At 43.2% G+C, this 143,331-nt stretch overlaps 4 protein-coding genes across 11 annotated transcripts; 3 read left to right on the top strand and 1 right to left on the bottom strand.

The window, feature by feature from the left end:
* Positions 1-39,563: 39,563 nt before the first annotated feature.
* On the bottom strand, positions 39,564-52,539 carry ap1m1 (adaptor related protein complex 1 subunit mu 1). Its single transcript, XM_030115413.1, has 12 exons — positions 52,352-52,539; positions 50,825-50,981; positions 50,645-50,712; positions 50,398-50,528; positions 48,879-49,026; positions 48,568-48,694; positions 48,250-48,392; positions 46,439-46,510; positions 46,013-46,171; positions 45,685-45,810; positions 40,609-40,684; positions 39,564-40,139 (listed from the first exon to the last, which is right to left on the bottom strand). The coding sequence occupies exons 1-12, from the start codon at positions 52,391-52,393 to the stop codon at positions 40,117-40,119; spliced, it is 1,272 nt and encodes a 423-aa protein (XP_029971273.1). The 5' UTR covers positions 52,394-52,539; the 3' UTR covers positions 39,564-40,116.
* A 6,896-nt stretch (positions 52,540-59,435) lies between these two features.
* LOC115405014 (tropomyosin alpha-1 chain-like) lies at positions 59,436-67,833 on the top strand. Of its 3 annotated transcripts, none has more exons than XM_030114411.1 (9): positions 59,436-59,708; positions 61,302-61,427; positions 65,373-65,506; positions 66,082-66,199; positions 66,289-66,359; positions 66,452-66,527; positions 66,643-66,705; positions 66,790-66,859; positions 67,057-67,282. In XM_030114411.1, the coding sequence occupies exons 1-9, from the start codon at positions 59,595-59,597 to the stop codon at positions 67,137-67,139; spliced, it is 855 nt and encodes a 284-aa protein (XP_029970271.1). In that variant the 5' UTR covers positions 59,436-59,594; the 3' UTR covers positions 67,140-67,282. The 3 variants fall into 3 exon arrangements, with proteins under 3 accessions (XP_029970271.1, XP_029970269.1, XP_029970270.1); XM_030114409.1 differs by lacking the exon at positions 67,057-67,282 and adding an exon at positions 67,458-67,833 and having other exon boundaries at positions 59,447-59,708; XM_030114410.1 differs by lacking the exons at positions 59,436-59,708; positions 61,302-61,427; positions 67,057-67,282 and adding exons at positions 64,135-64,439; positions 67,458-67,833.
* A 7,479-nt stretch (positions 67,834-75,312) lies between these two features.
* On the top strand, positions 75,313-102,479 carry LOC115405013 (rho GTPase-activating protein 29-like). 6 transcript variants are annotated; one of them, XM_030114405.1, is made up of 22 exons: positions 75,313-75,468; positions 75,893-76,269; positions 88,606-88,749; positions 92,083-92,179; positions 92,424-92,496; positions 92,753-92,813; positions 93,398-93,547; positions 93,679-93,743; positions 93,843-93,953; positions 94,190-94,270; positions 94,542-94,709; positions 94,829-94,966; positions 95,256-95,443; positions 96,693-96,862; positions 97,196-97,330; positions 97,620-97,718; positions 98,724-98,887; positions 98,973-99,161; positions 99,281-99,418; positions 99,507-99,739; positions 100,244-100,544; positions 100,847-102,479. In XM_030114405.1, the coding sequence occupies exons 2-22, from the start codon at positions 75,984-75,986 to the stop codon at positions 101,885-101,887; spliced, it is 4,032 nt and encodes a 1,343-aa protein (XP_029970265.1). In that variant the 5' UTR covers positions 75,313-75,468; positions 75,893-75,983; the 3' UTR covers positions 101,888-102,479. The 6 variants fall into 6 exon arrangements, with proteins under 6 accessions (XP_029970265.1, XP_029970264.1, XP_029970263.1 ...); XM_030114404.1 differs by having other exon boundaries at positions 100,841-102,479; XM_030114403.1 differs by having other exon boundaries at positions 100,781-102,479.
* Positions 102,480-103,692: 1,213 nt separating this feature from the next.
* Positions 103,693-134,684, top strand: LOC115405305 (retinal-specific phospholipid-transporting ATPase ABCA4-like). The gene is made up of 50 exons (XM_030114840.1): positions 103,693-103,733; positions 104,989-105,102; positions 105,216-105,309; positions 105,406-105,547; positions 105,647-105,786; positions 106,283-106,410; positions 106,510-106,707; positions 109,625-109,714; positions 111,303-111,540; positions 112,369-112,508; positions 112,908-113,024; positions 113,497-113,694; positions 114,991-115,196; positions 116,767-116,943; positions 117,640-117,862; positions 117,989-118,210; positions 118,289-118,493; positions 119,026-119,118; positions 119,353-119,559; positions 119,815-119,992; positions 120,167-120,298; positions 120,478-120,617; positions 120,708-120,845; positions 121,204-121,379; positions 121,542-121,647; positions 122,506-122,711; positions 122,973-123,027; positions 123,295-123,354; positions 123,820-123,980; positions 124,246-124,370; positions 124,592-124,690; positions 124,951-125,232; positions 125,329-125,361; positions 125,446-125,551; positions 125,635-125,709; positions 125,782-125,951; positions 126,725-126,902; positions 127,064-127,179; positions 127,347-127,494; positions 129,312-129,435; positions 129,587-129,716; positions 129,817-129,937; positions 130,691-130,753; positions 131,017-131,123; positions 131,850-131,991; positions 132,259-132,393; positions 132,688-132,791; positions 132,937-133,029; positions 133,372-133,621; positions 133,905-134,684. Exons 2-50 carry the CDS (start codon positions 105,037-105,039, stop codon positions 134,019-134,021), a joined length of 6,954 nt encoding a protein of 2,317 aa, XP_029970700.1. The 5' UTR covers positions 103,693-103,733; positions 104,989-105,036; the 3' UTR covers positions 134,022-134,684.
* The last annotated feature ends 8,647 nt before the right edge of the window (positions 134,685-143,331 follow it).

Genomic DNA, 143,331 nt, shown 5'->3' with positions numbered 1-143,331 from the left:
TCTGTGCATAAGCCTCGAACACTTTATGTATCTCTGCTCACACACACACACACCAATTATACTGTATATACAGTATTGACTCCACCCATTCATGGCTCATAAACTAAACCCAAACTCAACATTATCTTTTAATTTCACCCCAAATGCAGGAGGGAACCTAATGAGGCGATTCAAACAGCACGCAGGACATCCCAAGCCAAGATTTAAACCCACAACCTTCTTTCTCTGAGGAGAAACTGTGAACCCTCACACCGCCACACGGCCGGACACTGTGCGGTGACTCTGAGTCATTTCCGCCTTGTCACGTCTTCCCAGTGTCACCGGCCTGGCGCTGACTTCAGACCCGGCGGTTCTCACGGGCCGGTGCCATCGCGGCGGAGTGAGGAGAGGAGGCCGCTGCCCGGAGGAACGGCAGACTCACTCTGATCTGCTGTCAGATCACATTCCGACGCTGTAATTACGGCAGCAAACAGATCTGGCGTTTAACTCTTTGAGGCGCGCACGCCGTGTTTTCACAGCCATCTAAACAAACAGAAGCCACGAGGGATCTGCCCCCCCCCCCCCCCCCCCCCCCCCCCCCCCCCCCCCCCACCTCCAAAACTTTCCTGATGTTTGTGAGAATATCTGATGCATGTAAGGTCAAGGGTCGTCCGAGTCTCCCTCCTGTGGCGTTCCTGTGTGATTGAAGGTTTCAGTGACCAGTCTCTCCCCTCACGCCCACCTGTTTCTGCGGCCTGCACAGACCCGGGCTTGTTTACCTCTAATGGTATTCTGCTGCGGAGCTGAAACCGAGGGGCCCGACGGTTGCGGCCGCAGGTCGGAGGAATGTCTACCGTCTGGACGGGAAAATGTAATCAGCTGAGATCAGCGAATTAGAGGCCAGTTTCTCGCTCTCCCTTTGCGCTCTCACTTTCCCTCCGTGTGCTTCTCACGCATGCAGGCGCGCTCACTTTTTCTGCCTCTCTGAAACACACACACACACACACACACACACACATGCACTCTTTCAGATGAAGAAAAATGACACCTTTTCTTTCAGCTATTTCCTCTGTTTTTACATACTTGGGCCCGGGGTACAAGAGGCAACCTTGTGTTTTCATGTGACAAAACACACAGAGGTCTGTGTGGATTCAGGAGGGGTGAATAGCCTAATTCATCATTTGGGGTTTGGCCTGTCTGAGCCTCATCGGGGAATATCTGTATCTACAGTTAAAAAGTGCGACTGTTGGCGCTGTCTCTTGAGCTTATAGGAACTACAGCTCAGTCCTGTCCTCCGTTTGACGGATGACTTCTCAGGAGAATCCAAGCTCCACAGTCAAAATGTGGTTTAACCTAAAAGCCTGCATTTCTCCGCTGAAATCGTGCCGGCACACCGAGGAAACAGCTTTTTGTCTAATACTGTGGTGATTTTGGCAGCGACGACACGCAACAGACATCAGCGGTGGAAGAAATATGTATCCTTGATTTAAACAAAACTACAAGGGCCAGTTTACAGAAAAAAATACATTTTGGTAAAGATTCCAAGGTTCAGTGTCTTCAGGCGAAGTTTTGATGTTTCTGCGTATTGTATCTCACTGACTTACAGCTAATGAGACCACAGAGTGTTCCAGATCAAATGGTGAGATTATACGTGACTGATTGTCGAGTTAATTTCTTGTGACGTAACACAAACACCATAAAAATCAATCTTGCGTTTAGATTGTGGAAGGTGATAGTATCCCGAGCTCCTTGAATGAAAGAGTTATGAAAAGATCTCCAACTTTGTTTTTAATTCCCTATTGTGGAACTATGAGGCTGGAAACACCTCCAGAGAAGCTCTTTTTAGCTCTACCCTCCAAAAACGGACGAGGCCAATGAAAGACACAGCCCCTGGAATTAAGAAACAAGTCTAGTTTTTTCAATGAAATCAATAAAATTCTACCTAAAACAAAGTGAATTCATTTTATTTCGAATAGATGAATAAGAAATGTGATTTTTCGTAGTAAAAAAAATGTAATTTCAACAGTGTATAAGTTTTATAAATCACGATAAACGTCATAATCCAATACAAGAAAGTGTGTTAAGGCGTCTCATCTTTCAGGTAAATACTGATTCATCAGCTTGTCGCACGTTCATTTGTGAGTTCTGAATAGTTACAGATTACACTGATATAATAATACTGAACAACAGCAGAAAAAGACCGTGCATGCTGGCACCTTTTCATTTTCTTCTGACTCCAGACAGTATTTTTACATATGTGAAAAAAAACTCATGACCCGATGCTCTCACCCAGTGCTGTGAACCGTTGTCACTCGCTAAATCAGAAGCGTCGCTTGTGTCAGCGACGCCTCGCCGGCGCAGGTGAGGAGTAACGGGGCCGACCGCAGGCACGCCGGCGCTGCACTGTGCTCCGTCGCACACGCTCACTCTCACACATTCTCACTCGCTCACACACACATGTCGATAACCGCACTTGTAATGTGAACCTCGCTGCTGAGGAGAGCAGGCCTATAATTACAGAGCAATAGTGGGAAAAGCCATAATCACAAAGACTCAAATAGAAATCTGAATCAACAGATGATTCCAGATTGTTTCTCTCTCTCTGTTTACAGAAGGCCATTTTGATTTACGTTGGTGACTGGAAAACCTATTGTCCCCCATACGAATGTTAACATTTCTCTGATTGAGCCTTTAAGAAGCCCGTACGCGGTGATATATATTTGTACTCTGGTGTTTTTGCTTTCACGCAGAAGCCACATCAGAGGTGTTTGTTTTGTTTTTGTTTTTTTTTTGTCCTGCTGGTTGCAAACCAATTAAGCAGACCGGTTTCAATTCTCATCCCGACCTCTGACAGAAAAAAAAAGAAAAAACATATTGATTTTAATCAGCGGCCGACTGTGAATCACACTTTGTGTTGTGCATCGCGCCAACAGATGCCTCTCTGTGCTTCTGTTACGCACACAAACACAGCATTTCCACTATTTCAGCCCAGCTGGTGGAAATCGTTAAATGGGCAGAAACTCTGACACCTCTGTGGTATGAAAATGAGACGTAATGCTCTTTTTCTTTCCATATGTTATTTCAAACCGGGGGGGGGGGGGGGGGGGTGTTGGTCACCTGACTATAGACTCGGTTATGCAGGAGCAGGTTTTCCAAACGCCGAAGCGTTTCGCACTTGTAGAGCCGCTGTCTCTCTGCTCGGCTGTTAAGGAGTAAGTTGTCAGTCTGTAGTGTTGTAATAGTTCATGAAAACAGTTCGGCCCATACTGGACAAATGATAAAAGCAGGCATGGATTACATTGTTCGTTGATCAGAGGTGTCAAACACAAGGCTCGTGGGCCAAAACCAGCACGCAAGAGGCTGAAATCTGGCCCGCCAAACCACCTAGCAAGTGGCTAAAAACAAATCTTTATGTTGAGATGGTAGTCATTTTCCGTAGTGATAATTCAGATTTAAAAAACATAGATATTTTCATCACGTATAGCCTTCTCTGCAGCACAACTAAGAAAAGCTTCACCATGGCGCTGTTTCATCGATTGGGTTGGGCTGAAATGTGTTTGACACTCCTGATTTATGTGTTTTCCAAACGATGTCCAAATGTCTTTAACTTTTATTTGTCTACACAGTGACTTTCATGCATTAAATAAACTTTTACTGTTAGAAACCTTACATGTTTGTAGATTATTTCTGCTACTTTTTCTCAAAGTAATTTGCACATGAACCATTTCAATCCAGGGAGGAAACGAGATCCACTCCCCAAAGGATTCACTTCATTTTTTAATGACTTTTCAAACAGTAATCAGGTTTGAATTTTCAGTAACTTCCACTGATATCACTGATCAATCGATCAGAAGCCCCTCTTCTCTATTCTCCATTGAATCTGGTCGCCAGAGCTTTAAGAAAAAAAAAAAAAAAAGACACTGCTTGAAACACTGTCGTTGCTCAATGGCAATTGCCTAAGACACCCCATTCCTGGGAAATGAATACGTGCCCTTGTTCCAAATTTAGTTTTTGCCCGCCACCATGGGCTGCTATTTGGTCTGCCATTTCTCAGGGTTGTGGGCTTCTTTAATGAGCACTTTGATCCCACTCAGGTCTGGCGCTGATGTTTACGTGACCCTGGAGAAAGAAAAAAGAGAAGGAAGAAGAAGAAGAAAAAAAAAAACCCCTGTATCCTATTCTCTGCTCAGGACCGGGGCTGCGGTGTCCAGTGTGGCGGCCTCAGCGGGACCCCGGGGTCCTCCTGGTCATCCTCCGACCCGGAGGGACCCCGCAGAGGTCTCTGCTGCAGGGTGGATTTCTGGCAGAGGCACCAACATTCGTTGTTAAATGCACAACAGAGGAGAAAATATGAAAAGCATTTTGATGCATTTCCTTCCAACATGCCGGATTCCTCCGACTCGCCAGTTTACATTGCAGATGTCACTGACAGATGTTTTTATGGCTTCATTTGTGTGTAACATGTGCTGCGGGTTAGAATGTCCCTTTATCAGCCTCATAAATTTCATAACTTAACTCTAACAGTTTTTTGGCTGAACAGAGCAGATCTTTCACTCCCAGCATGTGTTTGACATGGAGCAGCTGTGTTATGAGCGCACAGGCTGGGGTTCCTGCGAAGCCGCCGCATCTGTATATTCTCACTGAAACTTTAAATCTGTAACCCGACAAGCTGTTTTCTTTTATTTTCCTCTGAAGTGTTTTACATAAGAGAATTCCCAATTTACCGCCTCAAAAAAAATGTGTTTTTCTCACAGCAGAAAGAAAAACATGGAGTCCACATACCAATTAGTAAAACTTGAAAGTGAGACGCGTCTTTGAGTGGATGCAAGTTGTTGTCAGATTTTATGCCAGTTTAAGCTTCATCTCCGTGAAATAAAATTGGATTTAGTTTTCACAAAAAATGATTGTCAGACCACGCTTTTTTGGCACCGACCTGTGTTGCACAGCTAAGCTCAGAGTAAGTAGTTCTTGTTCTGCACAGATGGAAAGTAGCAGTGTTTTCCTCCAGAGTGTCACGACTCCCAGGCCATATCCTCCTGGACTGGGAGTTTTAGAGTTGAGAGTCACCGCAACAACAATCTGAATGCCTGTGTGTCCATCGGCGATGGTTTCATTACAGAAAGACACAACAGCACACACTAGTGGCCCACCGTTAAGACGACAGCGTTTTCAGTGTTTCTGCTGTTGTGTCGTAAACGTTGTGCCGTAAATGGGGCCTCAGTAAGGTCAATTTGCGGACCTAATTTTAATCTGTGGCTCTCGTATATTGTCACAGTGATTGCAGTTGGTGGCAGGAAGATGGCCGATAGTCTGGACGTCAGCACTTTCCTGGAGTTGTTTCCATGAAGTCATTTTCGCAAGAATAAATAGCAATGAAATGGTTTTTGAAGAAAAGCTGGCATTTGCTAATAGTTTCTAATCCATCAGACACCGTGGACACAGGCTAAAAGATTAAGTTAGTGAAACAGGAATTTAGTGAAATAGTAACTGGAATGGGTGCTAATGCTAACTGTGAGAGAGTAAAGAAACGATGAAGTTTCCTGGAGCTAGAAAGTAAAGTGGTGGTCTTATGGTGGATTATTAAATAACCGGGGTCTGCAGCGACGTCAGTGAATCTCAAGCTGCAGACTGATGCGTGTAAAGAACTTTCCATTGAACATTCAGCCAAAAAAGCACAACAAGACAAAGCTGCTTTCAGTCGGTGTCCATGCATCAATCAACACTTCCATGTGATTTTATTCTGTTTCAGATAATCTTTGCTTCAAGGCTTTTTGATGCTGAAACTCGTATTTTCTTCCTTCATCACCGCCTTCTCCCACATGGGCATAAAGAAAAAAATAAAGAGAGAGAGAGAGAGAGAGAGAGAGAGAGAGAGAGAGAGAAGAAACCAACGAGGACCTGTAGCAACAACACCAGGAGAATCTTTTACAGACTGCGGCTTGACTGTGAGTCACACTCTGCACGTGCACGTTAAGCCAAAATTTCAAACTCTGGTTACTACTACTTGCAAAGTCATGTCAGGAATAGTAATCGGCTTTATGACCAAGGAATTAGATGCTACTTTATTGCTTTGTTTTTGGTTTTACTTCTCGGAATGTGAGCACGTAAAATCACACTGATGATCAGTTATACCTTACCTTGGTTTGAACAATTTAATATCATAACTCAAGAGCACGGCTGTCAGATCCCTCAGTCTTCAAAGACTTGGATAGGCGTTTTTTTTTTTTTTTTTTGGTTCATCACCCTGAAGGCATCAGCAGGAATTACCACATTCCGCCAAATAAATGGCAAGCTCCATGGGCAAACACAACAACAAGATTCAGCCAGGAGAACTAAATGTTCTGAAGGTACTCAAGACTTGGCATCGAGTCTCATCTAATGTCAAGTTGGAGAAGATTTGCCCCGTTTCACTCTGTGGGAGCTCTCCTGAATCAAAACCGAGCCGCACAGCAAGTCCAAACCGCTCACCGGATCACCTGTACGAACACCCGGCGCGGTTCAGTCAGGAGGCTTTCTTTCCACCAACTTAAAGAACATGTTAGCAATCATTCACTCTGACAGATTAATCTCTAAATCCTGCTCAGAAAGAAAGACGGCGTATGCGACCTTAAGACAGCGGCTTGTGTGACAGGTGTGTGTTTGCTTTGGCTGAAATGAAAATGCAGGATCAAAATAAGCCATGTAAGAAAACACAGAGAAAGACATTTTGTCAGTGCGCCGCTGGAAGACAAACTCCAGCAAGGCGATGGGAATCGGTGACAGCCGAAGACAGAAGACGGCGTTCGTGCTTCTGCTGTGACTCACGGCGGGATCGCTGCTGTTTGCAATGGGCTGTGAGGCCATGTGAGCGGGGCGGAGGAGCAGGATCCGGCTGCAGGTAGACCGCGATGGACCAATCAGGATGCGCACTTGTGCAAGAAGGCTCACAAAAAAACCCAGGAGACGCGTGCGTGGAGCCAGTGTGCAGGTTTTGGGATGTGTGCGCGCGCTCTCGGAGCGGGGCTTAGACGATGGTTTGGTGCTAGATATGTCAGGGGATTTATTCAGGTGTGAGTGGCTGCAACCCTCTGCCCGGACTTGCCCGTTGAGCGCCCATCCACGTGCGCTGGATGCCCATGTGTCAGTGGTTGTGAGTCACTCCAGACAGCGTTGTTTGCCCAAGCTGCTGTGAGTCACTGCATGCTTGCTGGATGGGACCTGGGCTATCGCTCCGTTCTCATGCCTGAAGTGTGCTATCTGTTTGACTTGAACTCCAACGTGGCGTTTGAATTCCGCGTTTTCTCTTCACGCTAATACATCTCCCTCGCTCGCCTTTTCAATTCCACGTTCTTGCGTGTCACTCAGTGCCTCTGCGGAGCTTTAAGATGGAATCCGCTGTTGCCTCAAAGCACGTGTGGGAATACGAGGCCCGTTCTTGACTTCGAGGAATCCGGGAGTCGGGTGGTTTTTGGAATACACTCCTCGGTGTGTGCACACGCGGCTCGCTCTTGGCTTTAAGACACATGCGTGGGCGACCGCCGGTGCCATGTATCAATGACTGACCAAGGGTTACAGCTTCGGCGGAGACAGTGTTCACCTCAGCGCTGATACATGGGCGCATTATAGGTGTCTTATCTCCTCTGCAGGCTCCTTAAGTCAGCTTTACACCACTTCAGAGTTTTATAGCGACAGAAAAAAATGGCCATAAACGTGAAATGAGTGGCTGATAGCTGCACTCAGCTGAAGAATGCCCTCTAATTTGCGTGCTTTACGAGCCCAGGATCCACAGTGAAAACATGCTGGTGCCGTGTTGGAGAGCAAACACTGTATGGGAGGTCAGAGTGGCCACAGGGAGCTCCGCCGTCCTCGCACCAGACGCAGGCCGAGCGGCACAACGGCTCCCTGGCAGACCTTTGGCTGGCCATATCTCATTGGCTAATTGCTGGGTAAATTATTATGCAAGGACTGTCATATATATGTGTAACTGTTTCCACTTGATAAGCTGGAGCACATTACTATCAGTGAAGTAGAGACACTGATAAATTTTGTAAATACAGAGCAAACCTGCGATAATTAGGTGCAATTTTCCTGTAACTGTATGTCTCAACTAAAGTAAAAACCGTGGTTGCATTGATTATAGTTCATTTTCTGCATTTGCTGTTCGCTCATCTCATTTTTTTTTTTTTTTTTTTTTTTGGGGGGGGGCAACCACAGTGTAACCACTTTGAAGCAAAACTGCATTTTCAAATAATCACACACACCGTGTTTGACTTCCTAAGAACATCCTCCAGTTGCTCTACCTGTCGCAGGGCCTTCTGGCCCCTCCTGGAAATGTTTGCAGTTGTTACCAGGGCGTAACGAGAGCTCCGTCTTTCAACATAGTCTTTTCCAGAAACACGCTTCTATGAAAATGGATTATACCTTTTAAACAGTTCTTCGGAAGAAGTGTCAGCCTCTTTGATTTCTCTGATCGTATGTCTTCATGTAATATGTTAAAATATTATCTGAAAGTCAGTTTTCATTGGAGTTGAATCTAGTTAAAATATGAACATGTGAAAAAAAATCTGTGCAAAATACATGAAAACAACGAAACAGAATGAAGATAAATTTAGGAGACCATCCGCCCACTGAGTGGAACTCTTCCACAGCTCAGGTAGGCCGCAGCATGCAGGCTCTTGCTGAGTGATTAATTGCAGATTTGATGAACAATATGGACACGTTTCTTGTCAACACTGTACACACCTATGAGACAAGTTTCACTTTCTTCTTTTTTTCCCTCTTGATCAAAGAAAAAAAAAAAAAAAAGAGTCAATTTGTCATCATTTTCTCGTCTGCACTTGTGCCCGGCCCTGAACGCTGATTGGTCAGACATCTACTGTTGCGTAATAATCCGTACAGCGGGGCCTGTCATCCGTGACTGGACCTCCACTGTAGCTCCGCAAACCTGTCCGTGCGCTTTGTGAGCAACCGCTGGGGATGTGCTCAGGCAGGGTCCTCTGAGGAGGGCAGAATTGTGCTGCGTTTGCACATAAAATGAGGAAAATGAGGCTGAGACGATACGCAAAATGAATGTTTAGGCAGAAACACCAACATCCACCAAGAGTATGCGACCACACTGCAGAATGCATACAAAATGAGCTTTACACTCTGCATAAGTAGTGCTAAAATATAAGCTCACACAGATGCATTGTGCTTTTATGTGTTATTTTCAACGTTTTACATTCACAGTCCTCATCACATACAGACTCCAGTCAGAATGCTTGTTTTTGGACTGATGCACGAAGAAGAAGAACAGCCAAACTTTACACAGAGACGCCCTGGACTTGACCTTGGAGTGAAGTTCTGAGCATTGCAGCAGCGTGGAGCCTCAACATGCACTCAGACAGATATTACCAGTAATTAGACTGAGTCAGGATGCTAGCCTAATGTTACACCATCTTATTCCCCCGTGATGTTTAGCTTTTGTTAAACATTTTAAATACAAATCTCAACAGAGTAATGGAATTCAGGAACAACTCCTGCTTCTCCTGTTTCACCTGCTCCTGAACAAGTGAGCACACTTGACAAGAGCTTCTCCTCTCAGTCAGTTAAAGCTCTTCGGATGATTGAAATATTTTAGATGCTCCTGAAAAAACAAAAGAAGTCAAGACAAGTGGGGTGAGTGAGACGCGGGGAGGGCTCCCTCTGACCCTCTGGTCAACCAGAAAGTGGGAAGGGTTAATCCCGGTTTACGCTGCCCTCATTCAGCAGCTCTTCAGCGATAAACGGGAGTAAGAGGAGGATTAGCCTCTCACCTGGAGACGGCGCGCTGCTCCGGGCCTGACCCCGCAGGTGACGACGTACATGACATGAAACTTTACTCTGACAGAAAACATGCAGCTTGAGTGGAAGTCATAAAGATAAGTTTGCTCAGTGGAAAAATCTCCGGGTTTCCCTTTATCTGGGGAGTTCTGTGCTGATCTGCACGCAACGCGAGTCAACGCGCCACAAACTGAGCAGTTAAAGAAAAGGTGGTTTTGGTAAATTACAAAAGTTCATTAGGAGTTTGTGTAAAAGTGTGAAGAAATGTGGAAAAGTTTTTTCTCTAAAATTGACTTTATGTTGAGATTTTACTCATTTTCCATTGTATTTTTTTTATTTTGTGAAAATGTTCAACACCTATACTCTGCAACACAACAAAGACAAACTTGAAAAATGGAATTAAAAGACTATCATGGCACCACTTTACTGGCCTGGTCCTCTCCAGACGAGCTTCGGCTATTTGTGGCTCATAAACTAAAATGCATTTGACACCTCTGGCCTCCCCGGTACAGACGGCCTTATCTCTTATCAAAACGCCGTATATCACATGGCGTCGATTAGCTGGTGTTCCTGCTCCTGCAACTTCTGATATTCCTCTGCGTGTCTCGCCTCACGATGGTGATTCAGATCTTTCGACGCAGTGGAAAAGGGTGCAGGTATACGCCCACGAGCGGGAGACACTCAGGCTGGAAACTCGAGAGAAAAGCAGCTTTATTGTTGCATCATCTACGCTCAATTTCAAACTTCTCACAGATGATCAGACTCGGCCAAACGGTGTTTCAGATTAAATAGAATAAGAAGCTAAAACCCGCATATGAAGTGCGCTTTTAAAAAAAAAAAAGAAAGTTTTGGCCAAGCAGGTTGCTGAAAAACTGATGACATTTGAAGGATCTCGTCGCTAGATATTCATCTCACTTAAAATAGTTTTTGGTAACATCACATCTCATCTCCTTTGATTCTCCTCCAATATCTGGCAGCTTTTTGGCACGCTTCTTTCCATTTCCCTCACTGCGGGGATAATGTTGCCAAATTGTCAGCAGGAAAGGCAAAAGATTTGCTTTTGTCTTTAAATGTGGACAAATTCCACACGGGATGCTAAGTGCAAGATTAGATCTGACTTTGTGTGACGGATCCAGCAGGTCCAAACTGGAGTAGTAAAAAAAGAAAAAAAAAAAAGAAAAAAAGAAAAAGAGTGGGAAAAGTAGAAACTGAGAAGAAAACAATAAACAGGCAGAAATTCAGCAGATTATTTATTAACCCTCTTTTCTTCTGCTCTTGTGTATTCAGGAGAAATCAGCCAGCTTTTCCTCACTCCTTCACCTGATAAAAATCCCTGCTATCGTTCAAGGTAAATGCAAAGTTCAGAGGATGTCAGCAGTGTTTGCGAAGCGATGGGCGTCGACATTAAGTTTGCAGCAATTTTCATTTTGGACTTATCTTTATTTCTATTGATAAGGGAAAAAGCTGATTCATCAGCGTCGAGACTTTTTGTCCTTTTCCTTGATGGCATCGTTTTTAATTCCAGTCCAGCTGATTGATGCAGATACGATACACTGCTGGACAATAGCAGAGTTTCTATATGAGCCCCGTGTTTGGGCAACAGCTATAAATCAACTTCTGACGTGTTTTTCTTTTTTCTCTCTGTGGTCCCGTGCTCCAGTGTGTAGGTGTGTTTTGTGTTGGACCGGCTTATAAAACTATTACTACATTCCAAGTGTGTGTTTACTTGTCTGCTCACGTCTCATCTTTAAACACTCCCTCCCAGTGTTTTTATAGTAACAGCTATAGATTTGAATTACGCCTTTGTTGCCGACGGATCAAAGTCTTTGAGTGGCATGCTGGCATGTTTTTATTGTCATCCGCTTGGTATGCCGTGTGAAATAATTTATAATTTCTTACGTAATTTCATGTGAAATACGCAGAAGCTTTGATCTGATCGAAACTTCCTTCATTTTTATCTTGATGTGATCAAACTGTGAACTTATTAGTTGAATAGTTTTTTTTTTGGTGGGTCTTTATAATTGCTATTTTCATGCTGTTTGATTTCCCCTGTAGTGCAGCGGATCACACTGTCACCCACATTTCTCCAGCATCTGTACTTCCAGTATTTATTTCCCCGACGACCTCTTACCTTCACTCCCCGAATTTCAACACAAACATCTTCAGTTTCTACTCCCTAAATTCTTAAAAATAACCCCAGTGAAGGATTGAAGCTGCCGAGGTTTACCGCCATCACTGAAATTAAAGGTGAGGGTAATAAAGTTATATGAATAACAGTTGAAAAGTGTTTCCTCCTTCTGCGTCCAAAGCAAACATCCATCCCAAATCAAGCTTTTAATTGAACGTTAATGTGTTTTCTATGAAGTCAAGGCAGGTCATATTTACAAGGCGATTTCATTTCTGTCATTAATTTATGCTGAAAGCTGTTTGTGTGTATCAGCTAAGTTTCTGAGTGGAGTTTTGCATGTTCTACCTGTGCTTGAGTGGATTTTCTTCAGTCAGTCAGCAAAGCGTGTTTTAGATTTATTGATGGGAGATGGATGGATTATGCGTTTCCCTCTTTATTCCTGTCTTCATCCATTCATCTATACATCCCCTGTAACTTATTCCAGCCCTTCCGAGGGAACCCCAAGCCACTATCAGCACAACCCAAAGATAATAATAATAATCTTCCAGCGGGCTCCTCCCAGCTGGACGTGCCTGGCAGACCTCAAATGGGAGTCGGGCAGGGGGCTTCCTAATCAGAAGCCTGAACCGCATCAACCGGCCTCCCTTCAAAGCGGAGGAGCAGCGACTCCGAGTCTCCCTCGAACTGCTGAACTCTTCACTCTGCCGCACGACTTTCAGCCGAAGTTCAGGTTCAGGTGAGGATGAAGACCGCTGGTTAACATCTCAGCCGCTCCGCACTGGAAGAGTCCAGCGGGACTCGAGTGAGAAAACTAACTGCTAAAGTGTTTTTCCCTCCACTTTGTTTACATCTTAAGGCAATGAAACGGCAATAAAACCGATCTACAGAGGAGCTTTTTGAGCGCACCCCGCCAGTAAACTGCTACCTGAAACTTCTTCCAGGCCTTTAATGAGGACATCATAAACAAAATATGCACTTCTGTTGAAAGAGAAAGGAAAAAGAATGGAGCCCCGGCTACATTTCGTCCGTCCTTCCACAAAAGAACTTTCTGTGCTGCACCTGTCTATTACTTTGTAATTATTTACCTTTCATGAGGAGCATCAAGTCATGCAGGTACGGCCGGTTAGCAGATTTTTCTCAGAGGCAGCCACATAAAATTCCAAACAGTCCCATAACTCCCAGACGACACGGGATTCTTCTGTTTGCTCTAGCGTTGCTCCTGGCAGAAGAACTGTCATTCTTCATTTCAGGACAAATACCGATGCACGCAAAGACATCAGAATCAGATCAGGGCCGTCACAACAGCCTTCATATATAAAAAAAATGTTTTTAAATTGTGTTAAAGGTGTTAGTATGAAGTATGGTTTTCTAAAAAGACAGTCTGTTTGGATGTGGAGCTGATCTTAGATCCTTTTGATAAAGTGTAACCCCTGCTAATCTTTCCAGGAAAGAGGAGAGCGATGTGCTGTAAGACGGTTATATCAAGTCAAACTATTCTTCAGCAGAGAAAAACTGTGCTTCAGTTGGGTGTGCTTCAACACACACACACACGCACAGCATGCACCTGTGCGGGATTGTGCAGAAAGGAGCTGATAGCACCGTGAAAGAACTTGACATTTGTTTTCCTAATCACCTGCGACACCTTCTTTCTGTTTGTGCAGAGCGAGAAGCGTCTCGCAGCTCCACAAAGGCCCCATTTACTCGCCGTCCCTATTTGTCCAAGCGTGTTTCCCTCCGGCTCCCTGAAACCACAAGCTCATTATTTCATCCTCGGTAATGCTAGCTTTTAAATCCACATCAGCACACTCATTTGGTTAGAGATGGTAAATATTTATGTGCCGTGTCTCACGCGCGCACGCACACACACACACACACGCACGCACAAGCAGACGTTTTCTGCTCGTATTCTGGCCACAAATGTCTGAGTCAATCTTCTTGGTTGATTTAGAAAATTCTTGTTTGAGGAATTTCTAAATGTTGCTGGTTTTTGTATTTATTTATTCATTTTCACCTGGATTTTTTCAAATCAAATAATACCAGTTGTTATTGTTTGGGTTCATTCTGCTCTTTTCCAAACCGCTTTATCCAATTTTTGGGTTACTGTTGGTCAGAATTGATCTCGTCTGACTGAAAGCAAGGCACGCACAGTCGCCATAACTGAATCTGTATTTTTAATCAAAAACAAAAGCTGGAAAAAAAAAAAAAAAAAGATGAAAACACAGAAACCAAAGACAACACAAGCTCTGCTTCTGATCATTCCTCGATTATGTATTCTCTTTGAGCGCGAGCGATCCAACCCTCCGAACGCTGCTCCCTCTCCTCCCCCTCGTGTCTCGGGTTCCCTGCAGTCAGGTATGACGGCCCGAGGCCTCCGGTTAAATCCCCAGCCCAGACGTCTGCTCAGCCTCGGTCTGCCTCATTGGAAGTCCCACACTGATTGTGGCTTTAAGTCTTGTCTCTTTGTTAACTGGAGCCTGGTATTGTGAGGGGCCGCCTGCATTGTGAGGGCACTCTGGTGCTGTTTTTTTTGTCTTTGTGAGTGCAGAGGCTGGGATGTGTGGGCACCGGGCTGCCGGCAGCTCCTGTGAGGTCTTGTTGACCTGCTGAATGGGAACGGGGACACCAGGAAATCCATCATTACACCACAGCACGACACGAGAAGAAAACTCGACGTTGGGAATGTATAACGAAGAATCCCACATGGCTGGAAAACAGCTCGAGAACGTCACAGAAAAACACAACATGGTGCCTCAAATCCACGTTGCAAACCTCTTGAATGCTTCAGATCGGTGTCTGTATGTTGGAAACGCTCACATGTCATCCGTCCACACTGAGAAGGCAGTCAGCTGCTGCTGCTGTGTTTGGACTCCACGCTGTCCCTGCAGGATGCTGCAATCAAACCCTCCCCTCAGGATCGGCCTCGCCGCTCTCCACCTCTGAGTGTGTTTTGAATTCTTTCTCGCACTCGTTACAAAGCCATTGTTTCACTCACCTAATCAAAAACTGCGCCGCTATCAGATCAGGGAACGTTTTAACATCTGTCAGCATGGTCACATGCCGGCCAGGCTCCAAGTAACGGCCGGCCTCTCCCTCTCTCCCTCGCTCCCTCTCTCCCTCTCTCCCTCTCTCTCTGCTTGAGCAGCTAGAAAAGCGTCTGTGAAGCCATTACAAGTTATATTTAAAGTACAAGTACCTCAGTACTCTGCTGAAAGGCAAAGCGAGCCTGGACTCTGAATGATCTGAGAGCACGTCGCTGATCGGCTGGTGTGTGACTGTGTGATTGTGCAAAACTGGGTGTAAAATGTGTCATTCGAGTCAAGCGTGTTTATTGTTTGCGTGGACCCGCAGCAGATTAACGTCCATGAGTTTATTTGGCAGAAATGAACTGAAGCAGGAGTGGTTTCGGCCCAGCTGAGGGGTCACTCCTGCCTCCAGACGTGGGCGTTAAAGCTGCACGGTGAGGACGGATGGGGGCTGATTTCACTGTATTATTAATGCATGACGTCTTTAGGAAGGCCTCATGTTGAAATTTTTACATTTTTTCTTTTAAACTTTTTCTGTAAGAAGAATAGTCCTTCAAATGCTCATTTTCAGGTCTCAAATGTTTATTTTTCTGAAAAAAAAAAAAAAAAAAGAAGCCTGCCAGTTTAATTGCCGACTGCATATTGGCCACAGGTGTGAATGGTGAATGTGTGTGTGGCTTTCTGTCCATATGGCTGCACTGACAGATGAAGAGCAGCACGTCGAAGCCGGCGCTGGGACGCAAGGTGCAATTTCAGGTCAACATTCAGCAGGAAGTGAAGGCGGTTGTCAAAATCGGCCTGGAAGTTTTCCAGCAGTTTGAAAGCTGAACTGTATTTTGTGTTCAGGTCAGACTCAGCAATTGTATTCTCAAATGTTATTTAAAAAAAAAAAACAACAACAACAAATACAGCAGCTTTGAGTAACACAACTCTTCATGAGGAACCCTATCCTGACGGTCATGCAGATAAACCCGAGATTACCTCTTCAGTGGAGTGGTGAATGTGTGCCGGGCTCATGTTCCAGAAGCTCACACCGTGGATAATGACGGCGACTGAACCGGGCTCCATTGTCTGCGAGCATTGTGTTACATGGGAATGAGGACAGCAGGAAACCTGCCTTTTGTTGAATTCTTATATTTTGTATTATCACACCTGCGTTTGGTACATTCGCAAGCACGAAAAGCAGATCTCACACACACACACACACACACACGCACAGGAGAGGTTCACCACTTCAAAGGGGCTTCGATCTGAGCACAAAGCAAATGGCAGGAGGAGGCAAATTAGAAGGGGAGCCCGGGTGCTTCTTCAGAGGGGAGAGGAAGCATATCGGAAAACCTTTAATCTCCCAAAACTCAGCCGAACCCGGCATCCAGAGGAAATGACGCCACGCGCCTCGGTTTGGCCGTCCCAGATATTCCTGTCCTCAAGAGCCGCTCGTGTTTCCTCGGTTTTCACACTTTTCCTGTGATGGGCTTGAAGTTTCTGATCCACACTGACAAAAGCAGTCCGGCAATGTTATTGGATCATGTTTCAATAAATATCAGTGACTTCCGTTTGTTGTCCCGAGGTTTGTAAAATAAGGAGAAAATGAATTCACTGACACAGTTAACAGGACATAGATTTATTCTGTCTTTTATCATCTTGTTTTCATATACTTAATAATTTATCTTATAAACCTTAAATGTAGAATTCTTACAGGCAAATTGAATTTTGTTATATTAATCTATATAATAAATGATTAATATTAATAAATATCATAACATATAGTAAATATCTAAATGTGTTTATTTAGTTATGTGCTGCTTGAGTCCATAAATCTAAGAGCAATCACTCGTCTTTTTGATAAATCAAAGGTTATCTGAGTGATTGGGACCAAAAACACTATTTTTTATTTGTGTTATGTTACTTTCTGTTGACAGCGTTAACAGAAAACATCCTGATGCTTCTATTTTTGCCCCGAAAGTCGATTCTGAAGTTCAGAAAAAAAAAAAAAAAAAAGTGCTGGATTCAACCCTGTGACGTCCAGGCAGCCCAGCTTAACTCATCACCCTTTTCTTCGTGACAACCTACAATTGCAGAGTTTTTTAAGCAGCCCTGGAGATGTGTTGTAGATAAGCTGTCCAGCTTAACACAGTCAAGGCTTCTCGGTGGTTTCCCTCAGGCATGGCGTCGCCGCAGGCTGCAAACTTTGTGTGGTGGTGTCATATTTCAAAGACCCAAAAAAAAAAAAAAAAAAAAAAAAAAATGCAAACACATTAGTGACGACTGATCCGTCTTGTAATTAGCGGCGGGGAAATATTCTGACATCAGTGTTTCGCTTTCGAACGACAGATTTGTTCTCGATCATTCGCGACTTTGACGTGAATTTATTTGATGCTGTCCGAGCCGAATGAGGCGTTTCTCCAGCAGAAGGCCACTCGGGAACAACCGCTGGAGTGATTAGGGGTCAGAGCTTTTAGTAAAGACACACTCTTTAATTACAGAAAACACCAGTGGAGGTAAATACTCCGACATCTGATAGCATCTTGCGTAAAAAGCCCCCCTTTTCCTTCGCCCATCAGCTCTAAGTGCCAGTAATGAAGCTGCAGCCCCCGAGGTTCCTCCGTCTCCATAAAGAGGAATGACAATAGAGGCAAAGCTCACTTCTATTGTTAAAACAAAACAAAAAAAAAACATTTGTACGATCTGAAACATTAAAGTTTTTGTCAGCAATAAGTCAGGATTTGTCTGAACGACAGCATTAACAGCCAGATCATTCTATTTATAAAAACTCCACATGATTACAGAGTCAAATTTAGCGTGTTTTCCAAAAAAAACTCAAAATAAAACAAGTTCCTGTAACTTTCATCTGGATAAAGAAAAAGAAAAAGGAAAAAGCATTTGCACATTGTGATCTTTATCTGATGAACATCCTGCTCCAGTTGAAATGAAGAGGCTCCGCCGAGGCCGGGTTTGATCAGGCGTTTAATCATCAGACCGCTTCACTGAACCGACTCTACTGGAAGTGTCCAAAACTACGGAAAAGGCGGAGATCATCTTTGGTGTTCAACTTTGAAGGAAGAAAATGTAGAAATCCTCATAAGACTTTACCTGGCAGCCTTCTCCTCTGTGGCGTCCCACAGGGCTTGCTTTTGGGCCTCTTGTCATTTACAATTTGCTTTTTAAACTTGGTTAACGTAACATTAATTTGTTTGTCCATGCAGATCCTACACCACTGTCTGTCATTATAAGTAACAGCACTATTCACTGAAGTGTTTTGATTTCGTTATGGAGCATTTTGGCACTTCCCGTGGTTTTAACCAGTCACAGAGGCGAGGTTGTAACACAGCCAGCGTTAGATACGAGATTACATTTAAGCAGCAGAGTAGACAGCACGTCTACGGCTTTATATTCAGCTAAACCACAATCTTTACCAAATGTGAGCCAGCTTGACGACCATTATTATGAGTCATACGGCGATTGCAAATCGATGGAAAACATATCAAACATGAGCGTGCTTTGCCAGTGAAATTGGGATTAATGTTGCATGACCTTTCTGGAAGCTCGTCAAACATCCATAAGAAGTGCAGCATCACAGTAGTTACAAAACGGATCACAAGTGTTGCGACTGGAAAGAGAAACAAAAACTACCGTCGTGCAGCGCATCACACACACTGACTGTACATAAACAGTAAATCACCCTACTTTAAAAGGACTCTTATTAGGACAATTGGTGTACAAAAGACTCCTGCAGACTTTGACTTGTTGAGCTTTTGTATCATCCAGATATTTGTACGCAATTAGCTATGTCAGAACAAACGTGCATGAAAATTGCCAGCAGCTGAGTCATCATGACAGCAGCCATGGGTGTGTGAGTGTGTGAGTGTTTGTGAGTGTGTATTTTTGTAACTACAGTCTGTGAATATTTCAGCTGTCCTGTCCTGCATCGCCCTCCACCGCTGCTACATTCACCTAAGTTTGCCAGTCACAGAATCATTTCAGAAAACTTCCTCTGAAAACAGTCACATCTTTATTTTTGTTACATTTTCTACAAAGTAGGTAACTATATTTCTCTAATGCATCGATAAAAGAAGCAATGACTTCAATCAGTTCCAGGTGAATTTTCAATTAAGTGCCTTATATACGCATTTAGATAAGATAAACCAGGGAGGGAATATTCCAAGTTGTAAAACTCTGTGGCACCGAGTCAATCTCTGTTCTAGATAAGATTAAAAACTGGCAGATCACCAGATTTAATATGTAAATGCATTCACTCCAGGATAGAACATATCGTCTCGGTTCACACGAGGTGAAGACAAAAGCGAGCAGCTTTCCAGGTCACGTCTACGTCACAGGCGAAGCATTCGGCTCTGGCACGGCCGGCCTCATACCTGCAGCCGGGAAGCTTCGCATAGTTGGCCAGCCAGAAGACTCGGTGGTTCGAGAGGCAAGTCGCAGCTCATGGGAGCGGCAGCTATCTTCAATTCTCTGTCCCGCTTCATATTAAGATGCCACTTTGATGAGCAGTAAATAACAGGATGAGCCGTGTGCAGTCTTGTTCCTCGTCGCTTTGTGTGATGCCGACAGGAGGAACGACTGCATTGTTGACGCGGCGGTACAGAACGTTCTGCGGCGGCGCTCACATGTTCTGTTGGGAACACGGCCGCGTTCGCCCGACAGTTCAAGAAGTAACAGCGTGAAAGTAAAACTGACAAGAACACAACTAAATAAATAAACTGTCCTTTTATGATGTAAGGTCTAAAGTGCGGCTTATGTCATGAGTTTACAATTTTGTTTTTATGTTTGTTGCAATGGTGTCTTTTCTTAACTGCATATGTGTCTGATAAATTGGATTAGATACTCTGTCTCACTGCATTGAATTAAAAACTTGCCATTGACAAAGCAGCATTTTTTTTCTGTTGAAACAGTTTCTTTACTTTTAAATGAGTACAATTAAAACGATGTACTACTTAAGCTACATTTTTCAGGGTTTTTTTCCACCATTAAGCAGCATTTAACTCTGTGTAAACCATGAATTATGCATTTTATTTTAGCTAAATGATAAAAGTTAACTACATTTACAAAGCCAACACGATTTGAAGCAAGACATCAGTGATTTATAGGATGAGAAAACGAGGAGGTGAAGGTTGACGGTTTCAGTCCCTCGTCTTCCCTGATGTCTTTCACCTTCACCTGAGTGTGTGATTGTCGTCACCTGGTGCCGTTGCTATAAAGTGGACTCTTCAGATCTGCTCTAGTTTGTCAGTCCATCTTCATCTTTTTGGATTTTTTTCTTTCTTGGTTTGGCATTGAAATGAGTTCTACCGTCAACAGTGGCGGCGTCTGACACTCCGAGTCCGCATCTCCAGACCCAGTTTAGCTGTTTTCAAAAGATTCTATTAAATATAAATTGTTTTTTTACGTGATTACTTATATTGAGTTTAAAATCTGAACTGAAGGGATGAAATAACTGTTACCTCTGCCAAATATTTAAGACTAGATGTCTTACAAAAAAGCTTAGTTGATTGGTGGGACTAGCACTGAGTGGATGCAAAATATACCAGATATGACAAAAATGTAATCAGGTACTCACATAATTATGTGTTTTTACATAAAATGATAAAAGATGCCAAACACAAATATTTTTAATGACGGAGAGAAAATATTTGCTTTTTTAACCTGCTTTAATAAAAAGGACAGATCCCGTCTGAAACTGGATTAAATGCCATTAACACTGTTCGGCTTTCATAAAGTGACAGAAAATAACACACACACACACACACACACACACACACACACACCCCTACAGGTAATCTGAGGTCACTAATTACTGTCATCTTTGTACTGTAGGAGAAAGTCGGCGCACACAGAAATAAACACAGACACAAACAGAAAATGCAAACTCCACACAGAACAGATTCAAACCCTTTTCCCAGCTGTCAGGCAAGAATGCTAATCACTGCCCCACCGTGTCAACAAATCTGATACTTCTGTTGAAACTTGAAAGCTTCAGTTCAATAGTTATTGGAACTTTTGTGGAAATAATCAGCAAAAATATAGAATGATGGCAAAATTTGATGAGCGGGATGAAGTTATGAAAGAGAAAATCTTTCAGTGCAAACTTGTTTTGTTTGACGCCACACTGTCCAAATGACTCCTAAACTGCTCCCAGTGAAGGTTGAACACGGCATCTATCATCATGGCTTCATCGGTGTGTGAGTGAATGGGTGAATGTGACGGTGTGAAGTGCTTTGACACTCCTGAAGTGGGAGAAAAACACTGTAATATCAGTAAAGTCATAATCCGGCTTCCAGCTGTCAACCAGTTATACTCCAGTCAGTTCTGATTTCCAAATTCAAGGAGAAACTATAAACTTCAGAGCATATTTTTATGGCTCCAGAACGTTTTTTTTAGTGCAGGACTAACTAAGTCGACCTTGGAGTGCTGTATCTGATCCATGTAGCATGAACACCGTTACACAAATCATCTTGATTACCCAGAAATCCATCAGTATATGAGTGAACCGCCCCCACCTCGCTGTGCTGCAGCTTTAACTGGTGACACCTGCTACCCTGAGAGCTCTGTCGCTGTTTTCTGGGAAGATGCTGGAACTAGAAACGCTTTCAACTGGAGTGAACGCCTACAGATCATAAAAAAAAAAAAAAAAAAACCCCGAGCTGGACAATTGAAGCTGGAGTTGTTAAAAAACTTTATAGTGAAATACCCCTGCCTGCTCTCCACACACGAGCAGGAGTCAAACATTTACTGACCCTAAAAATAAATGTTTTCTGCCGATTGTATAATTACACGGCGCGGGGAGCGGGGTAATGCGATGCCTTTTTGTGTGTGTTTGTGAAGGGAAGGGGTTTGCGGAAAGGGGAGGGAGATGGGGGCGGGGGAGCTTTGGTACAATATAATTAAAATAGGATGGCCTCTGCAGGGCTCGACTTGTTATTGTCTTCTCAACCTCAGAAAGATGACATTCAAAAATAGACGTGCTCTTTTTATTTTATTCATAGAAGGGGTTTTGCTTTGAGGTGGTGACGCTGATCGGATGAAGCGTTCCTCTACCTGCTCCTTCCCGCCATTAACCCGGCCACTCAATAAACCCCCTGTCTTTAAAAAAAAAAAAAAAAAGTTCTTACGTCGACACTTCAACCGGCTACGTTTCCCCAGTTTTTCAGCTTTCTTCTTTGACTTATGCAATTCCATCCGAGAGGTATTTTATTGAAGTGGTTGCCTATTTGCCCTCACATTAAACGCCTGAGGAATGTGTCCCTGGGTTTGCTGAGGTTGTTTTGATGTGCATTCAAAAAGGCCCGTGTGTGTAGAAGGAGCTCATTCACGACTCGCACGGGCCTCAATGGCTTCATTTGTCCTTGAAGGTAAACACTCGCAGAGGAGGCCCACAAATATGGCCTTTTCAAAATGCCAAAGCCCACTTGGCTCTCCATCTTATGTGACAATGAACAAATTCCTATTGAAAAGCACTTACTGTGCGATAGTGTACCATTGTGGTGCTTTCAGCACACCTGAGCAAATGCCTGCGCCACAAAGAGCTGGTCTGGAAGTGTAAACACGGAGTGCACGTATGACGCTCTCACACCGGGGTAACTCCACGCTGGAGCACTCACAAACCTGTTTCACACATCGAATTGGTCCAAAATAAAGATTTAAATGACTTTTGCCAGCCTGTGCTGTAATGTTCTCATCCTCTTTTCTGCTTCGTTTTCACGGCAACTCCGGGATTTTATGAATGGACCACAAAAACTGAATGCTACTGAATACTATCGATGACGCTTCAAGTGAAACGGCATCACGTTCACACTGCAACTTCCTGCAAACGGTGTCTGCTTCCAGAAAAACAGCAGGAAAACAAAAAACTCTAGTAGTTATGGCCCACGAGTTGTTGCTGTTGTTTATTTTTGTAATGAAACCAGACACACATGTATCCAGAGAACAATGCGCTATACGCATTCACAATGGCGAGCAGACAGATGACGGAGTTGTGTTGCTATTACGGGTGACTCTCAGCTGCCAATTGTTGTTATTGTCCATCTACTCGTGCATGTGCAGAAGAACTATTGAAAATCTTCAACAAAAGCTTCTGCAGTTGTGCTGCTAATCGGCAGACCTCTAGCTATTGACAGGACACAGACGGTTCCCACAGTCACAGCTTGGGTTTGGTCTGTTTTGACACCGATGGTTCAAGTCACATATCTGGAGGGATGAAACTGTTCCAGAGTTTGGATGGAGACAAAAAAAAAAAAAAAAAAAAAATACCAGCCCAACAGGGCGTCTCGGTCTGCGTCTCTGTTTGGTGTTCAGCCAGGTTTGGACGGCGGAGTTCACACGTGTTCGAATGCGGAGCAGTGTTTGTTCAAACGACACCAGAGTGTCAAAGAGAACACACCTGGCTTGTTTGAACTATTTTTCTAACGCCGTTTGCCAACAGAAACAAGAAATGAAGCAGGTCACATCTAACGTTAAAGGGTCAAGAACATAAAAATAGCTTTGAGGATTACCCAACTGCTTTTTTTTAAAAAAAGATACTTACTGTATATAAATAACAGATTTTCAAAACATTTCACAAAAAGAGAGTTAGTTCAAGGTTTCACATATTTTTAGAAATTGAAATCCCATTTTCTTTTGATTATCTAATTCCCCCGTTAGAATATGGGCATCGACTTGCTGTTTATCAAAGTTGAGTAAATGTGTCTGAATGTACTTTTGTCCTTGTTTTTGTTGTCTTCCTTGTTGAACTGATTTGATTTGTAGATTTTCAGATGAATCACGTTCCGATAGCAACGCCTTTCTTACTGCGATTGTGAATCCGGAGCATTGTGTTCGTACACGCATGTTAGGCGGACTTTTTACACGCACAAATGGAGAAATACCACAATGGAAAAGAGGTCTAAAAATAAAGTCGAATGCCTTTGACCATGTCTGCATCTGATAACCTGATGTTCGGAATACCAGGACACCGCAACACATTTCACGCCGCAGGTTCTCAGGCTCGTCGGACTGACTCATCACCACCACCACCACCATGTATCCCAGAATGCACCGCGCGGACCTGCAGCTTCTGTATTTCAAGGCATTCCCAGGTGAGGTGTGTGTGTTAGCTTGTCCATTATGTCTTTCATTGCACCTATTACACACACACAGGCCTTATGAGTTTATAATAGTGCTCTTTGTCAACACATCGGAAAGAAGTATGAAGAATTACTTCAGTTCCAAGAACAACTTTACGCAGGCTTTAGCTGTCGCGGTATGAAGATGGGCCGTTCTGTAGTGCGGGGCCTCACATTCCCACAACAACGGTAAAATTCCACTCTCAGCTGTGTACTCGGTGCAGCCAAGTGGCATCCCACACAAGCCCAACATTCACACTACAGATAAAAGACGCACACTCTTGCATGACTGAAAGCTATATTTTTACCTTCCCATTGACCGCTTGCTGCAGCGGCCGACTCTGAGACTCGCTGAATGAGCTTGTTGTGTTTTCACTGACACAACTGAAGCGTTGCGCTGATGCTCGTGAGAGTGCTAGTTGTATTTCAGGTATTTCAGTTACCAGACTTGATAGACTACTTGCAGAGAGAGGAGTTAGCATGTAAACCCAAGCAGAGTGAGACCCCTGAAGAAGAGACTCGGTTTAGGTAGGTGGTTGATAGGTACCCCAATCACAAAATAACCAAAACAGGCAAATAACCAAATCAAGCAAGAGGCAGGTTAACATCAGGACTGGATAGATAGAACCTGAAAGACTATAAATCAATCGCACTGTGAAGCAGAAAGGCTGGCACTAACATCGGTGTGTGGCCTGACAACACAAGGGTAATCAATATGAAGCAGACAAAACAGACTTAACAAGCTAACAGGACTCGACACGAGTCTCTGGGGGAAAACACTGATGAAACTAACCATGAAGAAACTAGCCAGAGGCGGAATATCAAACTTATATAACAAGAAGGGTGGCGTTATGTGACAACGAAGTATGTGCAGAACTATTCACCACAGCAGTGGGGAGCGCATGTTCGATAGCAGCGCTTCCATCACATTTCCATACAGATGGACTCAGAGCTTTTTCAAAAAGTCCCACCTTGGGAGCCGTTTTCAGTGACTCTGAGCACCATTGTTGTGTAAACGGACACCCAAAACCGCAACGAAACTTTGCATTTTCAACTGAAACCGGAGACAAGAAAGAAAAGAAACTTCCTCTAAAGACATCTTTGCAGAGCCAGACAGAGGTGGCGGCTTTCTGCTCAGTAAAGGTAGAAAAAGGACAGAGTTTGATACGGGACAGTAAGCCGATCCATAACAGGAGACACAGGTCAGCGCAAGGGGACTGAGAAGCCAGACTACATCCTGAGAAATAAACACTTTCCCTCCTTCTTGAGTCTTTTCTCGAGGCTCTCCATGTGATCGTGTGAAACAAAAGAAAGGAAACGTCCTCAGTTCGCACTGCATTGGCATTGTCTGCCTTCCCTCCATCAGCGTGCAAATCATGTAAATTGCAGGGAAGGGTGGGTATGCATGCTGTAATTTCAATGGAATATGTGTGCTTAAATTAGAGCGCGGCGTGGTTAGCGGGGGCAAATGTACCGAGGAGCCGGGGCCTCTGGCTGCCGATTGGCTGAGTGCTGCGCTAACAGACGGGGCCTTTCCACTGGTCCTGACGGGCGGTTCTGATGTGGCCGACCACTCGGCCCTGATGACGGGGTTGCATGTGTTCCTTGACCCTGACCATAATGGACAACTTTTACCCGCCGGAAGAAAATTACAGCCCCTCAGGAATGTTGCTGTTATTATTTTTCCTTCTTCCTATAAAATTGAAGAGGACATTTCAACGTGTAAGCAATTACAAAACCATCGCAGCTAACCATCCGCGGAGGGAAATGGGCTTTTAGTGTTGTTGTTGTTGTTGTTGTCGTCGTCCATGTAGGAGGGTGATAGATGATCAGGACGGAGGGCAGATGAGTTTAGGAGGATGCTCTGGGAAATTAGACGAAGGACAATCAACACATCTGACTAATTTCTTCCTCTGCGTGCCGCCTACTGCTTTAATTTTTAATGTATGCGTCAGCGAGCTGCAGATGGACTGGACGCCGCACATTGTAATGCTGCGTGAGTCAACAAGCAGAAAACTCGAGCTGTTATTCTGAGGGAAAACATATTTGAAGACTTTCCCACACAAGCGTCTAACAATAAAACTCAAACACTTTAACACATCTCTTGTGGGAGCCGAGCGAGTTGCGCTCCCCTGAGTTTTAAATCATCCTCAAAATATATCTCCTGCAGGAATTTTTTTTTTTTTTTTTTTTTTAAAAACCAACCTGTGCAGGCTGGTAAAACTACAAGTGACTAAAGTTGACTGCATATAAACTGAAATTGCTTGATATATTTGGCTCAAGTCTTTTGGGTGAGTTTAATGGGGTCTGCGCGAAACTAAATAGAATTACCACATGGGTCAACACTAAAAGTGCGGCTGGCTTGGCTGCAGCGGATCCAGCATCTGTTTAAGAGCTACGAGCGCCACACAAACGGGGAACTCTGGCTCACCCTCCTCCTCTGGAAAGGAGAGGCCAAATAACACACAAACAGGTGGCACGGCTGAGCTGCCTCGTCCCTGTGAAGTGAAACTCTTCATTAGGATTTGGGTCAAGAGATGGTGTTATTTTGCTCCCTTTTTTTTTTTTGAAGTGTGGAGATAAAGATCACGGAGATTAGCTCAGTTTGAATCCAGGGAGATGACTGGAAAGGTCTCTCGGCGGGACGCTCAGGCACCATCGCTGATTATCTGCGCGGCCGCGGAGGATCAAAGCCGGGGATCCTCTGCCCTCGGGGATGCTGCTGCCGCTCACCTCAGCTCACCCCGCCTCGCCTCGCCTCGCCTGTCCTGTCAGGTGTGTTTCGGAGAGAGGAGCCGGGAGAACGGGGAAGGGGAAGAGGCGTTCCAGCTACTAGCCGGGCGATGAAAAATCCCCTCTCGCTCTCCGAACATTTAGCAACGGCGTTCGGCTAATGAAAGGCGTCCTGCAGGCAGATCCGCATCCATCACCTAAATTAGCTGAGATGTTGTTTTAACAGCTTTATTCCCTCTCTGGTATTTCCGGGAGCGCCATAAATATTAGCTGCCATTTATAGACTCCGATTCTCCGCCGCCATTACCAAACACACCTAAAAGCACATACCTGTGGTTTAGGTCAGCACCAGTGAATGCTAAGTTGTCCTTTTTTTACTTTCTACTATTCCTTTACGTTTTTAGACTGCTTTCTTACAATTACAAGATTGTCGTGCGACATGGAGCTACAAGTCGCGGCTGAGTCCAAGGATCTTCTTTGTATATACAAGGATTCCCAAAAGCTCTAATTTTGGATTCAGCAGACTAAAATCCCTTCTTTTTAAGCTTTTTTTTTTTTTACTGATCACGCAGATTATTTCTTTCTTCATTGCACCAACGAGGACTGTTTTCAAACTGCTCCCTGCCTGTTACGGCGTTTCTTCCCTGCTATCTGACGGCGTGCAATGGAGGTTTTACAAAACTGGATGTAATGTTATTTCTACACAAGAGGCATTGCGACTTTCTCAGCCGGATTTCCTTTACAATTTCTCTTGTTTTTTTTAATTCTTCAGTTCAACTTTGTTTGACCTGAATGTGCCACTAAGATCAAGATCAAGACAAGCAGAAGCTGAAGAAGCAAGTAGAAAACCACAACTGAAAGAAAACAGAAAATGTGTGAAATTTCCACAATCAAACGAAGAAAACACAACAAGCTCCCTGAGAAAGGTGACAGAAAGGTTGAATTTTACTTCACTGTTTTTAACATGAGCGCTCCACATTGAACGGATGCGAATCTGAAGCCCGAAGAAGAACGTGACCGCCGTTTCATGCAGCTGTGAGCGAGCGCTCATTTGGTAATGTTTGCTGGCGCATTCAGCAACAATTATTTATGCAATTTTTATGCAAGAAAGGGCAAAATTCACAAGATCCTTTTCACAACAGCCATGTTTGCTTGTTGCTGGAGATTTTCTCAGATGCACTAACTTCGCACTCATGTACACCACAAAACAACAGGAACAATATTCATTCATCAGATGTGAACTTTCTGTAGATTAATGCACATCCTAGATCAGAGGTGTCAAACATAAGGCTCGCAGGCCAGAACCGGCCCTCTGTTCTGCCTTATCCAAGCTGACTGTTGGTAAAAGCAGGTTTAGATCAAATTGTGCTTTAAAAGTCGAAGCTCTTTGTGCCATGATGGAATCTTTTTGAATTTATTTCCTGCTCATTTCTTCTTCAAGCGATACTCATGCCAAAGAAAACACACAGAAAAGTTCAGTCATGCTTAAATTCATGTTTAAATAACATGCCAGGCATGAAGTTTCAAGGAAGCACATCCTATTGTGACAGTGGCATATTGTTAAACAGTCAGAAAAAAAAAAAAATCCCCCACTGTTCAAATGTTTGCAGGGATTCATTATATTGCAAATATTTCCTGCTCACACTCCTGGAGCCGCAGTGGTTGATTCAGACTTGTAATTTATTGCTTGAGTGCCTTATGATCTCCTGTGGGCTCCGCAGTAAATTGCCCCTCTGTGTAGATGTTGAGATAGCAATCAGAGCAGTACAACCTCGGCTCTGGTGTGAAACGTTTGAGTCTTTCTAGTGAGCTCTGTCAATTAAACGGGGTTGAAAAGGTCAGTTTGACAGGAGTTTTTATTTTCACGTCGTCACACATTGAATTTAAAAATGCCAACAGCCAACTACAGATTGGACTGAATCGACCCCGTCTGTCACTGATAATGTCGACATGACGATGCTCACTGTGATCTGAGATTCATTTCTCTCTTCCATTTAACATGAGGCATGTGACCATATTGTGAATGGTAACTTCTTCATTTCTTCCAAACTCTGAATCATGAAAAGTTCTGCATCAAACTTCTGATGAATGGAACAAGACGTGACGGTATTTCTGTGATTAAACATTGCTTTGAAATGTGGATAAAAGTGCAGTACTTTCACAAAAAATGTAATGTGATTGTGGTCATTACCAGTATGCTGAATTTAATTTAGTGAATCATAATGGGCCGATTTATTTTTGCAAACAACACATTAAATTTAGTTTTTATTAGTTTTGAACTCTGAATCCTGAAATAAATGCAGTTTTCATCTGTTTTACACTTTCAAGCTGACTTTATTGTACATTATTGACTCAAAATAGCATCTTTAGTAATGCTAAAAAACAGAAACAGTGACCTAGAAACCTAAATTACCCCTCTAAGTGCCCTGCAATGCCTTCAGAGTTAATCAAATGAGCATTTAAGTGTTTTTCTTAAATTTTTTTTTTTCTGCGAAGTATAGAAATATGGTTCAAACCATAAATCCGATGCCCAGCTGGGCCGCCGGCCCACTTCTGTTTCACTTGCATGCTTTGCTGGTCCGAGTGTGCATTTTTCAGGGTGCTCCAGCTTCCTCCCGCAGTCTAAATGGGCCGCAGCTCTGTTGTTTGAGTCTGTGTGTCTGTGTCTGTGTGTGTGTGTTAGCTATGCGATGAACTGGCAACCTGTCCCAGCTGTACCCTTCCTTCCACCCAAAGCCGTCTGGGATGGACTCCAGCCCGCTGAGACTGTGTATAATGGATGGACGGTTGGATGGACGGATGGACGGATGGACGGATGGAGGTTAAACAAAGCCTGCTCAAGCCCGTGCGGCCTGCTGACGAACATTACGGTACAGTATGTACCAACCATTTCCGTCATTGTGAAATACAAACTGGTGTGATGCTTAAGAGGCCATAAATAAGTCACAATAATTACACGGGCTGTAATCTCTTTAATTGCTCGGAGGTGGGTGAAGTGTGTGTCTCCCCGTCTAACCACATTTACAGGTTAATCTAATCGTGGGTGGCAGCAGACGGCCGCCTCGCCTTCTGATGTGCGGCGGTTACTCCATCCGATGTGTGAGCGCGTGTGAGGAAATGCCCTGCTTGCCGAGAGACTGAAGAAAGAGGTTAATCTCATTAATCGTGTCTGAGACGAACAATAAGAGGCATTTTCTAACACGTGCGTTTATTTTTGGGAGCGCAGATGTATGCAATTTACATTTCAGGATGTTAGCTTTTTCATAAAGCTGCGGTATGTTTGAATTCTCCAACTTTCTGGGTCTTATGCAGAAGCACACGGCAAGCTAACCACGTGTGCAACCGCCCCAACCCCTAATCATAAATGAGGGGGGAGCTTTTAAAGCTCTCTGGAGAGACCCCATCATTGGGCCACTGAAATATATCCCCATCAAACAAGCTATTTCTGGTCTGAGCTTCTTCATGTGGTCGAATTTCTATTTTTGCCTCCCCCTCCGGTTTGAACTGAGCGATATTGTATACCCTGACCGTATCCCCGGCGCAAATTATACGAGGAGAATCATCTGCAGATAGGATGAATCACAGTAGGTTATCGTAACCAGCACAAAGTGAAGCGCAGGCCGCGCCGAGCGTGTCTTCAAACCCCGGGCCCAAGGATGGATCCCAACGGTTTATTTTTACTCAGCTGTGAATGGTTATGGCAGCAAACCGCCATATGGCCGTAAGATTGAGTGGTCTTGGTGGAAAATGGGGACGGAAATTATAGAGGGGAGAGCGCTGGTGTCACACAGGCCTCTCATTGCTCCTCTTCTCCACAGTTGATTTGGTAAATACACCGTTTTCCTCCGTGACTGGGAAACAGTGACTGGTGGGGTTTGTGAGGATAACATCACCTGCCTGCCCAATGAAATATATGAGCGTTTTATTCCAGAGGCGGCCGGACGAATCGCCCGTTTTCTCCAGCTGAAAGTCCGTCCGCCGTCACAGACAATGAAAGAAATTCTCTCTCAGCCTCCAGTTTCAGAGGAAGGTGTGCTCTGCTGCTTTTATTTTTGGAAGTGAATTTTCAAAGGAACCCTTTGATTCAGGTGAAGATATTTAGTGACTTCTTCATTTCTTACTTCTTTTCTTTTTTTTGGAAAAGGACTGAAGCAAATTTGGGGGGATTTCTGTCAATAAATTCACATAAATGCATAAAAAAAGCATCTCTTTTTCTCACAATAGCTGAATCAGTGAAATGTTATAGTTGTAAATCATAAAAAATGTCCAATTCTGTTTGTTTCATGTTTGTCTCTTGTGTTTTTTGCGGGAGTCTAACTCCGACCGCGTTTAAATCCAGCAAAAATGCTGATATTTTTGTGTGTTTGCTACTTTTATCCACACATATTCGATGCTAAAAGTCACCAAAAACAATTATTTCTCTGAAAATACTGGCCAAAGAGGAGAATTGAAAAAACTGCGGGAGATGTGAGGTTTAACATCATAGTATGAGGCAGACGCGTCACTGAGATCATATTTGTGCGACTTGTGTTTCGTTTTCCGACTGTGAAGTCCCTTAACTTTGATTAACAGTTAGTATTTTCTGATATTTTACTCATTTCAAACTCAACGCCACATTTAGGAGGAGATCCACTTCTCTATTGGTCCAAACTAACGACCCTGGTGCCACTGGCTGGCATGGCATGTATGTAAAACGCCTTAAGCCATTTTGATGTCTGTTTATCCATCCATCCTTCACTTATACTAAAAGAGTACCGCTCTGAACCATTTTCACATAGAAAAACTACTTTAACTGTTGCTTTATGCCTTCTTCAATCCCTCAAGTACCATTTAAAACACTTTATTTATATTGAATTGCTCCATCAGTAATTGATCTAAAAGCCAATTCGAATTAAATGATTTAAAGTGTGTAATTCTGACATCTGCACCTCAAAGCGACCGTGTGAGAGCTGCACCAAAGTTGTTGAAGTGTATAATAAGATCAGAACTTTCCTTTTAAAGTTAAACGAGTTAAACTTGAGAGATCAGCAGATGGTTACAGCTGGAGGAAAAAGTGAGCCGGGTTTAGTTGGGGTTGGAATTACATAAAAGGGAGTAAAATCTTGACCTGCAGTAAAACTCCCAAGCTGACAGACTTGAAGGCAGATCCTCCTGAACTCTGTTTTGATGTGTCTCTTTTAATGTCTGCGTCACATAATCCCTTTGTATTGCAGAAAATGTATCTCCTGGCCTTCTGGCTGCGCCGAGCGAATTTCAATAGCTTGTTTCAAAACATTTCGTAATGAAAAGAAACTTTTAATATCATTCGTGAGCTGCTCCACTCATAGCAGTCGCCGTGTTGCACACCTGTGAGCCGCTGAGCGCTGTTTTTCCACTCCGTCGTCAGCGGCCCAGCTGGAGCGCCGGCCGCGCTGCACGTTCACTTTCCCTTCGCCGCTCAGCGTCGGGGGCGATTTGAATCCGGCTGCGACTTCCCCCTTTGATGCCGTGCTTGTCGTACACGACCTGATAGCGGGCGGAGAGTTTGTTGTGGTGCGGGACACATTGTGTTTTGCGCTTGTGTTTACTTTGCCGCCGTCTATCCAGACGTCTGTTCAAAGGGCTGCGGCCCAAACAGATTCGGCCGCCGCTTCCAAACAGCGTTCAACCCCACAAGGCAGGGCTCTCCTCAAACGTGAGCTCATTGATTGGGCTGTAATTACCGGCGCTCTTTGAATGCAGCCATTGTCAGACGGTAGGCTCGGTCGAGTTTCTGCGAGGGGACAATGAAGCCCCGTTGCAGAACGTCTAGCGAGTGACACTGATGTCAAACACATGTTTCCCCCCGCAGCCCAACAGAAATAGACAAGCCTATTTAGGGGACTGGTTTGCATGCAGGCTCCAAGGACTGATGTTTGCAATCTGCGAGCCGCAGTGGGTTTTTACATGATCAGTAATTCAAAAAGTGGTCGGCCAAAGAATCCATCCTGTGCCTCTTTGTTTTGCTGTTGCCATGCACTTGTGCTAAAATATCATTTGGTGCAACGGGCCGGCATTAAAAGACAGCAGAAAGTATGCCGGACGCCGTCCAAGGCCTATCAAATGTCCGGAGGAGCGAGAGAAGGGAAAACACAAATATTTTCAGTAGCAGGGAGAGAAACCAAAAGGCGCTCTGGTGGACAATCAAAGTGAATTAGGGGGTTTCTGATGGCTGCGTCAGTGTTTATTACAGCTGTTGCCGTCCAGATAATATCCAGATGTTGAACTGGTGAGACACGTCGCTGGTTAAAAAAAGGCCGAGCGCGGAGCGGAGGTCCGTCCAGTGCGGCTCAAGCGAAGGTCTGCCGTCGTCATTATCCCGAGTGCAAGGTGTCTCTGCTCTCCCTCTGCACTTGTCTTTCTTTTAGCCCAACATATAAAACAAGAACAGAGGGTTACGGAAAGCTGCAGCCAGCCTTTGAACCCTCCGCCAGGTGCCCTGCGCTTTCTCAAAGAGGGACAGACGAGGATTTCGCCCTCCATTGTGCTTCCAGAAAAGACCTCTCAATTACTGGCTGCCTCCAGCGACATTTATTTAGATGGTTTTGTTCTGTGACAGAAAAGAGCAGCAGACTTTCCTCTTTGTAATGAAACAAATTATGAGCAGCGCACCAAATGTTTCTACTCTTTTATGTGGAAGACGTCTTTTTTCTTTTTTTTTTTCTTTTTTACAAGTTGACTTCCTTCTCATACAAGTCAAACACGTCTATATTTGTTTAGTGGGGGGGGGGGGTTGTTGGCTTTTCAAGTCTTCCTGTGCCATCAGGCAGCTGTGAAAGGAGAACATTATCCACAGCGGCTTGTAGATTTCGCTTCAGGATGTACAGAAATGTCATTATGGATCCTCGGCGTTCACATAATCCCCCCGGAGCGGTGCGGGCGGGGGCAAGTCGCGGCACCGCAGGACCTCCTCGGGACAGACGCCTCACAAAAGTATGAATGCAGAATCCAGAAGCTTATTTAGATTGGTTTTCAGGAGTAAAAAGAGGACACACTTACGAACTGACAAAACAAACCCAGCTCCACTGACATGAGCGGTTAGCGTCTTTTTTTTTCTCCCCCTTTTCGAACGCCACAGCAGTCTCCAGGGTAGTTTTCCAGGAATAAGAGCGGCACGGCGCGGCGTGTTAGGCCGAAGAGAAAGGATAAATTATGACTTCCAGTTATTGTCAGTGAAGCGACGCTGCTGGACTAAAGTGTTTATTAGTAATGCCTAAAGTTAGTGTCTCTGGGTGAAATAGCTGGAGCTGCGGTCGGTGAAAGAAGCAGAGGCGGACAGGATGAACCGTGTATGACACAGACGTCTCTCAGCGGACAGGATGCTCAGGTTTTTATAGGCACTGACACCTTTACATGAAGAAAAGTCTATTTGCGAACTGGAGATTTTCCATTATAATGGGGAAGCCTAAAAACAAACCATTGTAGTACGGATTCAGCTGGGAGATGTCAGTTTTAACTCTTCAGGACATTTTGGAGTATCAGTCATTTCCCATTTCAATTAAAAAAAATAAATGCAACTCTATCTTTTCCACATTTGCATGCAGATCGCTGAAGCTTTCCCCCCCCCCCCCCCCGTTTGTTACTTGAATAGCCTTGAAAAGTTGCATAAATTAAAACTTTTTTTCACTTTCAAGACTCAAGCGGAAGTTCTTCCGTCTGTTCGCCGCAAATGCATTTCACAATTTCTGTCTGGATTCCTTGCAGGATTATTGCAAAAGATAACCTACACACTACTTTCCAATTATATAATGTGCTATTTGGAACAAAGGAGCCTCGATAAAAAAAGAATATGACCGACCAGATGACGTATGTTTGAAAAATGACTTACTGCTACTTGCACAAGACAGGAAGCGTATATGACCAAATATGGTCATCTTCCTGGTGAAGTTTTAAAGGAGTTTTCCATCTTCACTTCACCTGTGCTGCTCATTTCAGACTGTTTTAATTTTATTATTATATTTTTAATTTGGATGTTCAGTGCCTGGAAATTACTTCAGAACTGCAAACTCTGTCACATTGAGCATGAGACTTCTGCAGTTTATTGAAAACGTTTACTTCAGATTCAAAGTTCCAAAGCAGCTCTAAAATTCTCAAAATCCAACATTTTCAAACATATTTACTGTTATTTCTTCTATTCTGACTGATATTTCATTTCTCCCTGGTTTCCAGTCGCTGTGCGCCGTCTTTAACAATGATTAATTAGCTCTAACAGACCAAAATCACATGTTGACATCCGCCTAACTTGACTTGAACTTGAGGAGTGAATCATTAGACGGACCCTCGCAGCTCTGACGGTTAATGTGTCACAGCTCTCCGATAATACGTCTTTCAGATGAGAGACAAAAGGGCGCAGGAGTTACATGTTTTCTCAGTAACTAAAGTACTTTTTAAAGAGCAAACAACAGCAATACGCATTTTCAATAACTTGTGCAACAGCAGTGAGGAGTGTATTATTAACGTGTGTGATATCATATTCTCATTGTTTCCTAATCTCTTGGTTTTGTGTTATGTGATGTTTGCCAGAGGTGTGGATTTCACTGTGGCGGCGCAAAGCCGCTGAAGCGAGCCGTCTTCTGCGAGGAATGATACGGACACGTCAACGCAAACACGCCGAAAAATGAAGAAAAGTAGAGAGAAATGAAGTGCTTCCTGTGAAAGGTTTCACATCGGCCCTCTCTCATGTGCGCCTGAACCTCCTGGGGGGTCTGAGCCGCACGTTAGGCACCGTTTCTCCAGCGGTGCATATAAATATGTGGTCTGTGTTTGGCGAAATGAATGGGTTTGTGCGTGCTCCGCTATACTTGCTGATCCATCAGACTTTGGACTCAGGAGTTGATGAGTCAGTTTCCAAGGCGAAGACGCAGCAAAACACTTCTTACATGAGATCCTTCGAGGGGGGGGGGAAGTAAATATAACCAGCGGTGCCAAATGTTTACCCTGCTGTACACTCTGACCCAATGACACTGTAAGTCACTGACCCGGCGTCAGAGCTCGTCACGGGGCGGCGTGACTGTCCGTCACGTAGTGCGCCGGCTTCGCTCTGCTCGCTGATGTGTGGCCTGCAGGACGCCGATCTCAAGGCCAGTATGGTTGAACACTCAGCTATACGCTCTTTTAAACCAATATTGTTCCACGGTCTACGCAGCCGGGTGGAAATTTCCCCACGCCGGAGGAATACCCTAGCGGGGACCACACACCGAGCCTCCCGGCGCTTTTTCAACCAGTGCAACAACTATTTCAGGTTTATGTGGGAGGAAGTCCCACACTCCTCGCATTCTTCACCCACAGTGAAATGCCTTCACTCGGGAAACTGTCTCAAAAAGTGACTCACCTGACTGTTTGTGTTTCACAACTGAGAGCGACTTCTGCAGATGATTACAGGGACGCTGGATGCCTGAGAGAGGAACGACCTGGCCTTGACGTCACGCCGGGGATCAGAGTCCTGATCCGACACGCGAGGATTTCCCTCGGTTGCTAGGCGATGGGGTTCCGTGTGGGTAAACAGGAGCTTCCGCGCGGCGCACCTGTGTGAAGCCGCCGCCGCCGCCGCCACGCTGTCAGGCATCCACCTGTTGCTTCACCGCTCTGAGGTAACCATGGTTATTTTCCATTGCCTGAAACTGCTGTGCGTCGTATCTGCCGTAAAATCAGTCATTAGTGTGGCGATGCCATGGCAACCGCACAACACCTGAGGCCAAAGGTGAAGTTTTTATGTCATTCACCTGTTAGTCCAGTTATGCTGTAAACACCGGAAGATTCACCTCATCTGTTTGAGCCAAAACAACAGTCTTACTCAAACCTGCATCGACACCTGTTGCCATGAGGTTTTTTTTTTCCATATAGATTAGTTAATACATCCCCAGATATCAAAGCCTGAATGCAAACTTTGACATTTTATCAAATACAGACTTGAACAGAAATGCTAATCAGAATCTGAAAAATCAGAAGCAATTTAATGCCAGGTACAAAAAAAAAAAAAAAAATGTATAGAACTTCAATTTTTCTAAAAAAAAAAAAACTACAGAAAAGTCTGTAACTTCAGGATTCAAAACCTTTAAATGCAAGCTTATCTTTTCGAAACTTACAATTATTGATTAGAAAGAAATAGGATTTGGCTTTAGTGGTAATAATTCTTGGAAAGGCTTTATCAAAGACAAGAAGACAATAAAGACCGCCCTGCAGTTTAGTCAGTTAAGACTTAAAAAAGTTATAAACATACACAAATGCAGACATTTTTAATCCTCATTTAGTGAAGAACTACTGAGTTTTAATTGATAGTCAATATTGTGCTTTGAACATGAGCCAGTGCATGTATCACTGGCATCATGTGTAATCTGTTCCTTTTTTCTTTTTTCAAGTAAACTTTAATAATAAAACATGAATCATCAAGTTTCATTTCACTAACTTTTAGTCAGAAATAATGCAGATGTACAGCAGAGTCAAGCTTCTTCCAAATTGAAGTTTTAAAGAGAAAAAAACAGCAACTGAGCAGAATTGCATGAATTCTTTTCAGCTCTCTGCTGCACGATGACCTTTGTTCACGTCGCCGTGACAACTTACAGCATCATCCACTAACGTGCAGTAAAGACTGTCACTATTCTGCTTGAAATCCAAATCAGCACTTTTTAAAAAACGAGGAGGCCGCATAAAAAAAAAAGAAAAAAAAAGAAGAAAATGTTATGATAACCCTGTGGTTAATCATGGGGAAGAGCGAGTGTGTTTGTGGCAAATATTTGCGAACATAAGAGAGGATGCTCGTGTTTTCCTGCGACCTGCGAGCGATCTTACGGCACGAGGTATGCGAGGGCTCCCCCGCCGACTCCTCAGAGCTGGACTCTGCTCCGTCAAAGCGGCCTTTCTTATCGTCTGCCAAACGCTACAGTCAAACACACACACACACACACACACACACACACGGCCAAAAGCATCAGAGAGAAAACGTGTCCTCTGGGTGGAAGAGCGCACGTTCGTCCCTCAGTCAGTCAGTCAATGTGCTGCTGCTGCTGCTGCTATGACCCAGAGTTAAAGATGCAGAACAGCTGCGATACCGCCTTGAATGAAGAGACAATCCCGATAACATGTCTGACATGCAGAACATAATCCGGGAGCCTTCTCAGGCCGAGGCAGTTTAAAAAGCTCGATGCAGACAAGATATGGCTAATCTGGTCTGAGTAGGTGTTATTACCGGTCTCATAGCTGAACTTTAGATCACCGCGAGATAAGAGGAGCACTCACATGAAAAACAACATTAACCCTGAAAACAGACGTCTGACTTGAATCTGCATCTCAGCTAATGAGCAAAATACTCAATTAATTCATACACTATATTGCTAAAAGTACTGGATCTAATGAAAAGCAAAACGCACACAACATGGCTTAAGATGAGGAAATAGTTTCCACATGCATGTCTGAGCTGAAGGTGTTGAGGTGTTTAAGGTACTAAAAATAGCCCTTTATTAGTTTCTTATTACTTATCTAAAAGGTAGTGAAGTCGCTGGAAGTCCTTGAAGTGTGGCTGTGGCAGATGATCCGAGCTGTCAGTGCTCTGTGGCTCTGCCTGCTGACTAATTCACTCATTAGTGGGAGAAAGACGCTCTATAATCTGCATGCGAGCGCTTCATGTGAAGGACTAATGAGGAGAGGGAGCAGCCGCAGAGCAGCCGAGATGAGCGGGCAGCGGGCAGAGAGCAGCGCGCAGCTCTTAAACCCATGATAATTTGAGGCTGCTCCAGCTAATCGCAGCCACAGCGGATACTGTGTAATTTTAAAGGTTACTTACAGTCTCACACACACACTCACACACACATCTTTCATGTTGCAGTCAGGAGGACTGAGTTTATTCACCGTCGCTGAGCCGTATCTCCTCCAGTAAACAGGTTTTCAGTCCAGTTGTGACTGAAAGTATGAAAAAGTGAAGCAGATTTTACGGCTTCTTCAGAGTGATTCATGTTTTCACGCTGGACGGGCGTCTTGCGGCGGGTGAATGCGATCGAGTGTAAAACACTTTGTGGGCTGTTGAATCCAGTGAAATCCATTCAGTAAAATGAACAGGTGGCCGATCCATCACACTGCAAACACACACACTCACGGGCTGCGGGCGGAAACCCAACCTGAGCTCCAACCTTCTCGGGGAGATTGCTGACCGCCACTCCACCGTGCACGGCCGCCACGAGAACAAATGTGGCATTTTGTGTCAGCGAGGCGGCCTCAGGGGCCTCGGCACCTGCCCCGGGTGACTCACGGGAGTCTCGCTGTTACGAGGCAGACCTGAAGATGAGCTCAGGCGGGCCCGCGGCGGGCCGGCCCGGCGGGAACAATCGGCCGTCTGTGCCGACGCCGGCCCGCGTCTCTCTTCTCGTATGTCTGTGACCGTTGACCGCGCGTTGAGTCACTTCCTCCCCGGCGTGTTTACGGAGCGCCTGCACTCGGTTGCCTATGATATCACGGGGCATGTGGGTATTAAGAGCGGCGCTGTTTGAGAAGACCTCCAGGACCGGGCGAGTGGAAAAAAACCATGCGACCACAGGAAACCCCCCCCCCACCCGACAGGTGCCTTCCTGTGACACCGCTACGACAAAATGAGGCGGGCACACAGCGGAGGAGTTTTCTCTAAATAGACATTTACTGATTTTCAAAAGAGTGTGGTTACAGACAGAGCAAAGGGACACGGAGGAGGGGGGGGGTTCTGCTCACGGTGCAACTTAAAACTCACAGCATGAATTACAGACACTGCCAAGCTGAACGGACACGATGGGAGAGTCCAGCAGCCAAGCAGGAAGGCGCTTCTCTGGCACACGGAGGCGATAATACAAAAACAGTAAACTCTGCTTTTAATTAGCAGGTTGGTTTTTTTTTTTTTTTTTTTTAAACTAATAACACTGATCAGAGTTCATCGACATGTAACAAATATATACAGATAATCAACAAATGGAGGAAAAGGAATTGTGACAGAACAAAGCAGCTTCATAGACAAAAAAAAAAAAGTGTGATGCTCAGACCCACCGAGTGTGTTTTTGACCGGATTACAGTAACTGAATGATATCTGTAACATACTGACCCTGCGGTGGGAGATTGTACACGACCCTGCCCCACCTCGGCCGCTGTAAACATCGCTCCTGCGCTTTTTCTGTGAAATGTAACCTTGGTTTTGAACCCCTAACCCTTTGCATTGATCGGAAATCAATAAAACTTCAACAAATACAAAAACCTAAAACAAGAAAAAAAAAGTTGAAGTAAGATACTGACGGCCCTCCGGTGTCGTGACTGCCACCTGCCAGTGATGATCGCACATTAAGCGGCCGGACTCCACCCCGTCTGATTTCCACCTGCCGGCCGCTGCCTACTGGGTCCGGAGCTGGTAATCTGGGGAGGAAATGGACGCCGCTTAATCGAATGCGCACAAGAAACGAGAGAATTGGGGGAGAAATCGAGTGGAGGCAGGCAGCTGACGCTGTCCACCCAGAATGAATGGAACACAAAGGAAATGAGATGAGGATGTTTGTCAATTAGTGGCAACATTAGCAAAAAGACCAGCATGTGCAACCTTGGCAGAGTCAGTGAGAAGACGAGGGAAGCTCGAGTGGAGGGGAAAGGGAAAAAAAAAAAAAAAAAAAAAAAAAAGACAGAAAAGTTTGCTTTCTCACATTTCGCAGGACGTTGCCACATTGCCTCATGTTCTACAGTGTATCCCCTTTTCATAGAGCGGCAAGTGCTCAAGGTTAGTTCCCACCATGTTGCACTGCATTGCCCAACTGTTGCCTAATAAATGCACATATGGGCACCGAGTACGAGCAGCACCAGAAAAGAAGAAAAAAAGAAACCGTGGGCCTACCTCCGTTCTGGGTGATGTAGCGTACCCAGGGCAGGGCCTGGTAGCCGCTCTTCTCGATGATCTTCAGGTAGCGCACCTGGAAAACAAACACCATCCTTCAAAAAAACGTGCACAGCCTCACTTGGAGGGACTTCAAAGCTCATAATACAAATAAAATTGTAGTGAATCCCTTAATTTCGGAGTCTGTCATTTCCAAAGCTTCCACAGAGTCAAACACAAAGGACATTAAGGTCTTACTCAAAGCTGCGAAAATGTAGACAGTTTAAGAAAATTGAACATCAAATATTTGTAAAATGTTCTCGCTTATTTCGGTTTTAGCTGTTCATCCACGGGGGTGTGAACTTGTGCACTTTATATGTATCCAACATGAGGACGAGTGAGTTCAGAGAGGTTCACGCGGGTTCATGGTGGGAAACTCAACAGCCAGGAAACTCAGGGAATCACATTTTCCCCCATTTTTATTGAGCTGAAGTCTTAAGTGTTTTTCAAAAAGTTGTGTTTTCAGTGCCTTTGAGCACATGGAGCCCCAAAAAACGCGATTTAATTAAGCTCATCTGATTATTTTTACATGAAGAAATTGCACTATAAAGTATATTTCTTTTGCTTTAACTGCATCAAAAACTGTCATACGAACAGTAGCAGGTTGGGCGTTTCTCATCACAGCTTAACCACTTTTATTCCTCCTATTGCCCAACTGTCCTGTCGCAATTTATATTTTAACCTATTTTTCTGAACACTGAGCGTCTTCTGACTGCGAGGAATCAAAGCCGACGGCTCGTAACGCCGTCCTCCGCACAGGAACCGTTGACAGCTCAATATTCAATATTCAAAAGACGCGTTTTGAGTGCGGTGCACCTTTGAGCCAGCTGCACTCGTAGTAAGCGTAGTGGTTCGGATGAGGAAGCAGTAGTATGAGTAAGCCTGAGAAAAGAGAAGCGGCTACAAAACAACTTTCAAGGGACGTGAAATTAATTTACATAACTGTATTTTTTTTTTCTCTTTGAGGCCTGGCAGAAAAAAAAAAAAACACACATCAGCAAAATCAAGATACAACTTTCACAAGTCATCAACCGATATTTCACCAGCCGGGTGTTACCACAGAGCTGGATTACAAGAAGTGACTCTAAAAATACCCCGTCGTCCCGATCATTTCTGAACAGTGATTGCACAGTTTCTCACAGTCAAGTAGGAAAAGGATGAAACGAAAAGCCTTTGTCACTCTGACAGTGTTCTTCTGACCCCTTTCAGATCTGCGATAGCGTGTGTCAGTGTCGCCAGTACAGTGTTTCTGAGACGTTTCCAGTTTTCTGTCATAAAAACTCGGCACCCTTCAGGTTTCCAGGGTTGAGCTACTTCTGAAGTGTTGCTGCAGGTTCACTTTTTGTTAGCGTGTTTTGCTCATGGGTTGGACTCGGGCGGAGTGATTTTGCAAATGACATGAACGCTATCGAGGAATAAGGCGTGTAACCCGGCTCGCTGAGGTGAACTTCCGTGAAACGTCTGTACAGGTTCTGTCCTGAAGGTTAAATCAGGACAGCTTCCGCGACTTTTCAATGCGTCAGTGTAAAAAAACTGTGTTTTATATGACATTTGAAAACACAGTTTTAAATTTAAATTAAAGAACAGTGTTGAGTTTACATGGCAGCGTTATAAAAGTGATGTCCATTTATATGGAAATGGCAGAAATGCTGAAAACGACATAGTTTTTCTGTTGGGCTAACCCGAACCCTTTATTTGAGGAAACATCTCCTTCAGTGAGGAATTCCAAGATATTCCAAAGATCACTAGGGAGGAACATATAATTGAAAACCTCAGTAAATGCAACAGTGTGCCTATGACTGTAGCGTTCACGGACAATAAAGTTTTTCTGTATCGGAATTCAACTTTTTCATCACTGTATTCCTTAGAATAACTTCTCCATATAAAACTTACTTTTTTTCCCTACATCAGCCCATGTAAAGCTTTTCAGTAGAAATTTGCAGAAATCAGAGCCGTTTTCACTGCTGCAGAGCAGAAATAATGAAAGACTTTCCTTCTTTAAGTTGGTGTTCTAAGAAGGATCCTGGGGCAGCTTTAAGGACCCCGAGCTAACACAAAAACAGCTTTACTGTGCCTTGTTTGTAGAATTTGTTTTTGATAAAATGCTTTTCGCTGTATGTTGTTTAACTTTACGACTGTAACTCGTCCCTACAGAGTCAAAAGTTTTACAGCTTGAGTGTGCGTGTCTGCATGAAAAGTCTTATTTTCGGCATGGAAAACAAAACAAAAAAAAAAAGAAAAAAAAGTGAGCAGTCGGAAAGGAAAGCGGCCATTTTCAATCCGACGTGACCCCGCTCCAGGAGACGCCGCCGCGCTGTGCCAGTTCCCAGCGGAGCGGCGGGACAGACTGTACAGGAATCCTGCGGGCCGAGCGGCGGCCGGGGCCTCTGGTGAGGCCGCCGCTGCCGGCCGCCTTGTTATTACCTTCCACTACACAGTGAGGTCAGCACGAGAGAGAGAGAGCGAGAGAGGGCGACGTGGTCAACGGAGACGTGACGACAAACACATAGACGTGGGATCACCGAGTCTGCCGGCGCAGCACTTCTCCCCCGAGCCTTCGCAGCCAAACATGCCCGGCCGTGGCCACGCAGTCAGCAAAACGGCTTCAAAAGCAGCCCTCCACAAAATATCATTATGGCTTGGGAGATGAGAAGGGGAAAGGAGGATGTTTGTTGTATCGCGTTTGGTAAGTACAGACTGCATGTGTGGTCTGCATTTATCAGGCTCTTAGTCGATGGCACGGTCCTAAAGCCATCTGCCGGCTCGTTGGGTTCCCTCCTGCATCACCCAAAGAGCCCAGATTGGAGACTGCAGCAACACCTCTGATCTCCCTGCTGTTCAGCCAAACTGTGGCCTTCACTCCATTCTCTAGTAAAACTTATAAAGATGGAGCTACGTGCATCGTTGCGTACCTCACATGTGCGCGGCCCTGCACTTAGTGGTGGAGTTAAGAGGAACTTTCTCAAACCTTTGATATTTACATGTGTCTAATTAAACTTCTCAGCCTCTTCTCACACGTTGCAGAGCTGCATTAGAGTCTGTTGTTGCCCTTTAATAAGAGAAAGGTTACAGGCCTGACACTGGGGCTCGATGGCATTATGGCTCTTAAAAGGTGGTTTGTGAGATGGGGGTGTGGGGGCGGGGCGGGGGGGGGGGGGGGGGGGCGCACCACAGTGTCAACAGCGAGGGGAGTTTTTTTTTTTTTTTTTTTTTTGGCAGCCAGCCTGTGTGACTGAACGTCGTTTCTGTGATCTTATAAAGCGCCTCCACCAGAGCACTGATTCTGGTAGCTCAAGTATGTTGCTTTTGCTTGATTGACAGACTTTTCACACTCAAATTGTGTTCAAATACCCACCAAATGTGGAGTTTGCATGTTCTTCCTATGCGTGTGTGTGTGTAGGTGATGAAAAGAGCCCGAATCGCCACATGGCTAACTGAACCAGCCTCTCCCACCACACGGATTCAAGGCAACTGCTCCGATTCCAACTGTTCATTTTAAAGACTTTAAAAAGGACAAAAAGAAAAACTGGATTATTTCTTTGAACTGCCAAATTACCTTGGAAAAACAGCAAAGCATTCTCATAATGTCAGCCCCCTGCCCTAAACCGCCAGATTCATGCATTTCAATTAACTTGGGATTGAGCGTCTTGTTTCCGAGTGGGCTGCATCACATCCATACCAGTTAATAACGTTTTATCGACTGGCGGAGGAAATGTGGACAAGCTGGAAAATGTGACATCTTTAACTCTTTTAATGAGAGTCAGAGAGAAAAGTGAATTAAAAAGTTGAGTGGTAAATGAGCGCATGGTGGCTGGAGGACGACCTCGCTCACAACGCTGCGCTCAGAAGACGTGAAAACAGAACTCAAGGCATCAAATGTTAAAGCAGGAATATAATGACTACAAACTGGATCATTTAGGGACTAGTTACTGGAAGGATGATGTTTCATTACAGGAAAGGTAGCACTATATGACTTCTTCACTGTGCAAAATGAGGCCGGATCACCCTTAAATTTTAGGGGAAATAGTCAAATTATAAGTTCACACTTTGAAATTACTGATTCTACTGTTTTGGCAGCTTATTAAGCATATTTTGTAACATTATTGATTTCAATCATGTCAACATGTACGCAGGTTTAAAACTCAAGAAAATGCTGAGAGCTGATCTGCTGTGCAAGTTTAATGAGGGACAAAAAGTCTCCATCAGCAGTGGTGTTGCTGTTCATAAAACCTTTTTTTTTTTTGGATGAGCACACCAGTGTTTTACAGCCAAACGCTAAAGCATCACGTGACCAGTGAGAACCTCTCAAAGGTTCCTGCCTTAAAATAAAAAAGTACACCATGACGCTGCATTTGTTCAAACCGAAACTCAAGCGTAATTATACAAATGTACTTTTGGAAACCACTGTTTTGTTGTTCTGAGGTAATAATATAACGTTGTGAAACTTGAGTTTGTCAAGCTGCCACTGTGCCCTCATGTCAACACTTGATTTTTTTTTTTTTTTTTTTTTGGGCTGCGGTGCTACATGTTCAGCAGAATCATACAACCGACTGTGATTACACTGTGCAAGTCTGTGGCGGGCGACCAGGTTTTTTTTTTTTTCCCTTCTTTTTTTAATTCAAACAGGAAGGAAACGTGGAGAATAAACATTTGCTCGATGACAATCGCGATCGACTTCCAATGAATCCGCTCACCTGCTCCCGAAAGGCAGTTCACGGCGCTGTGACTAACACGGAGGCAGAGGGCCAAGTTCAAGCTGAAGAGCAGCTGCTTCAGCTGCAGATATTTTCTTTGCCACAGGAGGAGTCTCGCAGTTTAACAGCGCTCCCTCACTGCCCCCTCTGGCCACAAACGGCATAAATGTGAATTGTTTAAATTCCTGATGTGCTGGAAAGGGGGGGCAGATGTTTGAATCCAGGTCTGAACTACTGGTGTAAAAGGGAGGAATTTGATAGAATCTGGCATTATGGAGGCTATTTGAGTTTCTGGACGGGGTTTGATGAACGGATTATCTAGAATTTGCGGTGTGAAACAAACCTGGATGCCTGAAGTGGTGAAGTATGGGATCTCGAACTTGACGCTGATGGGCGGCTTCCCCTCCTTGTCCTCGGCCTCCACGCTGGGCAGACCGAAGTGGGCTCGCATCAGATACTCCTTTCCCCCCTGTGGGACGAGGCGACACGGCCGCTTTGATACACGTCCAAAACAAATGTTCACCTCTGTGGTTTACAGGAAAACTTCCACTGGGACCAATAAGTTCTCATAAACAAGCAGAGGAAAAACACAGCAGCGGGCGAGAGCCATGAGCAAACTGCACGTTAGCAACCATATGCACGAAAACCAGTGAGTCACGCTTTGTGCTCACAGGGAAGGACTTGATGGACCAGACGATCTCGCTGTTCTCGGGCACCCACTTCACGCTGCCCACTGTGGTCTTGAATTTGGGTGAGTCAGCGTCCGTTGGCACAGGAATGTGAATCTCCACGTTGTTGGCTGTGGAACGCCTCTTGAACTGACTCTTCGCCTGAGAAACAAAAAAACAAGCAGGTCGAGTTTAACGCGCCGCGCCGCCTCCACAGGCCGACGGGGAGCTGCTACTCTGACCGGGTTACCGAGCAAAACAGCCAGACGCATGACATAAACTATAGGATAATCCCTGCAGATTAGCGCTGCTATGACAATGAGCGTAAGAGTTACTTAACTCGGCGTGAGCAGTAATAAACTGTTTGTTTCACATAAAGCTGGAGACGCAGATGCGACAGAGGTAACTGTTAAAGAGAAAGTGACCCACCTTGATCATGTACTCGATGCGGCTGTGGGAGTGCTTCTCAATGACCGACTCGATCCAGATCAGGGGCTTCACCTGAGACACACACACAACACAGTTCAACTGCTTTCCAGCTGATCGTTCACAGAAACGGGTTTGGTTTGAAAGCCTTTCTGCTCATGCTCTCCCTGAGCACGCTTTGGGTGTTTCTGTGACGTTTACTGATGAACCCAAATGGTCTGAAGGTGTAAATGCGGCTGTGTGAACGTTTCTCTGCCATCACCCCTGGATGGATGGATAAACTAAGACCAGCTTAAATAAATGTGTCACAGTCACCACCTAGTGGCAAAGATGGAAAACTGCACAAGAAAACAGCAGATGATAAAATAACAAGATAAAATTGTTTTGGGTTTTTTTTCTCTCTCAACACATATAATAAAATAGTTAAACACACATTTGTACAGTTATGTGTGTGATTCTGTGTTGCGTTTACTCAAAGGACATTCAGGGGAAAGCACAGATTGTGCAAAGCTTGAGAGTCGTTTTGTGTATTATTACGTAACTTTGTTTTTTCTGAAGGTTTGCCGTTAGAATGAAACTGAGATAAAAATATGCTGGATGAAATCAGATAAGATCAGCAACAGTAAAAATGGGCTTCAGGACGCCGAGTTATTTTCTCTCCAGGTTTACAGATGCATGAATGGAACAGGACTGTAAAGAGCTTTATTTGTAATTTGCTTAACAATCACAAAGTCTGAAGAGAATTTTAATAGCTGAGCATATCAGACAACAGAGTTCAAACTAAAGTTTATGTCTAGTTATTACGTTTTTGAATTGAGCAAATGAAACTCACAGACTACTGTTATTTCCTTCTTGTGAAATCTTACTGTGAATGTTTTCTTACAGTTTGCTACACATATCGCTTTTTTAAAAAGCTGTTGTAGCTTTTTATGACTACACCTTCACACATTGAATCAACTTTGACATGGTTGATGATGAATTGGCGTCACTTCAGTTCAGCACAGGCAGGTTTGGCTCCAGGCTCATTTGTTTTCATCCAGGAAAAGACTTTTGGGCCTAAATATTTACTTGATGCATCTTCTGACAGTAAACAGGAGCCGTCTCTCACGTCTGGCTCTGCACCAGCTGTTTATCTGTGTGCGGCTCTAAATCTAAAAAGATGGAACACAACGTGGCAAAAAGCCGTGATAAGAGATCGATCAATTGATCGATCGATTGATCTGCCTGCACCACAACAGCTTAACGTGTAATCTGCTATAAATATTGTAAATACGGACATTTTCTGAATGAAGAATCTACACTTTCTTTCACACTTATGTTGTAAAATTTTAAAAAAGGAACACTTTTAAAAAAATAAAGTTATGAGATCTTTTTTTTGATGAATTACATGAATATCATTCAAATTGATGATCTGACCTTTTACTCTTCATGCATCTCAAAAACTGATCTCAGTAAACCGTGAGCGTGCATCAACTCTGCTCTACGCCTGACGATGAATTTCAGCTATTTTATTACCTGACTCTTCTTGACCAAAACAGATCTATCATGAGCTGCTCTAACCTATAAGGACCTGAATCTACACGTTTGCATTTCTTTGCTCATACGAGTTGATTTTGTGAATCTGTGGACACCTGATGACCTGTACATGGAAAAGGTGAAATCCTGTCCAATGTGGCTTTGAGAAGACAGACGTTTTCACACTTGGCTTTCTTGTTGAGGTTAGATGTCTGTGTTTCTTGGTGAAAGGTTGGATTTTTTTTCTACATGACAGTAATAATGTGTCGGACAGACTGTTTGGAAAGTGTGATACTTACGTGAGTGTTGAGCCGGTAGGACATGAGCTCAAACTCTCCGTCGGGAGGAATGAAGGAGATTGTGCGGTCGTTCTCGAAGCGAGACAGACGGACACACTGGTGAAACTTGACGTCCTCCAGCTCTACTGATTTGCTTTTCCCTCCTGCAGATTAAAAAAAAAAACTTCTGAAGCAGTTATAACTGCAAATGCATACACATTTCATTATTGCACATGACTTATTAACCAGGCCCGGATGAGAATGTCTGTATTCGAAGAATCATTTAATGGTGAAGCTTCCACTGAGCTGAAATCACGTCAGAGCGAGGAGGAAACTCACGTCCAGTGTTTTCAAACAGAACCTTGTCGTTCAGGCCGAGCCGCAGCTCGGGCATCCCCGACAGGAACACGCGCATCTTGATGGAGCCGACGATCTCGCTGCGGAGGACGTTACCGTTGGCACTGACCTGAAAGGTTTAGGAAAAAAAAGGTGAGTCACTTGAAGAAATCTCATGACAGAAAACAAGACCGCAGATTGAGGAGCTTGACACTGCGAGAGCGTGTTGTGACGCAAGCAGGGAGGAAGTTTACGAACGCAGTGACTAGCATTTACTTGAGCAACACAGGCCTTCCAAAACAAGGAGTTCCTACCAGGAGGTTGACTGACTCAATGACGTCCAGGAAGACCTCGTTCTTCCTGTACTTGATGCCCTCTGACCTCCAGGAGACTGCATTGGTGACTGTGGCCGGGGGTCGCGGGGCGCCAGTGTCTAGCTTGTGCCCTTCCTGGGTTATGTATCTGAGACAAAAAAAAATGTAAACAGTGAGCCCAAAACTGCAGAAAGAGAGATAATCCCGTGAGGGAGACTTCCAGGAAGAGAGGCCGCAATCGCTACGAGGGAGGACAGTGTGACTGATCACAGGGAAGACGGCGGGGGAGAAACCAGAGTTAGTTCACGGCATGTCGGCACCGACGGCAGACCTGGGAATCTAAACCGTCATTTACAGTTCCTCACGGTGAAGACGGTAAACTCCTGATGACATGTAAATCTGCTGAAATGATGGGACAAAACCAAAAACAGGGAGGGAAAAAAAAAAAAAAAACAGCTGGAAAATGTGACTGAGCTGCAACAGAGTAAATTTATCACTGGACTGTTTCAACATGGTGAGAGAAACAACGAAATGTATTATGTTTCTTCTGTACACATCCTGAATCCTGAGTCACATCATTCAAACTGCTATTTATAGTTTTAGTATTTATTTCTACTTATTAGCAACAATGAAGGCAATGAATGAGTAGAAATTATAGTCTTATTAAGTAAATGATAAAATGTCAGTTTTGACATGAAAGGAAAAAAAAAACCTTTCTGACATCTACGAAAATAAAATTGGAAATACAAGACCTTCATGTTTTAATGGCTGGTTGGCACGGTGGTGCAGTGGTTACAGTATAAATACCTGAGTCAGATTCAAGGCTGTAATGTCTGAAGTTTGAATGTTCGGCCCAGGCTTGAGCTTTTCCACGTGCTCGAGTTTCCAGTCCAAAAACATGCTTGTTAGGTTAAGTGACAAATCTAAATGAGTTCGGTTCCAGTGTGTTCATGAGAGATTTTCTTTCAGTTTTTCTTGTGGCGGACTGGTTACGCTGCCTCTCACTCACTAAACTAAACTAAAACTCAGATTAATTTGAAAATATGTATATTATTAACAAAAACAGTTATAAAACCTGAATATTACAGTATAAACACCAGTTTGGGCTGCAAAGTCATATTGTCTCTTTTTTTTTTCCATCCAACATTCTAATGTTTTTTGTTGATTCTGATCCATTCATTCAGCTCTTACACTGCTTTCTGCAGCCCAGACCGTCAATCTATATCATATCAAAGAGACACAGGAGGTCAATCGCATTCACATTTATGCTCCATAGCTTATCGAGATCAGCAGTTAATTTGAGAAGTGTTTTTTTGGACAAAAACAAAATCCACACAAGGTGAGAGCGAGCACTTACCACTTTTTCTAATATGCTTTGTAAATACAATGACTTCACATGTGTCAGAAATGTATCAAAGCATTAATTAACCAATACTCGGAATTTTAACTGGTTGAATTTGTGATGAAAATAAATTCAGTTTTTTGGATCCGGTGGAGGCGTGACTGACAGAGTACTCACTCTTGCAGAATCTTGCTGTCAGTGGTTTGAGGATATCCAAAGTCCATCAGCTCATCCATCAGTTCATAAATGATAACAAAATTATCTCTAATGCTCTCTTCCTCCAGTTCTTTGAAATATTCCGAGAAGACCTGAAGAACACAATAAGAGAAATGTGTCCAATCGCTGCTGTCAATATGTAATCATGTATAATCAATCTGATTAACTAAAGGGCTACAAGCCAAAGCAGAAAATCACTCAGTCCTACCTGAACAATTTTGTACAAGAAGGAGAAAACCAGTGAGACGCTGGCATTTTTCTTGGATGTTGCGACCACTGATGTTCAATTTGTGTCAAGAATTTCAACTGCAGGAGCGACAAAGCGAGTCAACAGTCAACGACAAAACACTGGAACACACACAAACTGCGCAGAGATCAGAAAGGATACGGTAGAGATTGTTGTGTTTGATCCACATGAAACGCACTCCTCCGTGGGCCAGGATGGGAGAGAGTGTGCCTTCCTCCTCTTTGTCCATCAAGAGGGTCATGAAGTGCTCGATCTCAGACATGTCCACATCTCCGCGGTAGTTTCGGCACACCAGGACCTGGCAGAGACACCGTGTTGGTAGTGTGTAAAGCATTTAACTAGTCCCTCAAATACAATCTCCATCGATCAAAAAGGCCTCCAACCATGTATCTTATGTGACCTGTTTTTTTGGTAACTATATTTGATGGTCATGACTCCTCATTTGGGACATCATTAAAAAAAAATTGACATTTGATTGTAAACTGAAGTGAAGAAAAATCCTTCAACTAAAAGTGATGTAAAAAAAATAAACAAGTACAAAATTAACTGATAAAATAATTAGCTGTCTACAATACAAGTTTTTACAAGGGTTTTGAAGAACCTGTGTTTAATTCTTTATTTTCTGACTATTTTTTATTTTATTTTTTACTCTTTTACTTTGTGAAGAAAAAAAAACATGATTACATGTTTGAGTTACATAGCATTTGTAGAGAATTGTCTATCTTACAAAAATGAATTCAACATGAGAAAGAGGAAATAAAACAAAAAGACGATCCAATTGTGACTTTGAGCAGCCTAATAACAGAAAGAGGCTGAAGTTTGTGTCAGGGAGCTCTAACCACCACATGAGGGCACAAGTGAAAATGAATCACTTAACAGTAACAATGAATCCACTCTGGAGGAACAATCTGATTAAAGTCAAGTGTTTTCATCTACAAAAGAACCACGTTGTACTTACATACTTCATTTCACATCATGTGCTTCGTTTCTTTTCAACCTTGGCTGCTGATGTTGAACAAAATCAAACAGACTTCCTGACTTTTATTGTAGTTTTATGAAATACTAATGACTGTCATTGATAAATACAGCAAAATGCTCCTGATTGTCATTCATCAGCTGAAACACGTGTGGTGTTTGTAAAGAGGCTGTTTACATACAGTCAACATAAATACTAGTTTGACAAACATTCAAGATCACTTTGTTTTGATAAAACCATGGGTCTGAATGGATAGATCCCTCACTCACTGCTTCACAACACAGGATGATGTACGTGTCATTATCTGCTGTCAGAAATGTGGGCGGAGGCAAAAAAAAATTGTTTTATGTTTTCACTTTAAAAATATAACATGGCATCTGGCTGTGCACCTGTCTTCAATGTAGACATTGAAGTTGGAGATCATTTTGCAGTAACAGCTGGTCACCTGATTCTTATTCACTCGGTCTTACAGGAGCATTACAACCTAACATATGTGCAATTCTACGTCCTTACTTAAAACACGTCGTTGGCGTGCAAACCACCGATCAGGACGACAAATAAAAAGCCTTTAAAAACAATGCAGCGAGTGTACAGATGTGCCAGCCACCGAGCCGCAGATTGAGCCACATCATAATCTGCTAGCTGCTAAGCTAGGCTAATGTTAGCTTAGCACCGCTGTCCCGTTACTTTACCTTTCCTTTCAGGTCCAAGACGTACACGGCGCTTGCAGACATCTTGAACAAGCCACGAGCTCAGGCCAGCTCGTCTATAAGCACCTTAATGTTGATGTCTGACAGCAGTAAATTCAGCCTAAATCAGACTTTCATTCATAATACTGACAAGAAGAGCGAGACCCTTCCCTTTTTGTTACTCCGTCAGCTCACAGAGCGGGCGCCGCCTGTGGGACGGGAGGCGCTACTGCAGGACCGGATGCAGGTTGTTGCAATGTTTTTCGCCCCGAAAAAAAAAACAGATAGTTTGTTGCACAGTAGTATTTGAATGCTTGAGTTGTTACTGGATGAGTAGTGATTACATTTTTAAACGGGTAACACGGTGATGGAAACTGTCAAGATGAATAAAACCGGGTCAGGAGATCATAAACGACTTACGGTCAAGTCGGCCCCAACTTACTCGGCAATGATCCATCATCCATTCACCTCTGTGAAAAATAATTATATCTTTCTTAAATTTATATTTTGATTAAATTTAATTATGCTGGTTAGCTTACGTCTGTCATTTAATTATATCTATCCTAAATTTATATTTGGATTATATTAAATTTTTCTATGTATGGATGGGCTTTGTAAGTTTTCACATTTCACATTTCTATTCCATTTATATTTTTTTTCTTTGTGCTGCTGGAACACTGCATTTTCCCCCTGTGGGACAAGTAAAGGACTTTCAGTCAATTCAAATCAATCTAAATTATTCAAATGTAGCTGTGTGATAGCATGAGACAAGGCACCCATCAAATTTGATTCGTAACTGCAGATATCATTTCTACATTTGCAAAAGAATAATGAAACACAATAGATGTATGACACAATGTATGACAATATAGATCTGTACTTCCATTTAAAAGCTGCATTTGAATGATCAGGACTGTATGGCTGTAGCTCTATCACTTCACGTGACTCACTTTGCACCAATATGGTTCCTTCTTTCTGTATGAAGATGTCATTTAGAACTTTCCTGACTGAGTTTGCAACAATATATCGTTTTAATGACGTCATCATTCAATTTGACCTAGATATGCAAATGAGCCTCTATACAAATTAGATGACATTTAGAGGTTTTAAGTGAGGAGTTGGCAACAATGTGTCAGTTTCAAAGCTCTTTTTTTTTGCAAAATGCAATAAAGTCCATCATATCGAATTTAATCATTAAGCATTTAATATAAATATTACCATTGTTTCACATTATGCACTTTCATTTAAATCAATTTGACACTGTAATATGTATAACACAACTCACCATTCAATTCAATTCAACACCAAAAAGGTTCCTTCTTTCTTGGCACAAACTTCATGTCAGCTCAGGCGGACTTCGCAGAAGGAAAAACCAGGCTAAAAGCAGTTAATTACAGTTCCATAGCAGCAGCACACCAGACAGATTTACTGGTATTTTTTTTTTTTTGCAGCGTGAGAAATACAATGTGTGGTGTGAGTGCGTGACAAAAGAATGAAATGTGCGACTATATGCGTGAGACTTGAGAGCACTGCGAGTTTGAATGGGGCCGACTTTCTTTTGGGCTGACTGGGAATGCTTGTATGAACCCTTACTTAAGCAAAAGTTACAGAGTTACGCCTCCGTAATATCTCTGTGCAAACACACTCGTGTCATTGTCTTGTAACTTCAGTGTTTCCTTCCTCTATCTCCTGGAACCCTGCAGGACTACATAGCTGCTTTTAACCGTGCAGTAATGCTGAATGCAGTGCGATAACTGAACACTTCAACTGTTCCCATTACTGTCATGCTTAGCATCTCACGTGCAAATTCTCTTCCTTCCTATTGGCCTGCTTCGTTCTGCTGATCTGGAATAATCTCTGTGATAAGTGACCATGTTCAGTCACACACCATAAAGTAGCAAAGAGAAATATGTCTATTTATATTTTGATGTATAAGATGTCCATGCAACAAAGAAAAAGTATGATTTTGATAATATTATGCCTAAAATGCCCAAATGAAAAAGCAGTTTCTTTCCTCGACTTGAGCTTTTTTGAGTTGTAGCTTTCTCTTGTGGAGAAACACCAAATCTGCACTGCTTAATCTTTTGTGGCATCAAACTGGTGTTCATGCTGATCCTCATAAGATAACCGCATGTCCAACCAGGAGGAGGAGTGCTGCAGCACCCTCTGCTGATGGGCTGTCTGGATATCTACTGCTTCAAACATGTAAACCAGGGATGGGAAACTTTGCTGGATCACTTTGTATGAACCAGCAAACGACATCCAATTGTTTTGCAAGCAAAGTACCCTTTCTAGAAACACAATAGCACAAAAAAACGTGTCCTTTATTTTACTTAGAAATCAAGAAGCGCATTATAAATGGATTTATTATTATGTAAATCTAGCTTTTAACTGCACAGATTCTTTTGTATGATATGTTGGAACATTATGTATGTATGGTGATGGATCATCCACTGTTATATCTATCGCCAACTGATCAAAGGTACTCCTGTCCTGGAAGACAATTGGTAAGTTACGAATAAAAAAACGAAAACAAAAACAAAAAAATTCTTGTGTATGCTTTTCAAATTATTATTACTTTCCAACAACATATACTGCAAAATCAAACTATTAAATAAATGATCAATGACGAAGGCCACGCTCTGCAAAAACAAGTATTACAAATATCAGAAATATTACAAATATTAAATGGATTGAACTAAACTCACAGCACTCCCCAGGTGAAATATGTTCCCACGGCTACGCAACAGGTTTTACTGGTGTGGATCAAACAACAATGTGCCATAAACAAAGACATGCAGAAAAAAAAAGAATGATTATTACCCATTCAGCGTCTGTAGCACTTTATTCAACTCAGGGATGACGGGCGGGTCCCAGATGAACGTGTTCTAAGATGATGATTAATACAAGAATGAATATACAAACATGTAACGTTAAAAAAGCTAACATTTATTCACTATATTTATAAGTCATAAGTGAAAGAAGGAGTCATCATGAGGGTTTCTGATTCCTGACGCTGGAGGTAAAAAGGTTCAGGTGTCAAGCATCCAGCCATCATACCAGAGAATATTCTAACACTCTGATCGCTGTAGAGATTTGAGCTTTGGTGCAGAGAAGCCTTCAGCATTTGTTCTGCTGTTTTAATAATGCTCTGCTCAGACTGTAAGTCATGCAGCAGCTTTACAGTTTGAACACCAGCACCATGCAGTGTGTCAGGAAGTGTCGGGACCACGGCTCCTCTGTGAGAGCAGGACTGGTGACGGGGCGTTTGCTTTGCTTAGCCTCCACAGGAAGCAAAGGTATTTCTTTATAAAAGTAGATCTTCTGCGGAGTAAAACCTAAAAAGGGCTAGATGCTGTGATCAGCAGCGAATTTTCTCTGCAAACGTTCAAGAAATCAACACGTTACTTATTACTTTTCTCTCCATTTTTATGAAGCGGTGTTTCTGAACCACAGAGCAAGACTCTCCTCTTTGTTTCTGAAGAAAGTTTGCATGTTCTCCCTGTTTTCTTGCACATTTGTTGAGGTATTTTTGCCTCCTCTCACAATCCAAAGACATCCAGGTAAGGTTATTAGGTGACTCTAAAATGGTTCGAGTAGATTCGGTGAATCCCTGTGATGAACCTGCAGTTTGTGAAAGGTGTACTCTCAAATTTAAACCAGTGTGCGCTGGATGTAAAACATGAATATATTGTTATGAGCAGTTATGGGGTAACACAGGAAATACACAGTCAGCTTCCAGTCTCTGTCGTCTGAGCTGCTCATGATGACTGCGAGTAAGAAAGTCCCACGCCCACATAGAGAGAAATGTCATAAAGACAGTCAATTTATTCTGTAGGCCTTTCATGCTTTCTTCATTTTTTTTTTTTATGTTGTACTTTAACATGCCGATGTTGGCTTTAGTAAAACAAACTGTATGCAGGAGTTTAATAAAGAGCAATTTAATGTTAACTTTGTGTTGTTGCATTACATTTTTCTCAGCTGAAGCTAAAAACCATTAAAATGCTTAAAAGTTAATCATCAATGAGGTCTCGGGTGTTAAATTTTGCATGAGATGCTGTATTTCACTCGGTTCGACAGTCAGTGCACTGAAGCTGAACTTTTCATTCAAACAATCCAAACGTGTGCAAATCTTCACTCTTGATTGTTGATTTTAACCAATTCAGACTCCAGTGGCTCAATCGGTACACGGTGCTGATAATCACCCCTCCGACTACAACCACTGACGCCCAAACCTTAAATAGCAGCCAAGAAGTGAAGATTTCCGAAACACAAGTAGTATTGCTTCCTTATTTATCTAAAAATATAACGTCGCTGTATTTTAATGCAGAAAGTGGTTCTGGCTGAGCATTAAAATAACATTGCAGACTTGACATACCGGAATCATATGGAGAAAATAAATCATGGTATTTGTTAAAACTGGTGAAAAACGTGTTTCATGAGTAAATGCTGTCTGAGTTCCGAGTCTTTGCGCCTCTTGTTGTTGGTATGAAAAGCTTTCCTGCTCGGGGATCGTCCAAGACAACTGTGACCCACCGAAGTGACGGATCTCTCATCCCCTTGGCGAGTACGATGGAGTCTAGACATTGTCAGAAGCCACAGATACAGCCGGACCGAGTCACACGGCCAAATATAACAGATTGCCACTTCGCTGGTGCGCTTTCACACGCTCCAGGCCGTGTTTGTGTCCTGGCGGTGGCGTTGTTAACGGACGTGTTTGTACAGAAGCCCCGCAGCTGAACGGGGCTGATGTGTTTGCTCCGGTTGAGGTTCAGGCTTGTCTCTGCACACTATGACTCAGGGTAACGCGCAGGTGTTACATTTGATTAGTCAGATGTGCGGGGACAGACCGAATACTTTCCCCAGAGTGCGATGACGTCGGTTTGAATCGATCCCCGATCCGATCACATCCTTCCCATGACCTGGAGCCCAGTTCCAGCCGGTGTTCCTCGTGGTCGCTCTAATGGAAACTCTAATCTGCTCCACCATTCCCATTGCTTTGTGATTTATACTTAGCAGGACTTTCACTCTGCTCCCAAGGCGATGCTGTAGCTTTTGGGGGAGTTTTTACCATAGAAGGAGAAGAGGAGTTTAGCATGGTTTCCTGTGGGAGGGTTCTGATTTCTCTCACTCCTCTTCTGAATCACTCTGTCTCTATTTCTCCCTGCCTCACCTCCTCTCCCTCTCTCACTCTCTCTCTCCTTTCCCCCTGTGAGACTCTAAATCTCCTCCTCTTATCGCTTTAAATCCAGAGCAAGTAGAAGTATCCCACCAAGTAAAAGCCCTTCCAAAGTCAATATTTGCAGCGATGAAGACAGTTTGGAATCATAGCGGCGTGTGCAGACGGCACCCTGTCTTGCCAAACACGTTACTCAATTCGCTGTTATCACCAAATGTCATGACGTCAGCTTGTTTTAACATCCAGATTTCCAAGAGATAAAACAGCCCCGATCTTTCATAATCTCCTGCCAAACAAAGGCCCCAGTTCTCTGCTGCTGGGCGAGGACTCTCACTCTCGTCACGTTTCCTCTGGGTGACTTCTGTGAATGTCAAAAACTCAAAACACAGAACCAACGTGAGGAAGTTCATCCGTCTAACAGAGTCAAGAGAACAACCTTGTTTTTAGCTTTCTGGGAATGTATTTTTCAATGCTTGTCAGAATTTCTTTTGCTTAGGGGCCTTTTCTGTGTCTGCATGTTCTCCCTGTGTGTAATTTGGGTTTTCTTCAGGTACAACGGTTTCCGTTCGCGGTCAGAAGACTGCAGATGAGGTGATTTGGACACTTTAAACTGGACTGTAGGCATGAATTAGAGTGTGTGACTATGCATCTACCTCTGTGTGTTTGATAAAATGACAACCTGTTCAGGAATTAAACCTCCTCCACTCAGCATCAGCAGAGACTGACACTAGTTCAGACCCAAGTTAGATGTAGCATTACAGTATATAACTTGATAGATGGGTGAAAATCCTCTCTATAAAATTCCTTAAGTCTCATCTAACACTTTTACATTTTGTTATATGTTCTTTCACTCTTTCTCAAACTTTAAAATAATGCAGAAAACAGATTATCTCATCATTTCATCCTTTATCTTCAGTGTTCGAACATGGCCAAGGTAATCAAACCAGAGAAAGAACAGAGTGAATGGGAACATGCAACGTGGAAAACAACCCATTCATCCCAGTTTAATGATCTTTGCACAACACCGGTTCTCTGAGTTTCCTTGTAATTGTTATTTTTAGACAGGGCAGCTGGCAGGGATGAGGAGAAAGTAAACAGAAAAGTCCGTCAGTGCAGATGTCTTCAGTACTTACTGTATACAGACATGGGAAATACAAAAACTCCTAAAATTCATTCAATCCTTTTCATTCTACCGGATTTGAAAACTCAGAGTGAACTTCAGGTAATAGTTGTAAACTTCTGTGTGCCTCGCAAGTCCCAGAAAACACAGCTAAATAAAGGACTGTCAAAGCAATAGTAATTAAGAGGATGTTAATTGCAGTGGACCAGTGGTTTATGTCTGTGGAGCTCGAGTGCGACGCGCCGACTGCCTGGTCTAGCTCACACGCAGACAGCTCTTTCCCCCAATTTTCTTTGGCTGGATCATTTTCCATACAGCGCTTTTTTCATCCAGCGGTAGAATGAAAACTATGTCCTTTCAAACCAAACTCTGGTATTAACATCAATTTGAACATTCCTAAGTAAGAACCCAGGCGTATAGATCGCCCAAAGGGGGAACAAAACGACTCGTGTTACTGATGTGAACAGGGACCTTTTGATGTCTGAGCTCTAGAAACTTCTTATCAGCGTTTGTCTCTGGTTTATTCCCACCTCTCCAAAAAAAAAAAAAAAAGGTCCAAACAAGGACATGGGCTGAGCAACGCCAAAACATCAACACCTCCACAGAGACATTGAGGGGTGAAGTTTAGATTAGGGAGGGAGGCGGTGGGAAGGTGGGGGGGGGGGGGGGGGGCACACAGTAAGTTATGGAGTGGCCCGGGCGGGGAGTGGCGGATGGGGTAACCACTGGGAAAGGGCTTTCACGGGGACTGAGGCTGTCTCCAAACCTCCAGTCAAGTTTAAAGCACACACAGCTTCACAGACTCTCAGTTTGCATCCTCCTCTGCTCGCTGAGCTCTGCCTCTCCTCCTCTCTCCCCCTCAACATCCCAGACAGATTTTTTTACTCCAAGAAATACAGCCTTTTTCCTCCCGAAGCCCCTCAAGACACCGAGAACCGACCGTCACCATGGAGGCCATCAAGAAGAAGATGCAGATGCTGAAGCTGGACAAGGAGAACGCCATCGACAGGGCGGAACAGGCCGAGTCTGACAAGATCGCAGCCGAGGATAAATGCAAGCTGGTAAGACCATGAAGATGAACTTCAAAGAGGGGAAATGACAGGATGGATGAACTCTGAGGGTTTATTGATCCGACAGCAGAAATTCAAAATCAGATACAAGGAAGAAATTAAAATCTTATGCATAGTATTTCAACAGAAAAGTTTTTGCAAAAAAAAAAAAAAAAAATTACATAATTTCTATTGTACTTTTCAGTCATGATTTGAAAACACGGGGTAGTGGAAGCAAATTTCCATAAACATTAAAGACAGAAACATTTGTATTAAAATAACTTTTGATCATCACTTAATCCAAAACAAAGACCGACACAGCTGAAACATGTGCAGATAGCAGAGGGGGATCAGCATGAAACGACAAGTATTTCCCAGTGGAATTACAGAAAGCAGCTGACTGTGAGCCACTTGGTGTTCGGCAGACAGAAGAGACTGAATCGCCGATCTGCAAAATCAAACAAAATACACGTAGCTGCAGAAGCTAGACACAAGAAATCAGTGTCTGCGACTCCAGCTGAGCGAGAAAATGAAAGAATTATCTCCACGTCCATATTTGGTGCTGTGCAGCTCCAGCCTCGGTCAGTCTGACGGCTCCCGGGCCGATCCACTGACAGCTCTTTGAATGACCCCACTCAAGAAAAGCAGAATCTGGGGATGTAATAAGATATCTGAGGGGTCTAAATTGGCCATCACTGCACGGCGAGAGGTGGCGTCGTCATTCCGGAACGCTGACAGAACAGAGAGCTGAGAAGGCTCGGACAAAGCCAGCATCCGTGTTGAAGCGAGTGGAAGGAATCCAGAGTCCTAATCACGTCCTCAGAGAGCACAAGGAGCGACACTTGTCAGTGGCGCTGCACATATGGACCAGAAGCTCGCCTTGTGCACGAAGAACCAGTCAGCATGAAAGCTGAGATCAGTCGGGATGGCAGAGAGACAAACAGCACCAAGAGATGCTCTTCTTTGCTATTCTTGGCACGACAGGGTGAACATCAGAGTTCACTTTGAGTAACAGAAGGTACCGAAAATACACTAAAGCCATCAGAGTGGTCTGCAGGGAGCACGAGCTGCAGACTCCAGAACAGAACTTTCCTCAAGCTCTGACAGGCCGAGTTACTCCTGATGATCCGCAGACCTCTGAGTGAATGATTCACTTCGGAGTTATTTTCTAATAATAAAATCCCTCTGATGATGATGACAGTGTTTTATTACTGGTAATGGTTAAGCTATCTTTTCATTTTTACTGACGCTAGCGGGGGAGTAGCGATGTCAGTCACTCTGTGGCCACACAGTTGTCACGTAGGTTGCCTTGAAATTATGTGCAGACATTCATTTCCCCGAGGAAGACTCGGAATGACGCCCTGTCTTTACATCTTTCAGCAGGTGAATTAAAATAGCCCCAGTTGCTCGGGGATCTTGTGAATTCTTCACAACACGGCCGCAACTCAAGACATCCCCAAAGACTGCCTATACGGTCCATCTCAACATTCAGAACACATCCTGTCAACAACCCTGGCTTTTTTTCTGAGTGCAGCTTCATTTATCCTTACAAAATGAAAAGTTGTTTAGGTTACTGACTTGCTGTCACGTCTTGCCCTCTCCCAGCTGGAGGACGAGCTGCTCGCCCTGCAGAAGAAACTGAAGGGGACGGAGGATGAGCTGGACAAGTTCTCAGAGGCCCTGAAGGATGCTCAGGAGAAGCTGGAACTCTCGGAGAAGAAGGCCGCAGATGTAAGTCTGCAATCTAACACAAGTTAGAGCCGAAAAAATATGAACAGCAACTCTGTCAACAGAAGCAAGAACAAGTTTTATTTCTCTCTGAAAGAGCTAAATCATTAGAGGATATGCTATTTGTGCTCGGTTTAACTTCTGTCCTCTGAAACAGAGAAAGAAAATGTCTTTCCTGATGAAGCTGTTTCTATAGAGACCAAACACAAATCAACACAGATGTTTAGAAACACAATACATGTATTCCAAGAATAAACTATAACTATAACTATAACTATAACTATAACTATAACTATAACTACAACTATACAAATAAGAAAATCAACTTTGAAAACACGAAACTCTTCCACTGAAAACAGTCCTGCTCCTCAGCTTCTACAGAAATAAACAGTTAATTTATAATTAATAAAAAAATAACCGTGGTCTTCTAACCCAGATTGTGCTGAGACTAACCAACTTACTGCTGGCTCGCTGAGGCCTGTGAGTGAGCTATTTCTCAAGCACAGACAAAAACTTGGCCAGCCTGTAGTCGACCAGGAATTTCAGGAATGCAGCTTAAGCAAACAGAGAAGCCCATACTGCAGCGACTAATGAAATCAATGCTTCAGACTTTCTGAGGAGGCATATCTTGTGTCCTCCTCTGGATGGCCTCACAACAAGCGCCTACGAGTGGCCACCAGGGTTTTAAAGCATCTTTGTCCATGTCAAAGAGCTCAAAGAAAAATTATCTAGTAAAAAAAAAAAAAATCAGTGTCATAATCTGTTAAAATATGTTAATTTATGTATTCAGAGTTCTTGCATTCTTGATAAATTACTTTCACTCATACATAACCTATTATCTATGTAAAGATCACAAGTCTCTCTTCAGTATTCTCAGCAAGTTGAATTGTTATTCAAAAATCACAAAATTACTACCTTATATGTTGCTGGGGTTTTTGGTTTATTGTTTGAGTGAGTAATGGGATTTAAGTTGATGGAGGTAAACTGAATGGAATCCCAGCGATTTAATCACATGCAGTTAAAAAGTATTTTGTACTTGAGAATGCTGTGCTTTTACCTGAACTTGGGTATATTTTGAGCAGTGGGCCTTGCAAGTTTTGTAGATGTTTTGTCTCATAGAAAGTGGATCTTTAGTTCAGGTTTGGCTTTGGCGAGTCTTTCTTTTTCTTTTAGGTACTCTGGATTCCTCCCACAGGTATAGTATCTGCTTAAATTTGTGTGTGACCTGTGTTATTCCACTGCTGGACAGCAGAACGGCCCAGCATGTACCCCACCTTCGCATACTTCAGGAGCAATTTTAGGACTTTGTTCACCTCTTTTGGTAAATATTCTGACCTATAACAGCTTCCCACAGAAGTTGTAACTGATGAGTTCCTGCATTAACTAGAGAGGTAATAACAGATGACGGATTGAATTAGATATTACAAATCCAGTAAAACATCTGTTACTACTGACTGTGTAATAACACAATATTTAGAATCAACTAGAAGACAGTACAGGAATCCATCCATCTTCTTTACTGCCTTAGCCTGTGCAGGGTCGCGGGGCGGTGGAGCTGAGAACATGCAAACTCCACACAGAAAGGCCCGTCTAGTGATTGAACTCAGACTTCATCGCTGTGAGGCCAGAGCATGAGCCACTGCACCACCGTGCGGCCTTACTTCAGTAATCCCAGTGGGATTCTCTTTACAGCTTTGCTCCACACAGCATATTGAAATAATATCATATTTAAATATCAAAAAAGTCATAATAAAATATCAATATGTACCTTGTTAATAGTGAATAGATATATACATATAAATATAAAAGGTTTTATCAGGAAAAAAAAACTAATCATCTTTGTGGCATTGTTTACTGTGGATGTGAGAACATGCATTCTCTCTTTACAAATAAAACTGGTAACTTCCTCTGTTTAATAAAGATAATGGGACATTTTTATAGTATCTGGAACTCCACTTGTCATAATCAGAGGTAATTTCTGAACCATTTCCTCACTGCGAAGTTCCTTTTTTTTCCAACTGTGTCCTTATTAGACCTCATAACACATAATTTGTTTCTCCCATCACCTCTTCCTCTTCTTGCTCAGGGCGGGTTTCAGTTTGACTGTGACACGGAGACAGGAAGAGCGGAATGCTCCAGCAGGGGGCGCTGCAGCAGCAGCAGTGCGTCTGGCCTCCACCCTATGGCTGCTGCTGTGGCTCATGTCTGCAACTAAATCAATTTACATTCCAAACCACTGCAGGTCAACAACCCCCCTATTGAGGGGGATTAATTCCTCAACACCCCACCCATAGCCCCCCCTTTTTTAGGAAGTAACCCCATTCTCCTCCTGTTACATTTTACCTATTTCACTTTTACGCACGAGGAAACACATTTTCAACCCTCACACACGAAACCGTAACTAATCATACTTTATGAGCTGCGTAGACATGATTCATAACAATATCTGAAACACACAAGTGACTCAGGCAGCACCCTTCCTCCGCTTCCTTTTGGCAAAAAAAAAAGGAAAAAAAAAAAAAGCGCAACCTTGCGTTTGCCTTATAAGTCCACAATGGATCGTGCGTAAAGTTGCGTTACACACCTCTTTTGTGTAGGAAAAGAGCAGTCCCTTCCCCTCCTAAATCCTGTGATGTCATCTGAGACAGGCTTCAGCACAGGATTGGAGGATCTCGACATAAATTTCCTGAAAACTCCCTGCCCTTTTTTTTCTTTCTTTCCTCATCCCTCCCCAGCACGTCTCTGATTTCCTGTCCGAGGGAGAGAGAGAAAAAAAGTTTTCACCGGAGCTTTCAAACTCCTGATCAATAAGTCCCGGACAGAGACGGCCGCTTCGGACCTGCTGCGTTTTACTTTTTATAAGTTTTAAGAAGAAACAAAAAACCGAAAGCGATCGCAACAATGGAGGCGATAAAGAAGAAAATCCAGGCGCTCCAGCACCAAGTTGATGAGGCAGAAGAGAACACACTGGCGGTACAAAGGGAGTTGGAAGTTGAACGGGAACAGCGAGAAAAAGTGAGAGAAACCCTCATTTTAACCACTTTTTAGCGCATTTTTTCCTTTAAGTCATGGACTCGCACTTATGGGCGCGTCTTTCCTGGTTATTGGATGTTTTCCTTTTGGGTTTTCATTGTTCGGCTTCAAATTGCGGCTGGAGTCCACTCCCAGCTCGTCCCGGGTGGTTTTTGAAAGCGCAAAAGTGTGCGCTTATGCGCGGATTGGATCAGTTTGGGTTGGATTTGGCTCTTTATTTGTGTGTGCCAGTGTGCTTCCGTACAGTCGTGTCAATAGACAAGTTGAGACATAATTGTAGCGACATTCCTTTGCAGACTTTTGTTGAGCTGTTACCTAACGTCAACCCGCCCCATATCCACCCTGCACCAACACCTAGAGACCAAAAACTCACTGTCCTTTTATTTCTGTCCTTTTATTTCAGCCTCATGCTTCAGATCTGTCTAGATCATTGATTAAAAATCTGGAATCTCCCCTTTTAAGAGATCTGGAAATGCCTTCACCTTGCTGTGTCTCAATGAAAAGCTCCTCTCCCACCTTTTTGAACATTTTTTTTTTGACTAAATCGGATTGGACACTTTGTGACTGGCAGTCCTTCGTCCTCCTCTTCAGCTTCCTCACAGGAAGAGGAGAGCTGGCCTGGCTATCTGTGATATCAATCCCGCAGGAAACGGCGGAGCCGGAGGAGCAATCTGTTGTCCCCGCAAACATGCCGGGTGAAAAGAGTCCAGCCAGCTGTGCCATTTCACAGAACGAGAGAGAGAGAGAGAGAGAAAAAAAAAAGCTCCGCTATCTTTCGTCAGCATGTTTTCAAAGCATCTGGTCAAAGTCCAGAACTCTTCCTGGTGTCTCTAAGCGAAACTCACCGCAGAGAAAATCTCAAGGAATAGATCATCAGCTTGACCTCTAACCTTTGATCCCTGTGTTTTGCCTCAGGCCGAGGGCGATGTGGCATCCCTGACCCGCAGGATCCAGCTGGTGGAGGAGGAGCTGGACCGTGCACAGGAGAGACTGGCCACAGCCCTGCAGAAACTGGAGGAGGCCGAGAAGGCGGCGGATGAGAGTGAAAGGTGAAGCCTGTACATCCACATCTTCAGATTATGTTCCTGGAAGCCAAAAGAAGCGGGTTTTGACACATCTTAGCTTGTTATAACTGTCAAAATGCTTCAGTAAGCGCCATCGTGAAGCAGGTTATGCTCAGTTTCTCTCACATCCGGACAGTGTTCCGTTTGGCTTCCTCATCGCCGCACAGGCCGAGCAGATGCACAGAACTGACCTCACTAAACCAGCCTCGTCTCCATTGGCTGCTAGCAGTGACACCATCTTGATGGAATGTGTTATTCATTCCCTTACAAGTACATTTCTTAAGGTTTGTAAAAGGGAATCTTATAATTGTCTGAAGAAGTGGAGAAACTTTCCCTCCTCACCTTCGCCCAGTGATTAAAAAAAAATCATTAAAAACCAGTTTTTGCTGTGTGGAATGGAGATGTGTTGCAAAGTGGTGGAATCTAGAACTCTAGTCAAAGAAATAAGGATTTGACCTCAAACATTGAACTGAGAAGTTCTCCAGATACCCTTTAACTTGAATACCATGAGTGTTTTTGTGGCTATATCCAACTCGACGTTTTGCTTTTCTCGCCATCAGAGGCATGAAGGTGATCGAGAACCGAGCCATGAAAGACGAGGAGAAGATGGAGATTCAGGAGATCCAGCTCAAAGAAGCCAAGCACATTGCCGAGGAGGCCGACCGCAAATACGAGGAGGTGCGGAAGCTCGGATCCGATTTCAAATCTAGGTTGTATTTTTTTTATATTTGTGCTTGGGTGTAATTTTCTGACGTTTCTGTCATCAGGTGGCTCGGAAACTGGTGATCCTGGAGGGCGAGCTGGAGAGGGCGGAGGAGAGGGCAGAAATCGCTGAACTGTGAGCACGAATATGCATGCAGACGTAGTCCTTCAACATACTGAAGATGAAGCGTTCACTAAATAAAAACCCACCCCGGTCTGTTTCCTCAGTAAGTGTGGCGACTTGGAGGAGGAGCTGAAAAATGTCACCAACAACCTGAAGTCCCTAGAGGCTCAGTCTGATAAGGTGAGCTCAGAAAGCCACTCCGCACATCTCAAATTGAAGCTTACTGCAGAATACATTCAGATGATTCCTTTTTTTGTTGCATTGAAATGTGCGATTCTTATATTTTCCCATGTAGTACTCTGAGAAAGAAGACAAATACGAGGAGGAGATTAAAGTGCTGAACGACCGACTTAAGGAGGTACGTTCAAGTCTGCGTCTTCTACCTGTGGAATCTCATCTAAGTGTATTCTGGATGGTTGATGTTGCCTCTTGTTTCGCGAAGGCTGAGACCCGTGCAGAATTTGCTGAGAGGACAGTGGCGAAGCTGGAAAAGTCCATAGACGACTTAGAAGGTACGTTTCATTCATTCTCAGTCCTACTCTGCTTCTTTACCTGCATTTAAGATCTTAAAATCTGATCTCTCTGGTTTCTTTTCTTTTCCCTTCTGGTTTCCTGACATGGGCCACTCTGCATTTTCCTCCTCCTCCTCCTCCTCCTCCTCCTGCTGCTGTGGTTGCTCCGCCCCCTTTCTCTGACCTTTGTCCTGCAGATGAACTGTACACTCAGAAGCTGCGATACAAGGCTATCAGCGAGGAGCTGGATCATGCCCTCAATGATATGAACACCTTGTAGTTCTCCAGACAGCATGAGGCGTTTTCACTTTCCCTCCGCCACACCTCGGAAGCACTTTGCGTCTTAATCTTTATCTTTGCTTTCACCGCTCCTTTCTACTTTTGCACTGGACTGAAACTCAATAAAGGTATTTTTCTCTTTTACGCCGTCTTCTGTCATTTCACTTATGCCGACTCTTCACTTTGCAGCAGCTGTTAACTGTCAGTGGTTTGAGCATTTATTGGTTCCTTTGTGCTGATCTCACCGGAAGTGGGTTTGCTCATTGCACCGACGTGATTGCGTTTTTATATCTGTGACTACTTTTTTTTTTTATTGCAGAGAACCTATCAAAGGCAAAAGAGGAAAACATAGGCATGCACCAAGTCCTGGACCAAACACTGCTGGAGCTCAACAGCTTGTAAAAAAGGCCAAGAAGAGCATCAAGCACAAACAAATTTAAAACAACAACAAAAAAAAAAACATCATTTCTTTTGTAAAAGATATTTTCTACATGCCATCCAATCTCTGTAACTTCACTCCTGTCTGTGGTTGTTAATCACATGTGCCCCTTTTTATATATTTATGGTTCTTTTTGTTTCTTTTCTAATTTTTAAAATGGTTTCGGGTCCAAATGATTTCAGTTTCAGTGCTGGAAAAATTTTTTTTGGTGTAAAACAAAACTCTAAGCACAAATAAAACTGATCATGATCATGGTGATGTTGCTCATGATGTAACTTTTATGATTAACCAGCTGTGTGTCATCTGCGTTATGCATGTGCTGCTGTGCGCACGTATGAGTGTCCTCGAGGCAATTTCAACACTCGGCTATAAACTGTACCAGGAGGAAGGGAAAAAAGGAAAAAACGCTACAAGTGCAAACCTGCAGAGTCTTCACAGAACGCTCTCTGGTAAGACTGCCAATTTGTTGCTTCTGGGTTCCATGTAACTCAGCTTGTCATTTAAACACAGTAAATAACAATACACTGGAAGGGGAATGTTTAAGATTTAAGTGTCATGATAAAGTATGAATAACTAAGATTTCTCATGAGACTGGTGGAAATAATTTCAAATTGAGTGAGTGAAATCCGTTAATCAGGGATGTCAAGCGTTTAATCTTGAATAGGTGGTCAACTACTGCCATAATAACCTTTTAAAGTTTGAAAAAGCATATTGTAACTAAATCAAACCAATTTCTGCAACCTCAGCATAAAGCCAATTTTGATTTAATATAATCATAATCCAGCACAAATAACTCCAGTATACAGGTGTTACTGTATTCATAACACACATTAAAAAAAAAAGAAGACGCGATGTTCCAGTAGTAGGCTCAGTATTATGAGTTCATTAATTTGCTTATTGTTGTTGATAAATGTCATTGGCCATGCAGAGGATTAACAGTCCATATCGGGGCCTTCCTGTGCAGAATTTGCATGTTCTCCGTGCAAATGTGTCTTTGGTTTTGGGATTAAACACATGACAGTGATGAAGCAGCATAGATGCCACAAAGTGCCTGGTTTTCTCACTTCTTCATAGGATCGGGGCCGCACAAACTCGTTTACCATATAGACATTCACATGGACATATCGATACTGCAAATACACACAATGCCATTTACACACCAGTCAAAAACCCACTTCATGTAAGTTAAAATAACGCAGAGACAGACAATCACTGGACTTCCAAACCAAAGCAAGGCAAGAGAACCATTCAGACACAAGACGATGCATGAGGAGAACATGCAAACTCCACACAGTCAAACCTGATCTGTCACTTTGAGAAATGAGTGCTAACCACTACAGCACAGCGTGGTGAGGATCCCATTTATCCATGTAAACGCATTTGCATGTGTTTGGTACGCACTGCCCGCTTCACTTCTGCTGGGTGATACGATCTGATATCACGCCTTTCGCAATAGAACAAGTTTAGTTCTGCCCACATGTTTGTCATGGTGGTTTTAGCTTGAAATAGGGGCTGCGCTGTACTGTGCTGCTCTCCGCTCCTGCCTCACAGAAAGGGGTCCTGCAGTTTGCAGGTTCTTCTTGTTGTATGTGAGTTTTCTCAGGACTCTTTCTGCCTTGTCGTGCATGTTCACTTAAGATTGTGACACAGAGGTGTGTGTTTTTTGTGTGTTTCTCTGTTTGCATCTATTCCTAGTGTAAGCTGAGAAAGCCTCCAGAATTTATGACAAATTAACCTGGAATGGATTTAGAATTTAATTTTTATGGAGACCTCTTATCACATCGTCAAATGATCATTTAGCTTCTGGCCTGATAGATAAGCCTTAAAAAGTCATTACAAAGCAGATGAAAGCATGAGCCACGTTCTGGAATGTGTCTAACTGCAGGGATGTCAACCCCGATGTTGCTATGGACACCAAACAATACATCTTGCATATATAAATGAAAGTCAGAGTCTATCTTAACAACAATACAATAACTTGCAATTGTGGAGACATTGCCCAAAAAAAAAAGAGAGAGGAAAAAGACTATAGAAGAAAAAACATGAACAGCAGTCTAAGGAAATGTATCACACAATGAGCAGTCAACACAGAGGTCCTTTTCTTAAAAAAAAAAAAAAGAGTAGATAGTTTAGCAGGATAATATTTATGTATCAGCTTAAAGGTCACTTCTTTCACTTTATTAGTGAGCAGATACTTCTAAGTTAGATTCCAGGTGTTACGTCATTCCAGGTCAGGGTCAAACCCTACAGCTGGAACAGTACAACCACACACACGCACACTTACACACACTTCCATTCACACCTAGGATGTTGATTTAGTAGGGTTATGGCTGATGATATTTTCATATGGATTTAAGCTGATGAAGAAGATAGCTTAATATTAGAAAATATTTGTCAATTTAGGGTCATCGATGAGCCTCACATGTATGTCACTGGTCTATGTGTGAAATCAGAGTCTCCGGAGGAAACCCACACACTTACAGAGAGAAAATGTAATGTTCACACAGAGAGAGCCTGGCCAGTTTCATACATAACACATATCTGTGTCTGAAAAGTGGCAGGAACAAGAATGAACCTATATGATATTTCAAGTTTTCATTTTTTAATTGAAAAATAAATACATTTTTAAAACATATTCTAAATCCCCTTCATGCATTTTCATCAGCTGATTTCTCATTTATGGCCTTTCACCTGACTCAGGCAGGCACACACCACGTGCTCCCCACCAGAGGTGAACACGCCTGCGAGATTATTCCGTGCCAGCAGGGGGCAGTATTATTCCAGACCAGCAGGAGGCGGTATTATTTCAACATGACCTGACTGCTGACTGTAGGGCCACTTCCGGTACAGGCTCCACTCTCTCAAAATTAATGAATCATAAGCCACTTTTCGGCATTTTACAGGGACTATGAACAATCAAGCACTGTCCGCAAAATAAAGAAGGCTGAAAATACTTTGGCTAAATGTGTGGAAAATAATTTGTATTTTTTTTTATTATTATTTTGCACATATAGTCAAAACAATCTGACTATGTGCAGGGGAGCGAAAAAAGCCAAAAGGCTTGTACAAATGCCGCTCCCGCACAAACTCAAGGTAAAAAAATGTACATGGAAAAATGTCATGAAGTCCACCACAAAAATGAAAAAAAAAAGAAAGAGAAAAGAAAAGGAAAACAAAAACAAGAAGAGATCCTACAAAATAAACAACGAATAAACAAAACAATCTAAAGCAATCCCTATATATCATGTATAAGTCGTTGAGTTTGGATTAAGTCAGATATTGTAGAATTAAAATGTTCTTTAAGTTTCTTTTGTAGTTGAACATGGACGAAGATGCTTCTAATAAGTCCAGATGCATATTCCACATTTTAGGTCCATTAAATCTGAGCAAGAACTGCTCACGATTTCTCTTGTATAAGGGTAAGTGCAAACCAGGAGCCTGTCTTGTGGCACAATTGTGAAATTGGTTATTAAAGGAAAAGTAGAGTTTGATGTGAGTCGGCCAGTCAGAATCATATAGAGAGCTCTGTACACAAATATACGGTACATGTGAAAAAAGTGTTAATGTCAAAAATATTTAACAAGTTAAATTTAATAAACAAAGGTGTAGTACTCGTAGCATTAGATTCTGAGTAAGTAGCAATTCTCAAGAATCGCTTCTGTAGAATGTGAATTTTGTTAAGGTAGGTAGTGAAAGTATTTCCCCACACAACATTACAATATGTCAAGTAAGGATAAATCAGACTGTAATAAAGAGTAGATAAACACCTAGTATGAATCAAATGCCTTATTTTACTTGCAATCCCAATAGACTTTGATATCTTTTTGCATACATGCTCAATATGTTCTTTCATATGCTCAATATGATTTAATTTATCATCAATCCTCACACCAAGAAAACTGGTTGAGTTCACTCTCGTCAGCTCTTCATGACTAATGCAGATTTTTATTGAATCATTGTTGTATTTTTTATTTCCTGCAAATAGCATGAAATTTGACATTTTAACATTTAGTGTTAGCTTGTTTGCTTTAAACCATTCAGAATAATTGGAAAGATCACGATTGAGCTTCTGTATCAGCACATTTAGATCACGGTTAGATGCGAGTAGATTTGTGTCATCAGCAAAGAAAATTGGAAAAGCATCAGCAGAGACAGAAGCAAAATCATTAATGTAAATAATAAATAATAGGGTCCCAAAATTGACCCCTGTGGTACACCACAGATGATAGGATTCGTACTTGAGTTGAGATTGTTCATACATACATATTGTTTTATGTTTGTTAAATAATGACAGAGCCAATTATTGTCTTTGAGCCCATATTTATGTATATGTATAAATTATTTTTTTCTCTTTCTTTTCGCCACCCTCATAGCTCTGTAAATTTGTGTTATTATGCCACGTTACTGGAAATGATATGATATATTTTGTTAAATGTTCATTGTGTTTAATATTTGATTAAATAAATAAAATCCTAAATTAATAACGAAATGTGACAAGAGCACAAGGGAAAGCCTAACAGGTCTGCAGCTGGACGTCTCTCGTTGCTTTTGATGTTTTTCCTTTTTAAAACGAAACAACTTGATTAGATAATGGAGGATATTTGCTTCACCGTTCAGTAATGAGGAAATCACAAGTATATGCTTAGACATGAGCCACACCACACATCTATTCATACAGAAGCTTCTCAACAGTACAGAGCAACAGTTACCTGCCTTTCTCTTGAGAAGCCCACATTTTACCTCCAATAACTTCACAGCTTGTACAATAATAAAAAAAAGAAAATGTTGAAGGAACCTCTCACGACAAACTATATATTAAATATAGTTTCTTTAATATAATTTGTTCAGTTTGTAGTTTCAAACTGTCATTTGCTATTTTTCACCACTAAAAATGCATCCAGCTCTAACTATGAGCATTGCCTCTTTAGAGCCATATTCTGTGTTCTTGGTACTCTCTTTTTCTTTTTGAAAGACACGCATTTCATTTTAGTCTTCCCATTTCCTGCATACTGCAGACAGGAAGTTTAGGTTCAAATAGCCAACATCCTGTAAAATTTTAAAATCACATTTTTTTGCCTTTCTTAAATAAACAATGAACCTAAGAGCTAATCTTACATGTAAACTTGGTAGTTTACATAATAGATTAAATGCTGAATGATCTATATTTAAGACATAATTAAAAGTTTCACCTTTTAAAATGACAAGGGCTTTGTGAGCATGTGAATCCTTAGAGAAAAGTTGATTTCCTTATTGATTGATTTCAATGATTAAGTTCAAAAGAAGAGGATATATATTATTGAGATACATTCCACACAAGGGGATGTATTTCAAGCATTCTTTTTAAACCACGATGATGATTGGTTGTGGCTATAACCCCCCCCCCCCCCCCCCCCCCCGCCCCCCCTTTCAATACAGCTACTGTAATGTCCTCTCTTCGCCGCTGTCTGAGGTGAAGTACAGAACTATTGTAACACAACAGGATGCATCATTCCAAAATATGACATTTAAGTTGATCTCAAGTTGCTCAATCATTCCTGATGTCCTCCTGGTCCAGATGGGTCATCTGCTTCGGACTGATTCTGCCTCTATCCTGTCTTGAATGTGGAAAAGGCCAGATCACTGTCAAGTAACCCACCAGGAGGCCACAGGCTCGAAGCATCAGTTTGTCGTCCAGATTTTCTCCATTCAGGGTTTCAGAAACATTGTCTTCATCGTAGTAATCATCTTGTGCCAGCTTCAGCTTAATTTGTAGTAAGTGTGTTTTATTTTACAGTGACCAGCATTATAATATTGTTGCGTTTCATCTGTACTCAACATTTCATCTTTGAAACTCAACTTTTTGTTTTGCACGCCTCAATAAGGTTTTTGCTTGACTGCAAAGGAAATCTTGAATGTTAATACAAATATGCTGCATGGACCTTCGAGGCGTGCAAACTGACCAAGTGGAGATATAGAGTCAGATCAACATGATACTACTCCAAAGCTATAACTTACTTTTGTTCTCATCCTTTTGAAGTTTTTCTTTTGAATTTTTTTTTTCAGGAAAAGACAGAGCCTTACATGTCCTTGTAACTTTCTCCTTGAGTTTGACTCTATCCTAATTTTGAGAATACATAAAACCACTCTTCAAAGCCAGATTAGCTTCCAGTGCTAACAAGAAATGTGGCTGTAGTGACATTTGAAAACTGTAAGAACATCAAGTCAGTGTTAACTACATAGCAAACTTTTTCTTGAATCCGAATTGTACATTTTTGATGGACATGGGAATAACTTATTTGCTGACATGTAAGATTTAGTTTGCTTCTAAGAAATGAAGCTATTAAAGTTAATTACAATGACCACAAGCTTTTCTGACTAAACAATAGACCGTTGGGTGGGGAAATAAAAAAAAGGGAAAAATAAACTTCACATTGGGATTTGGATGACTGAAAACAAAAGGAGAGTAATTCATTGGAATTTTTTTTGTCATTGGGTCTCTGAACATCAAAGAACTGCAGACACACAAAAGAACCACTAGGTGGAGGAATATGACCATATGAGACAGCTGCTTCTTTTAATTTAATTCTCTTTTCTATCTGAGGTTCTCTTCAATTCACAGGTGAAGTTCAGTATTCTTTTAACAGCATCCACCTCCCTAATATTCTGAATCCTAGGATGAGAGAAGTTCTGGTACAGCTTGCTTCACTTATGTTTGCACTGCAATTTATTAAAGCAAAAGAATTTTGTATGTGCATTTTCCCATTGGAATCAAGCCTGGAATGTGGATCAACCACCCAACAACTCTTGCAGGGTTTCAGCTGTGTCTTTCAGGTCTTTGTCTTTCTGCAAGAAGAACCATCACCCCAGCCTAAGATCCTGAGTGCTTTGGAGCGGACGTTCATCCAGGATGTACATTGTTGCATTAATCTTACCCTCTACCCTGAATTGCCTCCCCACATCATGATGCTTTACCATGCAGGTGGCTGTGGCTTGGTTGGGAGTGTGAGTCAATCTGAGGGTGTCAGGTTCAGTTCCAGTTCCATTTGTGTCCACAGTTTAAGGTATACTTCAGCTAAACACAGGTCTGGAGTGTCTTGCATGGCATCCGATATCAACAAGACACAATAACAATTGAACAAAAGGTTTTTAATAGTTAATATAAGCAGGGCCAAGCAGTGCCTGGCATAAACATTGAGAATAATAATACTGTAATATTCATAATAATACAGATTAAATTGTAAAGAGGAAAAGTTATATCCCTGTGTGCTTCTGGTGAAAAAAAAAACGCATTTAATATCATAATTTCTGGAAAATTTAATCTTGCTTGTCGCATTGGACTTTCTGATGTCCGGTTATGGTCTCGCGAGCCGCGTGTTTGAAACGTGAAACCGCTGTTTTAAGGCAAAAACCTGAAAAAGATGCCTTCATTATCATCTGTACGATTCACTTTCCGGCGACCTGTGATTTTCTCCCCAGTAGAAAAAAGATTTGTAGTGACACAGCTAGAAAATACAAAGATCATTATAAGTGAAACGGACTCCAAACCAGACAGTGGAAAGCGCTGATATAATCCGTTCAGTCATCATGAAACTAATGAACTCCTATACGGGATTTATTCGAATTGGAAAACATCCTCCAACCCATGAAGGCATCACCACAGTATCCTCGAGGAGGCTTCAGCCAATCAGAAAGCGTCTGACCGGTCACATGTCAAACCGACTAGTAAATTACGATTGACTTGAGAGTTGGCGATAGTCAGCCGCTTCTCGATGTACAGTGAGTCAAAGCTCACTTCTCCGTCTCTTTGTGGGGATTTTATCGCTTCTGAACGGGAAAAGAACTTCTGGACTTTCCGCCGCCTCTAAGTTTTGTTTCAACACCGTGGCCATTATGTCCGCAAACGACCAAACAGGTGAGTTTTAAATAGCGTATTTTAAGCGGTGCCAGCACAGCAGTTTATGACCCGAGTGGAGTTTTTTTTTCGGGGGGAAGAGCATCATTTCTTGTTTGCTTGTTTGATTTTACAGTAAAAAGTCCGGAAAAATGAGAAAAGTTAAGTTGGCGAAATTCTTTTTAAATAACTCTCGTGAAAACGCTTTGTCTTGGTCAGTTTAATGGTGATAAGTGTAAATGTGTCAAAATATTGACAGGTCACTTTTTTTTTTTAACTCACGCTTGCTGTGTTAGCTAACTTCCAATTTAGCATAAAGTCTTAAAAATATAAACTGTGAATAACTTATAAGAGTACACATGATTATAACTCATGGGTTAAAATAGTTTTTCTTCTGTGTTGTCTTTCACAGTTTGCTGTATCACTTTTTCCTCTTGTTTTACAGGTATCCGGGCATCAGTGCATCGTGTTGCGTTCAGGGGCTAGCTGCCCAGCTGCACACCCTGTGAAGGGTGTCAGTTGCCCTGGCTGCTGAGATGCTGAGAAAGGGCAGCAGTGGTGGTGCTGGAGGGACAAAGCAAACCCAGGGACAGCCACGGCACCTCCACAAGCCCCACTCTGACTCCCTGTCTCCAGGATCCACCAAGACCTGGGATATGGGCCGCAGCTCCAAGAAAGCCAACCCTCTGAGCAGCATGGGACTCACATCTCGCCTGATGGGTGCACCGGGCGTGGACCCGGAGTATGTGATGCAGCTGGTGAATGACGTGCGGTGGTTTGCTGATGTGCTGCTCAACCTCAAAGATGCTTTTGAGGATAAAGGTGAGTTCATTAGAAGCTGGAGAGCATAAGGAATGTGGAAAGGACTGCTGAGGATAGTTGCCAACTGTGTCAGTCATGCCAGATGATCATATTTAAGATCATTATTTTGTCTCTCTTTCCATTTGTCCGTGTCCCATGAAGTTGTGATTTTGTACATATTCTAGATAGACTTTATAAAAGGATGGCATTCAACAGCAAAACGTTTTAGGCTCCGTTTACCAATGATTAAAATGAAAAAACATTGTTTTAGCATTTTTGTTTCATACTTACCCGGAAACGTTTAGAAAGTGATGCTCATTTACATAGAAATGGCAAACATGCTGAAAATATTGGAGTTTCCATTCCATGTGGAGTGCACTGTTGTTGTTGTTTTTTTTTTAATGAAACCACACACACACATTAAACACACATTTTTAAGGACAGACAACCGAGTTAGATTTCTATCAAGGGCAACTCAGATTTAAAACTATCAGGTCTCAGGAGAATATGTATATGAATATGCATTTCTAAAAACCTTGTGTTTTCAGTGTCAACAAGCACTGAAAGTGTTGCATATTCACTTGAAAACTTTATGTAAAGAGAGCCACAGTTTCAAGTCAGATTTTTTTGGGGGGGCATTTTTGACAGCATTTTTGCAAATAGTGTTATTAGTTTGTTACATAAGCCTTATTCCTTTTTTTGAGTCTTTCCTTTGTAAGCAAAAGTTGATTGTACAAAAAAAAATGTTTGTTTTGAACAGAAATGTGAAAAAGTTGATATCGACCAGATCACTGTTCTGTAAGTCATTGACAGGATAGAACAACAATGCAGCTCTTTCAAAAATGATATAGTATAATACTTTTTCTCTGTGTGACTGCTCCAGCGTGCCTCGAGTTTGCTTTCACCACACACAACCAATGAGAACCACCTGTGGACTGAAAATGGCCTCACCACTAATGTGTTGGAACCCTTGCTGTGTTCTTCATGCTTCGACATCAGCTCCCCTCACCCACACACCACTACTTACTGTACATACAATAACCTGAGGAGTATACACTCGGGCAAATATGGTGTACTTTCCATTGTTATCACTTGGTCTTGATGACTTGCGCTTATGTGCAGACACAGTCACTCTGACCATGTAATATTTCACCCACACAGTATGCACATTACTTCAGTGTTGTAAATACTAATAATCAATCACTGTATATTATGGTGGGGCAGCAAAGGATTTTTTTTTAATTTATTGGTGTCTCTTAATTGTTGAGTCAGAAATATTATTTGTACACTTTATGCCTTGTCTTTTGCTTTTCGATATCCACTGTCAAGTGATTTCCTTCTATGGAATCAGTCTAGCATTCACCAGATTTGCAGCCCTCGCTACTCCTTCTGTATGTGTACACACACGCACACTCTCTCTCACACACATGCACACACACAGAGGCTTCCAACAGCAGGTCTGGCAGTGGGAGTGAGTTGTTTAGCCATTCCTCTGGCTGGAGGAGTGAGGACTCTGTGAGAGAGCTTTGGCTTGCGTCGTGCTGAGTGTTGCTCCGAGCCGTCAGAAAAACATTTGGGGTATTTGCCTCCCCATAAACAATGGCCCTTATTCAGCAGGTGGGATCAAATTTTGCCGTATGAGCCCATATCATTCGAATTACTCGTTTGTCATCTGTGAAGACACACACACAAGCAGAATGATAAAATAACCAAGCTGCCACTGCACTGTGGTTTTCAGTCTGCTCAAAAGTAAACATTGAGTCACTTTTATTACTGAGTGGCAACCAAAGTGAGGGAAGATGGTCACACAGACAGATCAAGTCAGCAGTTCTTGTAGGCCATAATTTAGAAATGACAATGTTCGAAGAGCTGACGCGGATCCCTCTTTATAAAAGGTGACACACTCACACACACTAAGAACACACACAAGTGCGTAATGTGTATAATCTTAAAAGAAGTTGCCATATTATGGAGTGACAACTGTCCTGTAGCAGCAGATGCAGATTTTAGGTGTTTGTTCCTGTAGCTGTTTGATCGCCATGTTTAAACAGAGTTTTTGTTACATGACACTTTGTAGATGCTACTACGTTAATGCGGATGATATTAAGGTGCAAGTGAATCAGTGTGCAGTGTTTAATGCCTGTCTTTCTGTGTGTGTTTTTATTTTCCTCTTGAAGTGGATTGGATGATGTGTTTATCCCTGTGGTGTTTCAAGTCAGCACTAACAGTCCAAGGTCTGTTTGAAATCAAGTCAAACTTAAACTGCTCAGTGTGAAATTCTTATGAAGTACACCTTGTGACCAGTAATGTGCACTTTTGAGTTTTGAAGTTTAATAACACTATGACACAGATAACACTGTTAAATAACTTGTGTTTTGTTGTTGGGAGCAACATCCCCATTTTTTCCATCATTGGACCCGATCATACATTATGAACGTTGCACTGTGTTCTCTGCTTCGATATATATTTGTACTGAGTAACGTGCAGGGCTGTGCTTCACTGTGTTTCACTGTGTTTCTGCAAACAAGACTTTTGCTACGTGATTAGCAGCGTGCATCTTTGGTTTGAAAAGACAGATGGGCTGAAAGCGACAAGTCTGTGGTTGGAGACAACAGAAACAAGGTAGTGGGGGGGGGGGGATGAGGTTCATGAGCCACATGTCAGGTCGTCTGTTATTCTTCTCATATTTGGAAAGGTCTGTCACTGTAGTGCTGTGTGAAACCGATACAGTGTTTTTATTGCTGAAAGGCATGCGCCCTGTTGCGATCTCACAGGCTTTTTATTCCCGCTGCACAGACACAGACTTAAGTCACTGCGCTTCTCAGAGCTCCTCACGCTGAGTAAACTTTACAGAGAGCTTATGTTGGAAGATGCTTATTTTTCCTCTCTCATCTCCCACCAGCTTTTAGCCAGAGGAAAGGCATGCACACAGCACGCTGGGTTGATGGAAGCCCACTGGGGAATCCTATCGTTGACCATGAGCTTGAGTTAACTCGACCCACCACATTCACACCCTCGGCTTCATACCTGTAGATTCCCCAAGGTCAGATTGTGGTGTCGATTTACACTTTCTGTCATAACTGAGACCTCAGTCGCTTTTCTCAGAAGAATCGTTGCCCAACGATCAAGGTGTTCGATATGCATCTGAGGGAAACAATGTGGGTCTGTTTGAGCTGTGACTGAGGGAGTGACCCTGTGCTGCCCTGCTCCTGTTGTCCCAAAATTATCTTTATCCTCTCACATGACCCATCAACACACACCGGCGCTCACTGAACCGCATCCTGTCGCCTCTTCATTGCATCCAAAATGACGCTGCTGCTCATGTTCATTTCACACCGAACTCATCACATGATTTTCCAATATATTTTTTTTTAGTAACTGTTTTCTTGTAAAGAAGTCCTAAAACCCACAGTTTAAATGCCTTTGAAGTCAACAGAACAAGCCTTTAAGTCTTATGGTGCAGTTTACTGTTGTGCCATGCTCCAGGGACAATATAAAAAGCCGACATGCACCATAAATGTCAGGACATTTGTCCTCATTCTGAAGTTTTCATTTGAGTCTGCGGTGTGTTGCAAAAGTCTGCAAAGTTAATGGTTTTAATCGGCATGAAAAAGGAGTCCTCTGCACAGAGCTGAGCGGCTGTCCCCCTCCCATCCCCCCGCTCTCCTGCATACCCTGCATTCCTTTAGAACAAATGTTCACTTGTGGGCTATAGTGCTTTCAATAGACTGATGGTAGGTGTGAGGAACATTAACTATGAAAACTCTTCATATAAATTCAATTGAAGTTTATGGTCAGATCAGCAGTTCGCGAGAAGCAAGGTTGTTTCTCGTTTGGAAATTTCAAGCTAAGAAAAGAGGAAATGCAATACCTTCTTTTAAGGAACAAAAAAAAAGAAATGAGCGAGGGTACATCATTGGCTGCAACAGTAACGGTTAGGTATGTTTTTATGAGACGTTGCAACACAAAACTGCGTCAGAAGTCATGTGCCCATTCAATGACTTTGTTTTCATTTTGTTTTAGTCATGTTTTAGTCAAATACTAATTTCACCTCAAAATTATCACCTTGAAATATGTGTTGAAATTCCTCAAGTAGTTCTGTGGTTTGCCCTTCATCAGGCCAAAAGCGAAAAAAGTAGGAATGTGTGTTGAGAAATGTGCAGTGGAAGTTATAGTTTACACACCAAAAGGGCTGGACTGAGTGAGGTTTTAACTCTAAATAGCTGATCTTCAACAGCCAAGCTGACATTCTTTTTCCTTTAGCATTTCTCTGCTCCAAGGCGCCCAGGCTTCTTGTTTTATTCCTGTAGCCTCAGGTTTAAAACTGTTTTCTCTCACACGGTTCCATTTCAGGGAAGAACAAATATCCCAAAGCAGAGTTGCAGAACATGAGGTTAAGAACTTATTTACTCAATGTATGGTGCTCATTGTACAGTGTGTTTGACTGCAGATAAGCTCCACGGAACCTCCAGCTATCTGAGCAGAGACATTAAATGTCTTTAAATGAGGAAAAACACATGGAGCTGACTCATGAGTCTTGGTTCCATTATGAAAACTGTGACTTTTTTCCCAAGTGTGGGTGTCATCGCGCCGCGGATAAGATCTGGCTGTATTCCAGTCGAACCACATTGTTCTGTGTTTCACAGTGCCAGCCTGTGATATAGCAGTCGTCAGAATAACTTGTCTAATATGAACATTAATAGAAAGTGCTTGGTTTTCTGTAAAAATAACTTATTTACCTAAAAGCTCTTTGTTAAAAAAAAAAAAAAAAAAAAGACATTTATTCATTATTGTTTGGAACAAAAGTGATTAAATTGTAAATGCAGTACAGTTTAGAAGTTTCTGCTCCCTGAAGTCGGTTCTAAAAGGTTGAGTCAGTGTAGCAGGCTTGTTTGAGTAATTGTCTGTATTTATGTCTCTGTAGATTTTATTGTAGAATTATACCTGTTTCCAACAATTTCGTTAGTTGTTTACTGCTCATAAATTCCACCACCCTTGGTTAAAAGAATAGAGCCAGCCATGTCTCGTACGGATATCTCCTCATCTCACACAAGTGCCCTGTGCCAGCTGAAGTGGCCACTTGCAGGTGGCGCTTCAATTGAGAGGAAAGTCGAAATTTAGCACATAATGGTTTAATGGCCTGCTGCTCTTAAGAGAAAGAAAAGAGAGATTTGTTGGGCTGTAACTTTCTTCTGTGTGATGCTGACGGATTTTTTTTTTGTGCTGACTTGTGGTCGGGGTGTGTTTCCCGGGGTGGGATTTATGGTTATGGGCCCTGGATGTTTGTGTAGGACATTGGTCATGGCGAGGAGTGTGATTAGCCGCTGAAGCTCCTGTTAGCAGGGGATGTTACTGCTGGCAATCGGCTAGAACTGCCTGAATTTACAGCTGTGTTTGAAGCTTATATCAATGAAGAGGCCAAGTGTATTTGCGCTGCTGGTCCCCACTCCCTCCCAATACTGCTCCCACTTTGTCAAAAGTGACATACAAAGAATTGTGTGGTGAACATCTTGAAGAACATGATTAGTACTGTATATCTGCCATTTTTTAAAGCTTTATTCGTGCTTTTTAAGATCCTGAAGTGCATTCCTCTGAAATCATAGAGACCAAGGGTGGGCATTTAATTTTTCTGAGGGGTCACATGAACAGCCGGGACTGCTGTGAAGGGTCGAGCCCTCAGCTGACTTCAGTTCTGCACAGTTCAAAAACATCTAATAGAGATATACTTGTTAAGCTACTGTTCCTGCTATCTTTCTGCTTTTTTTGGGTATCTGTAATTCAGATTGTAGTGTTTGAACATGATCTATTATCCACAAAATAAATGCAAAAATTTTAATTTTTAATTAAAAAAGGAAAATAGTTGTATTCTTTGCATCATGTATGCAGATTTTTGGCTGCATTCATTATTTCTCATTGGTCAGTCAGGTTATCCCTGTATGGTCTGTACAGTATGTGGCTCGCGAGCAGGACGAGATCCAGGACAAATTGAGGAATGTGGAAAACAAGTAATGAATAAATTACAACGAAAATAAGTCACTTTAAATCCTTGTGCAGGCTGAGGAGTGACGCACAACTTCCCAGTGTAGCTCAAACCTGGCAGATTATGTGTTTGCTCAAGAATGTTGTCTTGTTGCACCTGACGTAAAGTCTCTCAAACACGCATTGAAGTGTCAGAGTATTAACCTGTCTGTGATACCCAGACCTCACAGAGTGTCGTTCACTAATAGTCCAAGAGCAGGTAGCTGTTTATGGAGTGCCTGCTGTTTACTGTCTGTGTGATGTCTGGGACTCACTCCGTCTCCAAACAAGGCATGGGAAAGACGGGAGAGGCACCCAGCAATGCAGCGTTTGTTTGGATAGAGGGGAAAATTAGTGTTTGGAGATGGAATCCTGACCAAACAATTCCACCTGTTGCAGGTCAGGTTGCAGGCAGCTCGGCAATGCAACTGAAGTCTGTTACCGAGTATTTTTGTTTTCCAGCTTTGTGGTTTATGATTGCTGGGATTTGTAGAGAAGTTGAGTTTAGCTATATTAAAAACACACAAAGTAGGGGAGATTCTCAAAGTATGACTGAGACACGAGAGAGGAGTGTGTCACCAACCTGGTATGTGGCTGAGGGACGCGCAACTCAAGGAAAATCTGAAAATTGACTGTTGCTACGGGTGTAAATGTGTCACTCCGCTGCCCTCCAGGAGGAGGAGGAGGGATGCTGAAGGAGAGACGTGGTCTTTCAGTAAAGCCCTGCGGCGGTTTCCCAAGCAGCACTGTGTCACCGGAGCTGCCGAGGCTTGTTTCATGTCAAACAGATCGCGTGTCCAGACGGGCCAGTTGATTGCTTGTTGTTATCAGTGGGGGGAGCAGAGGCTGTAACCTCTGTCAGGCCACCTGAAGATTGGGATTAGATTGGTCTCTCTCGGTACCAGCCTCACAATGAGCTTTGTCAGTCACAATAGGACCCCCACGCACAGCAATTTAAGAGGCAAACGCTTGAGCTGCTGTGCTGCCTTAAAAGTTGAGTCATCACTTAAACCTGCTTAAACGTGATACTCCGCACACAATATATGTTTTTGTGTGTTCAGCAGTATTATGATGTGACACATGAGTGCTCGAAACATACTGATTGTACAGACTAACACTAACTGACAGAAGTGGGTTATTAGACAGTTCAAATCCTTTTTCTGTGAAAATTGGTCACGAGGTGACGTAAATGTGAGCTTTGCAGATGAAGAACATGAGTGGTGTTTGAGGGTCTTTGATGGGAAAACATTACAGGGAAATACAAACATGCCACATCTGTTCAGCTCGTAAATTAGTCCATTGCAGTAGTTTTGTTGGTATCTATAACAGAACCACTTCAAGAAAAGATGTATTGAAACTTAAATCGGTGATTCTTCTTTAAATTAATATTGATTACATGTAGAGTAACTATTAGATTGGCTTTCAGTGAAGATGTCTTGACCTTGTGCAGGATTGTCAGACACATTTCAGTTTAGGGGCCACATTTCATCTTGATTGGACAGGATTGGCAAAATAGTACAATAACCTATAAATTCAAACTTTAAAGTTTTTCTTTATTGTGACATAGAGTAGGGGTGGGACGACACACTTGGCTCACGAGATGAGACATGAATTTTGGTTCACAATCATGAAACAAGATTTCCACTTTACTTTTAAGAGAACTAAAATGACAAAATACATGATTGGACAAACAATTTTTTTATTTAACAATCTCAAAACAATACAGGTGTATTTTTAAGTGTTTTATAATTTGCATCCATTCATGGCCCAAGCATGAGCATGAACATCTTTCCACAAATAAAATTAAATATTTATTTAAAGTGCAAACAATATATGCAAAACCTTAACCAAAGTACTACTGTGTCAACACAGTGCTTCTGTTAGCTGCAGTATACAGTGCGATTTTCTTCCAGTGCCTACAGTTTGTCCATATCCTGCCTGTCACTCGGTTGTCATTCATTATTTCCACTGTGGACCCAAAGTGCACACAAACACTGACAACTGTCATGACTCCAAAGCCACTGTGTTTCCGCTTTATAAACAGCAGCGTCTGTTGCTGCTGTTGCTTTACTTCTTTCTTGTGTCAAGTTTATGGTAGACTACATGTAGCAAAGGTGCATTACTGCCCCCCTCGGGTCACAAATAGAAGTTTGGGTAGCTCATAGTGTGATGGGCAGCTTTTCACTTCAACAGGAAATATTGTCATGTTTTTTTGAGATCTCGTTAGACCTCTAGCATTGAATAAATATATAAAATGATGCTTTCTGTGAAATGCCCCCAATAACTTGTATAACTGTTGCATTAGGCATGTTTTTACAAACTCTTCCTGACAGCGTGGCTTTGAGGCTAATGCTAGCCTGATCATAATCATGTCAGCGTCACAGTGTTGTGTTATTTCTGCGACTCTTAAGAAATGTGTTTTCTCTGAAATTTTTACAAACTATTTGGTATGACAGGCCCGATTGGACCCTCTTGTAGGCTGACTTTGGCCCACGGGCCTTATGTTTGATAAGTTCTGACTTTGGGGATGACCTGTCTGACTGTAACCTGCAATAAGAAGTGATACAGATTTGAAACAACTAGTCAGATGAAAAGAAAATTGATCAACAAATTTAGTTTTTGACTGCTAGGTTTCAAGCAAATATGCCAGGCATGCAGTGATAGTGACGCAGAGAAACCATTGCCATGTTTTCCTCACCACTCCTTGTTTTGCCAGAATAATAAAATGCCTACAGTTGTAATTTGTGGAGTCATTTTTCATAGTAAATTTATTTTTCTAAAAGGAGAGGAGGTCTTGATCTTGTGGAAAACAAAATGAAGCAGACCGAGCGTGAAGCGTGGCTGGGAGCCCAGCTCATCCCACCACCACAAAGAAAGACCAGGCAAATTTGAGCTGCAATGGCATTAGCAGGGGGTCTTCCTTTAAACAATATGGCCTCAGTGCCTGTTATCTCTACCAAAACAATGGGCCGGCCTCCACAATCGCCAGCAAATTTCCAGTGCGCTTTTTGATGCCATTGTTGTGACAAAACCACTCACCACTGATTTTTACCAGCCTTCTCTTCGGCTGTCTCATGCTGCACTGAGCACACATTCAATGGGGCTGATCGCTACGAACTGTCACATAAAATTTGACCTTGTTTTGATAACTTTATTCTCAACTCCGACATTGTAATGGCAATCTTTTGTTGTATTTTTTTTTTAATGTGGATTTTCAGGGTGAAGGATTAAATGTGATCTAAGTAGCCTAATTTCACAGTGATGATTGTAACAGACAGACACAGTGGTGACGTCGTTCTGCTTTGTTGTGTACGCTGTTATTTAAATTTGGGAACCTCAAATTATAATCTTGTTTTGCTCTTATGTATTTATTTTTTTTTATAGTCTGGAACTAACAGAGACTATGAGGTGGGTTGAAAAAAGGTGCTTGTATAAATTCATCAAGCTCTGCTCTCATTAGTATGGTCATGGTCTTTCTTTGCTGAAGGTCACTGTCATGGTGTTTATCAGTTATTGAAATTGCTCGGTTGCTGTTTATTTTTTGGTGCCCCTCTGTTGCAGTGTTTCACTCTGCACAGTGCTGTGACAGCTGGCAGTACCGGTAAACAAATGATGAAGAAAAACCATTGTTGGATTGAACTTTTGCGCTCTGGGCATCCGTTTGTGTCACCACATCACGGCCAATGTTATTCCCTTAGTTTGTGCCCTCCTTGCTTTTCTAAAGAATACATTAGTATTAATTAAAGGGATTTTTTTTTTTTTTTGCAGAGGAAGAGAAAATGGGAGCTTCTAACCACTGTTGCTATTGTGATTCCATTAACAGCAGCTTCAGTCGTGCTCAGCTTCTGTCACGCTAAGTGGAAAGTCTCAGGTGTGCATCTCATTATGACCGGCTCTTATATGCTAATAACAACCCACACACACATCTTTGATAAGGAAATCTTCAAAAGCTAGTGAGCTAACCACTAATACCCCACCTACTACAACTGAGGAGAAGGGTTAAAAAGAAGGCAGGCAGCCTAATAAAAATCCATTATCAGCACTTGTGAGGAGGCAGACTTCAAAGAGTACACTGCAGGGTCAGGGACCTCTCACCTTGGGGCAAGTTGGCTTCCAGTCCACATTCTCCTGGGACTTGGTAGTTTGATTGTCGAAAGTCGCAGTAATATCAATCCAACTTGGTCGCTTGTCTGTACGGATATCTGTGATCTCGCCATCGTTCATGTTTGTAGCTTACTTTTCTCTGCGCATGTGTGGTTTCATTACTAAAACAACCAACAGCATGTACTAGACTAGAGGCCCAACATGAAAACTACAGCGTTTCTGTTTTTTCAAGATGTCTTCCTTTTAAATGTGTAATTTACTAAAACGAAAATGCAGAAACAATTCATTTTCCCTTGACATATTGTCATGTAAACGGGGCCTAAGTGGGTGGCACTGCAGGATGACAGGTACAGTATTGGTTCACAGATTACTTTGACTTGAGGTGTTTGTGTTGGATAAAAAAAACTTTGCAGAGATTTGTACATACTCCAGCAGAGAGCTATTTCTTAACTCATAGAGAATTCCAGCCAGTGTGTCTTCTCAAATTTCTGGAAATGAACCAATTCTTTGACACACAAGAGCAAGATTGTGTTCACTGACTACAAGACGTTTTTCACAAAGTTATTGTGAAGAAGCATTTGTATGTAAAGCACTCTCAGTATTGAATCAACTACAAACTAACTGAAAGAGACCACTAGATGTTTCAGCTATTCATAACTTTGTCATAATCTTTGTCATAACTGCTATAAGTGAGCAATCACACATGCTGAGTGTTAGCTTTGATAAATATTTACTTTAACAAAATTAAACTTCTTAGTTTTGTCTCAAGTTAGGTTTTTTTTGGCATTTCTTTCTTACCAGTAGTGATATAATACAGGAGATCGGCTGTTGGTTCTTCTCAGTAGATTATATGTGTTTCACAATGTTTCACATCAACCGGAGTAAAGAGTGTGTTTGTAAATGAGAGAGGAGTAGACGGGATCACACACATGCATACATGTACGCTCACAGGCTTTCCTTTTCACTCCCTCTGTAATTCCTTTTAACGTAGCAATAAATTCAGCCTCTCATCTCGCCCCTGCTGCTTGATGAAAAACAGATGACTTCTCTGTTTCCAGCCGGTGCCCCGGCTTCTTCCAAAACACTGACTTAGACATGAACTCACCTATTGTCTGGTGCCAACTTCTGGAGCCTCTGCTGATTAGCCCGGATCAGAGCTGTAGACAGATACTACTTAATTGTCACAGTTTGTTTTTGTCTGTCACCCCAGCTTTTATTTTTCAACAGAAGAAGCTTTACAGACTCTGTAGCATTCAGTAGGAATGAGAAAGAAAATAAAAAATGTCCTATGAAATTTAAAATGAACAAATAGGGTGCTCCTCTTCACCAGGAAAGAGATGCCTCTCATAGCAGAATGATTGATAGAACGTGATATGGATGAAAAATAAGGACAGAGGAGTAAACTGGATGCATTTTGTACATTCTTTTCTTTCTCCTGCCATCTTCTGCTACCTCACTGGGAGAGACATCGACTTTTGGTGCTGCTCAGGTTTTATAAAACATGAGATTGCATAATTGCTGCCATGTGTGTCACATAAAGTCACCTCTAAATTTAGTTGTGTTTTTTTTTTGCCCTTTAGAGCTCTTTGATCTGATTTCTTGTAAGTTATATGAAGCTTAGATTTACTGTGCACCACCACGGTTGTATTCCTTTGATGTTGGAATACATGTGAAATGTGTTGCACAGATAAAATTTGTGTCTTAATTAAATGGCGAATGGCGTTCTTCTGAGTAGATGTTATTGCTGTCACTGAGACCGTTCAGCATGTTTACAGTGTACACCTCTTCATTGTGCATGGTGCCGCTCCGCCTGGAGGAAGCAGAAAACCCAGTTGCGTCACAGAACATTCATGCAGCGCAACTCAGTTTGTCACGATTTCCCAACCACAAACGCCTGTTTCTTTTTTCTTTCTTTTTTTTTTTTTTATGTGGAGACACATGCAGAGATAAAACACAATCAAACATATACTGTATATTTTCCCACAGGGAAATAATAAGACTTGGACAAAGATAGTGACGAAGCTTCATACTTGTAGTGTCGTGATGAAATGTGTCTGTCACAGACAAAAGGAATGTCAGGAAATAGTTTGACACCAGTGACTCAAGATGCGCTGTGATGGTGGTGACTGTGACTAATAGATTTAAAGGTGTGATTGCAAGTGGTGCCTGAATTCAGAGTTTGTTTGAACCCATTTTGAACTGTCCTTCCTTTGCTTTCTCTTGTCCTTTTCTCAGAGAGTCTGGAGGGTCTGCAGGAGGTGGTGCAGGAGCGTTTGGCCGAGTTGCTGCGAGTCCTCAAGGCTGTCATCGGCAAACACCAGACCCTTAACTCAGTGGACATCTTAGGAGCAGCTGGCACAGTCATTGCTAAGGTCAAAGGTCAGTAACCACTCACCTTCATACATGGGTGGACACAAACAAGCAGGTGAACTTGCACCGGGACTCAGACGGTGCTCACATATTGGCTGAATCACTGAGGCCAGTGCGGGAAAGACCCGGCAGGAATCTTTCATTGATCCGTGCTTAGTTAGCTGGCTTGGAGAAATGTTTTGAAAGGTCATAGTGTGAGAAGCAAGAGATCCATTTCCTGCCTCCTGAATGAACTCAAACAAACTTAATCTCATCTCATGAGTTCATCTTTTAGCAATGTCCGCTTTTCACTTCACGTGCGCGCAAGAATCTTTAAAGGAAGACTGCACTGCTATAATTTTCCTCGCATATTTGTTGGACTGCAGAGACTCGTCAACAGGCTGGTTTTCACTGAAGTGCATCCGTGTTTCTTCATTCTTGTCTTTGTGTTGTGAGGTGTCGAGCTGTCTGACGAGTCACTCGCCTCACATCAATATCTGAGTTGTGAACAACTCTTCAAGAATGCTTGTCTGCGTTCTCCTGGCTGCAGAGTAGCACTTTAGCAATGATTAGAACGTAAAAGAGGAAACAAAAGGCATCAAGGTCGACCTAAAGAACTTCATGATTGTGTGACACATTTATATCACACTATGTTCCCATTAAACACTGACAAAATCCGGTAATGTTCTTGAAGCGCCCTAAAATCCTGTCATAGCTGAGCACTAATATATCTTTACGTTATTTATCAATTGGATGTTGTTACTTGTTAATGATGCTGATTCTGAACATTTTGGACAAATAGTGAGACCATCCACTTCTCATCAGAGGAATTACAAATCAATGATTTACATTTTTACAGTCATGGCCTACTGCGGATTTATTAAAAATGTAAATCTCTTTTGACCTGTCTCAATCAAGTAGGAAAATGCTCGTCAGATTCTTCAAACATTTCTCCAGGAAATGGTGAAGAATCTTGTTTGCTAGGCTTTAGCTCAACAGAATCTGTGCTATGGTAAAGCTGCATAGGACATGCTTTAATGAAAATGAAGTGCCCTTGTGCATTGCAGTAGTCTCATTCCTTGTTGATTTAGAAGTTTGCCTGTCCACAAGGGGGTGCCTTGCATCAGCTCTCTCACCCTTGCTGGAGTGTCCCTGATGGCACGTCGGTAACACAAAACTGACACAGACGGCGAGCCAGAGGGCAAATGAAAAGAGGAGACTGAAAGAGGGATGAATGAGTGAGACATCAGAGATGAAAACTCAAAGGTTTGGATGATAACAGGCCTGGTGCGCCTCACTGTCTTCAGAGTGTGTCGTCTCTTCACCTGTGTTCCTCTTTGAAGCTTGGTCATGACACCTGGGGCGTTTGGACTGCCGCCAGAATGAGCTGGAGAAAAGTCTTCCTCTCTGCCTTCTCAAACACATGGCTGCCTAACCAGTTTCAAATGTCACACTATCCATTTAAACTACCGTCACAAAGCCTTTTTTCTTATTGTACATTTTCTCCAAATTTTCTTGAACCTGGAAATATCAGGAACATTTTCAGCTCCACTTAGCTGTGTAATGCACAAGCATTTATTGTAAATAAGGAAACTTTCTGTTTTTGTTTCCTTTCTGTTTGCATGTCAACATAGATATATATTTCTTTTTTACTTGCTCTTATTGGCTCACAACAGAAGCAGACACAGTTTATTTCCTGGTCACATTATGAGAAAATCTCCCTTTTGCCCCCCCCCCTTCCCTTACTGAAAAACTGCAGGATATTGGAGCAAGATAAATGTATTCTTCCCTTACTTTCTGCCTCCATTTCAGATTGCATGCTATTTTATTGCAGTCAGTCTTGTATGCACAAATACATCATCAGCATATTCCTATGCAGCCTATAATACATCTTTCACCTTTTCCAAGAACCGCATGTTTTTCGAAAATAAGTTTTATCTTCCCATTGTAGTGTTTCAACTCCCAAACAGTACTGTTACAATGGTGTGTCAGAGAAATCGTTATGTCAAGATGGAAAGATATACACACGTCAAAGACATTTTTTCGAGACTAATTGCCAAAGTTACGACTCAACCGTGAGAAAACAATGGGCCTTGCTCTCGAATGATGCAGTTTCCATATTTCAGTCATGACAAGGGGGGCAGAGCTCTGGAATCATTGTTATGAGACCCACAGGATGTCCTGAGGAAGAAGTCAGCGCGGAGTTGTACGTTAGCATTCAGGGCCGGGGAGGTGCGCGGCAGGGAAGCTCGCGCCGCGCCTCCTTTCTTCTGCTGTCCTCAAGAGTCTCCCTGGAACGCAGAGCTGCCTCCCTAACTCAGGATGCCATGACCTTTCTATGCTTTTTCATTGGCTGGGAATTCATTATCACTCCTCCGCCGCCGACATGGATCGAAATGACTCTCATGAAGAAAAAATGGAAGCACAAAAGCGAGGAGGCAGTGTGGGAACTAGAGCAGTTTAGTCACTTCAAGCCGACTAATCCGTTTTCAGGTGTGAGTTACTGGACGATGACGCCAGGAGGTAGATGGAATAGGTAAGCGCTGTCATGGCTGTTCGTAGTGTTGCATGTCACAGAACTCAAGCTGTGTGAGTGTTTCCTGTTGCGGGGCAGACAGGAAGTACTCTGTTTTGTCGGTTTTCACTGACTCTGTCTTTGGTTCTCCGATTGCTCTCTGCAAAGTCGTCTTTTCTTTTTTTTTTTTTTTTTGAGAATGGGAAGGTCTGCGCGCCTCACGGAGGTTCGTCAGGCTTGGACGGCCTGAGCTCACCAGGCTGTCTCGCTGTTGATAGATCTCAAAGAATGTGCACAATCAGTTGCTTTTTCTGTGCATGATCAGCATGGATGATGGCCCGGAGGATTCTAATACGCTCGAACAAAGGAGACAGAATTTGGGATTCTTTCTGATTTTTTCTTTAATGTCCCACCCTTGAAGATCTTTGAAGCTTTTCCAAGAAAACATGTTGGTAGGGTAAGGAGACACTCATGCTGCTCATGTCAGTCCCTTTGAGACTGTCTAAACTTTGCTTTTATAAAAAACAGATTTTCATTTCTATTTACACTGAGATATTTACTCAAAATACCCTAAATTCTTTTACAAGCAAATGTTTACTTCCTTCAACCACACGCTGGTTGATTGCATGACTGCAGAGGTTGCTGTGTAAAATTAAGTGTTGCTGTGTATTACATCTATGAGCTTGATCTTATGTTTTGTACCCTTTCTGTCATTTAAAACCTCCAGTCAGCAACTGACCTGACTGTTAATGCCTCTGTTGAATGACTGAGAATAAAAAGCTGTTTTGCTCATTCGTTCCAAGTTGGCTAAAGTTCTTGTTTTTTTGTTTTTTTGTTTTTTTTCACAGGCGTTAACTTCAAGGAAGTGAACCCAGAAAACAGAAAAGCTATATTTGGCGAGCTGCACAGATCCATTGACACTCTGGCATTCACATTCGGCAATGTGTGAGTACAATGCTTGTTTATCTTTTCAACACTACAAGATTTTTATGACTTTTTCATGTTCCAGCCAAAGAAATTGGGCTGACTTTAGTAAATGTACTGCTGGTCTTGTAAAACCTGTCATCATCATCCTTGTTGGGTGTCTGGATTTTGAATAGCAGACACTTTCTATTTAAAAAAAAAATACTGTACTCCAGAGTTTTCCATGTTTCTTAATAGACTTGTCTGAACTGAACTTTTCTTTTAGAGTTTCTGACTTCCTTATGGGAGATGTGGACAGCAGTTCAGGGTTGGGGATCCCCCAGACCAGAAGAAGCAGGGTGAGATACCTCTTTTCTTTTCCAAGGTCTCATGCTACTTCTTCATTTTTGTAGAAATTATTTGTTTGATTTTTGGTTGTTTGGAAATGTGACATTTTTAAGAGTGTTCTCTTAAAGCTTCAATTTCACCATGCCTTCATCTAAAAAAAAAACATCAAAGACTTGCTTACTGTGCTTAATTGTGGTGTTAAAACCAGCCGCTTCTGATGTGTGGAGTTGATTGAATGTCTGTTTTTCCTTCTTCTCTTTTTCACAGTCTTTTGACAACCTCGCAGTGGATCCAGAGGAGTATGTTTCGGAGAAGAGCGACCTCGTGGGTAGGTTTTATTCATTCTCCCTCCTTCATCTCAGTTCAATGCTCGTGGAAAAATATAGTGAACCGGAAATGTAATCACTATTAATGACTTCACCACCGAGCATTTAATGGTTGCTTTGCAGCCTGAAATGTGAGCTGAGTGATTCAGGCTCTGGACTCTCGAATGCCTGAGGTAGACCCGCCTTAAACCTCTGCTTCCACCCCTGTTATTTCTGCTGCTTTTTTCAGACTCGCGGCTCGTTTTCCCCTCTCCGTCCACATATCTGACATTCCTCGCCTGTTGAAGAGTAGTTTCTTGTGGGATGGGAAACACATGGGGTTTGTGTTGAATCAGATGGCGGCCGGCTTAGGGCTTGTATAGTGCAAATTAAATAAAAAAAAAAAAAAAAGGCAGAACAACTGATATATTAAAAGACGCATTACACTTTCATATCCTCCCTCTTGGACAACATCAGTGACCTCAATATTTAAATTTTTTTTCATTGATGTCCAACGCACGCCGGCTGGACAGCAGAACTGAGATGAAACAGTTTATTAATGGGGACGTTGATTAAAATGCGTGTGCCACTTGCTTTTGCTTCGCAGTTCCTGACGTGCCGCTGTCACGGGAGGAAGAGGTCGACCTGACCCTGCTGAAGAATGACAGTGGAGTGGAATCTGCTTTACTGTATGCAAAGGTCTGGTCCAAGTACATCAAAGATCTGCTCGCCTGGATGGAGAAACGACTGGCCATGGGTGAGACATTGGGATCAATATAATTCTCTGTAAATTCTTCTTATCTTCATTTGAACATCAGATTGCTGTAGATTTTTGACAGCGTTTACAGAAATTGGTCATTTAATTCTTTAATTTTGATTCTCTTTCAGATATCGAGTATGCAAAAAGCTATGCTAAAATGGCTGAGTCTGCAAAGACACTGGCCAGTCAGCAGGTAACTGAAGATCGTTATTCCTCTACTTCATGCACAGAAAAAAAAAATCAACTATTGGAGTTAATATTCCATCTCATAATTATTCTTTCTTTCTCCAAGGACTACATGCCATTCAGTGATATCTACGTTTCCACATTCAAGAATGATATTGAATACAACCAGCTGCTCATTCAAACTGCGGTCGCTCTTCAAACCAATAAATTTATACAGGTACGAGTTGGATGAGAAAGTAGACAACAGCTAAATAAAGTATGTAAGATCTTATCTTGCGATTGAAAAATGAATTTTTGCTCAGCTAACCTCAAATGGTCAGTATGTGTGAAAACTCTAATAACCAGCATGGTTGCCAAGATGACATATGGAAGGTAGAATATCAGCTATGATGAGCTTTGTCTGTTTTTAAAACCCTTTTATCAACGATGGCGATATTGTTCTTTATTTCTCAGCCTCTTCTGGCTCGTAAGAATGAACTGGACAAGCTGAGGAAGGACATCAAGGAGCAGTGGCAGCGGGAGCAAAAGAAAATGGTAAAGTAATGAGTCCATGTGTGGATACATATTCAGTACCATCAGCGGCTGTTCTACCAATCTCCTGTTTGTCTCACTGAGCAGTCGGCATTAGCATCAGATACGAAAATATCATGCATAGTCAGTCTCATCAGACTGGAAATGAAAGCATTTTATGAGTAGAATGCCACTGACAAACTTTGTTGTGTTGCTTCACTTTCAAGGTAGATCATCCAACAAGATGTGTCCATCAAACTGAACTGTTTCATATGTATCTGTGTGTTTCTGGTAGCAAGAGACAGATGCAACCTTACGTAAGGCTCTAGCCATGAAGGCCCAGAGGAGAGGAGAGTACCAGAAAGCCCAGTCGTCTACGAACCGCTCCCAGGAGGAGCAGTCTAATGCTGGGAACAAGCAGCTGGAGAAGAAGAGGAGGCTGGAGGAGGAAGCTTTGCAGAAGGTGAGCAGGAAAACAAAAGACATTCATTGTAAATATTTTCTGTTAACAATGATCAATCGCCCACTGAGGGATTTTTTTTTTTTCCACACACTTTGTTCTCTGTACGTTTTTCTGAGCAGGCGGAGGAGGCCCAGGACCAGTACCAGACCTGTATGGCTGACGCAGGCGTCAGAAGACTGGATCTGGCCAACGCTAAGAGCACCATCCTCACTCAGATCAGAGAAATGATCTTCCAGTGTGACCTAACACTTAAAGCTGTGAGGAGTTTATTATTATTATTATTATTATTATTATTATTATTATTATTATTATTATTATTATTGTTATGTCATCTAATACACACAGTGTGTGAAGCCATTGAGGGTTAAGTGTGATTATTGTTTAAAAAATACAGAGCATGCTCACTCACAGTGTATTTTCTATGGATATGATTAATAATGATATTGATTGAAGTGTGATTAGAGATCAAGTCAGAAAGGTGGAGAGCGAGTTCAGCGTCCACGCCTTTTATTTTATTCACTTAACAATGCTTTCTTCTGTTTTCAGGTGACAGTGAACTGGTTTCAGATGCAGCAGGCACAGACTGCATCACTCCCAGCTCACCTCCAGGCCCTCAGTGATAACGCCAAGCTGTACGAACCAGGTGAAGCTTATGCCGAGTTCGTCCGAAACCTGCCCAAAAACCTGCCTAAAGAGCGTCTTCACTCCGACTCCTTGTCCTCTGACAATACCAGGTACCCAGGGAGGGTTTTGTTAAGCGGGACTATAAAGATTACGCTTATTTCTGGTGATGTGGATGTGCCCTGTTACTGTTTTACACACTTTCCTGAAGATTTATTTCAGTTCAGATTAGTCAGAATGAAAATAATTGCCACACGTTCTGCCAATAATGTGAGCCAAGCAAAGTGAAGTGAGCTGAGCCAAGCATATTACTTTATTAGTGTGGTAGTTTGGTAGTTTTTGTGTATTTTGGAGTACATGTGACCATTACAAGATAGTTCCTCCCACTCCGTTCACAGTCACTCAGTTCTTCTTTCAGCAAAGGTTACAGTGAGTCAGAGTGGGAGGAAGAGAGGGAAAGACAGAGGGGAATGTAGGAGAGACAGAGCGCGTGTTGAATTTCTTGCCCTTCCTCAGGAAATATCTGTGGCGCAGGCTCAGCGCACCGGGGAAGATTGCGAGCGTGAGAGTTTGGCTCTGATTTGGAGCTGTCCCCAACACTCTACTTAAGCTGTCAAAGCTTTGTCAGAGCCAACTTCCCCCCGCACACAAACACACACACACACACACACACACACACACACACACACTCATTACCACTAAGAAAACAAGCAATGCTCCATAACTTTTGTCTTGTAATATAAAGCCGATGGTAAGATTGATGGCGCTGTCGCAGCTCTGTCAGGTACAGTCAAGAGTAAATTACTGTTGTTGAGACCAAAGGAAAAAGCTTCTCTGTCTGCAGACGTGTGCTGGAGCCGAGTTTGGACTTCATTTTTAACCTAGAATCATATGATGTGGAGGTCTAAGTAAATTTTTTCTCCTCAATCTTGTCATTCAACATTAACTACAGCTAAATTTTACTTCTGAACAAACATGTGATGCAAACACTGCTAAATGATTTTTCATTTATTTATTGGAAATAAAACTTTTTGGGGGGCCTCTATGGGAGAATGGGAGAGTAGATATTTAGTTATCTAGATCAATGTGAGTCATGAAGAAGGATAATACCTATATGGAGTAAAATATTATATTGGCTCAGTTGCCAGACAAAGTGTAAACATTCAAAAAGCCTCGGTCATCAATTAATCCTTAATCTGCTCGTGTTTCTGTTAAAATGTCAAAAATTATTCAGCCTCAGAAAATGCCAAACCCCACAAATGCACACTGTGGAATACAAACTGTTGAACCGTGGAACAATAAAAAATGTTTCCCACTGCTAAATTCATCACAGGACCTTAAATGCCAGCTTTATTCCTCCAGGTTTGTATTCAAGAAAAGGTCAGTGGGCAGCACTCATTCCTCCCACGGCAACCTGTCGCAGGCATCCGTCACCTCCGGTGATGTGTTAAGTGGAGACGAAGTGGACAATGCCCTGCACCGCCACGCCAAGATCAGAGAGCAGAGGTCCAACAGCAGCACGGACATACAGGGTGCGTATTCAAGCAGCGTGGCAGAAACTGCGTTTGTTTTTAAGAACAGCCATTGGTCCTGGTGTCCGGTCGGAGGAGTCGATTATCATGTGAACATGCTGGTATCTTTCTGTAACACCTTGAGGGACTGGCTCTGTGTTCTGAGTCATAGCAGCGTCCTCAGAGCTGAAGTCAAAATAGCTCAGGTTGTGTGTTGCTTATTCATCGTTAGCCTGGAATAACTTTGTTTCCTCAAATAGCTAGATGCCAGAAAGCGCCACGACTCGTGGAGCTGTCCCTTCTGGCGCTCTCCTGTTATTTAGCTTTTGACTGGTGATCTGTGTGTTTCTGCAGCTTTGAGAAGCCAAGTCCCTCTGAGAGCCTGGGCTTCCAGTAGTCAAGGCAGCCAGGGCGGGATGTGCAGCGACTCGGAGAGCGCCGGGGGCAGCAGTGAGTCCAGGTCCATGGACTCACCCACCGCCAGTCCAGGTAAGAAGGGTTCTGTGTGAATGCATTCCTGTTGATGCAGGTTAAAATCATCGCTCAGTGTATTTGAACTAGAATAAGAAAGACAGTGAGAGGATGATATTATATTGAGCTGCCAGTACATAATATAAAAAATTTGAACTATCAATAAATATCAGCTACATTAAAGTTTAGATAGATTTGTACATTGAGCATTATAGCTCATTATTTGTCAGTCCATGCTAAAGCTATACTTGTGCATTTTGTCTCAAAATACTTTTGAGTACAAGCTTGAGATTTGTTCTACCTGCAGGTGACTTCAAGCGCCGACTGCCCAGAACCCCATCCACGGGGACGATGTCTTCAGCCGACGATCTGGATGAGAGGGAGCCCCCGTCCCCCTCCGACAACGGTGAGACGTCTCTCCTTGAGCCTCAGCCTTTCATAATTATGCGTTGTGTGTGCGTTCTTTCTGCCCAGACAGATGTATGTCTGTGTCTGTGTCCGCTGTAACACAACTACTCGGTGTATCCATTTGTGTACACAGGAAGTTGGAGAAGGGAACTACAATCAGCGACACGCCATTGTGCAATTTCTGTTTCATGCTCAACACAGAGCGCATTGTAGGTCAGATTCTGTGGTGGATTCTGCTTGTATCAAATGTTTTTCCACTCGACAGATCTGCACAGATCGAGGTCATGTTAGTTTTGGCAAAGGGGCTCAGCTTACACTTCCTGCATCTGCGTTGAGTCAGTGTGTTTGTTTTCTCATTGTGAGTTGAAGTGGGTCAACACCTCTTCTGTTTGAACCAGTGTGTAATTGTTGGATAAACTGTAGAATGAGAATGTCAGTTTCATGCAAATCCAAAACTTTATCGTCCTTTTTTTTTTCACGGTACGTGCTTTCTTCAGTCTTAAATTGCTCTTTATTGGACACTCACTAAAATATGTGTGAAATAAAGTGAACTGAAACATTCTTTTAATGTGTGTTGATCACCATAAAGTTAATTTACACACGTTTATTTACATAAACGCTTCACTAAATATGGCTTACTGGACTTTGTGTGTGTATGGAAATAGGATGCTGTCTGCTGCTGTTTTCGGTGCATCGATGTCGCACACAGCTTCTTACACTTTTTTTTATGTTGCGGTGTCCATCATATGCACTAACTTTCTTCCTATATTTCTATATTTCTTTGATTTTGTATCAAAGGATGTTGAAGGTAACGAACATGGTCCAATGAAGAGTTAAACTGTCAAAGGTTGAATCAGTGCATCGTATGTAATAAGTAACAAAACTAACTGTGATTATCTCCACCACGGTTCTGTTTTTACTGAGTTGTGTCCTACTGATGGTGATTCCCCTGACGTCAGCGGTGTGGTTAGGTGTGTTCCTCATCAGCTGCTGTGACCTCCAGGTCTGGCAGAGATGGTGACGGAGACCGCCAGTTCTCCCGGTCCTTTCCGAAACGCTCAGATGTCCAAAGCTGCTCAGACCCACAAACTGAGGAAACTACGAGCGCCGTCTAAGTGCAGGGAGTGTGACAGCTTGGTGGTTTTCCACGGGGCAGAGTGCGAAGAGGTACGGGACAACGCGCCATTTCATTCGCCATGGAACTTAACTGAGTGTTTCACGATTTAACTCTACTTTCTCCTGTTGGATTCAGTGCTCCCTGGCCTGCCATAAGAAGTGTCTGGAGACGCTCGCCATCCAGTGTGGCCATAAGAAGCTGCAAGGAAGGCTTCAGCTGTTCGGTATCGACTTCGCCCAGGCATCAAAGAACAGCTCGGACGGGATTCCCTTCATTATCAAAAAGTGCACATCTGAGATCGAGAGTCGAGCGCTGAACATCAAGGTCAGCTTTTTAATGATGCTTCCGACTTTACTGTCAGGCTCTTCAAATATGAATCGGGGTTCCATCTTCACATTTCTGCCTGGTGCTTTCTATTTAAAATGTCTGTTTCATTCATGCAGGGGATTTATCGTGTTAACGGGGCCAAATCGCGCGTTGAGAAGCTCTGTCAAGCCTTTGAAAATGGGAAGGACTTGGTGGAGCTGTCTGAGCTCTCTCCTCACGACATCAGCAATGTGCTCAAACTCTACCTGAGACAGGTGAGTTTTAAAAAAAACTGAACCAGGAGGGCGGCATGACAAAAGTAGAATTCTAATACAGCACTTTTAACTATTGACCTCTTCACAGCTGCCAGAGCCCTTGATTCTCTACCGATTCTACAACGACTTCATCGGCTTGGCCAAAGAGTGCCAGAGAGTGATCGTGGAGGAGTCGGACAAACCTCAGAACAGCCAGACGGGAGAGAAGAGCAGCCCCAGCGTCCAGTTGAACAAAGTCATTCTCAAGATCAGAGACGTCCTCCGCCAGCTGCCCGCCGCCAACTACAGGACTCTGCGCTACCTGATAGCACATCTGCACAGGTACAGGCGAGGCTTGTTCCACTGAGAGGACACAGTCACACTCATCACAAACCCAAGAAACTTCCTCATAAAGCACAAAAGGAAGCACAGACTTCCCTATAGCAGAGAGGAAGTAGCAGGATGCAAGAGTACGAGCCTAGTTGTTTTTGCAGAATGGTCTATGAATCTTGTAGCAGGAGTGATCATTTTAAAATTAATGGTCTGTACTTATATTTCCATGGATTTATTTTCTTTGGAATGGCCACAGTTTGATGCTCCTTTAGGTGATTTCAAACTTTCAGGCCATCATGTGCCAGAAAATGACCTTCCTGAACCACGCTTTATGTTTCACATCCTCTTCACCAAATGAGGCTCAGTAAAAATTCATGTTTCATTTTGACAGAATTGTTACGGAAAGCCTGAAAAATGTAAATCTGACAACAGTTCTTACAAACAGTGCTTAAAAAAACAAAAAAAACAATCTAATTTACAATTTTAACTTATTATTTCACTTTGATCCGGCAGAGTGACCGAACAGGCCGAGGAGAACAAGATGACCGCGAGCAACCTGGGCATCATCTTCGGCCCCACCCTGGTGAAGCCGCGGCAGACGGACGCCGAGGTGTCCCTGTCCTCTCTGGTGGATTACCCGTACCAGGCGCTGATGGTGGAGCTGCTGGTGCGCTACTTCCAGACGGTGTTCGACGTGTCGCACCTGCACGTCTCTGAAAGCTTCGCCATGGGTCAGGCGTCCCCAAAACTCACCCCACAGGAGAAGGTGCGGCAGCTGAGCAGACACTCGGCCTCTCTGACGGACATCAAAGAGGTGAGGAGGTATTCCGGGTTTTGCTTAAAGTCTGAATTGTGAAGTAGATCTGATCTGATTTGAATGCTGGTTTAGTCTCTTGGAACTGATGGTCGGACCTTCTCCATTTGTAGTCCTAATGTGTTTCTTTTCTCATGATGCTAACCTGCCTCTCTCTGAGTTATATTTAGAAACACTTCAGTCTGATCAAAGCTGAGATTGCAAACCTAATCTGCTTTTTAATTATGTTCTTTTAGAGTGCCAAAGCGTACAAAAGATACTCATCCGTCATCCCCTCCTCTCACATCCTTAATGAGGTGCAGGAGGTCCAGCCGGGAAGAGACCAAACAGGGGCCTCGGCGTCCGACAGACTCAATGGGATCCAAACTACCAGTGGAGAAGACATCCAGAGGTCAACCCTAGTATTTGGCCGGCCCAGCACCTCAGTCTCCTCCACCACCGTCGTGGCACCAAAGGTGCAGCTGCGCAGCCAGCGCGCCAGACATGTGTCTCGGCCAATCAGCATGCCTCTGGAGCGTCTGCCCACCCCCGCTCAGATCAGCGAGAGGAACAGTCGAAACGCAGCAGACGGCGTCGACGCCTGCTTCGCCGAGCGGGACACGATACAGGAGGTGCCGGAGCCGGAGAAGGCTCGGCAGGGCGGCTCCTCCAGGATCAGCACCTACTACATCACGCCGTTCATGGACACGCAGACGCTGCAGAGGAGGACGTGGGACAGGAAGTACAAGCACTATGACGTCACGCCCCGGACGGCGATGATAGTGGCCAACCTGCCGTCTGCCAGCTCTCCGGTCCAGCCTGTAAAGGCGGCGGCGCCCGCCACCGTCAGCACCGCCGACGCCACCAGCACCGTCACCACCGTGTTCTCCAGCAACGCCTACTCCATGACCGTCAAGCCCGTCTGGACTTCCAAAAGGGAAAACGACTCTGAACATTCAGGCAGCGAGTCCAGCAACTCACCACGCTTTCCTCTAACACTCAGACCCCCGAGGACTCTGCAGCCCCCTCCCGGGACTTTCTACAGGCCCCCCCCTTCCATCACAAGCAGAGCGAGGACACTTCCAAGCTGGACTACCACCGTGACCACCGTCACCACCACCTCCTCGCTCCCCCCCACCAGCCCCACCCTCACAAGCCCCAAACAGACTCCGCTCCAGACTCAAGACTCCAGCGACAGTGCCATCGACCCCGGGGTCTCGACCTCCTCCACCCTCTCGCCCCCCCAGTCTCCATCCCCCAGCAGCCCCGGCGACCTGAGCCCCAGCGAGACCAAACCCGTTTACCAAAGACTGCGACCCCGGCGGCTGCCGGAGCTCGAACACAGAGAGGCTCACTTTGTCTGACACCAAATAAAAAAAAACAAACCTATTTTATCTGTACATACTGATATATCTGTGCCATAGTGTAAACTGGGAGAAACATTTATCGACGCGCTGCAGAGTGGAGGAAACCGAGGTCTGTGAACAGAAACCAGAAAAGTGTTATAAGTACTAATATATTTTATTTTTCATGTTAAAAGTTGCCGCTTCAACAGAGGACGGTTCAAGTCATTCAAGCAAATGCTGAAAGAAATTGCTGCCAACTGAAATGATGGATTTGCATCAAAGTGTATTCAGATTTTGTCTGTAAGCCTATCACTTTTCTCATGTCATGTTCCTTTTGTTGATGCACTTAATGCAGGTTGAAAATTATTTTTACGACGTCTCTTAATGTCTTATTTCATTCCACAAGGAATGTGTTCTTAACAGGAAGTTCTGAATGATAAATTACCTTTTTTAATGTGTCCATTGTAGCCTGTGATTGGTACATCTTTTCTCATTATGTAAACCTTATGTATCTGTTTACGTTTTTATATCCATTCATACGTACAAAATGACATGCAACAGTTCCTGCTGCAAATTAAAAAATGTACTTTTAACTTTTAACTCTGTTCTGAAAGCGTTTTTTTATTGGTTGAGCAAAGCGATATGTGATATGTCTGTGTTTTGTTCGCGGTATTTACACTTCTCCTGTTTCACATGTCAATTAGCTCTTTCAGAAATTACATGGAAAAACGGTTAGAAATTAAAAAAAGACCGTTGGAAAGTCATATTGACATGACATTCAGTTCCACGTATCAGCCAAAGTTGTGAGTAATGTTGATGTTTGAGACATTTTTGATGGTTTATACCTGCAAGCAGAAGCGCTGTTAATATGAGCTGTAGTGTCGGAAAGCTGAAGACTTTTGTTCATCTCATCGGTTGTAGCTTTGTTGTTTTGGGTCATTTAAAAAAAAAGTGACAGTGCAGTGAGTTATTTGAAGATACACTATTTAATCCTTGAGTTTTTTCAAATTTACAGTCTAAATTGAGGTAAAATTCAAAAGTGTCACAAGGATTTTTCTATTTTTTTTTTATTGTTTGTATCATTTGTATCTTTCTTTAGACCCGTTTGCTTCCTGTGCACTGCTCATGTTCATTCTTTATTTTAGGATGTTCTGATTTGACGTTTTCCTCCCTTTCTAACTTTTTTAAGTGTGTTTTGTAGGGCAAACAAACACATCCTGTGCACGTCTCTCCCCGTCAGGGCTTCGCACTCTGAACGGCTAATTACCCACCTGCTCAGAGGAGAGTGACTCATTTCGTCTCCCGTCTCTGATCGGCTCTGATTTATTGTGTCCAACCTTTATTCCGCTGTGATTCACCGGTTACTGTGCAGATAAATCTTGCTGATGTATCTAATGACGGACGCGCTGCTGCTGCTGCTGCTGCTGCTGCTGCTGCGATGATGATGATGATGATGATGATGATGATGATAGTGATGATGATGATGATCCCCACCTCCAGCGTGGGTCTGTCTCTCCCCTTCCTCCCCCAGGATTCTCTCTCTTCTCCTCTTCTGCAGATATCCCCCTAATTCTCCCTCAAAATGGATGACTGTTGTCTTTTTTCCGCCTGCCCGTGTTGAGCTGGGAGATTAGAGCAATCAGATTAGGAGTGCTGCTGACCTGCAGGCAGAGAGAGAGAGAGAGAGAGAGAGAGAGAGAGAGACGGGGAGAGGGAGAGAGAGGGAGTGGGCAGCTCGGAGTCACACGGAGCTCTTCTGCCTTACTCTCTGTCTTTTTTTTTTTTTTTTTTTTAAATTACTTCAGCTTGTTTGTGATTCTGCTTTTTCTTCATGTCGTTTGACTTCTTCATCCTTCCATAAGAGGTAAGCCTCAGAAATCACTCCTTGAAACGTGTGTTGGAGATCTTTAAAGAGCCGTCAGGTGGATGAATGCTAATTACTGCTGTAGTTTTCATAATGGGAAGTTTCCAGACTGGAGGATTGTGAAGTGTTTCCATATTAGATTTTTTCGTTCCTTGTCGGAGGAATTGGTGCGTGATTCCTGCGGTCGTGAGTTTTCAGACGCGTACAGTAGTTTCACAGCCTCCCCCACTCCTTGTTTTTTTTTTTTTTTCCCTGACTACAGTTCATGTCCCTGCATCCAGTCTGTCGGTCCACAGTAATCTACTGAACATGTCACTGAACAAATTGCCGTCCGTGTCCGACATGCTCACATGCCCCATCTGCACATCACCTGTGCAGTTTCACTGGTGTTTGTTTTGTTCCAGTTTTCCCTGAATCAATTTGTATCTCTGGAATAAATCCAAGGTTGTGATTCCATTTAACATCTCTGCATATGAACACAAACATGCCCAGTTATTCTTATAGTTTAATTTCAAATTTAATGTCTCACTGATTAATTCCATGTGGGGAAGTTTAGACCATATTGATGATGACAATGAGGCGGCGCACTTGTATAGTGGGTAGTGAGATTACATGTTCTCCCTGTGCGTTCCTCCTCTCATTTAGTTCATTTGTGTGACTCTGAGTGTGTGTTTTGTCCTGAGATGAGCCCGTCCAAAGTGTGACCTGCCTTCACACTTTGTCTGGAAGATGGATGTGTTCATTTAAAGTTTTCACTCAGATGCAGCACCGGGTGCATTTCGCCAGAAGCTGTGGATTATTGGTCCCTCTTTCGTTGAGGTCAAGACCACTGTAAACACAAGTCAGTGCCAAGGCCAGTTCCAGCCAGGTTTTGAATCAATGTCAGGCCAAAATCAGAACACATCAGCACTTCAAAAAACACAGATATCTTTCTCTATCTTTGTGTGCAACATTTCCTATCTACTTATTTCTAAACGAGTCCACTTATTACTGAATCTTTTATTTTCTTTATATTCATCATGATTGTGACTGATTTTATTTTCATTATTAGACTAATATGTTTATATATTCTGCTATACAAGTCAAAAATACATCTTGGGCTGTTGAGAAATGCTAATTAAAAAAAAAGAAAAAGCCCGACTCCAAACTAAAACACATCTATTGGAAGGTGAAGGAAGGATCCTGGACTCTTCAGCCCGGGACCCTCCTGGCTGCTGCAGACCACAAATGGTCTGACGGCGTTGTGTGTTTCCAGGTTTCTCACAGACTTGATGACCCCCTCCAGGGGTTGAGCTGCAGAGCGATGAATACAGGCTCTCAGATCCGCCTGTTACTGTGGAAGAACTGGACTCTCCGCAGGAGACAGAAGGTTTGAGAAAACTCCCAGAAACAACATTCAGTGAGAAACCTCTCGCTGCAGCCGGAGGAGCGGTATCGATTGTATGGATTGCTTCTGTTATACCTCCACCTGTTTCCGCCCAGACCCGCTTCGTGGTGGAGATCTGCTGGCCGGTGTTGTTGTTCGTCGGTCTGGTGTGGCTGAGGAAAGCAAACCCGCTGTACCAACAGCATGAGTGTAAGGATGAATTCCTGGCTCTGCCTCAGTGTTTTTCTCTCATAGAATAACCGTATCGGCTGAAAGCAGGCTGTAACGTAATGCCTGTTTCTTAAGGTCATTTCCCCAACAAGGCCATGCCCTCAGCAGGGATCCTCCCCTGGATCCAGGGGATTTTCTGCAACGCCAACAACCCCTGCTTCAGATACCCGACCCGAGGAGAGTCTCCGGGCGTCGTGTCCAACTACAACAACTCAGTGTAAGCACACCTGCTCACCAGCATGTTCAGCTCCTGATTGGTTCATTGTGGTGTTTAAATCCGAAACGTTCAGATAAATTCATGTTTTTTCCGCTCCAGGTTGGCGCGTTTCTACGTGGACGTCCAGGAGCTCCTGCTCAACGATTCAGAGTTTCAGCAGATCGGCCAGCTCTGGCAGGAGTTGTCGCATTTCTCAAACTTCATGGACACTTTACGCAGCAACCCGTATGCGGTGGCAGGTAAAGGGCAGCCGCGAGGAATCAGTCACACCGCGGGACAAACCTCCACGGTCACACAGCTGAATAAAGACATTTTTCAAGCCGGTTGAAACAGAAAACAGTCAGCTTTCTGTACAGATGTAACACCAAAGGATGTAATTATTCCTTTTCTTAATCTGACAGAGGGAAATAGCTGCAGTATAACTCTCCATTTTCTCAAGTGCAAACTCCTCTTCACACTTATGTTGAAATCATAAATGCTTACATTGGTTTATTGACTCATGCTTTAAGTATGAGGTATCCAGCATTATGATGGATTGATGCTCTTATTCCCTTTACATCCCTTCTTATTAGAGATTTTAATAAGAATACATAGAATTTGCCATATTATGATATTAACTTTATATGAAATACCAAATTACTGCTAATCAGTTGCTGCGCTTCCCCCTCTCTCCTCACATGCATGGTTTTTGGTGTTTCTGACCTTTCACTCTGTTTGCTCTCGGTTTGTCTCCAGGCCGTGGGCTGAAGGTAGACGATATTCTAAAGGATGACGAGGTTCTCACCGCTTTCCTGCTGAGAGACGCCGGCCTCTCCAGCTCCATCGTTTACCAGCTCGTCAATGCTCAGATACGCCTTGAACAGGTGCGCTGGAATAAAACCAGGCTGTGTCCGTATTGTCGAACATATTTTAAAGACATTATGCTCTTACTTCCTCTTCTTTTCTTTTTTTTTTTTTCCCAGTTTGCATTCGGGATCCCGGACCTGCAGCTGAAAGACATCGCCTGCAGCCAGGCCCTGCTGGAGCGCTTCATCATCTTCCCCAGCCGGATGGGGCTGCACGGCGTCCGCAACGCCATGTGTGCCCTCAGCCAGCAGCAGCTGCAGAGCATAGAGGACGTCCTCTACGCCAACCTGGACTTCTTCAAGATCTTTAAACTGGTCAGTGGCTTGTTACGGGCTGTCTTTCAGTCAGGTTCGATGTTTGACGCTTTCTTTTAATATAATTTCAAAGCCTGGTGAGCTAGATTAGGAGCAGCATCTCCGTTAATAACAGTACAGTTATGGAGGTCAGTAGTTGTACATGAAGCTTCACTATTTTCCACTGTTTATCCTCACACAACATTTTCAGGTTACACATTCTTTCATAGATATTTTAAATGTGTCAGACATGCTCGCCGTGAATGATTTGCAGAGAGGAAGCAGCTTGGAGATTTAGAAGTAAACACAACCTGAAAATGGTTTCGACTCATACTGTCAACTTGCTCCAGCAATCAACTCATACAATTCCTATTGACAGATTTTTTAATGTGACTAATTAGATCAACAAAGATGAGTGGATGTCTTTTTTTACTCTTATATATTTATAATGTGGCACATGCTTAGACAGCATTTAAAATGTTGTTTTCAGCAGTGGAGACGATTCTGATTGGGATTCTTTGGATCCTGGATCAGCCAGCTGGTATATTACACTTTACTGTAAATGCAAAAATTTCACGGCTGGTGCATGGTGTGAGCACATCTCGGGATGAGATTCGTGTCTGTATAATTTCTATATGAGGCCATGATTCTGCTGTTTATGTTGTTTCACTTTAGATTTTTAGGCCTGAACGTGTTTTACATGAATTCCTCTCAATCGATGGACTCGTCTGAAGCTTTCCCCGTGAAAATATCAAAGGAAAAACTGAAATGAATGATTTAATGACAGGCAAAACATGCTTGAGCATTAATATACGAGTGTAACGTTCCCCTTTTGAAGCTCAGTGTCTTTAAGAAAGCCATATTTTTTTGCCATTTTTGACACATTTTATAGAAAGACAGTCTTTCAAATTAAGGTAATTTTCATGTTAGAAAAGATTTAACTGCTACTGAAATTATTTTTTTGGGTATAAATGGCACATATGTGTGCTTATTCTTGCTTTAAAGTCTTTAATTGTTAAATTTCCAAGCATTTTACGTAGTGCTGTTTTAACATGCTTATATGAGTTGAGCCATTTGGCTGAAAAAGGTTGGCAACCAACGCTTATTTACCTTTTCTACACACATAATTCCATTATCTAATTTGTCTGAAAATAACCTATAAATCGAAGTGAGTTTTAGATAATAAAGGGTCGCCTGCAGAGGAAACAGCTCCACACTTTAGCACTACGTATGGAGGCCTTTGTGCTCGGCGTCGTCTGCTGTCCACACTGCATGTCCAAGCCGGGCGAGTCAGGTGACTGGCTCAGGGGCTTCACATGGCATTATCCTCCTTGGCCTGTTTCTGTAATGGGCTTATCTCGGCACCGCCTTCGGCCTGTGAGGTCTTCTGTAAGACGTGAGGCTTCGCCAACATGTGCCAGTTATAAAGGGTGCCCGTGTGTCAACACAGCTGCCGGCACACCCGGTTATTCGGTCTTTAATAAACTGTCAGGAGTAAGAATAGTAGAGTTACTTTGGGTCCAGTTACCTCCTTTCTCAATTAATAATAATTAGGATGCTGTTGTACTTCTCTTTTTCTTTAAAAGTGGTTTGTAATTTGTGTAATAAATGAATCATCATAACCTTTATCCTCAGTCTTGCATGGTCATTTGGTCATCATGTGGAAACATAAAATGGCCAATCAGCCTGTCAGAGCTAACATGTGCATACCTTAAAGACTGATGCACTCTGCGTTGGTCTTAGTACTACTGTAGCATCTTAGATGTGATCTCTGCGTTTAACCCATGACCTCCATCCAGGTTCAAAGCCCATTACCACACTGACCTTAACTAGCGGCAACTTTCCCCGCCGCACTGCATTCTGGACTCCATTTGGTCCCGTCAGCCATTCACGCCCTCCCTTCCTATTCCTCCGCTTTCTCTCGTTCCCCCCCCCCCCCCCCCGGCCCGTCAGCGGACCGCCTCGCTCCTTCCTCCGCTCATTGAAATGCAGGCAGGAGGAATGTGAGAGGAAGGATATCTCGTGTGTTTGTCTTGGCGCTCGGGGTTTCCTCGCCCTCAGCTCTCTGCCCCGACCGGGCCTTTTCTAACACCTACTGTTAATGGACGCCTCAAGACGACACGGAGGGAGGTTCAGGGGGGCGACGTTACCTCCAGGCGCCATGTCAACAGTTCAACTGGAAATGGAACTTTTGGAGAATGCTCCGACTCGATCTGAGTGGAAACGGAACTGAACGGACTTTCCAAAAACACCCCGACTCTATTTCCATGGGAACAGCAGCGATGCTGCTACTGGTCATTTCACACCACGCCTGAAGTAACTAGTTCTTCTGCACATGCTCAGTAGACTGACAGTAACAATGATGGCGGCCTCACGATCATCATGACTCCCAGTCCAGATTCTCCTGGGTTGTTAGTTTTAGAATTAACAATCACCATAATCCCAATCCAGCCTGTCCATATCAATGTCCCTGGTCGTCCATTATAGTGTTTTGTTGTCGGCACTATGAGTGTTTTTAATCACAAAAATAACCAATAACACCCACTAGTGGCCCGACATGAAAACTACATCTTTTTCATCGTTTTTTCCATTTCCATGTCAATGAACATCATTTTCAAAACTTGTCGTGTTTGATATGGCAGATTGAATACTTTCCAGAGTAGGGGATAAATGTGAATTTCATGTAGAATCTGCGTAAGAAAGTATGTAAAGAATGAGCGAGTGGATTCCTTCCACAGCGACACAGACGCCTTGCAGGTTTTCAGTATTCGCAGGATGCCGTCCAGCAGGTTCTTGATAAACGCGAATGCCTTTATCAGTCTGAGGGTATTAAAGGACGCGACTTCAGAAAGACATAGACGACACAAAGGAAGCGAAATCTCCTCTTTTGTCTGTCCTCATTCCACTCGGTATAAATACTTGTCTGCCTTTGTTTCAGATGCCTCAGGTTATGGACAGCACCTCCCAGGGGATCGACCTGCATTACTGGGGTCGGGTTCTGAAGGCTTCGTCTGAGAGGGTCCAAGCCGTAAGTGCTCTTCACGCCATCAATCCCCCTTCCCTCCCTCCTCTTTTGGTCTCCTCAGTCCTGCAGGATCAGTATTTTTAGTCCTGCAGGAAACTCGGGTCTTCCGCTGCTCGCCGTTTGAGAGTCGCTCACAGAAGGGGCTGAGTGACGGGCTCAAGCATGTAATGGTCACAGGCACGTGCTAACTTCATACATGTGTACTGTAAAAGCACTGAAAGGCCTATGCACAATCACACGCGAGCAATGCAATGCATCTACAGTGGATTCGCGGAAAATACAAATCACAGTCGAGAGGGTTGAGTTTATAGAAAAAATGCAACATGCAACAGCTATAGGAGGATTATGGTCATTTCACTGCATTTTGCACCTGAAGGTTTCATTAAAATTGGCTTCATGTTGAAATTGTAGTCATTTTTGTTAATAATTCTTTGGTTTTTTTTGTAAAAATATTGACAATTTCCACACAAGCAGAACGATCCGACATTTAACATGAAAACGCCAAAATAGAGAGACCTCTACCTCCATCATGTCTATATCCCAGTCTGGTGCGACTGAGGCGTGTGTGCTTTGTCACGTTCGCCGCGGGTCCCACGGGGCGTGCATCACTCCACCTCAGTCAGGGGTGGAGAGGGAGGTGGAGGTGAAGAGCGAGGGACATTCCGAGGAGGTGACACATCCTGTATGCGGGACCTCCGCATCGCCGCGGTGACAGAGAGGCGAGCCAAACGCTGCCGTTGCCCACCTCTGCTTCCTCTCGGCTCGCCGCGTGCCAGGAACGCTTCAGGGGCTGGAGGCGGGAGGTGTTAGGCGGGGGGGGCGTGGTCACATGCGCGCATGCGAGTTCACACGTAAGAGTTTGCTTCAAATGAGTTAAAAAAACAAAACAAAACAGAATTTGTTCCATGTCAAAAGATATCCAAAATGCGCATAAATATATATATTTGTCCTTCTTCCTGAATCATATGCGTCTGTATTTGTAATAAATTGTATAATTCTACATTCATACTCGCATACACATTCATTCAGACTTGTTTCTACAGACAGACTGGATAAGATACTTTGCGATTGAGCTATTTTTGGTCCATCAATAGGAGGATATTTCGCCCCGTCCCCGCCCCCCCACCATCACGTCGGAAGAGGAGTGTGTCCCGCATGTTTGCTTATCTTACAAACTATTGTTTTCTCCCCATCATTTATGTTCTGAACATTAGAGGGCAGGAACGAATAGGAAACATGTAAACTTCCCTGACCTGTATGCAATCATCTGATTGAGGTCAAATAGTTTCAACCTTATTGTTTACAGCAGATCTAGTCAAAATAAGGCCCGGGAGCCACATGTGGCCCTTTACATTAGCTTGAATGGCCCTCAGGCTGTCACTGGGAAAGCCTCAATCAAATGGGAATTTACTATTAATTTTGTCTTTATTATTTCTAAACTCAACACATTTTCCCACATTATTTGTTTTTATTACATTAATAGTTAGTTCTTGCAAAAAAACCAAAAAACAAAAAACAAAAAAACAAATGCTTTTCATCAGGAGAATGATTTTCCCGCCTCTCCCGTCTTCCTGTCTCCGTCCCGGTGCAGCTGATGCAGCAGCAGAGCTCTCAGGAGCTCCTCAAGGTGCTGTCGCCGCTGTTTCAAGCCGGAGGGCCGTCCTCCTTCACCCAGCTGATGTCCAGCGTGTCCAGCCTCTTTTGCGGATATCCAGAGGGGGGCGGCTCCCGCGTCATGTCCTTCAACTGGTACGAAGACAACAACTACAAGGTGTTCCTGGGCGTCAACGGCACCAAGAGCCACGACTACGTCTACGACGACACCGCCTGTGAGTGAAAACGTCTTCAACTGTCAATCTAACGGTAATCCATATCATAGCAACACAGCAGATGGAAAAAAAGATGCTTAAAATGTTTTCTTTGAAGAAATCTACACCAGAATGTACTGTGAGAACAGCATATTTGTAATTATTGACCATTATTGGTTATTAATGAATTAATAATAAATGGGAAAACTGTAGTGTGATGATTGATTTCAGATGAAGTTACAACAGTTAGTTGAAGAAGATGCTCTATAATCTGGATGATATGGGCTGAAAGTGATGGAATTGTGAACTAATTACAGCCTATTTTGGGATTCCCCATGTTTTATTCTATTTTATTTCATTTTAAAGTGTGGGCATGACGAGCAGCAGAGCTTCCAGATGAGTTTAGTGGACACTTCAGGACTTTTGATCGCCTCCATTTGATCATGATTGCCGCGTTTTGCTCGTCATCATAAAGACAAGATGAAAAGAAGCTGCTGCCTGTGAACTGTAGCTTTTAAAAGCTCCTGATTTTTTTTTTGCTGATGTATTTTGTCCTTGTGTTACATGTAGTTTCACCTTTCCCCATCTGTTTGCTGCGTCTGTGACCGACGGCACACTCAAATATGTTACAGGCAGCACTTTATTCTTCTACCTTCCTGCATTTAGTCGCTAAAAGGCAGATGTTTTTGTGTTAAATAAGTTATTTTAGTGAAGTCAGATGCCTCATGGGAAGAGTTTCATGTAAAACTCTTAAAAAGTCCGACCACAATTGTTATGAATAAGCAGTAAAGCTTTCATTGATGATTTAATTAAACATAGTACTGCTCTGTCTGCCTGTTTTCTTTCCAGCTCCCTTCTGCAACGCTCTGATGCAGACGCTGGAGTCCAACCCCGTCACCAAAATCGTGTGGAATTCAGTCAAGCCCCTGCTGATGGGAAAGATCCTGTACACCCCCGACTCCCCTGCAGTCCACAAGATATTAAAGAGTGTAAGGGAGCCCGACCCTTCACCTCCGTTTTCCCTTCTTTCTCTCCTTCTTTCAACGCGCTCGGTATCTGTGTGGACGCATGCGAGCCCCCGACCCTCTCTGGAATGAGCTGATTACTGAGGCAAAGGAGAAACAGAGTGATGGAGGAGAAGGGGGGGGGGGGCAGTTTACTGCAGCGTGAGGGGGAAGGAAGAGGAGGGGAGGATTCAATAACAAGCTGAAGAGAGAAAAACAGATCTGTCACATCTCAATGCTGGTTAATGATGATTAAACCAAATTATATGATGATTTCTTTTTCTTCCTTTTTTTTTTTTTTTTTTTTTGAAAAGGACAGCCATTTATTTCTCAGAGAAATTCAAATAACTCATATATAACTCGTGTCTTTGCGTGTTTGTCCAGGCCAACACAACCTTCGAGGAGCTGGAGAGGCTCCAGAACATGGCCAAGGCCTGGGAGGAGGTGGGACCGCAGCTCTGGGCTTTCTTCAACAGCAGCGTCCAGATGAACATGATCCGGGTACGAATACAGCGCCGCATGCTCATCTGCTGCAGGAAAAGTATCAGAAGCACAATTTTATTATTAGCAGTATTAACATTGTTTTACCGGGATGTCAAACATAAGGCCTGTGGGCCAATTTTGGCCCTCAAGAGGCACCAGTCTGAGCTAAAACGTGTTTGACACAAGTGGTCTAGCAAAGGGGTGAGATTCAAAGCCGACAGCAGAAAGGGTCTTTCTGGCCAGCAGGAAGATACGTTACAAAGAAAACATTATCTTTGTTTGCTCTGAGTCCTTCACTGGAGATTGCATTGTTTTAGCAGGATTAGCTCACAGACCAGTAATACTCACGTGGAGATACCTTGCTACACTAAAAACTGAGGGGGGATCTGTATTTCAGGGTTATTATGTGAACATTTTCGTGTTGCCGTGTGTGGCCCCTGAATTAAAATGAACGTGGGATCTAACAGACAGTTTGTGCGACACTCTGCAGGATACGCTGTGGAACCCCACAGTCATGCACTTTATCGACGAGAGCCTGGCTGAAACAAATTTCACCACTAAAGACATCCTGAACTTCCTGTATAACGGTCCGGAGGACGACAGGCAGACGGGGATGCCGAACTTTGACTGGAGGAACGTTTTCAACTTCACCGATCAGATCGTCCGCATGTTCAACCAATACGGAGAGGTAACAGAATCACCTCTGCTGCTGTGGTGGAGGCTAATCATTCCAGAGTCTCACACATTCCCAGGACTGAGCCCGTTGGTTATCCGCCGTCTCCCTCCTCCGGACGGCAGCATCGCTCTTCCAGGTCTGCTCCCTGAAGATTGCAGCCAGGCCCTTTGAAATGAAAGCCGCCACTTAGCGGAGCTTTAGAGCCGCTCTCCCGTCCTGTGGGCTGAAAGGCGGAGAGAACAAGCTCGCTGTCACCCCCTTGCCTCGCTCCCATTGTGGGGCGGCTGATAAAGTGGAGAGGAGGTGGGAATGTGTCACCCCCCTCGCGAGCTGGGTGCTGTTCAGTGTATGGCCCCGCATTGAAGCAAACCCCCGCGCCTGCTTTTTAAAAGAGGGCAAATCGTTCTATCCATCCTTCATGCCTCCTCTCCGGACTGATTTAATGTGGGGCAGGGGCCGTGATTTTGGAGAGAGCCCTATCAGCGCAGGCGTCTCAATCTCCCCTTTGTCTCCAAGTTCAGCGCCAAGACCCTCTGGAGACAAACAAACCCCGGTGATTTAGCCAATTAGATATAGCTGCCAGTTAGCATGGGGCCTTCGGACCGCTCCCGCCGTCGGCATCGGGTCCCCCTCGCTCTGTCGGGGGCATGTTTCTCACACTGAAATCCCATCGGAACATGTGTATCAGCGAGGCTCTTTCTCCTCAGATCATCTCCGCCCGAACATGATTGTGCCGTGAATGTATGGTCCCATAAAGATGAATGGGAAGTGCCCTCTCAGCTCTCTTTGAGCGCTCTCGGGGTATTGTACAGTAACGTGAATGGAGACATTAGGCACGGTGTGTGTGTGTGTGTGTGTGTGTGTGGTGGTGGGGGTGTGAATGCGAGTGTACGGGGTGCAAGTTTCACATGGCAATTATGCATGTTTTATCGAGAGGAAGAGTGTGTGTGAGAAAATCAGAGTGTGTGTGAACGTGTTTGTGCACAGAATGAGTGAATGGGAGCGGCTCGGGTTTCCCACTGGCATTAAATTGGTTTTCATTCTTTCACTGTATGTTTGCTGCAACCATACACATGCTCAGTGTTAAAAAAAGATGTTTAATGGAAAAATAGAGTTTTTTTTTTCTTTTTGAAATGTATAAAAATGTGATCATGATTTCCAGACACTCGGAAAAAGCTTTTTTTTAATCAACAGTCACATTTTGAAGCATTTGAAAAAATCAGTTTTGGATTAAACCAAAAATTTGTGAATTTGTTATTAGAAAATCGAAAATATTCACGCACCAATTATAATGTTTTCTGTTTGTAGTGCATTTCTCTGGATAAGTTCGTCCCCCACACGGACGAGTCCCAGATGATCCACCAAGCTCTGTACCTGCTGGAGGAGAACAAGTACTGGGCCGGCCTGGTCTTCATGGACATGTACCCCTGGACCACCATCGTCCCCCCGCACGTCAAGTACAAGATCCGCATGGACATCGACGCAGTGGAGCGGACCAATAAAATCAAAGACAGGTGAGTTCGAGACTTTTACAACAGTTTCCCGTGCTTTGAATTGCATTTTTTTCAATTCTCTTGCAGGAGATACAGCAGAAAAAAACAAATCAGATAAAAACAAGGCAGGTTATAAACAATAATAAAAACAAGAAATAAATAATATCATCTGTATAAAGTCATTTAGAAGTCATTAAAAAATCATTTAAAATGAGTGTGGTCTGTGTTCAGGAGTAGCTATTAGTTTGTCTTTGGGGTGCATTGTACCGTCTGCCTGAAGGCAGAAGAGAGAAGTCATAGTCTGGACGACTGATGGTTCTTTTTGCTTTTTTTAACAGCTTGTTCCTCCCAGATTGTGTCCAGGTCCCTCTGTGCTGCAGTAATTCTGGAGCACACTGTCATGATCAATTTAAGCTGTTCTTTTCTTTCACAGAAAGCCTGTTAAACCACCAAAAATATTAAAAGGTTTTCAATTGAGTGAATTCTTTGTTGACCCCGTTTAGCGATCAGTTCAGTGTTTAGGTCAAATTTAGACTTTTAGTACAATACAGCAGCAAGGTATTTCAACCTTCTGATTGTGAATGATGCTTTCTGTTGGATTATCATTGTTCTGCCTAAAACCACATTTACACTCGGTCTCAGGTAAGTTTATACTTCCTTCTTCTCCTTTTCTGTTTTGTTTTGTTCTTTTTTTTTTTTTTTTGTATTGAATTGAATGCTTTCATTTTTTTGTCCTTGAACGGCATTCTTTCATTTCACCACTTATTTGAGACCTAAAAAGGGAATTTCAATTACAAAAAAGCATTTGTGCTTTCTTCTTTCCTCAAAAGTTAATCACATCGTGATCGTTTCCATTTATCTTCCCGATGTTTAGTCATCTCAGGTAAGTTTTTCAAACCTCTGGTTTGGAAACAGTTTTTTCTATTTTTCTAAATTTCAAGAGTAAATGTTCTTTGCATGGAACAAAGGGGTATTCAAAGTTACGTCACAACCGAGTGCTTGTCATCTTCACTGAAGTCAGTTTGGTTCTGACGGAGAACATGTGAAGAACCTAAAAGTCAGTTTTTCCAGCTGGATTAATTAAAGATTTGTTCCTAGAGGCAAAAAAAAAGAAGAAAACTGCTCCAGCTGACTTGGCTGTGTTTCGCTACATGCTGGTTGATGTGTTGACTCCACACTGACTCGTTACCTGCCCTTTCATCCTCCCGTGTGAAGCTCATACATGCATTTTCCTTTTCTCTTGATCTCCCCTGCGGCGAACAAACACTTTCTGCTGTTTACAGCTCGCCAACACGCTGTAATGGACCCGGCGGGAGTCCTGCTTCTATACAGCTGTATAATCTGATTGTGCGAGGGCTTTGACTCAGACAGTGTGCATGTTGTGCGTTTGTATGTGTGTGTGGCTTTGGAGACTTTGGCGCCTGGATCAGTGGCTGTTATTAAATTAAAAAAAACAAACAAACAAAACAAAACAGAAGAAGAAGAATTATGGAATTATTTCAAACAACTGAAAAGGCGCAGATAAACTTTAAATGACAGCCTTACCGTTGAAGATCTCTTCTGATCTCTCCCTCCTGTTCCCTCCTCTCAGGTACTGGGATCCGGGTCCCAGAGCGGACCCCATGGAGGACCAGAGGTACATCTGGGGGGGATTCGCCTACCTGCAGGACATGATTGAGCACGGGATCATCAAGCTTCACACAGGCAACGACTGGCCGCTGGGCGTCTACATCCAGCAGATGCCTTATCCGTGTTACGTGGACGACCTGTGAGTCCAGCGGTCGCTTTATATCAGTATCAGCTAAAAACACACGTGTGTGCATTGATAGGAATGATTATATATAAAAACAACAACTTTTGTTTTGTAAAAAAAAAATCTACTTTACCATCTGAGGGTGAAGGAAATTAATTCTGCATCAATGTCAATGATAGCTTTTTAATCTGGTAAATATAATATATATTTTACCCTGTAACATTGATCTTATTTCACTCTTTCAATGATGACATCCTAAATGTATTCATTTTTATAGAAATATCTCTTATAACTGAATAATCTGAGGCATGTGTCTACTGTAAAACATCTGAGGAAAAAAATGCATATTTCAAATGGATACACTGAATCATACTAACAAACTGTTACTTATTAATTAATTAAATATCTGAGTTGCCCTTCTAAAATGTTGATGTAGTTAAAACAAATCAACCCATCCTGACTATAATTCCTTCATGAAGACATTTGATATAATTAATGTCAGATTAATTGTTAAGTTTGAAGATGTTATAATTGATCCTCTTGGTTAAAAACGTGTTTTTCTGTTGCTTTCATCAGTGAGTTGTTAAGCGATGTTGATTTATCTCTCTTTTATTTCTGTCAAAGAAAGTTTCACCATGTTATATATGGTCTATCAAACCCTCATCAGTCCCTCCGCTGCTTCCTTTCCGTTGTTTCGGTGCACTTCCACAGCTTCATGATCACCCTGAACCGCTGCTTCCCGATGTTCATGGTGCTGGCCTGGATTTACTCGGTGTCCATGACGGTGAAGAGCATCGTCCTGGAGAAGGAGCTGCGCCTCAAGGAGACCCTAAAGGCCATGGGGGTGGACAACGGGGTCATCTGGTACACCTGGTTCATCGACAGCTTCGTCATGATGACGGCCAGCACGGCGCTGCTCACCGCCATCGTGATGGTGAGAGCCGAGAGCCTGGGGTCAAGGGTCACTGGAGGAGTCTGGCCGGCTCATGCTTTGTAGGGTGTAACGGCTCCCTCTTGTGGACATTATCAGTAAGGTTCCCGTGTGTTGTTTGGACTCCAGGGTGGGAAGGTGTTGAATTACAGCGACCCGGTCCTCGTCTTCTTCTTCCTGCTGACCTTCACCGTGGCCACCATCATGCAGTGCTTCCTGATGAGCGTTTTCTTCAACAAGGCCAACCTGGCAGCCGCCTGCAGCGGCATCATCTACTTCACCCTCTACCTGCCTCACGTCCTCTGCTTCGCCTGGCAGGACCGCATCACCAAGAACATGAAACTGGCTGCAGTGCGTTTACTCTATAACTCATTTCTCTTTCCGTCCGTACGGCGATGGTGATAATTCCTGCCCGTTTTCCCGCTCTAGAGCTTGTTGTCCCCGGTGGCGTTCGGCTTCGGGACGGAGTACCTGTCGCGGTACGAGGAGCAGGGTCTGGGTTTGCAGTGGAACAACATCCAGACCAGCCCGTTAGAGAAGGACACGTACTCCTTCATGACCTCCATCCTCATGATGGCTTTCGATGCCGTTTCCTACGGAGTCCTGGCCTGGTATCTGGACAACGTCTTCCCAGGTTGGGCTGCTAAATATGCAGAAAACCTGTTATTAAAGCAGGGGTGTCAAACACAGTTCAGCTCCGAGGCCACAAGCAGCCTAATTTCATCTGAAATAAGCCAGACTGGTAAAATAGACCCATAATAACTTTTAAAGTTAAGGTTTTCTTTGTTGTGGTGCAGAGAAATATGCAATGAAAATGTCCCTATTCAGCAAAAAACAAACAATTGCGACAGAAAATGACCACATTTGAAGCCAATTTTAAAATAGCTTCTTGTGAAAAATACAGTGAAATGCCCCAAAAACTTTACATTCGCTTGTTTTTTACAAATTCATGGCTGATTCATCATGGCTTTCAGGCTAATGTTAGTTTTCTAGCTTTCATGGCAGCATCACAGCCTGAGTCTCAGTTTTCAGTTCCCTATTTCTAAAATTTGCTTGATGGTTTAGCCTTGCAGGCCAGATTAGAGTTTCTTACGGGCCGATTTTGATCTAAACCATTCTAAACCGTGTAGTTCCTGATACTTAAAACTTTTTTTTTTCCTCTTCAGGACAGTACGGCATCGGTCGCCCGTTCTACTTCCCGTTCCAGTCCTCATACTGGAAGAGACCTTCACCGTCATATGCAGACATGACTGCTCAAGGTTAGTCAATCTGCAGTTTTGTAAAAAGGAATAAGATAAGAGGGAAAAGGTGTGTTTTTTCTAGATAATCTACAGCAGTGAAAAGTTTTTTAAATTTTTTAGATGTTGTTGGAGGAGCAATGTAATCGGAATTCACTCAGAACATTTTATCATCAGTTTGTCTTCTAACCACAATAAGACAAAATGATCCAAACAAAAAAAAAAATAACTGTAGCCCTCGACCCCTCCCTCCAGATCTCAGCAAACCCGAACCGGACAACCAAGAGAAGGACGTGGAGAGTCGAGGCACGCCGGAGACGTACACGTGCAACGGCTCGGCCAGCAGGAAAACCTGCAAACACCAGAGTAAGAGGGAGAGGCTGGAGCGAGAGAAGGAGATCCTGAGACGACAGGAGGAGACTCCACACCAGGAGGAGAGGCTTCAGGACGCAGGAAAGGAAGGTGAAATACTCTCAACGATCACACTTCACAGACCAGATCTGAGTCTGAGTAACAGCAGATGTAGTGCTGCGTATGAGAGTCCTGATGTCTGAGGACATCTAGTGGAGAGTTAGAGAAACAGGATTTAGAGAAGTCGCCCAGAGCTGTTTGCTCGAGCGCTGGTTTCAATCTCACAACTATTGGTCCACGACGAAGTGCTTTCAACTTTAATGTTCCTCTGATTTGACCGCCGTCTGCACGGTGTCTCCGCTGCAGGCCAGCTGTTCTTTGAGGCCGACCCCGAGGGCCTGCTGATGGGGGTGCAGATCCAGGACCTGGTCAAGGTGTTCGACGGCAGCTCTCGCCCGGCCGTCAACTGCCTCAGCATTAACTTCTACGAGGGTCAGATCACGTCCTTTTTAGGGCACAACGGGGCTGGAAAAACGACGACCATGTAAGAGTGCATTTCCAGCGTGTTAACATCCTACTCTGAGCAACTTGCTTTTGACAACTTGTGCATCATTTTACTCGCCTCAAGTCGGCATTGACTCCTGAATCTTATTTTCAAACATCTGACAGATATTTTTTCCCGTAGAGATGAATAAATACATCGTGTTCATGCTTCCAGGTCCATCCTGACCGGCCTCTACCCTCCTACGTCTGGCACGGCCTACATTAATGGGAGAGACATCACGACCGACATCGACATTATCCGCACCTCTCTGGGGACGTGTCCTCAATACAACATCCTCTTCAAACAGTAGGTAGAATTCGAGTCAAAAATACCAGCAGCAGGCGTGATTTCCAGAAGGAGACGGCTTCTGTTTTGACTTTCCGATTGAATTTTGTTCGGTTGTGAAGAAGTGAGTCACAAACATCCATATTTACCTTCGTTTTTCTGAAGCTCTCTTCACCGCTGCCGCTTTGTTTTCACCCCAGTCTCACGGTGGAGGAGCACATCCTCTTCTACTCGCTGCTGAAAGGTCGGTCCCAGGCGGAGGCGGCGCGGGAGGTCGAGGACATGCTGGTGGACCTGGGTCTGCCCCACAAGAGAGACGACGAGGCGCAGAACCTCTCAGGTCGCCTGCTTGTTCCTCTGTCTGTGCGTAAATGAGTCGCTGGCGGTGTTTGTGTTGGCGTTGGGTTCACCGGCCTCGTGCACGTTACAGGCGGCATGCAGAGGAAGCTGTCAGTCGCCATGGCCTTCGTTGGAGGGTCGAAGGTTGTCATTCTGGATGAACCCACTTCGGGCGTGGATCCATATTCCAGGAGATCCATTTGGGATCTACTGCTGAAATACAGATCTGGTAAAACAAAAAAAATACAAAAACAAAAACATCCCTTCACTTTAACCAACATATGTTCACATTTTAACCATTCTACCACTTTTACTCAAGAGTAAATGCACATTTTTACCCTCCCAGCATATTTCTCATCATTATGAGCCACTTTTCACCACTACATGGAAAATACTGAAGAAAAAAAAACATTTTTAGATTCTCCCGAGGCTCTGGAATTAAGCAGTGAGCTGATCAAAGGGAAAAAAAATGCAATTTCTCAGCAACAGCAAAGTGCAAACATTTAGTCATAAAATCAACACCTTTTAAGATCTTGCAGCGTCTGTGCTTCCCAGAGGCTGGTCATGAGAGTCTTTTCCCATCGCAGGCCGCACTGTGATCCTGTCCACCCACCACATGGACGAGGCCGACCTGCTGAGCGACCGCATCGCCATCATCTCCAAAGGCCAGCTGCACTGCTGCGGCTCGCCCCTCTTCCTCAAAAACTGCTTCGGAGTCGGGTTCTATCTGACTCTCGTCCGCCGCATGAGGGATCTCAGGAAGGTGAGATTCAACTTTTGGAAGAAAAAAAACAAAAATCAACAAGGCGCAGTGTTCCTCGGCCCCGTCTGTCTCTAAATCTGTTTCCACCATCAGACTCACAGAAGAGAAGATTTCAGTTTTTCAGATTGTTAAATCTGTGGTCGTTTCTTCTATTTCTGTCAGAACGACTGCGACTGCGCCTCAGACTGCTCGTGTAACTGCTCCATCTGCACCGGGTACAAAGATCAGTCCCACAACCAGCTCCAGTATCTCGACAGAGTTCTGGAAGGTGAGTGCAAACACATCCTTTCCTTTCATCTGGATCCTCATTTAAAGAAGAAAAGTCATCCTGATCATTTTTGTTCTGTGTGTTTTATTTTGACCGATACATATGTTAGCAAGATTTCAGGAAACAAGGGACATTTATGCTCCTTTGACCTTCTCCAAATGACCATTTCATGATTTTGAAGTTAGATTGATTGAATTTATGTTGAACTGGTTTGTTTTCATGAAAACTCATTAGAAAGATCAGACTAAATGATAAAGGAAACAGATGAGAGTTTACCTCTGCTTTAAATTAGTCTGAATTTAACCAAATTATATAATGATTGACAGTAACTCTTGGCCTCTTAAAACCAGAGAATCGAGCAGAGAGAGAAGCTCAAATATTCAGCACTCCCCGGGGAAATCACCCAAAACTTTTTTTTTTATACAATTCTGTCATAAAATGAAGTTAGAAGGTGATTGAAATGTTTTTTAATGTCCTCCGGGTCAATAAGTGTTCTACAGGTATGGCAGTGAAAGTGTGTGTGCGTATGTATGCGTGCTTGTGTGTGTGTGCACTTGTTGAAATTCACATCAGTGACCCATTTACCCCAGTTGTAAAACAGGCTTAAACAGAACCTATTATTTTTCACTGTTTTCCACATTTATGTCACATTAATAATTTGGTGGTGATATTGACCCACGAGCGCTTCCCTCCTCTTTCGCCTGAGGACGCATCAGATGCAGAACCACAAAGCAGCGCCTTGAATAATGCCGTTTGGGTTTTGTGTTCAGGAGAGCAGCTTCTTTCCCTCAGTCCGTCTCTTGGTTTCTGTGCTTCTGGGAACTCTTCTCCATCTGTGATCTTCTGCCCTCTTCCCAGGAGACATAGAGAGCATCACCGGCCTGATCCACCACCACGTCCCTGAGGCCAAGCTGATCGAGACAATAGGACAGGAGTTGACCTATCTGCTGCCGAACAAGGGCTTCAAGCACCGGGCCTACGCCAGCCTGTTCAGAGAGCTGGAAGATACGCTCACCGATATGGGTCTGAGCAGCTTCGGCATCTCCGATACGTCGCTGGAGGAGGTGGGGTCACCGGGCACCAGTCAACACTTTAAAATGCTTTTTAAGCCATTTTGAAATAAATAACATCAACAGACTTCATCTAAAGCTGGGAGGACCTTGTACCTCATCTTATCTCTAAATCTCTCCATCTTTCCATTATTACTTGCTTAGTTTTGACTAAAATATTTTAAAATAAAGTGTCATGTTCATTTAGAAAATGGAAAATAGTGAAAAGTTTCAAAACTTTGAGCAGGGTATTTTTTTTTTCCCCCCTCATGCCAGATATTCATAAAGGTCACTGCGGATGGGGAAGCCGCGAATAATGCCACCACTCCTGGTAAATACCAGCACTCATATTCTGCATGGCCTTTTCCTGGAATTGAATTCCTCACCCGTTGGCCCTTTCCCCGTAACGTGTTGTTAATCCATTTTCCTCCCAGTATTTTCACTCAGTGGATTTTAATTCACGGATGTGAACAGTAGATGCTGTGCTTTTCCAGCACAGCGCATGTGTCGTGTGACTTTGTCTCTCCTAGTTTGTGTGTGTGTTTTGTGTGTTTTGTGTGTTTTGTGTTTCACCCTCGTGTTACACTCCCGTCTCTAGAAGAATGGATGTTAAAGGGAAGGAAAAACGGCGGCAGAATGAGAGCGGAGGGTGATGAAGGTCAGCCAGTCGAGTGCCACTTAAGAGGCGCGTGGCAGAAATAGAGGCTTCGTCTTCACTGATTAGACCTGGGACAGTCTGAAAAAATCCATTTTTCATTATTATAATCATTTGAATGGATCATTTAAGAACTGTTAGCACCTAGACTACAAAAGACTTCCATTATCTGACCGTTGTAAACCATTTTATGTAGGATTGAACAGGTTTTATCTGATTTCTATGGAGTTTGAAGCACTCTGAGTGACCCAGGTCTATGAGGATCACTTTGCTCTGTAATGTTATTCAAAATGTATAATTTATTCCTGCTGCTCATGCACCTCGTGTACTTGCTCTTTATACTTCTCTAGAGCTTATAATAAGGCTAGATCATATTAGATGCCCGGTGCAAAGCCGGAACTACTGCATGACCGGTAAAATGGCCCGTGCTGTATTCACCGTGTGTTTGTTGTTGACGTTGACCCGCAGACCAGAACGGAGTAAACGGTGTGAACCACGCGTCCGACAGCAGCGCGGGAAAAGGATCCAGGCAGGTGAAAGGTGCCATGTTGACCCTGAAGCAGTTCCACGCTCTGCTGGTGAAGAGGTTCCATCATGCCACGCGAAGCCAGAAAGACTTCCTGGCACAGGTAAAAAAACAAGAAACAAGCTCTTAGCTCTTTCATTTCGACTGTAGATTTATAGGTTTTTAAATGATCATGTAAGGAATATTGCCTGTAGGTCACTGTGTGTTGTCTATGATGGACTGTCACACTCTGCCGGCACATCCAGTCCACTCAGATCGGGCTCCACCACCCCGATATAAAGGACAAATTGATGATTTTCTTTGCTTCATGCGAGCCCGGTTTGATTGGATGCGCTTTGCGGGTCTTCTCACCGACTCTGTCATTTCAGATCGTGCTTCCTGCCAGCTTCGTCCTGATTGCGCTGATCTTCACCATGATCGTCCCTCCGTTTGGAGAGTATCCCAGTCTGACTCTGAGCCCCTGGATGTACGGACAGCAGTTCACCTTCATCAGGTCAGACTGCATGACACAAACCCGGGAAATCATTGCTCGCCAGATCTAGATTAACAGCCCCACTAATGAACCTAATATTTATCTTTCTGAAGGCTTTAACTTAATCTTTGGTCACATATCACAGACTGATGGTGGTTTGGATAGAATTCCCAGTCAGACACTTTGACCTTGGTCTCTTCTTACTGTTTGTTTTTTCTTTTTTGTTTCTCTACTCTGTGCAGCAATGAGCAACCGTTTGACGTCAAAATGAAACGCTTCACAGAGCGCCTGTTGAGCCCGCCGGGACTGGGCACACGATGCATGGAGGGGGAACCTTTAGGGTGAGCCATAAAATAACAACCACCTCGACTGGATCCAGTACAATGCTTGGAAAAAACTAGAATATACCTTTATCTTTCCTGGCAGCATCACCAATAGCTCAGCTGTGGTCTCAGTGCTACTTCGTGTTAAGAAATTTGTTTTAAAAAAATTTATGTTTTATTATAGTTTTAACAATTTTCTTGGTAGTTTGACGGTCCACTTTGGAGCAAGTGTGTAAATTACATCCACACTGAGCACTCGCTCCTCGTTTCCCTCCCAGAATGCCTTGCGGGAACTTCACCGCGGAGTGGCAGTATCCTGACGTCTCCCCCGTGCTCAGCAACATCCTCCAGAGCCCCGAGTGGAGCGACAGGAACCCGTCCCCCTCCTGCCTGTGCAGCACCAGTCAGAAGCTGACCATGATGCCCATCTGCCCCATCGGGGCAGGAGGCCCGCCCCCCCGCCGGCGACTGGAGCCCTCAGGAGACACCATGCTGGACCTGACGGACAGGAACATCTCCGACTATCTGGTCAAAACGTACCCCAGCCTCATCAGAACCAGGTCGCTTTACATCCGAGTTATGCCTATGAGAAGGAAAAAAAAAAAACCCTCATATTGAACCATCGCCTTAATTTCATTTGACATTTTAATTCGCAGTTTAAAGAGCAAATACTGGGTGAACGAACAAAGGTAATTTTTCGCTCGGGTAAAGATTAATGACCGTGTGAAGCCGAAGTCTTTCCTGAGTTGTAAACCTTTCCCCTGTCTTATCAGATACGGAGGCCTGTCTGTAGGAGGACAGCTTCCAATCCTGGACGTGGATCCTAAAGACATCCAGAGGGTTTTCCATCAGCTGGGGCGGATGCTGAACATCACAGGGGTGATTACGCTGTTGTTGGCCATCACAGACATCAGACTGAAGTGGAATGAGACAGGTTTTTAAATGGGCTCGGCTGTTCGCAGGGTCACTACAGCGGCCGAGCGCTGAGGGAGTTCGGCACTTTCTTACGATACATGGAGAGTGAATTCAATGTCAAGGTGGGAATTTTTTCTATTTTCAGGACCATCTCACATCCTCTGAGTTTAATGAGCTCTCTTTTCCTCTGTCAGGTTTGGTACAACAACAAAGGCTGGCATGCCATGGTGGCCTTCATGAACGTGGCCAATAACGCCATTCTGCGGGCGTTCTTACCCCCGTACGCCAAACAGAGGGACTTTGGTATCACTGCTGTCAATCACCCGCTGAACCTCACCAAAGAGCAGCTTTCCGAAGTCACTGTGTGAGTAATGCTTCAAATTCCAAATGCAAATACCCCTCAGATGTTTCCTCTCCTTAGTGTATACTCAGAGGTGCAATCAGTACAAAACAATCACAGTTTGCACATCTAGGATAGTAGTCAATTTGGATTCATTTAAAAGTAATGATTCCAAGTGCGTTTTTCAAAAACAGTATTATTTTCATGTACTTAATATTAACTATATTACTTTTGAAGTTTACATAATGTGAACTGCACTTAAATGTGATAAACATTTTATTTTTAGAAAAATACTTAAAGTACAAATACTCAAAAACGCTACTTAATTAGGGTTTCAAATGGATTCATTGTATCCTTGGTCAGGTAGTGCATCTGGAAAGTGTTTACAGGGGTTCCTTTTTTCCACATTTTCTGTTTTTCCAGACTGGATTAATTTCATTTTTTATGGTTGAGTAGCCAGATTGAAGCCACTGCTTAGTAAAAGACACCTGGCAGCCCGTCTGAAGTTTGACCAAAAAACACCTGAAAGAATCTCAGACTGTAAAAAACTCAATTCTGAGGACTGATGAGAAAAAGATTAAACTCCGTGTAGTGAGTACCAGGAATCGCTCATCAGCAGGTCCAAACCGTCGATACAGTGAAGCATGGCAGAGGCAGCATCATGCTGCGGAGATGTTTTAAACTGGGAGACATGTTTTCAGTGACTGAGGGATTTTGTGGAAGAGTGTTTTCCAGACTTTGTTGACTTTCTGTCAGCATCTTTGCCCGGCTCTGACTTCACCTGCCTCCTCCTTCAGGTTGACCACATCTGTCGACGCCGTGGTGGCGATCTGCGTCATCTTCGCCATGTCCTTCATCCCCGCCAGCTTCGTCCTCTACCTCATTCAGGAGCGTGTGACCAATGCCAAACACCTGCAGTTTGTCAGCGGGGTCAGCCCTTTGGTTTACTGGGTGGCCAACTTTTTCTGGGACATGGTGCGTCGCTGTGAAAAGTCTCAGTTCACATCAGTAAAACCTTCTTCCTCCATGTGATTGAGGCGACTGTTTTGTATTCTACGCCATATCCTCACATCTCTCTTACATGATTGCATTATATATGACGGATCCACCCTCATCCTCACCTCTTTGTTTCTCAGATGAACTATTCTGTCAGCACTGCGATGGTAGTTGGCATTTTCGTGGCGTTTGACAAGAAGTGTTACACTTCAACAACCAACTTGCCAGCTCTGATCGCCCTGCTCCTACTTTATGGGTAAGCCGTGGCTCCGTTTATCATATAAATAAGAAACGCCGGTATGAAAAAAAAAAAGTAGTGCGAGCGTGCCCTGAGGGTTTTATTAGGATGACTCACGTCTTAAACCAGGGGATTTAATGAGAAAAGGCACGGTGGTGTGAACGGGGTGTGAATTATTCCTTCAGGTGGTCAGTGACGCCCATGATGTACCCCCTCTCCTACCTCTTCAACGTCCCGAGCACCGCGTACGTCTCCCTGTCCTGCATCAACCTGTTTATTGGCATCAACAGCAGCGCCATCACTTTCATCCTGGAGCTTTTTGAAAACAATCGGGTAAGAGCCCACTGATGATAGGATTCTCACGGCCAAATCAATTATTTTTAACATAAATTATTCAAGGAGGTTCTGCCCTTTTGCTACAGATGATGAATCAGTCATCAACTCATACGTTTTGGGCTCGTATTTGGACTTTCTTCCAATTCAGCTGTCATCAGAAAGAAAACAACTTTAGGAACGACCTCCCGTCGTCCAATACTTGACCTCCAAACAACACACTGTGACACAAAAAAGACAAATTGATGTATACGTCAATGAATAAATACTGAAATTAAAGCAAGAGTAATATATTTTCCAACCACTTGAGAGCAGCATGACAAGCCGTAACAGCACACCCACCAAGGTGAACATTTAAACACTCGAGATGCACATCCTGAACATCCTCACTTCTCCCAGTTTAATGCAAATTAACGGTAACAAGACGTGAAAAAAGAATCACCTGTGCAACACATTAAATAGATAATACTCACATTTGAAAGCACATCACTTCTGTTTTAAGCTTCTCATGTACTGATATCGCCTTGAAAAAACACTTCTTACTCTCAGTTGTTGCACCATAGATGCTCGAAAAAATAAGAGAGAGTGACACCGTATGTAATCAGTAATGAGCAGTAGTGCTGGATGATGTTTTGATAGTATTTGATCACCTTTTATGAAAATTCAGTGAGAAATATGTCCCGTTATAAATAGGTAACCCTTTAACACACGGTTCAACCATGTGTGGTTTGAAAAGTAGGACAGAATTGAGTCGTTCATCATGACATTTCTGTCTTACATCACCTATATAGTATTTCTTTACTTTTGTGACTTCAAAAAGTCTCCGGGGTTAAACTGACCCGTGAAATACCGTTCTAAAATTCCCCCAGAGTTACTTTCAATTAATCGACTGAGTGCCCCATAAATTGCTGATATTGATTCACAGGTCAAACTGGAAACACTTTTCCAAATTAATTCTAATGCCGCGAGCCCAGTGTGGCCCGAAGAGGAAATTAAATGCCGTGTGAAGGCCGTTAAGTGGGAAGGAGAGCAGAAATGTGTGACTTTTTCAAAGAGTGTTAACAGTGAGCCTGTAAATACAACACCGGCAGGATACTGAAACCCCTAAATCACATTAATGTGTCTGATTTCTTTTTTGCTGTAACACCTGCAAATCAAACACAAAACTACATGGTTAAAGTTCTACATGCTTGGGTTTGAAGGAAGAAGAAGGAATCAGAGGTTGGGATAAAGAGAACAGATGCAGCTCTCGCTGTAACAGGTGATAAATAAATATATAAATATAAAACTGGAGATGGCCTTTTCCCTCCAGGCAGCTGCCTTCACCGCACATCTGTCCTTCACAGATGAATAGAGGCTCCAGAGTCAGTGAGTCACTTTTTCGATGGGTTGATATTCAGCACATTGAAACGAAACACAGATTCAGGGGAAACATGAAAACTACAGTAAAAATGTTCAGGATTGAAGCAGTGGTGGAGATAAACAACAAAACTTCATGGTTACAAATGTAGATATATCAGTAATAACAACATTACCAATAGCAATATCAGAAATATGATCGTCGACATTGACATGAACAAAAACAATATTTCTGACAACTACAATAAAAACAGAACAATATATAGTATTTAAGTGACTGGATGATTACATTAATAATACGACTACTACTACCACTACTACTACTACTACTAATAATAATGATAATGACTAGATCAAATTTCTCCATTATGATTAGATTTATAACTTCAGGTTGATAATATTCTGTGATTATAACATTGCGAGTGTGGTGCGGTGTGATGTGATGTGTGTGTTTCCAGTCTTTGCTGATGTTCAACGAGTGGCTGAAAAAAGGCCTGCTGGTGTTCCCTCACTTCTGCCTGGGGCGAGGACTGATCGACATGGCCATGAACCAGGCTGTTACTGATGTTTATGCCAGGTTTGGTGAGTATTTTCATGTTTTGTTGTCGACTGACACGATGCTTTTTGACTTTCACCCTTTCAGTTTTGTATTCTCATCGTTTTGTGAACCGTCTAAACTACCCCCAGTGGGGCCTTGTTTATAACCCCAAATTTTCCTCATCGCTCCTTCCAGGTGAAGAACACACAAGAAACCCTTTCCAGTGGGATTTTGTGGGCAAAAACATAGTTTTCATGGCGGTGGAGGGCTTTATCTACTTCATTCTTAATCTTCTGATCCAGTATCGGTTCTTCTTGGACCACTGGTAAGAAAGAGGCTGGCGAACAGAGAAACAAATGAAAGGAATTGTTCTTCACAGATAAGAGGAGGTTGCTCATCCATGAAGCCTTTCTCGTGTGCTGCAGGTTATCAGATTACAGGAGGACGGCTGTGAGGGATGAAGACGAAGATGTCGCAGCGGAGAGGCAGAGGATTTATGACGGGGGGAGTAAGACGGACATCCTGCAGATCAGAGACCTCTCCAAGGTAAAAATCCCCGAGTCAGCTTGCGCCTGTGGCCTCATCGAGACATCTCGGCCACAGTTAGCGTAGCGTAATCTGAGTTTCGAATTCATTCCTCCTGACCGCCAGAGGGCGGTGCTGAAAGTAGTGCGTATGTCACTTCAGCTTCAACAATGTCACTTCACATTCCAGTGCTTTCAGCACCGCCCCCTGGCGGTCATCCGGGATTCATAGAACCGTAGTGACATCTGTAACTTTCGATCTATCTATCCGTTGTATCGTGAAGCATTTACAGCTGTAACCAAATCTCAGCCTCAGCTTGTAGAAAGTTCTTCTTCTCATTGTCACTGTCATTAGTTTGATTCATTAAAATGAAAGCTGTTTTCCTCACAAGTTACTTTTTATTCGCGACAACTAGAGAAGTAACACAGGTACTATTTAAAAAAAGTCATAATCTTATCAAATCTATAGAAAATCAAAAAAAGAAAATAATTTCTTTACACTAAAGGTGTGGGTAGTTAATGCATTCAGAATTAATATTGTCAGTTAAAATAACGTATAACAAAACAGCTGAAGCTTCACTGTTGGCAACTCTCATGAAGTTTCAATTAGTCAAAAGAATTTACGAATATACAGTACAGTGGAAGAATAACCATATGAACTGCAGAATTAACGCTGAAGACAATAGACCCGGGGAGGATTTCACCTAACACTGTACTTTTGCTCCTGTTTCAACACTAAGTGAGCTGCTTTTGCTTCCCTGGTTTCTCTGCACAGACATATGTGGGCAGAAAGAGGGCAGCTGTGGACCAGATTTGTGTTGGAGTCCCTGCAGGAGAGGTAAAGTCACTGAGTTCATTTCCATCCAGATCTGCTGCTCCTCTCTTTTCTCTTTGCAATAAGTTTCCTCTTTTTTTTTTTTTTTTGTTCAACTGAATGTACATGCCGAGTTTTTGAGATTCTGTTTAATATTGTAATATACCGTCGGTGATTAATTCCTTATATTCTCATATTTTAAAGCACTATGCTCATTTCAGTGCCTGGTTGTCGGTATTCCATCGTGAATTGAAAGCTTAGTTGTTGTTTTTGATGTTTTATTGAAGTGCTTTGGTCTCTTGGGAGTGAACGGAGCGGGAAAGACGACGACCTTCAAAATGCTGACGGGTGACACTGATGTGAGCGCCGGGGAGGCGACTGTGGCCGGTTACAGGTACGTGAGGTTCAGTCCAAAACACTCTCCCGATGAGTGTATTCCTATCAAACACATAAAGGTAAAAGGAATCCTCACTCTGCGTTAATAAGTCATGCTGTTCCACGTGAACGAAAAGCCGTAACAATGCTTTGAGTATGACAGTCTGAGCTCGAGAAGGTCAGTCTGACATTGTTAATATGAAGACCAGAAAGAGGAAAAATACAAGCAAAAAGAACTGAATCACACAGATCTTCACACAAGCCCCACAAGCTCCTCCAAGCCTGGACTCAGGCTTATCGAGTTATCAAACCGAGGGTCTTTACCAACCACCGCGCAGCCAAGCAGTCCCAACCTGGGCCGTTTAATACTGTGTTGTTCATAGGAATCAGTTTTTTTCTGATTTAAAGCCTCTTATGCAGAGTTTGCGTGTTCTTTTTATAGCTGACAATAATGGAGTGATGGCATAATGATTTCAGGCCATATTGAATGTAATGACACCAACAAATGTATGAAAGTGGGAAAGTGACACTCACAACACTGTCTGTGTGCACAGTGAAAGAAACTATTCCATTCATTGTTCCTATTTCTTGATATGTCAGTAAATTACACAAAGTCTCCATAGGGTGAACGGACATCAGGTCTTAAAAGGTCTATTTAGATTTCAAACCCGTGATACCCTGTGAGTCACTCTGTGTTTGGTGTTCAGTTCACTGCAGTGAGAGTGTTTTCTGTCTCCTTTTGCAGCATCCTGTCAGAGATCCTGGACGTGCACCAGAACATGGGCTACTGCCCTCAGTTTGACGCCATCGATGAGCTCCTGACCGGCAGGGAGCATCTCTTCCTCTACGCCCGTCTCAGAGGGGTTCCTGAGTCAGAGATTCCCAGAGTGAGTACATCTCCAGCTGCTCTACACATCAAAACATCCACGGATGTTTCGCCCTGCTGCCCAAACGACACAACAATCCGACAAGTAGTAACTAACTCGTGTGTTTTGATCATTTTCTTTGCCCCCCCCCCCCCTCCAATGTTTGATTTGCCCTTTCAATTTCGCTCTAACATGTTTGGTTGCAGAGCGCTTTGTTCGCAGCGGGGATCCTGATTCTGGAAGATGGAAGTCGTCAATAAACACAGCATCTCTCTCCTCTCCCTGTAGGTGGCAGCGTGGGGCATCCAGAAGCTGGGGCTGACTGAATATGCAGGCCGCTGTGCAGGGACTTACAGCGGGGGCAACAAGCGCAAACTCTCCACAGCGATCGCAATGATTGGCTGCCCAGCCCTGGTGCTTCTGGTAAGTGAGCCAATGGCTGCGAGCTCGGGATTCCATTGTTTGGGTTTTTGGGGACTGTGCAGAGATTTATCAATGAAATGGCGTATGGATCCAGATGGGAAGCCATATGGGTTCAGTCAAGCCTGGCCCTGAGTGTTTTATACACTGGCAAGAAACTGCGCTGTGCAATTCAAACTGGCATAAATCTGAGATCTTTGCCATATGCTGATGGAGATAAGGTTCTGCTCTCTGTCCGGATGGAATTATGTGCTCAGAAAGTCAAGTTTGCTGTGGTTTGTGGCGGTGTGTGTTCAGGACGAGCCCACGACGGGGATGGACCCGCACTCCCGCCGCTTCCTCTGGAACGCCATCATGAGCGTCATCCAGGACGGCCGGGCCGTCGTCCTGACGTCACACAGGTTCGGCGTCTGACAGTCCGACCCGGTCCACTGCACACACTCCCTGCAGCATTATCCCTGCAGTCTTAGCCTGATTTTACAGGAGCGTCCAGTGAAACGACGTATTGATAACCAGTAAAGATGGATTGTTGTTGTTTTCCGCCAGTATGGAGGAGTGTGAGGCTCTGTGCACGCGACTGGCCATCATGGTCAACGGGACCTTCAAGTGTCTGGGTACCATCCAACACCTCAAATACAAGTAAGCCCTGTTGTTGCACGTGTTATATGTGGAGATTGCATGTTCTCCCTTTATTTGTGCGTATTTTCTCATTTTTGTTGCCATTCATTTATTTCTCACATGATATAATTGTCAAGTTACTCCACCTCATAGTATACAGACGTAATAAGCAGCTACTGCTTCAAAATGTTGAAGCTATGTGGGTGGAATTGGAAAATACTAATAAAACAGGGCTGTAAAACAGCTTTAGGGGCTCAAAGCACATCTATGTTATTATCAGGACAGTTTCTTTCCCCCCAGAAGAGGACGCACCAATATCTCACAGACAAAATATATATATATAAATGCTTCTCCTTGATCCAGATTTGGTGACGGGTACGTCGTCACTATGAAAGTCAAAGCAGCCAAAGCCGGTTTCTCCCCGGAGCTGGAGCCCGTGGAGAGCTTCATGGAGAGCTGCTTCCCCGGCTGCGTTCAGAGGGAGAAGCACTACAACACGCTGCAGTACGAGATGGAGTCGTCCTCCCTGGCCAGGATATTTCAGCTGGTGGCGGCCAACAAAGACCGGCTCAGCATCGAAGACTACTCTGTTTCCCAGACAACACTGGACCAGGTACGGGCGAAAACGCAGGAGACATCGCAGCACTGCGTGCAATTTGCTCTGATGACACAGAAGAGAAAGAAAGGTCAAATTCATCCTCACAACACTAGATCTTCATAGATTTTTTTTTAAAAATATATACATGTATATATCCTCACACATATAGCATATTTGATACTACTTCTGCAGAATTCAACAGTCTATTTTTGTAATTACAGTATCCCAGTATCGGTTTTAGAGTGACTGTGAAAGTTTTCTCACACACACACACTAACCGCGCTCCTCCGCCGTTCAGGTGTTTGTCAACTTTGCCAAGCAGCAGACGGGAGAGGACGAAGACGTCACGTTAAACAGACGGATAGCGGGCGCGAGGAAAGACGTCAAGATCTCACCAGTCAAGAGGAAAACGTGAAAAAGTCACAAGTTGGTCAACACTGCAGTTTGTTGCTCTCCAAATTTTAAACAGTCCATGAGCCAAGCTGATGTAAATAGAGGAAAGAGAGGCCAGGTCCTCGCCGAAGTGACTGTCAGAAGAGAGAAGCTTTGCATCCATGGACAAACACTGAAAATCAGATTTATTACATGACATAATTAGAATCTGTTTCATTATTCTGGTCTGCAGAAATACTTTGAACTTATGGATAGAATCCATTATTAACACTGCAAGTCATTTTTCTAAAGGGTGAAATTTTTTCTTTCTGCTTTCTTGATTGACTGATATGTATAAATATGTACATATTGTAAACAGCAGGAGTGAATAAGGAGGATAGGATCAGTATTTCTTTTTTTTTTTTTTAATTCATTGACATTAAAATACGCCCCGAAGCTGGATGTCAAGTGTGTGACTGCTAAAACATGTTTACTTTTGCTCTTTTCTCCTTTTTCTTTGTTGTATATTGAAACCATTTCTGTCTGCCGTGTCTCATTCGCCGCCGTGTCGCCCAGCGTCAGGATGGAAAAGCAGAGAAATTAACTCAGTTCAAGAAAAACTCGCCGAGATTAATGTAGTGAAAGAGGAACTCTTGTTTTGTACTTGAAGTTGCTTTAACTTACGTGCTCTCTTCTGTCCGTTCATCCAGCACAAATAAAACAAAGTTTGAAAAATGCTCACGAGAAGTTCTGTACTAAACCTTAAAGGTTATTAGAGCAGGGGCTTTGCTGACCCTCGGTAGCTCGACTTAACCCCAGCGAGAAGCTCCAGATCCGGCTGTGCGTCGGGACCGAGGCCGCGTCACAACCTGGATTCATCTGACACGCCGTCCAATTACCGTCCTCCTGCTGCACGTTGGCGGCGCCATCGCCCGAGGCCGCCCACCAGCCTCTGTTTCATTGGTCACCTCGAGGAGTTCACAGCTGCTAATGAATCCTCTGGTGGAGTTCTGGGGCTCTCCTTCCGCCCGCATGGTCATCTGGATGGAGCTGAGTATGAGCAGCGCCGCAGCGGGAGAACAAACAAGTCCAACAGTAACAGGATGTGAAGCGTGTTTGTCTCCAAAACACAATAGTTTTATGTTTTAGACAGCAAATAAAAAAGACATATTGTGAATACACATGGCTTCCTACTATATATTCAACACACTGTTAGCAAATATTGACACAACACAGAAAAAGTGTGTTTATTTTAACTGATTATCTGACAGAATAGAAAAAAATGTCAGAATAAAAATAGAAAATAAATCGGGTGTGTCAAACATGGTGGACACTGAGCAAGGCACTGAACCCCAAACCGCTCCCACTGGAGAGATAGAGCATCTTGCATGGCAGCCACATCTATTGGTTTTAATGAATTTCCCTCTGAGAAAAACAAAATATATCTACTTCTACAGTAGGTTTTCTGTTCAGCTTGGTGGTTGATCAAACCTTGAAACCTTCTCTCTCCTGCGGGGTCCCTCAGGAGTCTATTCTTGGCCCCTTGCTTTTTGTCTTTGTGCATGCCTCTCCTATAACTAAAAAAAATATCGTTTCCTTTCAGTTTTTTAGATAATGTACAGATTTGCTTATCAATTACACTCAGAACTGCACTTTTATCACAGCCGTTTGCTTAACTGCCTACAGATTTGAAAATCATGGTTGGACATTAAACTGTCCTTGTCCTTGCTATCCAGATCGATTATCTGCCTGCACCAGGGCTCTTGGCCCTCTGGGAAACTACAATCGACCCTCCGTGAAAAATCCGGGTGTGATTTTTGACAATGCTTTAAAATTTGATCAACAAATCAGTTCTGTTGTCGAAACACTGTCAGTTGCCAAAGTAAAGCTTCAGCAACATTGTGAGAGCTGCATGACTTCATCAGACTTGGCCACTGCTCCTCCTCGTGTGCCGGCCTTGCTCATGAGTCTCTCGGTCGGCTCCAGCTGGTACAAAATGCTGCTGCTCGTCTTCTAATGTCGACAAAGAATCGGGAACACGTCTGTCTAGTTTTAGCCTCTCTCCACTGGCTTCCTGTCCGCTTGAGAATTGTTTTATTGCTTGTTTTTAAGGTGTTTAATGGGTTGGCACCCTCTTATTTATCTGAGCATTTACTTGTACATACTCCAGTTTTATCGCTGCGGTCGGCCAAGCAGATGGCTCTTAAAGCTCCCAGATCCAGACTCTGAAACAGAGGTGACCGTGTCTTTTCTGTGTCTGCGTTTAAGCCGTGGAACCGCTTCCCTGTTCAGATTAGAACTGCTCGGTCTCTTGACACCTCCCAAGTGCCTACTCAAGACTTAAATGTACTCTCTAGATTTTAATGCGATTCTACTCTGTGGGTTGTCTTCTGATCTCAGTGATTGATTCCATTTCCCCCTCTCGCTCTGATCATGTCTCAAAGTTTCCTTGAACAATAAATACACCAAACTCCTAAGTTGTGTGTGACAAAATGTGCTATATGTGTCCAAATTTCATGATGAAATGACAGCAGGGGTGTGTTCGAAGTTCCAGAAGATTTTACAGTATCGACAAAGTTTGTTATTCTTGCTATGCTGAGTTATAAAAAGAAGAGCACAGATGACGAGTAAAAGTAGAATAATTCATCACCCTATCCTTGATGTACTTTCATAAAGTTTAATGTGTTTTTAACCCCCACAAAGGCCAACAGATGGTTTATAAGACAAACAAGTCATTTAAAGCTTCACTTTATAAATGCAGTTTGTGGGAAAAGTGGATTTTTTTTTTTTAAGGTCAGAATGTTAAATACTAGAGTGTGTTTGAACTCGATGATATTTTGGGTCACCGGTTTAATTGGGGGCATATATGCGGGATGGAATGGAGAGAGATTACTGCTGTATGCTTACAGCGGGCAAAGACAGAAAAAGAAAAAAAGACAAAGTTACTGTTCAAGTTTCAATGGGAAGAAAAAAAACAAATATTTTCAACTTGGTGTGTGCGCAACTCAAATGATAGACAGCTGGAAGATTCACATGTACAAGAAGAAAAAAAGAATAGATTTCCAGGAGTGTGAACAAAGCTTCAAAATGGTCACGTCTCTGAATACACATTCAGCCTTCAATCACAGTCCATTCATGCCGCTCACCCTATGACAGCAGCATATATAGCATATATATAGCACGATAAGTGCAGAGCAGAATGATGATGTGACGCACAGTCAGACACCTGCCGCGGCAAAATGAACGGCTCAAAGTGATACCACAATCAAAGAAGCAAATATATTCTGCAAGCTTAGAATTATTGTAAGTTTGTTCTGTAGAAGTTCCTCATTCTGTTTTTTCTCAGATGGAGGCTTTTCATGTAGTAAATATAGTACAAAAAAAAAAAAACATTGCTTTTGTTCCTTTGAGTAAGGTATTTGTTTGATTTTGGACCAGTGCTGTGGAAGCTTCATACGAACAACCAGTTCAGCCCCAAATCGCACTAAAACCCAACTCCTAGTTTCAGTCAGGGAGACTTAAAACAGGCGTTTCAATTCAAGCAGTTTGCCAAAACATCAGCATTAATTTTAAACTTAAAAGTTATGATGATTTTTATTTTTTTACCACAGATGCATTGTGTCGTGTACTGAAGGACAGGCTCTCCTGTTTTGTCTCACAAACTCTGAGCACAGTAATCAAAAGAAAGTACCGTAACAAGCAGTTTGATGATGATGGTGATGATGATGATGATGATGATGATGATGCTCACTAAGCGTATCGATCAGACCGGTCTTACAGTAAGCCATCTGCACTTCCAGGTCCACTGTGTGGGGAGAAACACTTCCATCAATAAAGTGTGTACGGAGCAACAGCTCAGCTGTTTTCTAAATTAGCCTAATCATGGTGTTTTCCCTGAGAAGGCAGGAATCATCGGCCATTTGTTAGTGATCGATCAGTTACTGTTCTCACTGGCACAACGTTGTTGATGGAGATGGAAAAAGCACCCAGTAGTTTGGAAGATGACCTGGACTCAACCACATGAGGGCAAGGTTTTTTTTTTTTTTTCTTTCAATATTCTACTAATGTCTAATGTCTACAAACTGAGTGATCTCTGCTGAGGCTCGCCTCCGTTATCGCCTCTCCTCTGTGCCGCCGAACTTTCAGGCTGCGTCTTTTGAAGTCGGACAGATGTGTGGGCTCATAGAAGGAATTGCTGATCAAGTGTGCTTTAAAGGTGCATCAGAGCCGTGCAGAAAGTCTCCGTCTTCTCCGTCTGTGCGTGTGCCTTCGTGACTCCACAGAAGCTGCAGGAGCCGCCCCGGAGACATATTGAACAAATATTTCTCCCCACCGACTCACGCCCACACGTGTCATTATTCGTGGCACATGAAATATATTTGAGAATCTCCTAAAAACGTACAAATGAAATATGCTCCTGGCTCAGAGTTCGCTTGCCGGAGCTTCCACCCACCCACTCGGGTGGCTCCCTTGATAATTTGCGATAAATGAATCATGAAAACAGCTACATGAAATATTATTTTGTTAGCTAATTACTTTTTCCTCAAACGGTCGGAACGTATTTCTTGTGGGCTTTTGGATATTTCATCTTGTGCTGCGATCTGTGCTCACAGGAACCCAAGACACTTGGTCATTTGCATTTAGAGTGCATGCAGTAGATAAAAAAAAATATATAGTCCCCAAATGAAGTCACCTGGGACTAATGGAAGAAGATGAAGTTGTGCTGATGGATTAGATTTGCAAGGTAAAAAAAGTGACAGTAAAAAAAAAAAAAGAAGAAGAAGAAGAAGAAGAGGAAGTTTCTGGAGTTGATATCAGCAAAGACATCCCATCATAACTTTGGAGTGAGCTCATATTGCTGCTGTGGCTGTGTGGGCTTGAGTGAGCCTCCGGGACTGAAATAAGCCGGCTCCAATCAATGGTGGAGTTGACTCATCATTACTTTGCCATTTTCACTGCTGCTGATGTGAATGCCAATTTCCAAACCGTGCGTGTTTAGGCTATCATTCTCTGTGGCGCGCTGTCGCCGGTTTCCCAGGTTTGGCAGTGGAAACATTTCAGCGCCGTCAGTTTAATGCTCTCCCAAAGTGTCTCATCAGCTCGGCAACTCAAAAACCCGACGGCGGAATGGATTCGCTTTTCTGTACTTCAAGATTACCATAAATCTACAGCCGAGGTTCCGTGGTGATATAGTGAGCCATTAGAGATATGACAAACACATTCATTAGCGTCTTCACAGCACAAGAGCTCCATGCTGTTCCTCCCTGAGGGGAAGTGCAAATAACTTTGTTGTTGCCTGTAAAGGCAGTGGTAGCGACCCCGGGGGTAATAGAGGGGAGGATGACTGGGGAAGATGGAACGACACTGCTCACCTTTAAGTGTTATTCCTGGCATATTGATTATGGTTTTTGAAAAATGTCTGAAAAGGTAGAGCTGTTCTGTCTCACCTGCAGGTCATGGAAATGAAGACGGAGCAGCTCTGAAGACGTCTCTCATGGAAATCTCAAAACCTCCGTGCGCGCTCAGCCAGTGTTTACACTTTATGGGTGAATGTGAATTTTGAGGCATAGAGCTCAACTTTACTGCCTGTTTGAAAAGTTTCCTTGGTTGTGTAACTGTTCGTGAAATGATTCGCCTGAATATTGGTCACAAATATCTTATTCAGCCAAAAATTACTGGAGCTGTATTTCAACCAAGTGGATATTTTCAGTCAGATCTTGGAGAAAACCTTAAAGAGTTTAAATGACATGAAAGTTAGGCCAGTAATTTACAGTTTTTATCACTTAGTTTTCCTGAAAGTCTTGCTGAATACTTAATATGAGATCGGTCCACTACTGATTCTCATTTTCTTTGTAATTCTAATCATACTTTATTAATCCTCTTGGGGAAATTCCTTTTTCTGCATTGATCCACCCCCTTTCTAGGAGGTGGTGGGCAGCCAAGGTGCTTTGAGGTGCTGTTCAAGGTCAAGGGTCACCCTTTATTGACTTGTGGAACTCAAACCTGGTACTGAACTCAATGGGCCATCAAAGCGCTCAGTCCATCCATATGTAGTAGTTTGGGGTTCACTGCCTTGCTCAAAGCCCACTCTATGAACCGAGGCACATCCGCCATTCCCCGTCTCGCTGTCATCCTGTGGTGTTCTCACCAGATAATGAGTTTTAATGACATCTCTTCAGAAATCTTGTAAATCTTCGCCTCAACATATAATAAAGGTGAGTATTTTCCACTACGAGCGATGAGCAAGAGATCGAGAAACAGCAGGCCTGATGGGCTACTGACCCTCGAGATTAACAGATTTCTCTAACACAAGCAAATCAAAGCAAATCAAGCATGTCACATGTCATCCTGAGTGGCTCGGTTTGGTAGAAGAAGAAAAAAAGTGAGATAATAACTTTCAGTTTTTAAATTTAAAGATTATCTTTGTGACATCAAGCAGAGGTTTTACAAAGTATGTCTTTACAAAATGACTTGCAATTAATGACTACAACCTCAACATAAAGCCAATTTTAATGCTACTTTCTGGTGTAAAATTCAGTGAAAAGTCCCAAAACCTTTCTATAACTTGCATTTGGCAGCTTTTTGAATGCATGTTTTAACCATTTCGCCCTGACTGTTTCTTTATAATTGTTATAATTTGCTTGGACATTTGCTGGACTAGATTAGGCCATCTTTTGCCCACGGGCCTTATGTTTGACACCCCTGCTCTGAGGCATAGATGGTTGTGATGCCACCGCTGGCCTGAAGAGAAGAATGACCTTACCATTTCAGACCACAGAAGGTACATGTACTGTTATTTTTTTTTTTTTTTACATAAGATTTTTTTGTTAATCTTGAATTGTATGGAAACAATCACCTTGCATCAATTTATACGTTTTTTTGCTTTTTAGATACAAACTGTGGGAGGTGCAAGAAATAAATGAGACGAGTCACAGAAACAATGGTGGAAATTGCAAAAGTAGTTTCCTTTTAAAGGTCAGTCTTGCCTCATTTACAGACCATAATTAAATCATTTCCCTGAGGAATACATGTGAATCTCCCCATGGATGTCAGACTGATTTATTTTAGTTAGACAGTTAGTGAGAACGGTGTATTAAAATGAGGTGTTACCTACACACACACGTCTGCCGATTGGTGTATTCTGACAGTTTTTTTCAGGTTAAGCAACAAATCATCCTTCGGTTGCTGACTAACGGACTTCAGAGAAAACTTATGAAACATCCACGTCAATCTGTGCTAATGCATCTGCAGACCGACAACACACTCGTCCTACACAACCTGCTGCAGTCGCCGAGCATAATGAAGGCGCTGGACGCCATTAGCCCCTTAATGTCAAAGACAACGAGGCTGACTGTCTGCACTCGTTCTTATTGCGGCTCCCTGCAGGTCATCTGCTGCATCCTTGATCACTTCCTTCAGCAGGTTAAATAGTAAAGACATGGTTTTAAGCAACACAGTAAATAAAGTCATGTGCTTCGATGCTGAGAAATCTGAAACCACTCAGTCTGAAGGTGTCAGGAGATGTTCAGCCTAAAGCGCCATCCATCCATGGTCAGGGTCGCGGGGCATTCCAGCCAATCCCGGCTGACAAGGAAAAGACAGGAAACATCCTCAGTCCATCACAGTCACACACAAATTCACAGCCAAGGGTGATTCAAGGTAGGCAGAGTACTTGGACGTTTTCCCATAATGTTCCATTTTCATGAGAGATCAAACAGGAAGTAGGACCCATTGTATAGAACTAACAGTTTTCACCTAATTTCAAGCATTTGTTATAACTAAGTTATATAATTCACTCTCCTTTAAAGACAGCTAAATGTTTTTCTGTGTGTATCTGATTTAATAAAAGCACCATATTCTTTCATCCTGCTCTTTCTCTCACAACCCTGCGCAGCTCTTTTTTTTGAAGATCCTATCTCCTTTGGTAATACCCAGACCAGGATGCTGGCAGTCCTTGGCACAGATCAGTCTCGGGGGCATCTGGAAGACGGGCCGCTGCGTCTCGCCGTGCTCCCGACGTGCTCGGCTGTCAGCTGCAGATCTGGGCGCACCTGTTCTGACAGCTGGAGGTGGGAACATCCCAAATCAAACTCCCAGGTCCTCCAGACTGCGATCCCCTCATCACCTGTCTGTGCGATTGGATATTCCTGGATGCTCACTCTGTAAGTTACTGCTTACCTCGTACATAGAGGCTCGATATCAGGAATTGAACAGAATATTCAAAGCGATGAGCAGTATGTGTTTTCAGTCCTTGAAGTACAGATTAGAAATGTCTTCAATGGATGTTGTTTGACTTTTTATGTTCAAGCTGCAAGATATTGTGATATCTGCTCTCGTCAGTGAAATGATTGCTTTACATAATAAAAATCTGTTTTGATTTGCTTTGGTCAGATTTGGACTTGAAAGCATTGAGGTCAATATGTAATTGAATGAAGAGGAAGTTATTTTACCACAGACCATCAGTTTAAATTTATTATCATCAACCTTTATTTCTTCATTATCCTTTTTTTTCTCACCAAGCCCAATTCATCCAGTTGTCCATATCCCACATCCTCCCCTCATAAAACCCATGATTAAAGCCATTCCCGAACTCCAGGTCGGAACGGCTGAATGGAAAATCATAAAATCTTAGAAACATTTACAATCTGATCCAAATAAGAAACGCAAATCAAAAACAAGCACATCTGTTCCAGAATCAGAATAATCCAACATGAACATGGCAGAATGGAAATAAAATACATATTAATCTTATTATCACTAGAAATAATTTAATATTTTATGCAGAGAAAATATCTTGCTCACCTTTTAATGAAATAATGTTGCTATGAGTATTTAAATGCCGTGGTATTTAAATCTAAAATTTTAAAGACATGCAAAGTTTAACGTCATTACGTAATACAGCTGCTAATGTGAAACCTTCATAATTTACATCGGATTGATCCCACACTTAGTCCGTCATGGTGAAGTGCTGATTATGTTTCATAATCATTGGAAAACACACACAAAATGCAGGTAGGGTACACAGAATAGAGCGGGAAAGGAAGACACTGGTGGCTATGATTAAAGGAGGCAGCTACAATCAAGACTCAGAGGTGGGACGTCTTAAATCAGAAGGAGCAGACTGGTAATCTGAAGAAAAGCGACGATCAGGACAGAAAGCCCAAGAAGATATAAAAGCACACATTTAACTGAAAGAAACAGCCCAGACTCAAACTGTTTGAGAAGAAATATCTGTACTGTCATGCTCCACTCTTCATATCAAAAGCAACAAATGAGGGAAACAAACGGCAAAATGAAGTGTCTGTGTTTTAATGTCATTGTCATGCGTGGGCCGAGCGTCATTGTAAATCTGC

Source organism: Salarias fasciatus, chromosome 18 (assembly GCF_902148845.1).
Source record: "Salarias fasciatus chromosome 18, fSalaFa1.1, whole genome shotgun sequence".
NCBI lineage: Eukaryota > Metazoa > Chordata > Actinopteri > Blenniiformes > Blenniidae > Salarias > Salarias fasciatus.
The sequence above is the reverse complement of the archived record's forward strand: the minus strand, read 5'-3'. Positions and strand labels throughout refer to the sequence as shown.

What these genes read in the sequence shown, in the direction of transcription:
- LOC115405305 (XM_030114840.1), top strand. Translation starts at nt 105,037, where the DNA reads ATGAATACAGGCTCTCAGATCCGCCTGTTACTGTGGAAGAACTGGACT. An exon ending in CGTCTACGACGACACCGCCT is followed by an intron (nt 111,541 to 112,368) that starts GTGAGTGAAAAC and finishes TTTTCTTTCCAG; the next exon opens with CTCCCTTCTGCAACGCTCTG. An exon ending in TCAGGACGCAGGAAAGGAAG is followed by an intron (nt 119,560 to 119,814) that starts GTGAAATACTCT and finishes TCTCCGCTGCAG; the next exon opens with GCCAGCTGTTCTTTGAGGCC.
- ap1m1 (XM_030115413.1), bottom strand. Translation starts at nt 52,393, where the DNA reads ATGTCTGCAAGCGCCGTGTACGTCTTGGACCTGAAAGGAAAG. An exon ending in GCATCGAGTACATGATCAAG is followed by an intron (nt 46,172 to 46,438) that starts GTGGGTCACTTT and finishes TTTGTTTCTCAG; the next exon opens with GCGAAGAGTCAGTTCAAGAG. An exon ending in GGTCCATCAAGTCCTTCCCT is followed by an intron (nt 45,811 to 46,012) that starts GTGAGCACAAAG and finishes CTCGTCCCACAG; the next exon opens with GGGGGAAAGGAGTATCTGAT.
- LOC115405014 (XM_030114409.1), top strand. Translation starts at nt 59,595, where the DNA reads ATGGAGGCCATCAAGAAGAAGATGCAGATGCTGAAGCTGGACAAGGAG. An exon ending in CGGAGAAGAAGGCCGCAGAT is followed by an intron (nt 61,428 to 65,372) that starts GTAAGTCTGCAA and finishes GTTTTGCCTCAG; the next exon opens with GCCGAGGGCGATGTGGCATC. An exon ending in TGAACGACCGACTTAAGGAG is followed by an intron (nt 66,706 to 66,789) that starts GTACGTTCAAGT and finishes TGTTTCGCGAAG; the next exon opens with GCTGAGACCCGTGCAGAATT.
- LOC115405013 (XM_030114403.1), top strand. Translation starts at nt 75,984, where the DNA reads ATGCTGAGAAAGGGCAGCAGTGGTGGTGCTGGAGGGACAAAGCAAACC. An exon ending in AGTCATTGCTAAGGTCAAAG is followed by an intron (nt 88,750 to 92,082) that starts GTCAGTAACCAC and finishes TTTTTTTCACAG; the next exon opens with GCGTTAACTTCAAGGAAGTG. An exon ending in GTGACCTAACACTTAAAGCT is followed by an intron (nt 94,967 to 95,255) that starts GTGAGGAGTTTA and finishes TTCTGTTTTCAG; the next exon opens with GTGACAGTGAACTGGTTTCA.